We start from the raw sequence: 144,179 nt of genomic DNA, 5'->3' as shown, positions 1-144,179 counted from the left end.
AAAGAAACTTGTCTTGTCAGCTCTGTGTTTTCAACAGCACGTACACAACTGCAGACATCTGCACACGCACGCACACACACACACACACACACACACACACACACACAGGGTTGTTTGTGTTCCTATTTATCTCTCTAGCTGGTAGCCACATCCTGTCGGGGACAGTCATTTCCTGCCTGGCGACACAGCTAATGAAATCATCCAATCACTGGACAGATAGACAGCCAGGCTAGACAGCGAACACCTGCTGCTCAATCTGCTCGCTCTCTTCTCTCCTCCCCCCCTCTGTGTCATCAGTCGATACAAGTCGGGAACAATGCAAGGGCGGGATTGTATGACCCGTCCCCGTCATGCCATACCCGTTGTCAGAGTAGCCCGCGTATGGTGTCCAGGCAATTATTTTTAGATCCGCTGGTCCAACCGACTTTGCGCTCGGCGCATCATTTCCCTCGGGTCCTCTGAGACACGCACGGCAAGTTTGAAGTCGATCACTATTTAAAATAGTGAAATTAGACGATCTATAAAAATTCACAACGGGCGTTGTGAACTTGTAGATCGGCTATTTTCACTCTTGTATGATGAAGTAGGACGTTCATGTACGTAAAAACGTAAAAAGTTCAAAACCGGAGATGCAAGGTTAATGTATAAAATATAAAAAATGTATAAAAATAATGTATATTTAATTTATTTATCCGGGAGTATTCTTGAGGAGTGCATGCAGCAAACACTTGAACGGTGACAAGTTAAACTTCACCACCAGGGGATGCTAAGTATCGTAGTTCTCTTGCTTTTTTAACTTGCAGTGGTGTGTATCTTAAGGGTTTTTTATCGTGCATTATGTTCAAAGGTTAGTCTATAAAATGCAATGTATCCTCATAGAGAGCAGCTGAAGTGAGCCCAGTAGGGAAATTGAATGTCTTGCGGTTGCTTTTGAGGGAGCAGCCTGGGAACGGGAGTGGACTGTTGACAGTGTTGCCATGTCTGCTTATTATAAGCGACTTTGGGCTTGTTTTTCTTCAAAGTCGCTTGTAAGTATTGGTATTTTTTTGGAGCTTGTTTCTAAAGTGTAGCTGCTTATTTGGGCTTGCCTCCTAATGTTGTTTAACCCAGTGGTCCCCCCCCCCCCCCCACAAGATTTGTGTATTTAATGTTTAAAAAATATTCCACATTTATTTTTCAAGATTTCTTTTGAAAACAGCAGATCTAGAGCTGCTATTTTCAAATATTATTGTACAGTCGCTTCTTTTGGGCTTGTGTTTTGTAGACGTGGCCGCTTGTTTGTCTCGCAAAATCTGGCAACGCTGAGCACTGTAATGCATGGCATGTAGCGGCCGGGGATGGTGGAAAATATTGGCTGTGGTTATTGGATGTGTTAAAGGAGGAAGCTGTCTTGTGGAAATTAATGTTTGGTCATAGTTCACACCAGGTCACCGACCACAATCCTCGTTTTATTGGCTGTATGTCAGCTTTATTAGCTCTGGGAAATAGAAACTCACATACGTAACACTGTTTGTGTTCAATCTACCTCTCTCTTTCTGGCGGTGTCTAGGCCTCCTGTCACAATTATTGCATAATGGCCTAATCGTAATTATTTTAGATAATCACACTTATTTTGCATAATCGTTGCCACGTTGAAATATGTTCATATATTTTCAAACATTTTTTAAAAATTGTGGAAACAGCTGATCTACAAGATCACAACGTGTCTGTCTGAACAAACAGATGGGTACTCTGACAAAGCCCCCAACACTATGACTCAGACATATTGGTCAGATGGGCAGTGCCACGTAGGTGTGGGACCTAGATGTACCGAACCTGTAGTATTTAAATAAATAGCAGAAATCGCCGATCTACGAGCTCACAACGCGTTATTTTTTGGAAATGTTTGAAAATGTATGGACATTTTTCAACATGTTCACATACTGTAAGTTTAAATTAGTTGAAGGCCCACACTAACCACAAACAGGGGGTCCTTGAAATTAAAAGGTAGTGAACCAGTGCATTTACAGTAACGCAGTGGTTGAAAGTACTGTAACTAAGTACATTTACTCAAGTACTGTATTTAAGTACACTTTTAGGTACTTTTATTTCCAATGTTCTATATGTTTACTTATACATCTCAGAGACAAATATTGTACTTTTACTGTACTACAATTATTTAAAAACCTTAGTTACTAAAAACATGCATTAACCCCTTTTTTAATTTACACTTTGGCTATTTGAAAATAGCCAATCTGCTATTTTCGAAATATTTGTATTAATTGGACACATAATGATAACTTGTGAAATGGGACATTCTGCGTAATGAGTATTTTAACTTTTGGTACTTTTAAATATATTTTGATGCCAATACTTTAGTACTTTTACTCAAGTAAATTTTGATTACCGGACTTTTACTTGTAACGGAGTGTTATTGCAGTGTTGATACTTTTACTTAAGTAAAAAAAAGAAATGGAGTACTTTCTCCACCTCTGCAGTAGCGTCACATGGCTGTGTCTCTCTGTCCCATAGCGGAGGTGTACATCGGCATGTCCAAGCCGGCCGAGGCCACGGCGTGCACGCAGGAGGCCTCCAACCTGTTCCCCACCTCGCACATGGTGCTGCACATGCGCGGCCAGGTGGCCGAGCTGCGCGGCAACATGGACGAGGCCAAGCGCTGGTACGAGGAGGCCCTGTCCATCAACCCCACACACGTCAAGACCATGCAGAGACTGGTGAGTGTTCCGGAGAGTTCTGGATCAATCGGTAACAGATGAGGCAATGGGAGTCGGAAGACAATATTTATAGGTGGTGACGGTTATGATTTAAACACGTTCAGACCGGGGAACGCATCTGTATCACTTTTAAGATGTCTTTGATCTACAAGATCATAGAGCGGCACCGAGTGCCGCACTATGAGCTTGTAGATCTGCTATTTTTTTAAATAATTGTGGAAGTTTCTGCAAATCTTTTGAATATATACTTTTTTAAAGTGAACATTTTTTACTCAAATTTTTACTTCTGGGGGTCCCTGGAACAAAATATTTTGAGATGGGGGGGGGGGGGGGTCCGGGGTCTGGGGTCCGTGGCCAAATACATATCATTGTGGGGGTCCTTGACATGAAAAAGTTTCAGAGCCACTGATTTAGCAACTATAGTTTTTCAGAAAACTGTTAGGATTTTGAAGACATTTGTAGAATCCTCAGAAGCAAAGATTTGAGTTACAAATGTTTGCCTTAAAAATATGTATATATTCAAAGATTTGCACAAATTTACACAAATTTACACAAGCTTGTAGATCTACAAGCTCGTAGCACGGCACTCGGTGCCATGCTACAAGCTTGTATATCTGCTATTTTTGAATAGCCAATTCAAAGAAATCTTAAAATGACACAGATTCTTTCCCGGTCTAAATGGGTTAATGTACATGGTATCATGGGGAGAAGTACGTTATAGACACACAGTCTGACACAGATAGGTGGTCCGGTAGTTCTGCCAACGAGCACAGGGACACTAGCTGCTAAGGACAAGCTTGAACCATAACAAGACAGGCCGTACCAAAACAATAGCCTAAATTCTCCCTCAATGTCCTCCTTTTTGATCATAAGATCAACTAACACATCCAGGAAGAATTATCTCATCATCACACATGCCCAAAAAAACCTTTGTGTCTAGTAGTGGTTCTCAAAGTGGGGTGCGGGCCAGGGGCGTCATTTGGGTACCAGGCAATAAAATAAATAAATAAATAATAATTATATAAAATAAAATAAAAATCATGAATAGTAGCCTAATGCAGGTGTAAGACCATTGTGTTTGTATTGTGTTATAGGTATAATGCATAGTTTTCTATGCATTTCGGGGGTTTTGGGGGGTCCCACATTTTTTGGGGGGGTCCCTTATTTTAATCTCTGGGAGTTGGCAACCCTAACCTTGCCATACCTTCGCTTTTGCTGAACTGATGCCACTGGTGCGGGCGGAGACAGTATCTAAGCAACACAACTGAAGCTAATAAAATGAATAACAGATGTGTAACGATTTTAGGTGTGCCAAATGTGCAATGACAATACTGTTGACTACAGCCTATGCTCGCTCATTAGCACAGCCATGGCTCTGGGCACACCTAAATCTAACACACCCGTTATTAATTAGATTGGCTGCAGCTGCGTTTGCTTACCAGCCTGCCATGTTTTTTTACCCTTTGGCAGTTTTTAACCCGCACAAGAAAACAAACCACAAAATCAACATGAGGTTTCACTTGAGGCTTAAAGACTGGAACTTGTTTATGCTTGCAAGACTTGTTGACACCTCCGAGAGTTAACGTTTCGTGGCTAATGGAATGCAATGAAACGCTGTACCCGCTGGCGTTCCCATCAATGCAAAATATAAAATGTTACAACAAGGGTGTCTGGGGGACACTGGCCCACCACCGCCGCAGAGACCCCGGGTCAATTCCCGGCAGCAAAGACAAATTGGCAGGATCATGTCCTTGTTTCTACACCAGTGACCCCTACTGGTTGGTCAGGGTGCTTGTTCAGTGGGGACCAACAGTGGAGTTTGCAGAGACCGAGACCACAGTACACATGGGAGAACTGGCATTGACTAAGAATTTGTTGTTAATAATCTGCCTGGTTAAAATCGGTTGAACTGGAAAAGTGTGCTCCTCAGAGTACAGGTCAAGTCATAGCCAATTGGAATGGAATATGAAGAATCTGACTGGTGCGTTGATCACATTACTCCAGAGATCATGTGTCCCGATTTGTGTGAGTTTTGGACTGAAATTGCAGGAGTAGTAGAAGCAAAGAGTGTGTTTTGAAGAATATTTATGCTAAATGACTGGCTAAATCTGGTCTGGCACAAATGGCAGTGGCCTATTATGTGGTGTTGCGGACATGGCCGGACGGACAAGAGCGAAAACATAGTCTCGGACATTCGGACGTCCGGCCTGGCAGAGACGACAAGGGAAAACAAATGGGGAAAAACACACCAAAAAAACGGTTACAGGTACACCAAAAAAAGATACAAGGACAGATACAGTACGGTACAGTACGAACCAGATGCTGTTGTGAACAAACTATATGGAGACTGCAAGCTGGGAAGATGATACACACATCTCCTTCTCTGTGCCCTTCTCTCTCTCTCTCTCTCTCTCTCTCTCTCTCTCTGTATCTCTCTCTCTCATCTCCTCCTTGTTGCTGGTCTCCTGAGAATTCAACCGATCTCCTTCTCTCCTCTCACACTCTGCTGCCTGCCAGTGTGTGTGTGTGTGTGTGTGTGTGTGTGTGTGTGTGTGTGTGTGTGTGTGTGTGTGTGTGTGTGTGTGTGTGTGTGTGTGTGTGTGCCCGCCAGTGCCCTTGTTTATATAAATGCATGTGCGTGCGTGCGTGCGTGTGTGTGCTTCCAGCTCACAGTAATTACCCATACTCCGCAGGGAGTGTCTGAGCAGACCTTGTGGGAAGTGGGGGGCAGTCTCTCCCTCTACTTCTCCTATTCCTTCCATACCTCTCTTCCCCCATCTCTCCACACTTAACTCTCTGGCCCTCAATTAGTCCCTCTGCCCCTCTTTACACTGTCTTCACATACCACTTACCATTAACACTCACTCCATCCCTCTCCCCCCCCCGCCCGCATCCAGCAAGTCTAGTAAATGACTGAATCTTTCTTTGTTTTCTCTCTCTCTGTCTCTCTCTCTCTCTCTCTCTCTCTGTGTGTATACAGGGTATGATTCTCCAGCAGCTCCAGCGTTACAGTCTGTCAGAGAAGGTTCTGAGGGATGCCGTGCAGATCAACAGGTGTGTGTTTATATGATCGTAACTCTGAGGGTTCATTTGGTTCCATTTGTACACTTTCAGAGTTAAGGGGGTCCTTGTTTGAGAGCCACTGTGCTACACCAAATGGAACAGAGCCTATATTAGAATCATTGGTAACACCTGTGAAGGAAGTAAAGAAGAGGCCCAATTTCTTTCCAATATGGCTGCTGTGCATGTAGCCTATTCTGATTGGCACGAGGCTGTGTGGTCTTATCACTTTTCTTAATTAATATGCATAATAAAACGGTTATATTAAGTTATTTTATCTCACATCCAAAATGTATGAGGATGGTTTGTAATTGCCCCCAAAATATGAATAAACACAACTTTTAATTATTGGCAAGTGGCCAATGGTGTAAGCCGGATAATCCACTCAAATCCGTGCGGTTATCAAAACAATAAGGCTAAAAGCCTTCGGGTAATTAGCCTCAGCGTCTTGTCATTGTTTTTCAATAAACGCACGGGGTCGTCACAGATTATCCCCGTACACGCTCTCAGCTCATTTCTTTGTATTTGACTTTCGTTTTTTTATTGCACGTCATGCAGCACATATACTGTGTGCAACCCGGGGGAGATACCAGAGGCCGTATACACAATGAAATAAGACACCAAAAATAATACCCTGCATTATTAATGTCATGGAGGTGGGGGTGTAGAAAACCTGAAGTGAAGGTGGTTCTCCTCTCAGTCACTTGAACATATTATGTGGTTTGAGTCTGAGGTTTCTCTTTAAGTAGGCATGTAAGGCATAGAGAGAGGGAGAGAGAGCGAGAGAGAGAGGTGAGTAGTGTTGCCAGCTGCCTGAAATCAGGGACACCCAAGCCTGGTATCCTTTTTTATTTCTAAGAAAAATAAGGAAAGCCCAGAAAAAAGGATAAAATCTCACTGCATATGATTACGGTATGTATCGTTGCTGTCAGGTGGAAACCTTGTATGCCCAAAACTGTTCCTTTTTAATTATTTTAAAAACATTTGAAAATGGTGAAAATAGCAGATCTACAAGCTCACTTTCGTGTGACATTCTTGTATGATGAAGTAGGACATTCCTTTACGGGAAAAAAAAACGTAAACATTTGAAATATGGAGATACGCCCGATAGCAACAATATTATATGGGGGGGGGGGGGCATTAGCCAAAAATAGCAGATCAACAAGCTCACAACACGTTGTGAGCTTGTACTGTAGATCGGCTACTTGGACACAAAAGTGGTCCAAGTACAAGAGACAACTCAGGTCCAGTTTACCTTAAGTCTAGAGAGTTTAAGTGGTTAACAACCTGTATTATCGTATACGTATATGACCTGTTTGAACTTGTAAGATGTGTGTCATTGATTGAGTCCCAAAAATAAGGAACAAAAGTGTGTCCCTTATTTTAGTTTCCAAATAAGGGACGATTCCTTAATTCAAGGGACTTCATTGTCCCAGTGCGAGGGCTTGGGTATTGACTGTCAACGGTGTGACTCACAGTGGGTACAGGGTGTTGCCTATTAGCTGCCTCTGTTCTGCTCACCGAACCCTTTAGTCCAGGCGTTTCGGGCCATATTTTGATGGAATCGTGCACTTTACGATAAAAGCATGAAATTTGGCACACAGTTAGAGCATGCCATAAGGAACATTTTTGGCTATAGGGCCATCGCAGATTTGTCCTGTGGTAACCATGGCAGCCATTTTCCAAAATGGCCTCCATCTGCTGTTATTTTACCAATAACTCAGGTGCTAGACCACCTAGGATCTTGATTCTGGTGACTAATCCTACATTTTCAAGTGTGAGGAATACACTGGTACTATTTAGAATTGTCCTGTGGTAACTATGGCAGCCATTTTTCAAAATGGCCACCACCTGCTGTCATTTTACCAATAACTCAGGTGCTAGACGACCTAGGATCTAGATTCTGGTGACTAATCCTACATTTTCAAGGATGAGGAATACAGTGGTACTATTCACAACATGCTAGTAACTACCTAACTAACTACAGTACATGAGAAGGCTGATACTCGCGTCATATTACACCTAGAAGATGCTATGAAGGAAGGGTATAGCAAGGTGACAATACGCACAGTAGACACGGATGTGCTGGTCCTGGCAGTAACGTCAGCCCAACACCTCCACTTGACTGAGCTGTGGGTTGCTTTTGGAACTGGGAAAAGTTCCTTAGCTGCTACCCCAGACAAAATAGATGACTGGATGGAGCCTCTGGAGCGATTTGTGGTATTGCTCTATGACCGCACAAGCGGCCAGGCATCAGTGAATCAGCCACGGAAGCAGCTATTCACCCAGAAGGGTAGAACAATTGATGGACTCCCCCCAACACGAGCTGCACTGATTCAACATACAAAGAGGGCAGCCTACCACGCTGGCCACTGCTGGGGACAGGTGATGGTTGCAGCCCCTGAACTCCCATCCCCAGGTGAATGGGGGTGGAAGAGGAAGGAGACAGGTGAATACAAATAATTTAATCCACTTCTTTACACTTGTAAACCCGTGATCTGACAATAAAGCTGATTCTAATTTTGACAGGAGGATGGGGAAGTGCACTGGACCACACAGAAGCGAGCCTGGCCTGTCGAGAACTCCTCCGCTGTGGTTGCAAAAAGGGATGCAGTGGACAATGCAGATGTGTTAAGGCAGCACTTCAGTGTACTGCCCTTTGCTACTGTGGTGGACTGTGCAACTAACATTGTGTAGATTATCTGGCTTTATTGAATAGACCCCTTAACAGACGACGTCACACTGATAAGAACCAGTCTGCGCGGAACCAGTATGCGCGCAATGAAACCCATTCTATCAGGTCTCGCTAGGACGCGCCTCACTAGCCAACACACAAGAGGGGGTTGGGGTGTGCTGAAACCAGCGCACCCCAAAACAACAGGTTGAGAATTGATTGCGTGAAACAATCACCTGTGCGTCCAGTCTCAATGTTGGTAAACAAATAATTGGTCTATATGCCATTAGGCTATGACTCATGAGTACTCTGCCTTTGTTGTGTCTTATAGTCCATTGAAAATAATTATGCAATACTACTACTAATAAAAGAAACATTCTTGACTCTCATGTGTCAGTTTGAAAACATGTACTGTACTACACCATTATATATTTTGATGGGTTTACTATTATTTAATTAACTGAATGCCAGATATATGTAGTTAGGTAGTAGCATGTTGTAAATAGTACCGCTGTATTCCTCATCCTTGAAAATGTAGGATTAGTCACCATAATCAAGATCCTAGGTGGTCTAGCACGTGAGTTATTGGTAAAATGACAGCAGGTGGCGGCCATTTTGGAAAATGGCTGCCATGGTTACCACAGGACAAATCTAAATAGTACCACTGTATTCCTCATCCTTGAAAATGTAGGATTAGTCACCAGAATCAAGATCCTAGGTGGTCTAGAACCTGAGTTATTGGTAAAATAACAGCAGGTGGTGGCCATTTTGGAAAATGGCTGCCATGGTTACCACAGGAAAAATCTGCGATGGCCCTATAGCCAAAAATGTTCCTTATGGCATGCTCTAACTGTGTGCCAAATTTCATGCTTTTATCGTAAAGTGCACGATTCCATCAAAATATGGCCCGAAACGCCTGGGCTACTTCTGTGTGGAGCTGGGTGAAAGTTTGATTAACTGATTGCAATCAGGTGTGTCCAGGCCCGAGTCCCACTGGGCTGTTGCTGCACTCTGACCCCTCCCGCGAATCCCTGGTTGCTGTCCTCATAACACAGATTAAAGGGTATATTAGAATGGGTCAAACTTAGTCTGGGATCAGGACTGATACGCCCCGTTCGGCAGTTTTTTCTCACTTCGCTTCTCAGCGTGATACTGATCCTATTTCCAAGGGGCGGGACGGGCACCCGTGGGCACCCAGGCGCCACGCCTTCTGATTGGTCTGTGGAGGGGGGGGGGGGGTTTAAGACATTCGTCATACCCCGTGCAATGTTTTGTGGCTTCACAAAGCCTAAAAGCCAAACTTTTATATTCCAAATAACAAGTAAATCGTTAATCGCAATTATTTCTAGGACAATCATCAAGTACAGTGTCATTGATCCTGACAACCCTACTATTTTCATCTCATCTCCCCTCCTCCTCCACCGCCCTCCTCCTCCTTCTCCTTCCTCCAGTACGGCTCATGACGTGTGGAACAGCCTCGGGGAGGTGCTGCAGGCTCAGGGCAACGCCGCGGCCGCCACGGAGTGCTTCCTCACCGCCTTGGAGCTGGAGGCCAGCAGCCCCGTCCTGCCTTTTACCATCATACCCAGAGCCCTCTGAGAGGGACTGTCTCACACACACACACACACACACACACACACACATATTCACTGTTCTACCCAGAGCACACTGAGATGGACTAACACACACTACTAGAGGGTAGCACGGGTCCCCAAAGAATTGGGACCCGTTCCCAAAATGGAACTCGATGATAATTGGGACCCGGTCCGAAACTGACCGAGGAACATTATCATTTATTGGACCCGGTCCGATACAGACCCGAGGATAATTTAGACGCGGGCTGAAACGGGCCCAATGATAATTGGAGATTTTATTACACGCGGTCCGAAACGGGCCTTGACGGTTCTTAGACTCGTTTAACTGGACCCGATGCACAGGCTGCATTACACATTTATTATTTTCAGCAAGGCTTTGTAAAACAATGCTCACTGTTGAGACTAGCCGTCGTCTGTGTGACTGTCCCACCCCACTGTCCCAGGTCTCAGTAGCAGCTGCGTTGAGACATACAGTACAGTACCTGTCTTGGTCCCATTAAATCTGAGGATTGCGTTCTGCACTGCAGACAGAGTGCATTTTTGCCGACTTTTCTTACCGGCCCCTGCCGATAATGACCGCAAAAGTGCTCCGTACAGATGGCATTCCAACTTTTGAATGGCTTCTGCTCAGCTACAGTAACTATACTTTTCTCTTGTAGTTTGCGTTTCACCTCGCTTAAGAAAACCTCCCATGTTGTTGAGGCACGCACTGCACCGCGCTCGAGATTGACTGCGTTTCGGCTGTTTACGCTAAGCGTGGCTCATTCAATATGTGAGAACAGACTATATGTAATTAGTACGCATATGTCTCATTTTGAAAACCGAAGATTACAGAGTTTAATATGGAAATAAAGCAGTTGGGGTCCTCACGGGTCCATGAGGGTCCTTCCACTTGAGATGCACCCGTCATATTTTGGACCCGGACCCACTCGGATCTACAGTAGGGTAGGGTCTCAGGTTTTCGGGTGGACTCGTGCTACCCTCTAACACACACACACACACACACACACACACACACACACACACACACACACACACATTCACTGTTCTACCCAGTGCACGCTGAAACAGTGGCACAAATGCTATACTTGTAAATCGGGCTTAAGCCATGCGACCCTTATGCACACTACACACACACACACACACACATGCGCACCCACACACATTTTGCTGGGTGAGACAAAAGGAACACACCATGGCCCGCATGCGACACACATGTTTACTGTCACTAGAACACAAACACACACTCTCTCTCTACTCAAAATACGAGTCGCATCGTTGGCCATACCAACACAACCCAGCCCTTCGCACAATGCCTTGCTGTGGCGGTGAACCCCGACCTGTAGTGACACTGCAGCCGGCGAAACTGATAGTTGTCATGGAGATGGAATCTCAGCATGCCGGATAGTGCTATCAACGCGTGTGTGTGTGCGTGCGTGCGTGCGTGTATGTGCACATGTGTGTCTGTCTGTATGTCTGAGTGTGTGTTGCTTGTGTACATTTGTAAGCACTTTTGTGCGTGCCTGTTTTCGTGTCCGTGCATGTGCACCCGCGCCTGTATGCGTGCTAACATGTTGCCTGTGAATATTTGTACGCTGTATGTGCCCTCTGTATATACGGTGTGTGTATACATGTACATACGTATATGTTGCGTGTTATATTATTTTGTCCTTTGTAAAGACATAGATATATATATATATATATAACGTATATACAAGACAGTCAAACTAATGTTCCTGCTGTCATTATTACCATTGAATTCCTATGTTTACATTTTATTGAATCATGGCCCAGGGTCAGGAAGATACATGCACATACATAGTCTCTCTCTCTTTCTCTCTCTCTCTCTTTTGTCTTTCTCACAAACACACACACACACACAGTCAAATAATACGGGCTGGTGGGCAAGTAAGCTGTCTTTTCTGCACACAGTTTTGCTGTAAATGGGAGGTATATTTCCTAATTAGTAAATGTTCTTCTCCAAGTCAAATTTCACCCTGCGCGCACACACCTTTTTTTTCCCCCCTCATGCTCACTCAAGTCCTTGTCTCACACAGCTCATGCACACACACCTGCTGCTGCTGTCTCCATAGATAGGCCTCTAGCTGTATAGTTACTGTAAGCAGACCAGAGCGTGGAAAACGCACTGTAGTCCGCATTAGACAGGCATTGTCAGCAGATCACTGAAAAATCTAACTCTGAAAGTCCAAAAGCCAAAACTGATGGCCAAACCCCGGGCTGCGTTTACACAGGTGCACAAGATCTAAAATTGAACTCCTTGTGGACCATTGGATGATGTTGTGTTATGAGTTGGTAAATGAAAGCACATTTCATTATATCTATGCATTTTTTTATAAAGTAGTGTACCGTGCTCAGCGATTTTCCTTAACCACTCGAACCCTATACACTTCGCGAAAATAGCCAATCTACAAGCTCAGAACGAGCTTATAGGCTGGCTAAGTTTGAAATTCTTTGAGAATTTCTGAACATTTTCGCCTGTAATGGCCTGCCCAAAGCAGGGACGCCAGGGTTAAAGTGGTTCATTACAAACTCATGAACGATTGGGGAAATATTCAGTGTTCTTGGCTCCTGCATTTTGTTGTATTATCATGAATACTGTATGGCCTAAATGAAAACACATGGCAGTCTAGCCATTAAAAGGCAAAGGTTCATATTGTTAGATGTGCTCTCCTGTGTAAAACACATCCACGGTGATTGCGTCTCACAATGTCTGATCGTACGTTAAATATGAGATGAATATAATTATTTTTCTTTCCATGATTTTTGATTATAAATACAGATGAATATCGTTCTATATTTGACTGTCACAAGTGTATCATTATTATTGTTGATATTTTAAAAGGTGAATTATAATTCTATTTTCTGGATGTGTTAACCGAGAGATGCCATTGGAAGAACGAGGAGGATTGAGCTGATCGGATTGGTCGATGTCAGCTTGGTGGGTGTTCTCTTTGTACTGTCACCAAGCAACTGTAATTAAGAGCAAGGAAGTTAATAAAAGTGATTGAAAAAACGATGGCAGACTCTTTTGCTTTATTGAATATCGTCTCTGTCGGGTGGAAACCCGTCCAGAACTGTTGCTTTTCAGGACTCAAATTCAAAAATAGCAAAAGTAGCAGATCTGCAAGCTCGAAACGTGGCGTGAATCTGCTACGTTTGTGTGACGTATGAGTAGGGCGTTAATTTATGAAAAAACACAAAGGTAGAATATGGAGATAAGGTTTCTGCCCGACAGCAACGATATATCGAACATGTGTTGTCCCTCTCCCTCAGGAATAGACATTTGTGCCGTTTGCCATGAGAATGTCTAAGGATGCACGCATGGTGCAACGGTAATTGACCTTCTGACCTCAGCAGCATTACGCCATTGTGTGACTATTGCAACATCCAATCTGTTGTCACCTGTGGATTGGGCTGATGTCATAACTATTGTTCAACCTTATTATTTATTGACGTTGGCTTTGTGTTCTGCACCAGTCGGGATGTTTTTTAGGGTGTATACGTCTGCAGTACTTTCATTAATATTTGTTTAAGGGTGTCTTTATTGTGATGTTACTCTTCAGTACCAACTGTACTATCTGTAACTTTTACTCCTGTGCGGTCTCTGGCACCTCAATTTCCCCTGTGGATCAATCAAGGTATCTATCTAATAGTTGAAAACATTTCTCCAAAAGGCAAGTTACACCTGATGTATACTTGGTTGCACCGGTGTCATACACCGAAGATAGCCGATCTACAAGCTCACATTGCATCGCAGCACAGCGCATTGTAGATCAGTCATCTTCGGTATATAAATCACCCTTTATGATTGGGACTTAATTATACAATGGTAAGCCACCAGAATGGCCTCACAACTATACGTGTGTGCGTGTGTGTGTGTGTGTGTGTGCATGTGCGCGCAGCCTCTGGTTGTGACCCCAGGGCAGCTGGAGTGTGTGTTACTTTCTCAGGTGCACGTGTTTGGTCATGGATAGGGGGTATGTGTTACTGCGTGTCCGCGCCATGCAGAGGTATGTGTTACATCCTCTGTGTGTGCATGTGTGTGTGTGAGTGAGTGAGTGTGTGTGTGTGTGTCATCAGAGCATTAGCCTGCCTGTCCAGGGTGCTGACACCCTTTGTCCTGTCGTGTCCTGAAGTCCTCCCCCGCCACGGGTCACAGACACACACAGTTCTGTAGGGGATTGGCTGGTGTCCGTGACATTCAGTCAGTCCTTGAGTCCATCACCTCAACTCATTTTTACAATTTGAAAAACTAATCTAATTTTTTTTTTAAACAACACATTTATTGCCATTTTTTATTTATATAAATATGACAATAGTATGACTCTTATGTTTATAAAAAATACCTACGGTATAAACACAGACATTAAACAATAAAATAATAAAATATAAATAATAAACTAAACTACAAAATCATAATTCATAATTGTTCTTCCCACATTACAAAATAACAGAGCTATCTATAAATACAGGTCCTAAACTAAAGGATTGATTTGAATTGGATTGTATGAACTGTCCCCATATTTCTTGTAAGATAGCAGATTTCCCTTTAATGCCATGAGTCAATTTCTCTAGTGCAAGACAATTTGACAATTCTCTGCACCATTGCCTGATGTCTGGTTTATCTGGGTTTTTCCAAAGGAATGCAATTCTAAGATATTCAAAACCTTTTTTTTTTAGTTTAAAGTTTTCCAAAAATGCCAAAATAGCCTGGACAAAATAACTTTGTCACTCGACGAAAATGACAGATTTTCAAGCAAAGGCTTACAAAGTCAAAACTTGATTGGATGTGCGAGGGTCACCTACTGTGTGAATACAGAATGATGCTCCTTTGTTTAATGCCAAAGGGGCCTAGCCGTTAAGAACAGCGGTTCTCAAACATTTTTAATTTCAAGGACCCTCAGTTTGCTTCTGCATTTGTTGACGGACCCCCGTAGCTCTGAGAGTGTACAAATGGAACCAAACAGACCCCCAAAGGTTCCTTTGGATCCTTGAACCACTGGTCTTGGACGCGAATGGCCTTTTCCTAGGGAGTTGAAGGCAAGTGGGCACGGGGGCGGGTGGGGAAAGAGTCAGCGCACAGAAGGCTGTGTTGTTGACGGACGCACGCTTATGAGAAACAACAAAAAATAAAACCTGGCGAAACAGTTGCTTGCATTAGCGCAAGATGAGGAATGTCCAGTTTGCTAATTCACAACTACTACTACTACTTTTGTATTTTAAACATTATATTTCTCTAAATATTATGAACTTTCACGACAGCCTAAGTACAAATATAATTTATGAAAAGGCTACTATAGGCTACAGTGGGATGCATAGTAGCTGAAACTCTACAAGATATTCCTCTACAATTATTTTATTAGTGAGAACATTGGTTCTCCTGCTGAGAGCATCCGTACAGGCACCCCCCCGTCCCCTTGCCTTCAACTTGTCTCTGCCTTTATCTGTGTCCCCTCAAAAGACCAATCACAACCGAGCGAACCACAAAGCCAAGCTCCATATTCACACGGCGGCCATATTGGAATTTAACATTGAAAGTGCCGCCACCCGGGGTGGCTACTTTCATTGACTTCATAGAAACATGGCCGCTGTGTGAATATGGTCTATAGGCAGCGTTATCAACGTTAGCACACAAAGCTCACGTTTGCACAACCATTGATGATGTGTAGTTCCAGATATGCATTATGACTGTTGTAGGCCAATGTAAAAGAATGCAGTCACGCCTGGCCTGAGTCAAACTAATTGCGCTCAGAGTTGGTTGTGCCAGGTTGATGCACACCTGTTGTGCATCGAATTAATCAGTGCACACAGGAGAAATCAGCCACCCCCAGTCCCTACACACAGAGAGAGATAAATCAGTCTTGACATGTTTGTTGTATGGGGTAGTTTATCTTGTTTCCTTTTGGCTAACTATCTGATGCCAACTAAGGTATGGCAAGCAGCATGGCTACATGGAAATAAAGTGTCAAGTAAATCCCTTGTCTGTCTTCTGTTGGTGCATTGGCTGCTGTGCTAAGACAGCCGTCAAGCAGCGTTGTCGGGGAGCAGGCACCGGCTTGGCCACGAGAACCAGAGGAACCTCGTATAAATAGGCCCTTGAGCAAGGCATGCCGCCGGTACACCCCAACTACTTCTTTCTTGTGTCCTGTTTGCCCTAGCCAATCCCTGTGTTGATTGCCTTTGAGCTTCACCTGTGTCTAGACTCTACTGTGTATATAGCCCCGATTGTGTCTGTATTTGTCGGATCCTCTGTTCCTTTAACTTGTGTTTGCTGTCAGTTTTGTGTGAGCGTTGAGTGTTGTGACTTGTTGACTGGAGAAAAAATACTTTGAATTGGAGTCTGATTGAGTGTTCCTGCATTTGGGTCGAGCTCAGTAAAACCTCTTGGGAGTCGGGACAAGGTTCACATGATACACAAAAGCCACAGACGTATCAAAGACTCATCACAAATACTTGAGGGTCTAGGCAATGTCAAGTGTAGCTATGGCCTTCAACTATGCATTGACTCTGCTCTTTTCTGCTCTCTATTCTCAATGGGTTCACATTTTCTGAATGGCAGCAGTTCCAAGGCAGCCACTCATTATATTGCAGTAGTTGCATTGTGGTTCCTAAACTGGGGATCGGGACCCAAGATTATTCACTCAACACAGTAAACAAACCAACATACAGTATACGTGTATACAGGGTAGCTGCACATTTCTTAAGTTAAAATGTAAAGACTTTTAATACCTTTTATAATACCAAATTGGCTAAATTGTCAAATATTATGTAAGAAAGAGGCACACATTGTGAAAATAGCCAATTTACAAGCTCACAACGCCTCGCGTTGTGAGCTTGTAGATCGGCTATTTTCACAATATTTATCTGTGGAACTGAGTCAAACTAAATGTAATGCCTCAACTCATTCAATTCCAAGTGCTTATCAGGGTGGGGGGTCCACAGCTCAAATAAGATTATTTTGGGGGGTCGCAGCCTGAAAAGTTTGGGAACCCTTTATAGTGGATGTGATAGGTGCACTTTGTGTGCAATTTGCAGTTTTTCTTTTTTTCCTTCTTTTTTTTTTACCTGTAAATGTGTCCATTTGTGTGTGTTTACAGAAATATAGGTCAAATTATGTAAACGTAGGTTTGGTTATTGGCTTTTGGTCTGGTGCCCGTATAATTTGGCTCCGGTTGAACACTTTTGTGCCTCCATGGACTCAAATCATTAATCCTGAGCAAAAATGTCCTGTACTTTATGCCAATAAATGAATGCGCCTCATCCGTTAAAGCTTGTTGAATTAAATTTGGGGTGGTGGGGGGTTGGGGCCTAGTTGTCCCTTAAGCCTGATGAGTTGATTTCCCCCTGAGACCTAACAGTAGAATTCCAGCGGGGACCCATAATCCCCTGTCATCGTTGATTATTATTCAAGTTCAAATCTAATACTGAAATGATAATTTAACATCAAACAGCTGAGTTCTACTGTAACCCACCAAAACGGCTCTTTACATAAACAAATAAACCCCCTTCCAGTCCTGACCCAGATGTTAGATAATTGAATAGTTTACTTGTTATACTTGTTTTGTTTATACTTGTTTTTGAGCGACCTACGACACGCTCCCAAGCCCTCGAAATCTCCATCAGTGGTTTGGAACAGAGCAATCCTGTGACCTCTGCAGGACCACCAATGCCTCACTCCAGCATGTCCTGTCAGGATGTAAAACAGCTCTGACACAGGGTCGACTTACATGGCGGCACGACCAAGTGCTCAGGAAGCTGGCAGAGGTGCTGGAGAAAAGCCAGCAGGAGGCGAACAACCAGGGTCCATCAAGGAGCCAACATGGGATCCACTTCCACAGGCAGGGGGAACCTGCAGAACACTCCAGCAAGAGATTACCACCCTCCAAGCTGTTAACACCAGGGGTGGAGTGGAAGATGGAAGTGGACCTGGGTAGACAGCTCCAGTTCCCACAGGAAATCTGTACCACCACTTTAAGACCCGACGTGGTGCTGTGGTCAGCAGCGGTGAAGTCAGTACTGCTGGTTGAGTTGACAGTGCCATGGGAGGAGGGTCTGGAAGCTGCCTACGAAAGGAAGAGGGCAAAATATGCAGACCTGGTTGCGGAGTGCAGGGAAAGCGGATGGACTGCGAGGACGTACCCAGGGGCTTCGTTGGCAGTTCCACGTCACGCCTGCTCAGAGACATGGGGCTACGGGGAGCCAGACTGAGCAAAGCCACCAAAGAGCTATCAGAGGAAGCAGAGAAAGCAAGCCACTGGCTCTGGCTGAGACGACGAGACAAGACTTGGGGGGGACATCAAAATAAGTTGAGCTGCAGGGGGTGTCAGGGAGACGTCCCTGTTCACTGCCCCGCCACCAGGAGATGTTCTGGGTAAGGGGCGAAACATCAATGAAAGGTGGTCCCCAGCTGAAGACCCTGCAGCTCAACTGTTTTGGTATGCGGTCAGGTTTAGGCCTGGCTCAGGGAAGCGGACGCCCCTGCCATGCATAGTCCTCCATCGGCACCGTTGGAGGTGCGACAGGCCAAGGCCTAGCAGGTACACCATCATCCTGTATGAAATAATGTATTTCTATTTTAACTGTATTGTGTTCTCCGTTATTTTGTTTTGTTGTTGTATGCCAGGGACTGAGGACGTAAATTAGCATTCTTGCTAACTCCTTATATTCCACAGCTTCCTAACAGTACTGTACTGTATTGTCTTATGTTCTCTGGAATTTAGTTTTGTTATTGTATGTCAGGGACTGTAGATGTAATTTCCACTGCTTCCTTACTGTACTGTACTGTATTATGTTCTCTGGTATTTCGTTTTGTTGTTGTATGTCAGGGACTGTAGATATAAATTAGCATTCTTTCTAACTCCTTATATATTTCCACTGCTTCCTAACAATACTGCACTGTATTGTCTTATGTTCTGTGGAATTTAGTTTTGTTGTTGTATGTCAGGGACTGTAGAAGTAAATTAGCATTCTTTCTCCTTATATATTCTCACTGCTTCCTAACAATACTGCACTGTATACTGTTCTGTTTTAGATTGCATTGTTCATTAATACATGAACAATGCAGTCCCTCTCAAATAAACAAATTAACTAGAAAACAGGAAATGGTTCTCAGGTGGCCCCCCGGTGTGTAAGGCGAGGTTGGCCCTGGCAGCTGGACCGGTGTTTGCCTCAAGAGCCCCGAGGCATTTTCACAGGAAGACCAAACACATTGCCGAAATCTAATCTAATAGCCTGCCAGGGCACTTGTGGTAAACGCACACCTCACGGGCTGAATAATACATGGGATGGACATCAATTAAAGCAACACAGGGTCAACTTTAGGAAGTTTTGTCTTGTAGAAGAAAAGAGAAGAGAAAAAAAATGGAGCACCCTATATGGAAGTGAAATGTCTGCTTGTGTTGTAAGGTTAGGAGGTGAGGTGTGGAAAACGGACCTACAAACAGTCAGCACTTTAGTCAGGAGAATGGCGGCATTCAAGCCCCACTGGCTGTCAGGTCAAATATTGAAATATTGATGTGACGGAAACCTGGAGCCGAGAGAGAGTGTGTGTGTGTGTGTGTGTGTGTGTGTGTGTGTGTGTGTGTGTGTGTGTGTGTGTGTGTGTGTGTGTGTGTGTGTGTGTGTGTGTGTGTGTGTGTGTGTGTGTGTGTGTGTGTGTGTGTGTGTGTGTGTGTGTGTGTGTGTGTGTCATGCTGCTCATATTTTGTGACATGCATAAACCCGGGTAATTATGACAAGAGATACGACACATTCATACACACCAGACAGTTACATAACCTGCACCTACTGCAACAGGTGTGTGTGTGTGTGTGTGTGTGTGTGTGTGTGTGTGTATGTGTGTGTTAGTGAGGGGAGGCGCAGAGCATAGAGGAAGCTAAAAAAGGTAAAAAGAGGACAGAGGAAGCAAAAGAGGATGAGGAAGTGATCGAAGGAAGGAAGGTAAGTTGAGACCCAGACAGAAAAAGATAAGGGTGCTAAAACCCTTACAGACACACCTAGCGATGATTCGACACCGACACCCCTTTTCTCTCCCCTCATCCTTCAACTATATACACACACACACACACACACACACACACACACACACACACACACACACACACACACACACACACACACACACCCTCCCTCTCTGCGTTAAACACTCTTTTTTTAATTTAACCACTTGAACCCCCCCCAGCATCCATGGACATTCGGCAAAAAATAGCCGATGTACAAACTCACGTGACATACTCATTGTGAGCTTGTAGATCTGCTATTTTCTGCGAAGATAATGTAGAGCGAAAACAGAAAAGACACTAGGGTAGAGCCCTGCGCTCAGCAACGTATGGGGTTTAAAGGGGTTAAGTCAAATCCAATGGTATTGGATCAGGTGCATGGGAACCAACCCCCTCCCCGATCCCCCTCCCCAAGTATGACGTAAGATCAAAATGTGTGAATATGGTCGTTATATAGCGGCCATGTTGACTTCAGAGACAGATTTATAAAGCAATGTGTCTTCTTCTTATAACTAAGGATAAACATAATGTGAGGAAAGTATTGTGTTTGGTATTCCACAAATGTTCTCTCTTCCCTTTCTAGCTCTATCAGTTCATCTCCCCAATCTCTTCAATCTCTCTCTCTCTCTCTCTCTCTCTCTCTCTCTCTCTCTCTCTCTCTCTCTCTCTCTCTCTCTCTCTCTCTCTCTCCAGAACTCCCATGTGTCCCCCCCCTCTCTCTCAAACATCTATCCCATGCCCTGCTCTGTTGCCTAGCAACACCTCCTTATCTGGAGGCAGACCTTCTTGATGATGGAACTAGTGAAGTCCTTATAAAATGCAGGCGAACGCACGCACGCACACGCACGCACACACACACACACACACACACACACACACACACACACACACACACACACACACACACACACACACACACACACACACACACACACAATAATATCTATGTATTGTTATACAAGCGAGGACCTTCCATTGACCACCCTCACAGTCACAACTCGTACAGTAGCTGTATAATGCAGAAGGATAATCAACTGAACTGATGTTCCCATCTTGTGGGGACATATGCAGGCACCTGGCAACATAATGAAGTGTGCAAAACATCAGTAGTGTCACTGGCAGGGATGGCTGCTCTCCACTAGGCCTGCCACTATCCATTATGTTCTTAGTGAAAGTCAAATTAACTTGTTTTATGTCATTTCACCTGCCAACAATTTATCAGGATAAAAACGTATAAGGACACAACACACATTGTTTATCTGCTCAGGAAGGTGCTGGGGAGCGGCCTGTTGAAGCCCAGCGGTGTAGTTGGGTGATTGATTGGTGCTACCTGTGCTGTTCATCCTGTTAGCTGATTGATTAGAACATGGGGAGCACCTTGCGTGGATTGCTATTAGACTGTGGTTGGTTGATTAGAAATGGAAGGGTGGAGTCTGCAGAGTATATAAGTGAAACAGCTCAGTTTTGGAGTCAGCATGGTGAGAAGTTATCAATCTGCCTCGACACTAGGTTTTTTGGGCTGTATTTCTTCAGTTGTACTTTTGTCAGTTGTTTTTGTCGTGGCCTGGATCAAATTAAAACCTTTGTTTTTTTCCTGCAAGCTTGAAGCTTGCCTCTTGTTCCATATTTGAAATGTTTCATGGTTTTTACTGGTTTATGCCCATTCACACACCCAATTTGTGACAGTTTACACCTTGCATTTTCCCTCGTCAACATAACGGGGGAGATTTTAACCACTTAAACCTTATATGCTTCATTAACTGGAGTCCCCCAGGGGTCTATCCCAGGACCCATCCTCTTTTCCCTCCACACCAAATATCTGTGCATAAAATAGCAGGTTTAAAAGCTCTCAACTGGGCTTGTAGATTATGCTGTTTTCGCTGAATGTTCGCCCCCAGAATAGGGAAGCTAGGGTTCATATGAATCATCAAATTGCCGGTACCTCAAATAGCTGGAGCTGATTAGATGGAGCAACCTGGTTAATATTTGTCCCTGGTTTTCATGTGGATTTTACATGGCCCTAATATTGATATGCCTTTTTTTCCTCCTTTTTATCATTGTTCCTGTTCCTGTTCCTGTCTCCTTTCCTAAAAAGTGGATTCGGTTAAATATATTGGGGAATACAACTTTCAACGTTAAATGCATTTCGAATAGAGCAGGTGTTATTGCAAATTCTGTATGAAGTTTAAAGTCTTAACTGCAAATTCAAGCTCTCTCCCTGTGTGCATGTTACCTTGTAAGACGAAACACATGTTTAGTATCACATATAGGATGCTGTGTACCTTTGTATTAAAATTACATTGCTGACCCTTGATGCACACAAAGCTTGCTTGGAGAACTTTGCTGAGAATGCCGTGCAAAGTTAAATAAGCTTACGTAAGTTGAATTTATATAAATCCCTATGTACTGCCTTTTTTGGTTGGAAAACATTGCTTGTATCCCCGGGCCGGCCTGACAATAAACTGTCCATGGAGAAGGACTTCAGACTTCTGTAAAAGATTTTATAAGTGCTTGAAAATGTAAACATAGTTAAAGCAGTTTGCGTGTGTTATACATGCACACATACGCAAGCTGGCAGGTTTACTTCATGGTTTAGAGGTTAGTGTATTTAGCAGTAGTGTTGTGCTTGTTTGTGTGTGAGTGATTCCTGGTATGTGCAGTATTTTGTCCAGTGTTTTATTTTTAAGTAAATTCTCGTCAACTGCATCTTATGGTTTCCTACGTTTATTTAAGTTTTGAGTTCCTGCTTTTGGGTCTTTCTCCAGTTAAAGGACGACTTCATCCAAAAACAAATCTTGTTTTCAATCAATTACTCCATGAAGTTTTGAATTCATGGAGATTTCTTTTGTTTTTGTCTCATTCCTGAACAAATAATTCAATAATTGAGGACTGTGCTGCGATAGGAGACCAAAATTAAACTATATAAAATAATAATTTAAACTCCAAGACAACTACTGTTGTTTTGGAGCCTCAGGAAATGGACAGGAAAGCGACAAAAACAAAACAATCCCCATGAATTCAAAGTTTCATGGGGTGAGTAATTGATGGAATATTTTTTTGGGGTGAAGTATACCTTTAAGAGTCAATTCCTGACACATACTGTATGCAAGCTAGCAGGTCTACTGCATGCACAGTAGTATGTAGTTGTCTCTGTAGATCACATGTGGAACAGGCTTGGCAAATTGTATTTAGAAAGAGCGCTGTAAAAAGATTAGCGTTGCCATGGGGATGCCATGAACAGTGTGGCCTGGGAGAAGGCTTCTGGTTGAGTCTCTTGTCTAATGTATGCCCCAGTCGCACGACAGTGTGGCGCGCCGAAAATAGCCGATCTACAAGTGTAAATCAGATTCCACAATAGTGCAGTGACTCCCAACCTGTGGGCCCCAAATAATTGCCAAAACACTACGATTTTATTGATAATATAATATGAAATAAATAAATAAAACACTATATAAAACATTTTCATTATGATACAGATACTATGCTAGTCGGAACAAGCCGGAACACAATCGATTGATTGATAATTAAGATAAACGTACACTGAAGATGCATGCGGCCCACCTATCAGATGGGTGGGCCGCGAATGCTTTTGAGATTTTCAAGGTTGGAAACCACTGCAATAGAGTATTCTTCTCCATCTCCACATGTCCTGTCATCACCCGTTCATCATCCCCTTTTCCTTAATCTCCTGTTTTGTCCCCTCGCAACCCCTCGTTTAATATCCCTGCGTCAGCGCTATACAACATCCCTGCAGAAAAGGCCAAACAAAGCCAAGTTAAACAAACGTAAAGCCAACACACATAACGGTCCGAAATAAAATGATGTGACCTTATAACACACATGGTCTAACACCACCTATCAGCCACCTCATGGAAACCATGCAGAGTGTGGAAATTAGGAGTGAAAAGGCCAAGATGAAACTACGCACTGCCACTTCCTCTGCTGTGGAACTGGCCTTTCTGTTGTCTCCGTCAGCGTGGGAAACCTGAACGTTTTTTTGTGAGAATTGGTTCTTTATTTTTGATCAGTCCAGCCTTTAAACCTTCTCTTTTATGGCTGAATACTGTTAGTTCCTTCTTTAGGGCACGCTCCCACCAAAACATGGTCGGCTAGCGTTAAACGCAGGTTGTGCGTGGCCACAGTTTTTTGCAGCCAGCGGATTCTAAAAAACGGGAGTGACACGCCTGTCACTCACTTTCAGGACCCTCCCCGTAGCCCGCACTGCCTTCTGTCTTGAGCCCCATGGTGCTTCCTGAGTCTTGGGACGCTCTGCCTTTTACATTGACAAAGCATTGACAGATTCTGCCCCAGAGGTAAAATAAAAGTGCGGTGGGAGCGTGCCCTTATAGGCTCTGTACTTTATAATGACGCTCTTGTAAAGACACAGTGATATTTTTTTTAGCTATTTTCAAACTAATTTGAAAGTGAAGAAAAATAATGAAAGCGTTTAACCCTATAACGCCAAACGTATCATATGATGATACACACATTACACTGATTCTTTAATAAATCAGTGTAATCAATACTTGGACCAAGAACCTGTTGTATCTTATCTGACACATCCCCACTTCCCCCTGGACCATACCATTTGCAATGCAGGTAGTTACAGAGCCTCAGGTGGTCTGACCCAAAATGGCTGCCATCAACTAAACAGGAGAGGTTGATGCACTACTAACAAACAATTATTTTTTAAGCAGTTCTGGTAAGTTTTCCTAGTATATCTTTACTAATATTTTGAAATAAGTGTTGGATAACTTGAATGCACTTATGAGCTCTCAAAATTTAGCATTTGAGTTTGTTTTTTATGATTTATGATGATGGTCAAAAGATTTGCATCATATTTGATACTACAGGTCTAAATGAAATGTTATTTTTTTTTAAAAACGACTTGAAATACCCCTTGTAATACCCCTTGTATCAAATATGATACAACAAATAAATGATACAAAGGAATGTTAAAAAAATAAAACAAAATTAAAAATGTTTTAAGACCCAATAAAGTGTCCCTTTTCAAAATTTTGGAATTTTCTGACCTTTCCTTCATAGTTCAGGTTCTACAGGGTTAAATCTGTCTGTGGGTTTCATGAATATATGTATCTAGTTAATATATATTAATAAGTAGTGTTGTGCTTGTTTGTGTGTGAGTGATTCCTGGTATGCTTGTGCAGTATTTTGTCCAGTGTTTGATTTTTAAGTTAAGTCTTGAATAACAACATCGGATCCATTGGAACACAGGTTCTTTTTCCATTTCCTGAAATGGTTTTGGACATACGTGTTAATTTCGTCGACTAAAACTATGATAAAAAATGTTCGTCGTCTACCTTTTCGACAGTAAGTGTAAATCAGGCATTGTGACACCATTTAGGCCTGCCAAAATAAAATGTTGTCGACTAAATCAACTATAGATATAGTTAGTTGACTAAAACCTTATAATATTTAGCCAACTAAAACTAGACTACAAGTAAAACATTTCAGATGACTAAAAAATGACAAAAACAAAATGGAATTTTATTCAAAAGACTATGACTAAAACTAAATTAAAATTCTCCTTAAAAATTAACACTGTTTTCCACCCGACAGCGATGATAATCTACAAGCTGTGTGCAATACTGTATGTGGAAAAAAAATAGGCACAGGGCAGAGAGCTTTACCTCATGGTGTTTTATTGGAAAAACAAAATGTAAAGACTAGCATGTACAACTTGGAATGCAGATCAACTGAACTGAACAGAACAGTTGGACTGGGCCGGGCCTCGCCGCGCCCACACACACTCACACACAAACAAACAAAACACAAGATAGAAACGCTGCCAAGCACCGACCCTGTCCCCACTTTAAACTGAAACCGAAACACCCTCTGAGGGTCATGACGCAAGAGAGGCCAACTTATTGAGACAATATCCCTGGCAGAAATATCCAAAAAAACGTTAGAATCCTTCTTTTTTTTTGGTATCAAATTTTTAGCGTTTTGTAGTTCCCTTGCCCTATCGATATAGATTTCTTATTTTCAATCTCTTTTACCAATTCCTGTTCCCGTTAATAAAAAGTGCTACTAGATCATTAAGATTGCCTCAAATAAATCGCCCCGTGCGATCATTCCCCGTCATCAGAGACCACCCGAGCCCCTCCAACAGTCTAAGATGCCCCACGCTCCAGGGGGGGTGGGGAGGGGCTCCAACAATCCAGAAACCCCCCCCCAGCTCAACTCCGGGAACAACAACAACAACAACAAAAAACAAACAAGAAAAAAAAGAAGAAGCAAACACACAACAAGATTCAAAGGAGAGAAAGTGAAGTTATTTCCGACATGCCAGAAACATAGAATCTAAAATGAGTATTTCTTTTTTTAATTACATTTTTTTTGGAAGTTATTATTTTTTTTTTTCATCGTCATGTTTTTTTTTCCTTTTTTTTTCTTAAAAATATCTCTGTCGTCACATAGTTCATTTTTTAAGGTAAGCAAACTGCAAAGGATTTTTCCCGCTATATAAGGTTCTGTCACTTCCTGTGTCGTCGCTCTCTGCAGAGCCACGCCCACATACAACGTCCCTCCCCTTCCTCCTCGCACTGTTTCTCAACGTCCAGTCCCGGGGGGTCCCCACCAACGTTGTCCAAAATGGACGCTTACGGGTCTGTAACTCTGACAGAGTACAAATGGAACCATTTTCTATCTCGTTGGGACCCCAATTCTCAGTGTCAGTTTAAATCTGAGAGTGTACAAATGGAACCATTTTTTATTTTTATATCTTTGGGACCCCAATTCTCAGTGTTAAGTTTACAAACCCGCAAGGGTCCATTTGAACGCCCATGGTGGTCACCGGACCGGGTATTGAGAACCAGTGTCCTTCCTCTCCCTTCCTTTGGAGTAACCCCCCCCCCCCAACCCCCCCCCCCCCCTCCCCTTCTTGCAGCTCTCTGCTACGGGGCGCTCCACGATAAAAACCTGTCTAAAGCTGCATGCATGAAGAAGAAGAACGGAAGAACAAAATGAAATTTTAAAAACAAAAAAACTAAGAATAGGAAGTAATAGAAGAAGGAGGGAAAATAAACAAAACAAAAAAAAGGCGATTGGCCGGCCCAAATAATCATCGTTTTTCGTCATGACAACGTTGTCGCGCGCGCGATGGAACCAGGAAGCAGAGGAGCAGTCAGCCGGACGGAGCTGGCTTTTTGCTAATTGGCTGCTTGGCTATAGTAATAACGGGTCGGAATTTTGCGATTGGGCAGCTCAAGCGCTTCGGGGGAGGGGGTAGGAGGGGGAATAGAGGGGGGAGGGGGGGATACGAGCCGGTACATGCAGATTTAGAACTTTTTTTTTTGTACGTTTTTAAGTTGTTTATGGACAGATCTCAATTTTCCAACATTCAGTTTTAAGTTCTCTATACAGAAACGGTATGAATAAATGTAGATTTTTGCAATAAGAGGTAAGTGAAACATTTGACTGATTCTTCTTTGTTTGTTTTTTCGTGAAGCGGGGCCGACTTCATTTGGCGGTCATCATCTGGACGAACTCTGCAAAGACAGAAGCAGAGGGTCAAGTCAAGTCAAGTCAAGTCAAGTCAAGTCAAGTCAATTCCATTTATGAAGCAAAACAACCAGGTTGACCAAAGTGCTGTATACAACATGATAAAACAACCTCAAGTGTAAACAAACAGTAAACAACATTAAAACAGCAAAAACAGCAAAAATATACAATAACAGACCAAAAGATAAGAGCACGGCGGGTTCATATGTTGGAGACAGGCTATGGAAAGAGCCTAAGGTGATTCAAAAGCTAGGGAGAAGAGATGTGTTCTTTTGAGTCTAGATTTGAAGATGTCCAGGGACAAACCTAATAGTGCGAAGGCTGTACCAGAGTTTTGGACCAACCATGGAAAAAAGCTTGGTCACCCTTTTGCTTTAACCGGGTGTGTGTGACTTTCAGAAGCCTCTGGTCAGAGTATCTCAGTGTCCTGGTGTTGTCAGAGAGGGTGGTGCTAGTAGGAATTTAAAATCAGTTCTAAATCTGACAGTAGGAATTTAAAATCAGTTTTAAATCTGACTGGGAGCCAATGGAGGGAGGCCAGTATAGGGGTGATGTGGTCCCGCTGTACGGGTGCCAGTCAGAAGTCTGGCGGCAGCGTTTTGAACAAGCTGCAGGCGGGAGAGGGAAGAGTCAGCGACCCCTATATGAAGAGAATTACAGTAATCCAGCCGGGATGTGATGTGACAAGAGCATGAATTACTTTTTCTAGGTCGTGGGCTGAGGGGAAGGATTTTATTATTTCAGGAGAGTGTGTTACAGCCAACGCATTGCTGGGTAGGTTGACGAACTCAACACAAGCACCTCCCTGTGACACATGATCAATACTTTATGTCAGTCATTAACCTGTGGGCCATGAGGATATTGCAAGCGGTGCAAGCGGCAAGCTAAGATGTTATTGATAATATTCATATGAAAAACATGAATGTAATTTTTTATGTTTTTATGTCATAGTATTTTTTCTTTAAAACATTGAAAATGAGTTTCCATTGTGATATTGATACATAGGAAATATACTGCATTAGTTCCATTGATCCAATACGGAGCACAATCGATTGATTGACCATTAAAACAAACATGCTCTGAAAATGCACGAGGCCCACCCATCTTACCACTTGACCACTTGTTAAGTGGTCCGATGGGTGGACCACGAACGCTTTTTCGAGATTTTCAAGTGGGTCCTGATCCAGAAAAGGTTGTGAGCCGCTGATGTTATATGCATCATGTCTGCTAAAAAGCAACCATGCCTTTCATTCAGAAATAATACAGTCTGTTTTTTTGCATTATGTAACACATGAAAATCATCTGCACAAAAGTCTACTTCTATGTGCTTTGCACAGCGTGCCGAGTCAAAGCAATTAGAGAGGGATTTGCCGTTAAGAGGGTGTTCAATTTTAAACTGTACCGCAAAAACATAACACACTGTCCTATTGATCCTTATTGACTCGAAGGACACACACACACACATGCACACACACACACACACACACACGCACACACACACATAAGCAATTAGTCTGTCACTGATGAGTGTTTGTCTGCTTATGTAAGAACAGCGTCCTGTTACACACATGAACGGAAGCAATTATATAATGCCTGATGATGGATGCCGGGGTCTTTGTGTGTGTGTGTGTGTGTGTGTGTGTGTGTGTGTGTGTGTGTGTGTGTGTGTGGTGTGTGCGGTAGCCTGTGTGTGCAGCTGTGTTCATATATGTGTGCCTGCCTGCCTGTGGAGCATCTGCGCTCCTCTCTCTTCACACGCGTGAACGAGGCCAACAGAGAAAAAAACAACCTCTCTCTCTCTCTCTCTCCCACTCTCTCTCTCTCTCCCTCTCTCTCTCTCTCTGTACCTTCGTAGTTGACCTGTCCGTCTCCGTCGATGTCGGCTTCTCTGATCATCTCGTCCACCTCCTCGTCCGTCAGCTTCTCGCCCAGGTTGGTCATGACGTGGCGCAGCTCCGCCGCGCTGATGTAACCGTTACCGTCCTGACGGAAACAAAGCGAAACACGCGCGCGCTGTTTAAACCACTTACATTTTGATGGAATGAAGCAAAAATAAAATCTTGCGGCTGAACCATTTTGTTAGGCCAAATCCCAATCTGTGATTTCTGGAAAAAAAATCACAGATCTTCTAAATATCTAAAAAAAAAAAAGTCAAGATTTTTCAAAAATAGCACTCGGTGCCGCGCTATGAGCTTGTATATCTGCTATTTTTGAATAGCCAAAGAAATCTAAAGTGACACAGATGCGTTCCAGGTCTAAATGGCTTAAGGTTTTATGGAAGATGCTTCTGAACATGTATTCTATTGCTATAGTTTGTCAAAAAGATAAGATAAAACACAAAAAGCTTGAAAGATTCTTTCCTTTATGGTCGTAGACTAGATAAACTGGATCTGAGTTGGCTCTGTACTTTTACTTCTACTGTCATTTTTTTCCGTCCACGTCAAATCTCTTCCCTCCAAAATAGCCGATCTACAATCTCACAACACTGCACAACACAATCTCACAACACTGTTGCGAGATTGTAGATCAGCTCTTTTTGGTGAATGTTGCCCCCAGAATATGGATGCTGATGTTCAAGTGGTCAAACCCTATATACTTAATTGACCGGTGTCCCCCAGGGCTCTATACTTGGCCATCTCCTTTTCCCCCCTTCTACATCAAATCTCTTGGCTGAGATCGCGATGGGCTTGTAAATCTGCTATTTTGGCCAAATGTTCACTTAGTATGACATGCCCAGGACAGACACGCACGCACGCACGCACGCACGCACGCACGCACGCACGCACGCACGCACGCACACACGCACACACACACACACACACACACACACACACACACACACACACACACACACACACACACACACACACACACCTTGTCAAAGACCCTGAAGGCCTCCCTGATCTCCTCCTCGCTGTCTGTGTCCTTCATCTTCCTCGCCATCATCGTCAGGAACTCTGGGAAGTCGATGGTCCCGTTGCCTGGGAGACAGACGAAAGGTCAAGAGGTCAGGGGCGAGCGATACAGCGCTCCTTGCCGTCTCGTTTTCAACAGAAACACTTGTTGCCGTTCCAAGCACTAAAGCCTAATTTATACTCCGAAGCACGACGGTGCCACATGCCGAAAATAGCAGACCTACAAACTTGTAGGTCGGCTATTTTCGACACGCCACACCGTCGAGCAGCGGTGGAAAAAGTACTCAAATGTTTTACTTATGTAAAAGTATCAATACTGCAATGTAGAAATAATGTCCTATTTCAGGTTTTCAAATGTATAAAAATCTTTTGAAAAAGCCGATCTACAAGCTCACAATGCGTCCCATCGCGACGCATTGTGAGCTTGTAGATCGGCTATTTTCAAATGGCCGAAATGTACTGTATGTAGGGCTGAAGTGGATAATGTATGTTTTGTAATACCTCAAAATTGTACTTAAGTACAGTACTTGAGTAAATGTACTTAGTTTACTTTCCAACACTGTCCTTCACTAGTGACCCCCCCCCCCAAACCCTGGGTGTAATGTAGGCGGCGGGGGGGCGCGGTCGTACCGTCGGCGTCCACCTCGTTGATCATGTCCTGCAGCTCGGCCTCGGTGGGGTTCTGACCCAGCGACCTCATGACGGTCCCCAGCTCCTTGGTGGTGATGGTGCCGTCGCCGTCCTTATCGAACAGGGAGAAGGCCTCCTTGAACTCTGTGAACCGACAGCAAAAGGAGGAGCAGGAAGAGAGGAAGGAAAAGGGAGGGGTGTGGGGGAGGAGGGGATCAGTTCACGAGTGTACGTATAATATGTGGTGTGTGTCATTTAGATCCGTGGTTCTCAAACCTTTTCACGTCAAGGACCCCCAAGATGATATGTATTTGGCCGCGGACCCCCCATCTCAAAATGTTTCGTTCCAGGGACAGCAAAGATTTGAGTTACAAATGTTCACTTTGAAAAATATATATTCAAAGGTTTGCACAAATCTTCACAATTTTTCAAAAATAGCGGATACACAAGCTCATAGATACACTCTGTGCCGCGCTATGAACTTGCTATTTTTGAATAGCCAAAGTATAAAAGGTTAAAGTGGTTACAATTATTGTGACGCTATATTAACACATTTTGCCGGGCCCCACTTTGAGAACCAATGATTTAGATTACATGTAATTTAGACAGACGCCAGGTTCATTGTTGACCTGGAATCCTACAGTATCGTTTGTACAGTTTCAATGTACAGATTATTTGTTTTTGCTGATATTATACCGTTTAGACTGTTGTTATAGGTTCTTGGTTTACCTATAGGATCCTAGATTACTGAGGCACTATACTGTCTCTATGTATTTGATGCACGTGTTTACCTTGCTTACTGTAAGCCGCTCTGCTTAAAGAGCGTCTGCTAAATGCCTACATTGTAAAGTGTATACACCTCGTGCATATCACTGGTGTAATATAAGTTGACTCGCAAACACGTTTACGGTGCGTAGATCAATAGGGAACAATGTTGGAAGAGTGTCACCTTACCAGCAATCTGCTCTTCTGTTAGTTGGTCAGCCTGGAAGACAGGGAGGAGAGAGGGTAAGGAAGGGAGGGAGGGGAGGGAGGGGAGGGTCAACAGAGAGAGGGAACCCGGTTATTAACAAACGCTGAATGTACCTCATCATTCCTGCTAACTACGTGTCAAGGATGCCAAGCGGGCAGTGGTGGAAAAAGTAATCAAATGTTTTACTTAAGTAAAAGTATCAATACTGCAATGTAGAAGTACTCTGATACAAGTGAATGTCCCAAATTAAAAAATGTACTAAAAGTACCAAAAGTAAAAGTTCTAAAGTGTTTGAAAATAGCAGATCTACAAGCTCACAACGCGTCGCATCGCGACGCTTTGTGAGCTTGTAGATCTGCTATTTTTCAAATAGCCTAGTTATAAAATAAGGCTAAAGTGGTTAATGTATGTTTTATAATGTAATAATTTATATCTGAAAACTAACTAGTAACTCAAGTTTTCAAATAATTGTAGTGGAGTAAAAGTACAATATTTGCCTCTGAGATGTAGTGGAGTAGAAGTAAAAGTATTGGAAATTGGAAATACAAATAAAGCAAAGTACAAATACCTCAAAATTGTACTTAAGTACAGCACTTAAGTAAATATACTTAGCTACTTTCCACCACTGCAAACGGGTCGCTGGCCTATTGCTGGCGTGCCCCTGCAAGACCGCGGTATATTTTAAAACAGAGACCGGGACCGCAGGGTGACACGCGGCGCTCGGAGTGGTAAAAGCGCCCGTGGCAAAACCCAAAGTCAACAAGTAATATAGGTGTCACGCCTAGCCACCCCTACTGAGCACCAATCAGAGACCAGGCAGCGAACAACAAGCCCTACTCGATGGGTCATTGTTCTTCTATTAGGCCAGAGCTCGGCGGGGAATTCATGTTTGAACGCAAGTCACACACATGGTTTGTATGAAAAAGCAATCAGAGTCGATTTAAAGAATGCCTGCCTCCTCACATCGGAAAAATAAGCACCTATAAACAAGCTGTGCCAATGTACCCCAACAACTCTATTTGTGTGTTTGTGTTAGGGCTGGCCCGAATTACTCTGTTTAGGCATCAGATGTTCGTTTGGTATTTCCGAACAAAACTCCAAACGTTCATTCTCACAAAAAAAACACGATTCAAATTTAGGATTATAATATACAATGTACTCGTGTGTATGAACGCAATCGTCTTCTGGTGTGGCGCGAGATAGCCGCTCTGACACTGGCAGTGCAGTGAAATTATTCACGATGTTCAATATTCAAACACGGCAGTGACTTTGTTAACTTTTTTCATTTCATTTGTATTGCAGCTCTCTTTTTTATTTAATATGATCCACAAACACTTTTGGAGATCTGATCTTTCGCCAGTTCAGACTTAAAGCCAACTTTTTTCGACATCGCGGGTGACGATGCACTCCACTGGGTCCTGCCGGAGGACAACAAAGAGACGGAAGCATGCCCAGGCTCTGAGCAGAACAGAGCCTGACAAGAGAAACTGCCAGGCATTCTGCAAGCAAATATTAATTTGTTCAGTCCCTGAAAAATAAGCTAGATGAGCTGCGCGCACAAATTTAAACACCAACGGGACACGGAAATACTGTGTTCTTCTGGCATTCACTGGGACGTGGCTGGAGCCCAGCATGCCCCAAGTCGTGTCGTCACTCAGGAGGGTTTCTCCGTCTAAGACAGATCTAAGGACTCTTATATCTGTTTTCTCTCAGATCTGCTTTCTGATTGTGCTTTCTGGTTAACACTTGGTGGGCCACGGATTGGCTGTGTTTAAACACTCGCAATGTTCCCCCGCTCTGGAGCTACTGACCATCAAACTTGCTACGAGCTGGATGAGCTATTTAAGCTTTTAAATGGACAGGGAGATGTCACACCCGAAACAAATAATCTGAATCCTGATGTGGGATTCCAATGCCATAATAGGCTACTGAAAGAATTCTGAACGTTTGGGGACAGCCCAGTGCGTGCGTGCGTGTGTGCGTGTGCGCGCGCGCGTGTGTGTACGTGCGCATAATATGCACGCCCACGCTCGCTCTTATACCCGAAAACCCTCGAAATTGATATCGGTGAGTTCTCCCAGCAGCTTCATGGCTTTTGGCTCGGGCGCTCTCATTCCTCGTCCTCCCCCGTCCAGCTTCAATCCTCCCCCGACTCCTCCGACCCTGCGTTGCTTCAGATCCAGCCCTCCTCCTCCTCCTCCTCCTCCTCTTCCTCCACCTCCTCCTCCAGCTCCTCCAACGCCCGACCCGCCGGCCTTGGCGCTGAGTCCGTCCAGGGCGCCCCTCACCATCAGCAGGCCCTCCGCGAGGCACTCGGCCCGCTTGTCGTTCTGGACGCCCTGCCGCCGCACCTCGGCCAGCTCCTTCCGGACCCCTTGCAGGGCGTTCCTCAGGTCCTGGAGCTCCTTGACCAGGCCGTCGATGCGGCCCGACGTCGAGTCCACCAGCATCTGCAGGAAGCCCTTGTAGTTGCGCTCCTGCTGCTCCAGCATCTCCGCGTAGAAGTACTGCTGCTCGTCCAGCAGGTCGTACACCGTCGCCAGGCTCGCCGGCTCGTCCTCCTCGGCCGCGTACATCAGGGCCGCCGGCGGCATCTTGGGCAGCATCCCGCGAGGGAGCCGGGCCGAGGGACAGCCGTAGGGGTGGATGTAGTAGGGATGAATGATGCCTCGAGGGGGGGGGGGGGGTGTGTGGAAGCAATGGAAGTAGTGGAAGTGACGGCCAAAGGGAGGGGGGGGGGGGGGGGGGCGTGAGTGGATGATGGATTGCTCGATGACAGTCAGTCTCAGATTGCCGCCCCAGCGTTAGGAGGAGGGTTGACCCTCTCTGACAGTATATGGACAGTTAGATCTCTGTCAGCACCTGCGTAGGATGGACGGTTGGCTAAGCCATGGATGTCTCCTTCACACTCCCCCTGGATAGGTAGATGGATGGACGGACGGACGAAGGGATGAAAGGCAGGCACAGTCTAAGCAATGCCACCAAGAGCGGGTGACTAATCGACGACAAACAGAGCCGATGGAATGACAGCAATCCCTGTGGAGCAGACGTGTGGATGGACGCACGTTGACCTCACTCTTGGACGCACGCTGACCTCACTCGTTCCTCCAGACCGATCCAATGACTGGAAGTCTCTCTTTTCTTCAAATTTAAAGTAGCCAATAATTTCTTACCTCTTTCTTATGTCAATTAACCCCTCCCAACACGCTATTGTAACCTACTGGTTCACCTACCAGTGAGGAGCCCCCACCGGGAGGACGTGGCGCCTCTGTCCTTCTCCGCACAGTTCAACACTCCCCCTCCCCACCGGGCACCGCCCCCCCCCCAGCCCGCGGGAGTCACTAAGCACAGCGGCAAGGATCGCTCCCCCAAAAAACACGGTGCCGATCGCGTTCGTATTAACGCTCAGCCGAGCCGGACGCGCGGCGGCGGAATCGAACCCCCGGACTCCGCGGTGGTGGACCGGTGCTTCACTCCGGCGCCACCCGAGTGCCTCGACGATTGAAGCCTCTCTCTCGCTCCTCGACGACAGGCTGGACGACTGAAGTTGGCCTTTCTCCCGACGTGCTGCTGCTCCGACCGTCCGTCTGTCGGCCCATTTATCTCTCAATAGATCCGCCCCCGCCGTCCCTTGCCAGCCCTCTGTCTGCCCTTTTGCCTGGGACTTGCCTACGTGACCAGGCTGCACTTCTCCAACCACCTGACTGACTGACTGTCTGTCTGTCTGACTGACTGTCTGACTGGGGGAGACTGAGGGAACCTCACTTCATGCTGGCGGGTCAGTGAATGTAACACAGCCCAGGTACCACCACGACATCTCTGACAGGAGGGACAGGAGGAGAGAGAGAGAGAGAGAGAGAGAGAGAGAGAGAGAGAGAGAGAGAGAGAGAGAGAGAGAGAGAGAGAGAGAGAGAGAGAGAGAGAGAGAGAGAGAGAGAGAGAGAGAGAGAGAGAGAGAGAGAGAGAGAGAGAGAGAGTGAGTGAGTGGGGGGGGCGGATAGAGGTGGCCACCTCCTGCAGTAGCCGAGGTGGTCAGTATTAAGTATTACCAGAGGAAAGCCCACAACGTGTGTGTGCATGTGCGCGCGTGCGCGTGTGTGTGTGTGAGAGGGAGAAAATCAATTTGAGGCCTGTGTCTGAGAGATAGTGACCAAACCAGGGGAGGTCAAAAGGTTCCAGTGTGTGTCAAACAAGGCCTGTCATCTCATGGGTACAATGTCGTCTCCCAGGGAGGATCGGTTAGCTGGTCAGAGCCTGGTCATCTGACCCCCCCCCTCCCCCCCCCCACCCACACACACACACACACACACTGTACAGAGAGAATCACGGGCCACAAACGAACCACTGGCCCCTTCACGCCGCGTATACTTATTTTAGGAACGCGTCTCAACTTTGACATCAGCGCGAGTGCGATTATTCCGCGCAATTAGCAGTGTCTCCACTCCTCCTCCGCACCATCCCTTCCTACCGACTCAGTAAACGGGACCTTTTTCAACCGCACAGCCCTTCATCTGCACCCTCGCCCAGGGCTGGCACGATCGTGAAATTGTACTTGACGATTAGTTGTCATATAAATAATTGCAATTAACGATTTAACGAGGGGGGGGGGGGGGGGGTGGTTGAACAAATGAATCAGAATTATATATAAACATTGTACAGGGCAGATATGACAAGTAAATTAAATGTTCAAAGAAATGACTGACAATGATCAGTACCAGTATTCAAAATAAATAATGTACTGTGGCCAAAATAGACCATATTTAATGATTGTATACTTTCAAAGTGTTTTAAAATGAGCAGAAATAGGCGATATGATTATGAGGATTATGATAATTGCAATTATCTCAAATAATTGCAATATCAGGCAATTATGTAATAAGTAATTGTGACAGGCCTACGGGATCGCCGTCATTCAACATCATCGCCCCGTTTTTTTCTCCAGACCACTTCAGATGCACATCTCACAAGGCTCAGAGGTCCTTGCCGTCTGCGACTGGGACGTTTTGGTGGGGGGGGGGGGGGGGGGTTGTTTGCCTTAACAACACGGATCTGAAATGTGTAAAATCATCTGCAAACATTTGCCTCAGAGCTCGAAACGGCTCGCACCCTTCCCTCTCTGCTTCTGAATTATGACACTGTTACAAATTCCATTGAGAGAGTTTTTTAGATGTATAGAAAACTGCCGTGGTAGCCTCATCTAACCCATTAAGACCTGGAACGCATCTGTGTCACTTTAGATTTCTTTGGCTATTCAAAAATAGCAGATATACAAGCTCATAGCGTGGCACCGAGTGCCGCGCTATGAGCTTGTAGATCTGCTATTTTTGAAAAATGTTGAAAAAAAAATTAAGAAAAAAAAAGATTCCAAAAACTGTTGGCCGATAAATGTGTCATTTGCTTCTTTGCTCCAAATATTATTATGGGAAGCCAAAAGCCGCCATCAGTCTCAGCACACGAGTACAGAGGATGAAATGAGAGGAGTGTGGTCTGAGTTTGCGGTTTTTAACCACGGGCCATCAGTATAGCCATGCAGAAGTAATGAGTGATTTACTGTTAATGGCGTGTGTGTGTGTGTGTGTGTGTGTGTGTGTGTGTGTGTGTGTGTGTGTGTGTGTGTGTGTGTGTGTGTGTGTGTGTGTGTGTGTGTGTGTGTGTGTGTGTGTGTGTGCGTGTGCGCGCGTGCGCGCGCGCGTGTGTGTGCGCGCGAGGATCCGTTCTCATGTGTGCTCTAGGGACTGTAACAAGCTGCTAACCTACTCTAATATCCAGGCCAAATTCCTTGCAAGGTGCTGCAATGCCGGGCAATCTAGAGCACATTCCTGTGTGTGTGTGTGTGTGTGTGTGTGTGTGTGTGTGTGTGTGTGTGTGTGTGTGTGTGTGTGTGTGTGTGTGTGTGTGTGTGTGTGTGTGTGTGTGTGTGTGTGTGTGTGTTTCAGTTTTACACAATCCAAAATGCAATCACAGAATCTGAGTAAAAACAACAAAAAAGGAATTCACACACAAAATGGATCACACATCCCTTTGATTTTGATCCATTTTGAGAGGCTCATCCAACTATGTTCTTGGTTTTCATTCCTCCTGGAATCTCATTCTCAACACTAATTGCCAAGGCAACAACACAACAGCAGCGTGAAAACTGCTCCACTGTCAGTATATTGTAGATTAGTGCAGTGGTTTCTCAACTTGGGGGTCCAGGGACCCCCAGGGGTCCTTGAGGAGTTACAGGTCTCGCAGAGTCAAAATTACACTGATGATTTTACAGCCTGTATTTGGGTCTCAACGATAAAAAAGTCATATCAAACTTGAAATTGAAATAAAAAATGTCAGGGAATCACGATCACCAACGATTTTACGTCAAGTGGGATAAGAACATCATCTCGCAACTATCAGAAAAGCCCCAGCAACGGTTGTTTTTCCTACGCCAGTTTAGGAAGCTCAACATCTCAGCCCATTCTGGTGAACTTCTACTCAGCCACCATCGACAGGGATGCACGACATTGAGATGTTGGCCGATATCCGATTACCGATTATTTTGCATGGTCAAATCAACTGATGCCGATATATTAAAGTACAGGTTTCTAGTAGGGTTTACCTTACACCTGTTGTACCGAAACTGTGATTCTAGGTGCAGATGCAGAATTCTAATGAACAGTGCATTCTTACTACCTGATGTTTTGGGCCCACTGATGCACATATTAGTTCAAACAATGTAAATATTATATTATTATATATTATATATTAACAGCGTTAATATATACACATTTTCCAAAAGCCTTTTGAAAGCTTCTCAAGAAAACACTGACTGAATCTGCAGCCTTCATCATCACGAAGGGATATAATATAAAATATTAGTTGTTTTCCTTTATTGCACTGCTCGTCCCCATGTTTTGTATTTTTCTTATTGAACTTTTAATGTATGCTATTTAATGACCTCTTCCATTGAGGAAAGGATTCCAAATAAGCCTGCTGGCTTCTTCCTTTTCTTGCACAATAACTTGTTTTCTTTTGCTATGTATTGTTTCTATTTCATATTACAGTGTGCTAAATAAACTAACCTAAACTTGTTCATTATATATTGGTTTAATACGATTGATTTTTTAACCACTTAAACCCCAGCAATTGGTATTTTAGGGAAAGCTTTTGCTGAAAATATTCCCCACAATAACAGAAAACAGAAACGACACTAGTTTTGAGCCCTGAGGGACTCCAGTTACCCATATGGGGTTTAAGTGGTTAAGGCCAACTTTACCGATACCAATATGATGACCGATTAATCGTGCGTCCCTATGTGACAGTGTTCTGACCTCCTCAAGCGATCGCAGTGGACCCCCACCCATCCCACTGCGACCACCTCTTCACCAAACTGCCAAGAGAGGTGGTCCAGGACCACCCGATATACAGCTATGTTGTACACGCCACCTCCGCAGCTTCTTTCCCAAACAGAAATACAACTGAAATGCTTATTTTCATTACCAGTACATGAAGATAATCGTCCCTGTCGGGTGGAAACCTCATTATGTCCAAAACTGTTAATTTTCAGGATAAAAAATAAAAAAAAAGAAGATCGATAAGCTCAAAACGCGTCGCTTCGAGCTGGCGGATCTGCTACTTTTAATACTTTTGTGTGACGCTGTAGTATGATCAAGTAGGGCGTTGATTTACGAAAAAAACACAACAAGTTAATACAGAGATAAGAGGTTTCTCCCCGACTGTAACGATACATTCACGCTTCCTGGCTGATATTGCAGGTCGGATATAGCGAAGTAAACTGTTATTGCCCCCGTGTCATGTTGCACCTTGAACACAACCGATTCCTATGTGCACCGACACACCTGGTAATAAAGTGCTTCTGAGTTCTGATTACATCACACAGATTTTAACAAGACCCGCTATCATCAGCAGTGGCAATGAAGTACATTTACTTGAGTATTATACTTAAAGTAAATGTTTATGAGTATCTGTACTTTAGTATTTGTATTTTTGGGATACTTATGACTCTCACTTCACTACATTTCAAATACAAATATCGTACTTTTAACTCCACTACATTTCTAGGAAGGAAAAAAGGTTCAATATGAATTGACCACTTAAGCCCTATTTCAAATATAGTGAAAAAAACAATCGTGGTCTACACCCTCGCTAGAACCAACAGTGGAGGTTGGCAGAGACTGGGCCCATGGGAGGAATTGCATATTGCTCAAAAGCAACGACAACAACACACTGCAGCTTGTCTATGAACTACAAAGGGTGGAGACTATAGACATGGGATGGTGGATCCCCCTGATAAACCTGGTCGCCATCTACGATAAAGTATTGTGATGGCTGACTCAGCAGCCACACATAGACTATAATGTATGGTAACTCTTCCTTTTGGTTTATATATTTAGTGTGTTTATTTTAAGCTGGACATTATTAACAAGTTGAAATTACATATTTTATTGTTTGTTTTTCTATGAGTTTATTTGCATTTGATTTGACTGAGTTTCTTTGAGTTACCAGTTCTGTGGGAGGTGCTGACTAACATACATGGGCATGATGGGCTGGCCAAAGCAATGGGGATCAGCTGCTCCAGATCTACAGCTAATTGGAGAAATTGGACTGCACCACAGTCCCTCTGTACCATGGGGTGGGGCAGGGGTTTTGAGTGTGTGTTTCAATTGTAGTCTTTGTCTTTACCCCCTTTTGTATTAACAGTGGTCTGACCCGTCCCTATATATGTCCACCTCCTGTGTCATTCTGGTTGGTTAAGTTTTCAGTTCAGTTGTGTTGTTCAGTCCCAGTTTGTTTTGTTATTTAGTTTAATTTCTTTTGTGTTGAGCACATTTGTTTTTATCTATTTTTCTGCAACAACAAACAAAAAGAAAAGAAATAAAAATAAATAAAAAGAGAACAATATTTTCCGACCAACTCGGTCCCTGACAAGTATGAACCGGTAGAATACACTCACAGTCAGTTCACCAATAATCAACTCTACAAGTTGCAATGGAACTTCAATCGCGCTCCCAGCCAGGCATTAGTGCATAAGCTGAACTGAGACCAGAGTTGTTTTACATCGGTCTCATTGCCCAAGACAGTGGTTCTTAAAGTGGGCCCCCCCCAAAGGCCCCTGGTTACATGACATCACAGTCATGTAACCACTTTATCCATAGCCTATCTTATTCTTAAAAAATATCAGATATACAAGCTCAGATATACATTTGTACATCTGCTATTTTTGAACACTTAAAAAAAGAAAGCAAAAGTATTCGAACATTTTGAATAATTTTGAATTTCTTTAACACTGCAGGGTCCCTGGCACAAAATATTTTCCAGATGGTGGTCCGCGGCCAAATACAAATTAATTTGGGGCTCCTTGACGTTGAAAAAGTTGAGAACCAGTGCCCTGCAGAAATTTGGACCTGGTTCAGTGATGGGAGAGCTGACAAAATGAGAGCCGTGGTGAGCAGCCACAGAAGCCTCCCAACCTCAAGTGATTCAGTTACAACTTCCTGGAACCCAATTAGCAGTGGTGGAAAGTAACGAAGTACATTTACTTAAGTACTGCACGTAAGAACAATTTTGAGGTAATTGTACTTTACTGGAGTATTTCCAATTTCCAATACTTTTACTTCTACTCCACTGCATCTCAGAGGCAAATATTGTACTTTTACTCCACTACAATTATTTGAAAACTTTAGTTACTAGTTACTTTTCAGATATAAATTATTACATTATAAAACCTACAATAACCACTTTAGCCCTATTTTATACATAGGCTATTTGAAAATAGCCGATCTACAAGCTCACAACGCGTCGCATCGCGACGCGTTGTGAGCTTGTAGATCTGCTATTTTCAAATACTTTAGTACTTGTACTTTTGGTACTTTAAGTACATTTTGATGCCAATACTTTTACTCAAGTACATTTTGAATTCTGGACTTTCACTTGCAACAGAGTATTTCCACATTGCAGTATTGGTACTTTTACTTAAGTAAAGAATTTGAGTACTTTTTCCACCACTGTCAATTAGCCACCAAATTGTACTGCCTGGGATTGCACATGTTGCCAGGCAACGTGCCTTACTGGGAGCTAAATAAATTCTCCAGTGATGCAACTCTTGTCAGCCACAAGGCTCTGGGTGGATATGGTCGGGAAACCATAGCAACGGCAAAAACAAGCACTCGACTAACGGGTGGTAATACAACAACCAGGTAGTAGCTATAGAAACCAATGTAGAGAGAGGGCAGCCTGTCAGGTAAACGCACAAAAAGCCCAGGGCTAGAGCTTTAGGACCGCATTATTTATAGGGACTGGAATATTTAAATAGAATTTAAAATCAACACATTTGTAGATCTGCTATAGATTTCCGCTATTTAAAAAAAAAAGTGTAAAATTCTTAATGTGACAGTAATGTCTTTGTAAATAAGTTATTTGTCATATCTGCCCATGTGCAATTTTTGATTACGAAGCCTAAAAGGCAAACAGAAATGACATTTGTAATCATACTGTATGTTCCAATGTTCAATGCCAAAAACACGATTAAATCGCTGCATGGACCTGCCAGGAATGAACCCATTAAAACCGGTAAAGCATCTGTGTCATTTTAGATGACATTGTTGAAGAATCTTGAAGTCAAAGTGTGAGAACTACTGATTTAGAATGCATTTGTAGAATTGGCCCTCAGGTCTTAATGGGTTGTTATCTGCTATGTGTCCATCCATGATCACAGTAAAAAAAAAAAACGGTATTCAGGGGCACACCGTTGTGAGAGTCCAGTGCACATAATCGGGAATTCCCCCGGTTTGACTCCGGCCGGAGACCTTTGTTGTATGGCCTTTTTAGTGCCATCACTTTCCTGTCTCTCTACTATCCAAATAAAGGAAATACTGCCTAAACATAAACAAAACAATATATAAAATAAATACAAATCTGACTTGACTTCATTATGTTTGGGACTCCTCAGCCTTTGCAGGCAAACAAAACAATCAACAATCAGCCAAGCGGATTTTGGGTGGCAATGCTACAAACAGGAAAGGAGGAATGTTGTCTCTTGTGTATGAGTACTGTATATACCCACTTACAGTTAACATGTAGATGGAAAGGATTTACATTGTTTGCCGGATGATGCTGAACCGGTATTATCACACACCAACAAACTTGGCAAGTGAAACTCAATCGCTTCGGAAGAGGTTACGTCAAGAGAAGTTAACTAAAGAGCAGCTGACGACGCACATCTTTCACTACAACTGGCTGAACACACCATCCCTCCCATAAAGAGCAAATAACTCTGTTTGTTAGAGTAACCATTCTGAGTGACATGTCCTCCTAGACTAAGCAGCGCTGAGGAAGAGAGTTGAAAGTGAGCCGAACCAGAGAACTATCGTAGTATATTGGACATGACAGAATTGAATTAGCAGATGAACTGTGTTTGTGGGCATGATGGGAAACAGCCAATGTGTGTAGCCTAAATCAGTGGTTCTCAAAGTGGGGTCCGGGGGTGGGGGGGTGGTTCCAGAATCCAGGGGATCCCCACACAATCTTTTCAGATGGGGCTCCACGGCCAAATATATATTAATATGGGGGTCCTTGTCATGAAAATATTTGAGAAGCACTGGCCTACATCAAAAGTTCACCACCCTAAAGGGAACTCACACACACACACACACACACACACACACACACACACACACACACACACACACACACACACACACACACACACACACACACACACACACACACACACACACACACACACACACACACACAGTGACTGTTCCCAAAGAAACCTCTAATCATATCAGCACTTCCTGGAGTCGCTCCATTGATAACGGACCGGAGGCTGACATTGTGGATTTAGGAAACAACTTTGTTAAATCATTTTAGCCAAAAGCGAACATGAAGCTTTATAATTACATTTAAGAAATAAAAAGAAAGGCCAAGTGAAAATCATCCTAGGGAGTGGACTGTTGTTCTTATACAGTCAGTGGACCATTCATTATTAATAGGGCAGGGCCCTCAAAACTGCTGAGGATATGACTGGTTGTTTTTTTGTCTGTGGGTCTTTTGGAAACTATTTATGCTCATTGTTCATGCTGAATCATATTGTTTTCTGTTCTAGGTGTTCCCTCAGAAATTTTACCCCCCAAAAAATGAAAGATAGATAAAAGCGAATCAGCTAGATGGGAGGATAGTCTTTGACTTTCTGTCCATGTGCAAAAAACGAACAATTTACAGCCAGAATCCCAGTGTGAGGCAGCATAATCACCACCAGATGACTTTATAGTTTTTCTTTACATTAGAACACACACATTCATAATTCTTATGAGCATTAATGCAGATCACAGGGTGAAACCCATGGCAGCATAACTGAAAAGAAAAATATGCTCACCACCAATTATGCTTCATGTTTTATGATTTCCACAGCAATTCCAGACCCATAAAAGTCCACAAAACCCCAAGTCAAAGCAGGATACAAAAAAATATATACACACATTATTCTCATTGTCAGATCATTACTTATTATCTGATCTGTCTGTAGGAGTTGGGTGACAGATAGCTGCGTGGCTAATATTAGCTGGCAACCGGCCCGCCATATGCAATGTCAGTTGTATGTCCATTTGTAACAAGTGTGTAGTAGCCTATAACACATAAACATCAACAATAGTTCAACTCAGTCAGTATAGTGGCCGCGATCAAACACCCAAGACACAAACCCCAAAACCAGCTGATGCCAAAGACGTCCATTTTGGAGCCATCGTATCCTTATTACCACCTTATTACAGCTTATAACACAATAATAACTGCTTTTTGGAGCCATCGAAGCCTATACCACCTTACAACACAACAATAACTGCATTTTGGAGCCATCGAAGCCTATACCACCTTACAACACAACAATAGCTATATTTTGGAGCCATCGAAGCCTTATTATCACCTTGTTACAGCTTATAACACAATAATAACTGCATTTTGGAGCCATCGAAGCCTAACTACCACCTTATTACAGCTTACAACACAATAATAAGCACTGATCACACACACATTACTGTACATTATTACGCACAGCAGCCCCTCTCTCTCTGCAATGGAATGGAGGCGTGGAGGAGAGATCTCAGTCAATTCATACATTTTCCACCCCGTTTCTACCTCACACATTCAACCAAACCTATAGATGAATAGGTGTTAAGTGGTGTGTTGTTATTGTTATGACAGAGGAGGTAAAAAAGGCGTCAGATCGGTAATACTCACCATGATGTGTGTGTGTTGATCGCTGGGTGTGTTGGTTTGTTAGGGGGAGAGAGAGGAGTAATGGACGTGCTGCCACCGAGAGCTGCTGCTGCTGCCTGGATGGACGGACTGGACCGAGAGAGACCGAACCACTGCTGCACTGAAACAGAGCTGTATTCCTCCGCCTAGTGCCTCTCTCTCTCTCTCTCTCTCTCTCTCTCTCTCTCTCTCTCTCTCTCTCTCTCTCTCTCTCTCTCTCTCTCTCTCTCTCTCTCTGTAGATCTGCTATTTTTGAATAGCTAACTTAAATAGATAAAGTGGTTTAAGGACCCCCAGCCCAAATTGATGTGTATTTGGCCCACGGACCACCATCTGAAAATGTTTTTGTAAAAAATTGTGGATGTACAAGCTGGCAACGCGCCACGAAGTGACATGCTGTGAGCTTGTAGATCTGCTATTTCTGCATAGCCAACGTAAGATGATTGTGATGCTATGTTTTAATTAATTTAAAACATAGCATCACTATGTTTTAACTAAGTTTTTAGTAATTTTGCTGGGGTCATCATGCCACTAGTGAATGTGAATCGTAGCTACTATCCATAAACGGATGTTTGTTTTTTAGTTTTGTTTTTTACTGAAAACTGAAAACAAAAACAAATGTTGAATGAAGTTCCTACTAATGGTGTGGTGCTTTCACACTAGTCTCTGCAATGTAAGAAATGCATTAAAATACTATGCTGTATAAACTTGAATGATTAAAAGAAAAAAAAGAAAAAAATGGGCAATACAACTTAATTCAATGTAGGCTCTGGAGCATTTTTATTTCTGCAAAAAGTTCAGGACCAGGAGTATAATGTATAGAGTAGACTAATAGCTAAAGAAGCATTCTGCAGGTCCATAAATGCATGTTCCCATTGCTGAAGCAGCTTAAGAGTTTATATCATGGCCTGTGTTTTGAGTCTTAATTGGTTTCTGTGGGAGTGAATTGTTCATTTGCACTAAAAAGCATGGACTACTCGACCCATTACATGCACAGGCTTAAAAACAGCAATTCCCATTTTAATTCATTTTTCGGTGATCTAAAGAAATTGATTTTGCTCTGTCTCTTTGCTGCTGCATAATCCACGTTTACAGACAGGCATTAAAATCACAATGCAGATAGATTTTACTGATTCAGGTGATGGGCTGCCATCTGGGCCCCAAAGCTCTAATAAACTGTCATATTTAATATCCTGAATAAATCCTTCTAAACCACTTATGTTTGTAATTGTCCTCTGGTGTATCTGAAATTGTGTTTGAACGTGGCTTGGTAACGGATCCAAAAGATAGAGAATAAGGTCAAATTCAGCTCAAAACTATAATGAGACCGTGCATTACATTCCTTTTGCCAGTAGCCATTAGGCTCCACAACCAAGCTTGACCCCCACCAGGGAGGCTGGGAGCTTACTATGCACTGTTTATTCTTTTGGATTACTGACTCTGGCTTTGACTCTGGCAGTCTGTTCTATTGAATTAATAACTGCTTTGACTCTGGTGCATTTGCACAAGTACTATGGTACACTACAGAACAGTATAACAGATAGGAATATCTGACGAGAAACGTACTTCATATTCATTCATAAAGGCTATTCATTGATGACCTATATTAATTGGTGATAGACTGTAAATGTATGCTTATATTTTAGCATACATTGCCTTGCAGACAATTTTTTGTTTTTGGTTTCAAGTTCAGCAGTATGCACATTCATATTGAAATGTATGTTATGCTTGTAACTTGCAGATTCCCAGTCACACAGATGGTGCACATTCTGTTGTGACTGGAATCTCTTTCATATCTTTGTGTTTATCTGCGCAGGAAGATGCTGTTCTGGGGGAGCGGCCTGTTGAAGCCCAGCTGTGTAGTTGGGTGATTGATTGGTGCCTGAAGATCTGATCGAGGGGTGCCTGTTCATCCTGTTAGCTGATTGATTAGAACATGTGGATCATCTTGCGTGGATTGCTATTATACTGTGGTTGGTTGATTAGAAATGGAAGGGTGGAGTCTGCAGAGTATATAAGGGAAAGAGCTCAGTGAGGACACATGTGGCCGTGGGGAGAGGTTGGCAATCTGCCTCTCCATTGCTTTAAGATAAAAAAAAAATACATATATACAGTAGACTGACAGGAAATGGGGAGAGAAAGACGGGGAATGACATTAGCAGACATTAGCAGGCATTAGCAGCCTAGATGCCCGGATTGCTGTGCCGGCTGTCCGGGCCCTCTGTTGGATTTTCTTCAGTTGTACATTTTCCCACTTTTTGTAGTCCTGGCATGGATTAAAGTAAAATCTCCATATTTCTTTTCGGCAAGCTTGCCTCGATCCAGGTCCATTTTTTAGTTTTCATTGTTTTACCGACTTCTACACTTCAGTTTTGACACACACACACACACACACACACACACACACACACACACACACACACACACACACACACACACACACACACACACACACACACACACACAGCAGTTTTTTTTTTACTGCAGTTGCTGACACCTGGGAATGCAGGTTTATATTATCTTCATCTCATTACACCAAATGTTATAAGACAACTTTCACTATAGGGATTAGGGAAGGGGTTTTGTTTTGCACTTTAAAATATATCATCTAATGAAGTTAGTGCTATAATACACAGAATATCAGTAGACCTGCCATTGGTGGCCTCACTGGCCTGCCTGCCTGTGCTTATTGCCATGCAAGACGCACTGACTGGATGGACTACTTTGTGCCGCGCACAGTTTTATGAGGGCGGAAGGATACGCTTGTAAACGTCGCGCCCAGGGAAGTTGCGGTTGCGTTTTTGAGAGGCCGCCTGTGATTGGCCAGAGCAGACCTGCAGTATCATGCTCATTGTACGGAGGCGCTGATTGGCCACGCCGGATCTGCAATGCGTCAAGGCATTGACGGAGAGTAGCAACATGGGGTACCTTTTTTGCCTCACATTGGCTGCTGCTCAACTCCAGTGGTGGAAAAAGTACTAAAATGTTTTACTTAAAGTAAAATTAAAGTATCAATACTTCCTTGTAGACATACAAGTAAAAAATAAAAATGTACTTGAGTAAAAGTACAAACGTATTGGTATCAAAATGTACTTAAAGTACCTAAAGTAGAAAGTAGTCATCATGCAAAATGTATACAAAATGTATACAAATCTTTTGAAAATAGCCAAAGATTATAGGGCTTAATTTAAGTGGTTAATGTGTGTTCCGTAATAATAATCCAAATCTACAAATTAATTAGTAACTAAAGTTTTGTAATAATCATAGTAGCGGAGTGAAAAGTACAATATTTGAATCTATGTAGTGGAGTAAAAGTATACACAATTAGAAATATTCCAGTAAAGTATAAACACCTCAAAATTGTACAGTAAATGCACTTAGTTACTTTCCACCACTGAGTTTGAGTCTATTGGTTTAAAAGGTGCCTTTAATTCCCATTTCAGGGCAAAGAAATCCCTACGCGCTAGAGTGGACGGATACGTTGTAAACCAGATTTGATATGATCACAAATAGTGCTTGTCTAATATAACCACTCAACAACACTGACACGTCTATCTCCATCCTGTCTGCCAATGATTGGCTCTATGCACAGCAGCCATATTATGAAGACATTCACAGGTGTTACCAATGATACTAATGAAGGCTCTGTTCCATTCTGGTCAAACAGAGTCAGGGTGCTGATGTTGTGCATGTGGGCTCACTGGAAACACTCTGTTACACCAGTGGGTCTACAGTTGGGGTCCAGGGACCCTCATGGGCTTCCAAATGGCCCCTTACAGGTGTGTAACTCTGAGAGCTCTGTGAGGTTGATTGACGTGTACGGCTGCCGATCTGCTGAGCAATAAAGAGATGATCTTTGATTGAAAATTAAAAAATGTCAGGGTCAACAAGTGCCAGTGATGTAACTAAGTACATGTACTCGTACTGTACTTAAGTACAGTTTTGAGGTACTTTTCTTTACTGGAGTATTTCCAATTTTCAGTACTTTTACTTCTTCTCCACTGCATCTAAGAGGCAAATATTGTTATTTTTACTCCACTACAAAACACACTAACCACTTCAGCCCTATATACATCTCGGCCATTTGAAAATAGCAGATCTACAAGCTCACAGTGAGCTTGTAGATTGTACGCTATTTTCAAAATATTTCTTTATACGTTTTGAACTTGTGAAATGGGACATTTTGCCCAAAGACTTTTTACTTTTGGTACTTTTTACAGTACATTTTGAATCCCGGACTTTAACTTGTAACAGGGTTCTACATTGCAGTATTGATACTTTTACTTAAGTAAAAACTGTGAGTACTTTTTCCACCAGTGTCAGGGTCCAACAACCCATGATGTTTGAGATTGAGGAGACACTCCACTCACTCTATTTACGGACAAGACCCGGATCCAAAATAAACTGCAGTTTAATTTGTGAATTAGGGACGGACAGGGTTTATACAATAAGCTATAGCTTTCTTTTTGCCGCAATGCAGACGGTGTGAGAAAAATGAATATATCTATATATTTAAAAACTGAAGTTTAAAAGGCTGGAGTTGAGAAATTAACATTTCAAGCACACTTCATTAGTTTGAGTTCCACCCACTCAAAAAGGAACCGTTTTAACCCCTTACACCCCAGCAACGGTATTGCGGGGAAAGCTTTCGCTGAAAATAAATCTACAAGCTCACAGCTCACAGCTTGTATTTGATTTTCAGCTAAAGCTTTCCCCACAAAAACAGAAAACAGAAGAGACACTAGTATTGAGCCCTGAGGGACTCCAGTTACCCATGTGGGGTTTAAGTGGTTAGACAACTTTTGAATAGACTCGTGTACGTCTAATCCTGTTCTGTTCCATTGAAGGCTGGGGTGCATTTCATTCATCTCCCTGTCAAGTCATTCGAGGACAGCTTTGAGCCAAAGTCATATGGGACGATAAACACCAGCAGACACCGGGCGTTCTTCATTACCATCTGGTCTCATTAAAATCATCACTCTTTATAGTAGTCTGGAACCGTGTTCAGACGATGCCAGGGGGGCCCGTGAAAGAATGAAGACTCTTATTTACGTGCTGCACAGTACAAAATGCAATATTAGGGCAACTTTCACATCGCAAAGGGCTCCCTTCCAAAGTTCTGGTTTATGTGGGAGTCCTTCACATTTATATTTGAACATCCATAGCTGCTGAAAAGTTGGATGGAGGATCACTCAGTTCTATCCATCTTGGGGTCTTTTTTGGCAACCCAGTGCTGATACATTTTCATTCTTGGCAGTTTCTCTCCGATCGCAGCATATTTATTTATTTTATCCCCCACAGTACTTCTTTGTTCTTTGTTGAGCTCATTGAGGTTGCAATTACTCAAGTGACTCATAAAAAAATACTCCGGATATCTAAATGACAACACCATTTTAACACGAGCCCCTTTATGTATGAGGTCACTTTCAAGAAATCCTGTCAAAAAGTATCTAATAACAAAAGCTTCAACACACAAAATGCAACTTGCATCAGAATATATATTTTTTTATTTTACAATTCATAGTGCTAGAACAGATTGTTTGTGTTGGCTTCAGACTGGCCCTCTGCAACCTTGTGATTCAAGAAAACTGTGTGTGTGTGTGTGTGTGTGTGTGTGTGTGTGTGTGTGTGTGTGTGTGTGTGTGTGTGTGTGTGTGTGCACATCTGGATATCAACAGGGTGAGCCTGGGTTTCAAACTCATAGGACTCGAGTCCTATCCCTGCCAGGCAGTGTGTCAGAGTGCCACGGGTGCATTATCAATCAAGCTAACTCAAAACAAGTTATCACCTGAATTTGACCAGTGTGTGTGTATGTGTGTGTGTGTGTGTGTGTGTGTGTGTGTGTGTGTGTGTGTGTGTGTGTGTGTGTGTGTGTGTGTGTGTGTGTGTGTGTGTGTGTGTGTGTGTGTGTGTGTGTGTGTGTGTGTGTGTGTGTTCAGTCCTCTAGTAGTAGCTCTTTCTCTGATGTTCAAGGAACAGCTGCAAAACACCTCGAACAGCAAACTTCCAACTAAAATCACTCAGCAATGTCAGAGGGAGGGACTTGCCTTATGTGCCGTCTGTAACTATAACTCAACAGTTATCACCTGAAGCAGTGTGTGTGTGTGTGTGTGTGTGTGTGTGTGTGTGTGTGTGTGTGTGTGTTCAGTCCTCTAGTAGTATATCCAGCTCCTCTAAGGGCAGTCTGAGTCGTAGCTCTTTTTCTGTCATCAGATCTACAAACTCCTGTAGATGTTCAGGAAACAGCTGCACAGCGTCCATGTACAGCCCCTGACCACACACACACACACACACACACACACAATGCACGCATACAAAAGCAAACACACACAAACACACAAAAGGAAAAGACATACACACACATTTGCACATGAACAAATGCAAATACACACGCATGGATGCGTCCATACACACACCCACACAATCAAACATAGACGACAGGGAGAGAATACATTGAAATATTATAGTAAGGCAAGGGACACTGGTTGACATAATGAGGATATGATGGCTTTGTATAAAGGGTGTGGGTGTGTGTGCCGTGCTTTTTGCATGGGGCTCACCTTGGCCCAGGGAATGTTCTGTAAAGCCTTGTAGAACATGCCTCTTGCCTTGTCCACGCTTCCCTCTGACACCTGCAAACAAATTATGAACATAGGACGGACAGACAGACAGACAGACAGACAGACACAAACACACAGAAAGGTTAACTGACAGCACATTTCTGTAATGTGTGCATATTGTGGATAAGCTCTACTCATCCTAATATACATTTCCAGGGTAAATCATATTTAATTGACCTAATCTTCAGTTCTGTATCATCACATGGTCAGCTCAGTGTCGTGTAGCCAACATGCCCATGTCTGTTTCTACGTGGAAGAGGCCGGCTTCTGAAGGTGGTGTGTATCGGGCAGTGGTTCTCAAACCTTTTGAATTTCAATGAACCCCCAGTTCGGTATTGATTAGTCGACAGGCCCCCATAATAACTCTGAAGGTGTGGGCCCGGCCTGATACCTAATCTTCACAAATGTTCCCCATAAATACTGTAACAAACTTGTTTCTATTACCACACGCTCTGACCACGCATTCTTTTTTAACAATTCAAAAAGAGGAGGGTCACACAGAAATAAAATTAAAATAATTTCCTTTGTGCCTAAAATTGACACAGACGTTTTGGATATCCAACCTTCATCAGCCCATAAATGCTGCTAATGATGTTAGTGACCACTGTGTTCTGAAGTAAACCACACAGTTATAAAACAAGTGACTAAACACAGTGTTTTTGTATCATTTGTTACACTTTGAAATCTGATTGACGATGTACGTAGCAACTATCGTATTTTTATCGTGGCTTTACGGAAATGATAGATAATTTAGATATGCACCTCGGCGTTAAGTATAGAGTTAAGGCCTAATAACGACTGGTTTACAGAAGAATTGTCTAGTCTCCTACACATAAGAAACAAGGCCTGGGAAACGGCTAGAAAGACAGGTTCTGAGGCAGACGGGCTCTATTTTCTTTTTTTAAAGTTAGAAATCGCTGCACATCGCAAAACAAAATCTTGTATTATCATTCAGTTACCAATGAAAATTCGAACAATGGACATTCTAGAAAGCCTTCAAATCTTTATCTGCCGGTGGAAACGATAATGAGTTGTGCTAATGAGCATTTTGTGTTCTGTGGCTCAATGCTCACTGTTTGATTCCATCTCCAACTCTGCATCTGTGAACACCACAGTTTGTGATACAGACTATCTTTGCTACTGATCAACTTTTCTCTTTCTCTCCATTTTCTGTTGATGAAGCACATAAAAGCCTTGTCGAGTTCCGAGATCCTAAAAACCTGCTGTTCCAGACGACTTAGAATCGTACTGTACTTCTTAAAAGATAGCAGCATATTTTATTGCACTCTCCCTTACATATAATTTCAACCTCACTCTAAGCACAAAGGTGATTCGCAAAATATGAACACTGCATATTGTATAGCACTATAGTGACTATACCTTACACATCTAATCTCAACCCCACCGTAAGCATTATGATTCCCAAAATATAAAAGTCAGGCTATGTTTTCTCCCAAAAGAAAGTGTGTGTGGGGGGGGGGGGGTCCACTTCATTAAATAATTATAGACCCATCTCTAAGTTGTCAGTTCTGGTTAAGATCATTGAAAAGCTGCTTGTAAGAGAACACTTACATAACAAATTACAAACATCTAAACATCAGTCTTGTTTCAGAAAGCACCATTACGCTGAAGGTGGTGAATAATATCATTGGCATTTTTGAAGAAGCAGAGTGTTCAAGCTCTATTTACTGACCTGTTCAAAGCTTTTAATACCATGTTAGGAGAAGCCTGAGAACACTTTATTACAGCTCAGGGAAAGAGGTGAGAAATGGTCTCCCGTTATGAATCTCCTGGTATTTGGCTTGACGACTGCCTTTCAGTCATGAAGCCAAATACCATACCCATTGTTTTTCCTCCAGGTGGAAAGGACATTAAAGACCTAATGAAATGAAAAATACCTTTTTCACACTTTCTGAGCATATCTGTGGTCATAATGAGGACCTAACAATAGATGCCCCCAAAACATTGAGTGGGAACATTGGAACGGCGAGGATGCCAGGGGAGTGGAGGTGGTGGTGGTGAAGGAGTTTAAATACCTGGGGAAAGTAATGGGGAGTGCGGAAGAGAGCTGAAGAAGAGAGTGCAGGCAGGGTGGGGTAACCACTTGTATGGAGGAGGTTTATGGATGAGGTGAGAGAGGACATGCAATGTGGCCGGAGTGACCGAGGAAGACGCCGAGAACAGAAGCAGGTGGACACCCACTGTGGCGACCTCGATGGGAATTAGCCAAAAGAAAAAGAAGAGAATACACTGACCACTTTCAACTTTGGGCATGTCATTATAGGCGAAAAGGAAAAGGAGAAGCTAATCTACAAGCTCACATCACGTCACAATGCAATGTGTTCCGAGTTTGTAGATCAGCTTTTTCTTTATATTGTACGATTAAGTATATAGGACTCTAAAGACGAATGGGAAGAGAAAGTAATCATTCTATATCAAATGAGGATTGCACACACACACACACACACACACACACACGCACACGCACACGCACACGCGCACACGCCTTGTTTGTTTCTTTATTACACCAAAGCAGAAAGCACATTTCTCTGGCGACAACAGTGTGGTTTTCGGGAAGCTGGTCACTGGCATATATTTTGGGATCGTCCAGTGATAAAGCCTTTCTGGGCAGAGATCCACAAAGCACTAAACGGCATACTTAACATTGATCTGCCCAGCCCAGGCAATTCTACATATTATTTTTAGGACATGCAGATTTCCAGGAAAGACAACCTGATGAGTGTGTATTTGGTGTCTTGATATCACATGTTCTCACAATGCATTGGTTGCTTCCCAAATCTCCCCACTATGGAGGAGTGGACAGATATAGTAAAGTAACATCTACTGCATTGGTTCCCCCATAAATCTGAGAGTGTCGGTTCCATTTGCACACTCTCAGAGTTACAGTACCTGTAAGGGTCCATTTGGAACCCCCTCAAGGAACCCTGAGGGTCCCTGGACCTAATTTTGAGAACCATTGATCTACTGTAGAAAATATAACTTTTTAAATCTTCAGATAGATTTGTTCATAAAATTCTGGACTAAGTGGGTCAAATATGTAAGGCCAGATTCTGTAGAGAGATACTGAATGACTGCTGTCTCAATCTACTAACTAAATTACATAGTACCGGTAGTTATCGTCATTTCGTTCCAGCATGTTTTTTTACTTTAAATTGCTTCCGTGCACAATTTCTTCCCAAAATGTTTTTATTGTTAACATAATTTTCTTTACTTTGTAGGGAAATTCTATGGACAACAGAAACAAATTGCTGCTCCCCCCAAAAACAAACAACTAGGGCTTTATTTCAGAAACATGTCCCGTTTCTCCTTTGAGGCCAAAAGTCTGGTCCCTGATACCTTTTTCTTTACCAGTACTACTCATTATGGTGATCTGCTGTTACACAAATGCACATGTTAGATAACCACAGGGCTCTGAGATTTGTCACACTTGTGAAGCCCTCGCTCATCATCAGTGGTGGAAGAAGTACTCCGATATAAGTAAAAGTAGCAATACCACAGTATAAAAATACTCTTGTTACAAGTAAAAGGTCTGTGCTCAAAATGTTACTTGAGTAGTACAAAAGTATTGGCATCAAAATATACTTAAAGTACCAAAAGTAAAAGTACTAAAATGTTTGAAATTAGCTGATCTACAAGCTTGAGCTTGTAGATCGGCTATTTTCAAATAGCCTATGTATAAAATAGGGCTAAAGTAAAGTATGTTTTATAATATAATGATTTACATCTGCAAAGTAACTAAAGTTTTCAAATAATTGTAGCGGAGTAAAAGTACAATATTTGCCTCCGAGATGTAGTGGAGCAGAAGTAAAAGTACTGAAAATTGGAAACACTCCAGTAAAGTAAAAATACCTCAAAATTGCGCTTAAGTACAGCACTCGAGTAAATGTGCTTCGTCACTTTCCACCACTGCTCATCATTATACTCTTCATTGCAGGGCTGGTCGAACATCTCTGACCTTTCGCAGCCTCAGTCATCAGTGCTTGTTCCATTTATAAAGCTGTGCTTGGGGAAACTCCCATCGCACATTTTGCACTTTGACTGCACAGAGATCTGACTGTATAGTCTGAGATCACGAGATGTGGTCATGTTGCTGTCTGTGTGAAACCAAAGGGAATTGGTCTCTCTTCCTGATTTAAAATCTCCAGTAAAAACTGTGAATGAAGTGGCTGGTACTTGTAGCGGTCTGTATAGGTACTTTTATTATTTTGAACGCTTATAGTACATTTCCGTGTTGCTTATTGGTGTTTTGTCCGAAACATTCTTAGGCTGCTGTCTTGGCCAGGCCTCCCTTGTAAAAGAGATAATTGATCTCTGTGGGACTAACCTGGTAAAATAATGTCAGAGGAGAAAGTGAGATGCTCTCTTGAAAAACAAAAACAGCAAAAGGTTCTAACCTTTTGCTGTTGTTGACAATGATAAAACATCATTTTAGAGTTAATGGTTAATGTTACAGTTAGAATTAGGGTTGAAGGTCGGGCAAAGGTAAGGCATTTTGTGGTTATTGCGTTGGTATGGGAATTACCTTTGGGGTGTTCTCACAACGCTATTAAAACAGATATGTGTGTGTGTGTGTGTGCATGTTTCCCGTCTCACCAGAAAGTGCATGTACATCCTCCAAAGTAGTGGACAGTGAGCTCCAGTCTCCGTTGCTATGGTGCTTTCAAACAGGCCCCGGATGCGGTTGCTAAGGCCATTCTCTGGTAGGATGGGCAGGGTATCGCCATAGGAACCAGACCTACGGAAGCCCCACAGGCTTAGAGTCATAGAGTACTAATACAAGTTATATAATAAAAGTTATATAATAAACAGTCATGCAGGTAGTGGTAGTCCAAGTGCAATAGAAAGACCATAACCACTTAAACCCTCTAGCAAACCTGACCTGAGTTGGCTCTGTACGTGGTCTGCTCTTTTCCCCTTTACACCAAATAGCCAATCTACAAGCTTTGGCGAAAATAGCCGATCTACAAGCTCACAATCCCTCCCTCTCTGCTTTTTACCTCTGCGCGGCGTCGACCAGCCGCTTCCTCTGTTGTTCGGCGACGATGGCGAAGAGGCGAGGCACGACGCTACCGCTGCCCCGGGTCACAGAGTCGAAGAACCGGCGTGCCCGGCCCGCGCTATGGTAACGGTTCTCCACCTGCAACACAGGTAGCGTGAGAGGCAGCACGCCAAAGAAAGAAAGACAGAACGCACACAAAAGGACAAACCACTGGTTCTCGGACATTAGGTCTGGGAGACCACCAGGGGAGTCCTCGTGGACCCTTACAGGGTCTGTAACTCATAGAGTGTAAAAAAATGGTGTAACAAGTGTTGCACATATATTGTAAACCCAAGTTGATTTAATTGCACAAAGTATTAGCACTTTAGTAATTTGCACAGCGTATTTTGCACAGCCATTATTTTATTGTTGAATACATTGATTTGTTCCCTGATGACTGAGATGGCCACTCAGCCAACAAGTTCCATCTGGGGAGACTAAAGTGTGACAATCATGATGGGCAGGTGTAATGTGTGTAATATGTGCAATAGAGACTAGGTGCAATATGGTTGAGGTGCAATGTAAGTTTTATTGTTGAGGTCTGATTGAATGCCTAACAATTGCCATGTGTGTGTCAGCATGATTGGGCTGGACCATATTAGGATAGCTGGGGGGGGTTATGATGTGCTGGTGTGAGTGGGAAATGATGTTGTAGTATGAAGAAGGAATTATTGAATAACCTGTGTAGTTAATGAGACTTGTAATACTTGTGTTTTAAGGCTATTTATATTCATGTATTTACTGTATGTTTAGTTAGGTATTTATTATATGTTTTAGAAACACCCCTATGACTGGTGAAGTAAAATGGTATAGTCCAGATTCATTAGCTCCAGCTGGCTATAAAAGGCTGCTGTCATTTCACACCAGGAGAGATGAGGGTGAGAAGCCAAATGCTACCAGGTCTGGGTGTTTTCTCCTAAATGTCTGTCATGTTTTGTGAATAAATACACCTACGGGTTAAACCCTACTCCAGGCCTCTGTACTGATTCCAGCCGCTAAAACGGTCCTCTTCACAAATGGACTCCCAAAATTAGAGACCCCTAACGCTGGGAACCCCCCAAAAAAATGTTGCTCACACTAAAATCTAAACTAAAATCTTATGATATTTAAACTAAAACTAGACTAAAACTAAAATATTTCAGATGACTAAAATATGACAAACTAAATTGAATTTAATTCAAAAGACTATGAGTAAAACTAAATCAACATTTGCTATCAAAATGAACACTGCTTTGAGGGGAGCTCAGAAAACAAAACTTAAGGTCTTTGTCAAAAGACTTCAGCATTACCTGTGTGTACAAACTCCACAAGGGGGCACTCCCGGGCCAGGCGGAGAGGGCAGACGTCAGAGTCCGTCTCAGTGTCGCCAGTGGAAACACACTGGTGACGGTGTGGTGCCTTAGCAAGGCCGCCTGTTGCACCGCCAGCGCCTCGCACTCGCAAGCTAGCCTGCACTTAGCGGCCGCGCCCGTCCGGCTGCGTTCCTCGCCGACGTCGCCTGAGCCGCGCGCGGCGGCCTCCTCGGCGTGGCTTAGCGTGCCGTGCAGTCCCTCCAGTCTCTCTCTGGCCTCTGCGTAGACGGCGTCGGCGGCCTGGATGCCGACGGTGAGGTACTGAAACAGAGCGTGACAGCCCACCAGACCTCTGAGACGCAGCCTCTCTCCTAGAACGTCCTCTTGAAGTCCTGGGGTGGGGCGGGGCGGGGGGGGGGGAGTGATGACACGAGACATTACAGAACAGTAGTGCAGTACCCATTATTGTCAGAGAACTCAGAAGACTATCTATGATGTTATTGTCATGTCATTGAGCTACTGTATGACACACCATACGGTAGTGTTCGGGGATTTCCATATACTATACGCTTAAGTGTTTCAAACAATCAGCGAAGCTGACACACAGATTCCTGGATTTATAGAAACAATACCTGTATTCCGAACAGTGTCATATTTTGCCTTCAAACAATGTTATTGGTACTCGAAAATGACAGTGTGCCAAAAATCTTGTCTACTTCTGTGGCTTTGACTGATCACATTCCTGCTTAAGAGCTGTGAGATGAGTTCGGATCAAAAAGTGTCTTGACATGAAATATCCTTGTGTGTGTGTGTGCGTGTGCATGTGTGTGTGTGTGTGTGTGTGCGTGTGTGCGTGCGTGCACCAGGTCTGGAGCTGCGTGCACGGCAGCAGCAGGAAGCAGTCAGTCAGAACCGTACCTTTCTCCTCGGCGTGGGAGTTGTGAAGAGCTTGGTCCAGTGCGGACAGCCCGGCTGCTAGGTTCTGCTCGTACGACCTCCTGGCCTTTAGAACGGCGACGGGGGACAAGGGCTGGGACGAGGCGGAGGAGGAGGAGGGGGCCGTGCCCTCCGCCAGCATGGTCAGCACGCACACCGCCGGGGAGCTGGTCACCTCCCGTTGGCCTCCTCTTCCTCCTCCCTCTGCTCCTTTTCTCCTCGCCTCCTCCTCCCCCTCCTCCACCTCCAGCTGGGCCCACAGCAGACAGAGCTCGCAGAGGGCGGGGTGGTCAGCCAGCGGCGCCTTGGCCCCGGCCGCACCCGCACCCGCCGCCACCGCCGTGGAGAACACCTTGCGGGCGTCGTCGTGGTTACCCAGCAGCCACTCCAGGTGGGCGTACTCGCGCCAAAGCCCCAGTGACGAGCGGTTGTCGGTTTCCTTGAGCAGCCGCTTGGCGACGCGCTTGCTGCTCTTGCCCTGAGAGCGGAGGCGTTTCCTGCTGCTGCCGTGCACGCAGCGCCAGACCTGGTGCATGCACACGCACACGCACACGCACACGCACACACACACACACACACACACACACACACACACACACACACACACACACACACACACACACACACACAGCTGAGGTTACTTTTTTTCTTCCTGCTATGTCAGCTCAGCTACTGTTCCCCGGCTTGTGCAGTTTGAGAACTGTGATATCACCATATTCATAGACCAAAAAACTGTATTCGATATGTCGCTAATTTTGTCTCGCTACCACTAAACCGTAACTACACAATTCAACGATGTACACTTCTGAAATCTTCTGAAAAACTTCTGAATGAATGAAACAGCTAAAAGTAGAAAGATAGAAAGGAGACTACTAAAATTTAATTTTCCACCTCATTCCCCAACATAAATAATACATGTATTATTAATAATACATGGATCCTTCTAATTAAATAGCTACCCTTCATAGTCGAAAAGAGACTATGAAGGGTAACCCAGAGGGTAACCCAGAACCTTCCATAACCTCAAACCTTCCAGAATCTGTGAAGTTCTGATGTTTTTTTCTTTACGTTTTCATTCTAACTCCAGCCACCCATAAAGGGTAAGTTATGTCATAAAAAAAACATGCCAATCTACAAGCTCACAATGTGTTGTGAGCTTGTAAATCTGCTATCTGCTATTTTTGCTATTTTATAAAATAGTTCTGGATTCTCAGAACTCAGGGTTAGGCTCTATGAACCCTAATGGGTCCATCTGGTTCCATTTGAACACTTTCAGACACATAAGGGTCAAAATTTGGTTCCTAACTATTAATTTGGCTGGGGACCCCCCTGGAACCCCCTCAAGGACCACTGGTGGTACCCGGACCACTGGTTGAGAACCACTGGTTTAGACTGATGCAAGGTTGTTATGGTTTACAAGCGGATCCCAGTTTCTTGAGGAATTACACTGTTCTCTTTGCATTTTATGAACGGTATATGATTATTTAAAGTCGCTCTGGATAAGGTCTACAATTGCTCTAACCTTGAGTTTCTCGTAGCGCATCCAGCTGAGCGACAGGGCGGCTCGGTGGCGGGCGGGGACCTGCGGGAGGAGCATGTGGAACGCGTTGGCGACGAACTCTTCGCCCTGCTTCCCCAGCCCCGGCCACTTCCTGCTTCCCAGCAGGGTGGTCATGTGACCCACAGGGTGGACGCCAACGTTCAGGAGGTCATGGGAGGTCAGAGGTTGCTGGAGGTCGTTGCCTTGCAGAAAACGGGGAGTGAGACTGGTGGTTTTCGGTTAAGGACATATGTTCAACACTGGGACCGGCGACCTTCTGATTACCAGATGGCCTAGGCCCAGTGTTAAAAATTATAGCCGATCACAACGCGTCGAATAAATCAACTGTAGATTCAAAATAGTATGATATTTAGTCAACTAAAACTAGACTAAAACTACATTTCAGATGACTAAAACTAAATGGAATTTCATTCAAAAGACTACGACTAAAACAAAAATGTTCTGGTGCACATAGGGAAAATGAGTATAGTGCACATGTTCCAATATAACCACTCATTCTCAATACCCCGAGTGAGGAGAGAAAGGTCATCCAAGAGCAGGCTGGGCTGACAGGGGGCACCGGAGAGCACAGGGTCCACAGGCAGACCCAGGAAGGCCAGGAAGGACAGGACAAGACGCAGCCGGAGGTCTGGAGAGGACAGCCGGATCAGAGACGGGCCGATGTCGTCAAACAGGACCTGTGAGGACACAAGTGAGTTACGCCTCAGCAATGGGATTCTTCAGTGTGGCGCCAAACCCAAAAATCAGTGGCGGAAAGTAAATAAGTACATTTACTCAAGTACTGTACTTAAAGACGCACTGAAGTGACATTTTCGGTCATTTTATTTTGAAGGTTCAGCCTGAAACGTCGGCTCAACGACTCTAAACCAATCAGAAGGTCCCATCCCTTCAGTCTATGGGACGTTGGATCTCAATCACTTCAGCCGTGCGGCACACGGCTAGTGTTTGTTTACAAGTGAGAGAGAGACGGCCAGTGAAGCACGTTTGCTACTACCTGGCTTATTTCTAACCTATAATGTTTTCAGATACATATTTTAGTGTGCAGATGAAGTTTAAAATGAGTAATACACTCATCTTCAATGAGATTCAAAACGGAGTGTCTCTGTAATTAAAATCAGCTGTGTTTGAAGAACGTGCAGCTATGGGAATCAAACAGGTGCATGTAATCAAGATTCATTTATTTTCATGAAGGCTGTGTTATGTCATCACGCAGCACGTTTTCGTTTACAGGAAGTAATTAAGATTGGCTTTTTAGGGACTTTAGATGTAAAAATACACAAAAATGGGTTTTTTTTTTTGCATCTATTGGTAGGTATGCCCATATGATGACCACGGATATGCTCTAAAAGTGTGAAAAACATATTTTTCATTTCACTACACCTTTAAGTACAATTTTGAGGTACTTTTACTTTACTGGAATATTTCCAATTGTCTATACTTTTACTTCTACTCCACTACTTCTCAGAGGCAAATATTGTACTTTCACTCCACTACAATTATTTGAAAACTTTAGTTACTAGTTACTTTGCAGATATAAATGATTATATTATAAAACATAGATTAACCACTTCAGCCCTATTTATACATAGTCTATTTGAAAATAGCCGATCTACAAGATCTAAAAGTAACACTACTTGTAGATCTAAAAGTAACAAGTAACACTCCAGATATCATTGTATAGAGAGAACCCCCACATCTGCTTCAACTACTACGTCAGTGAAACTCTAATTAATTATATTATCTTCTTACTCCACCCATCTCGCCCCGCCTCCCTCCATCACCTGTCTGTCTGGGTCTTCACAGTCCTCCACTGATTGGCCTTTGGTTTTGTCCGGCCTCCAGGGCAGCCAATGAGCTGCTTCGCGGGACGTCTCCACGTCCAACCAAATCCTCCATCTTTGCTGGCTGCGGTCCTTCACCTCCTCTTCGTCCTCTTCCTCCTCATCTTCCTCATCTGAGGACACGCACGCACACGTACGCACACACACACACACACACACACACACACACACACACACACACACACACACACACACACACACACACACACACACACACACACACACACACACACACACACACACACACACACACACAATGGTGCATGAGTTAAAGCCCCCACGGTGTGGTTTAAATCATCAGGAAAAAATCATCTCCGTTAAATAAATGTACATCTCAAGTATTTTTCTCACCCAAACAACACCCCAAAGGAGCTTTGCAATACCTCTTTCTTTGCTCTATTCTTGCCCTCGTTTAGTATTGCAGGAGCTATGAATATATACTGTACACCCAGTCTGAGTGAGAGAAAATACTATATTAATGCTTTGGAGATATGCAGAGCTAGCCTGATTATCAGACTGAAGCTGCATGGAGCTTCAGTCTGAAATTAGCTCCAGTGTCGGGGATTAGAAGGGGGAGGGGATTAGAAATTCCCTAAACCAATCCTAAGGGATCCCCATGCCCATCTCCGCCTCTCATTGGACAACGCATTTTGTACCGGAGAAGTCATAAGCTGAATTCCATTCCCCAAAACTCGGTCACTCGCTCACTCTCCTCGCTTCCTCCACTCGCGCCTAAGCCCCGCCCCTGCGAGGAGCCGAGGATTATTTGCGAGGACGAGTGGTCGAGCGGTTGCCCTCAAAGGATCGGACTGCACTCAGCAGCGTCATTTCAAAGCGACGGCAAATTCCGCAATCACTTATGACATCTCACACAGCTAGACCAGAGCCGTGGATGAAAATATACATGCATAGAATAATATGCAGGTATAGAATTATACAGAATATAAGAATAGACAATTCCTCAATGGGGATGGCCACATCGTTATCTTTATAGTTAACATTGTTGTGCAAGGCCATTTATTCCTGAAATAGTGAATGAAGCGCCAGGATGAGCAAACTTACATTTATGAATTTAATCCTGACCTGTCCCTCTTTTTGCTCGTACAGTCCCCAGAACGCCAGTACAAAAATGTACTCCATGAAGTGTAGATGTGTGTCAAAAAGGAAACGTCGCAGCCGAGACTATAGCCATACTCATTCAAATATGAACAGATTCTTAAAATGTAACATTCCCTATTAGCTGTGAAGGGTCTTCTTTCGTGTGTATCAGTCATGATTGTGTCGCCATCAAACAATAACAAGCAAAAAGGAAATATCGGCGGGTCCTTCTTCTCCATTGCGGTGCTCGCGCACCTCTCGTCCTAAAACACCTTCGCCCCAGGTCTAATCTGGCGGCCTCGGCCCGCGAAAAAAAAGGGGCAGTGTGTTTTGGACGAGCGTTCCGTTTTCCACCCGTTCTTTTCTTTTTCTTTTTCTTCGTCCCAGAAGTTAACAATGTTAACATAATCTTTGTCACAGTAATTAGTAGTCCGTGCACTGCATTGAGGCATGCACGAAGAGAAACTATCAGCTTTTGAGACAGAATAAATGTGCACAATATATTTTACAATGTATAATTGTATTATGCTTTATTTATATCATGATACAACGCAATAAAGCCAGTGGTTTGTTGCGTTACTTTACACTGTGTGTGTGTGTGTGTGTGTGTGTGTGTGTGTGTGTTTGTGTATGAGATGCGCAACGAGTGAGCGGCGGGGGCGAGGGGGGGGGGGGGGGGGGGGGGGTGCGGCCGGTGTTTTCGGCACATGTGGAGGAGGAGGACCATGTATACGTCACGGGAGAAGGGGAAAAAAACAAAAAAAAGTGTACACGTGATGCGGAAGTCTGCCGCGGAGGAGCTGTTGAGAGTGGTCGAGGATACACTTGATGTACACTCGCTCAATGCGGAAGTGGAGAGCCTCCTCGCCTCCTCCACTCGACTCCACTCGCCTCCTCCAAGACGCACATGAACAATTGGACCGCAATTACTTCCGGTTGGAAGTCGGAGTGACCGAGTGGGAGTGAGCGAGTGGCTGAGATTTTCGGTATTGGAATTTGGCTTTAGGTTCACATTTACAACTCCAGACCAAGAGGCAGTCCACTCAGAGAGTGGGCGGGGTCTATGGTATGGAACCAGGCTAATGCAGAGCACAAGAAAGTACCAGGATTTTCATAGCTAAGCTTCAAAAAGAACCAAACAAAAAAACAAGATTTTGGGGGGGAGCAGGACTTTAGGTTTATGGGTAATTTGCAAATTTAACCCCCTGTGAGTAGTGTTATTGTGTGTGTGTGTGTGTGTGTGTGTGTGTGTGTGTGTGTGTGTGTGTGTGTGTGTGTGTGTACTACCTGCGCTAGGTTGAAGCCATCCTCCTCTCTCCTGTTGGAGCATCCAGGCCTTCCAACCACGGGCTCCGACCTCCCCGACCCTCGCCTCCCCACTGTCCCAGAACGTCTCAAAGAATTCCACCTATTCACACACACACACACACACACACACACACACACACACACACACACACACACACACACACACACACACACACACACACACACACACACACACACACACACACACACACATGAATAACAAATGCAAGACCGTTGCCTGCCTCCAGCGCGTACCTGCAGTGTGATTTGCGTGCATACCACCTTCAGTTTGTGTGTGTGTGTGTGTGTGTGTGTGTGTGTGTGTGTGTGTGTGTGTGTGTGTGCGTGCGCACATGTACCTGCTGCCTGGTGGACAGGTGTTGGACGGTGTCAGGCTTGTAGAAGGTGAAGTCGACGAGGGCCTGGAACAGAGCGATGGCCTTCTCCGACTGACCACTCTGACGCAGGAAGTGACACTGCTGCCTGAAGATGTCTACACACACCAGTGGCGGGAAAAAGTACTACATTATTTTACTTAAGTAAAAGTATCAATACCATCGTGTAGAAATACTCCGTTACAAGTAAACGTCCAGTATTCAACATTTGCTTGAGTAAAAGTATTGACATCAAAATGTACTCATTATGCAGAATGTCCCGTTTCACAAGTTATCATGTCTAAAATGTATAAAAAAAACTAGTAACTAAAGTTTTCAAATAATTGCAGTGGAATAAAAGTAAAATATTTGCCTCTGAGGTGTAGTGGAGTAGAAGTAAAGGTATAGAAAATTGGAAATACTCCAGTAAAGTAAAAATACTTCAAAATTGTACTTATGTACAGTACTTGAGTAAATGTACTTAGTTACTTTCCACCAATGCCACACACACACACACACACACACACACACACACACACACACACACACACACACACACACACACACACACACACACACACACACACACACAATGTGCCATTTATTGACCGAATATGCTATTTTTGACCATTTGTGTGTGCCCCCCCCCCAACAATGACATGCCAAAAACATTGGGATGTGGAACCAGGTTGAAAGTGGTTAATCAGTGGTGCTTCATGAGCAGAGGTTAAAAGTGTGCCTTGGAGACACCCTGGTGGCCCCGACCTGGTAATGCACATAGCCACAACGTTCTGGGTTTGAACCCAGACTGAGAGAGATGAAGCAGGGACCCCCTCTATGTTGTATAAAATTGTGTTTCAGATTAAACTTTTTTTGTTCACTTGGTCTGCTCCAAAAATAAACAAATCAGCCCCACGATTTCACTCATGGATATGAAGCATCAACTAGCGGTGAAAGAGTAAGAAAATAAAAAAGTTCTCCAAACACAGACGTTATCAAATGCAACTCATAAACTACACTAGAGTCACATACCTGACAGAATCGCGGGGCTGATTTGTTGATGTTTTGAACCCAGTTCTTATATGACCTAAGATCTAAGATTTCGCTATGGTATTTTTAATAGAAAAAATACCTCCGTAACCCGGGGGTAGTGGGAGTGACGTCAGGACTTCGGTACTCTATAAGCGTTCACTGTCATATCACATTAACCCATTAAGACCGCAAACGTATCTGTGTGTCATTTTTAGATTCCTTTGGCAATTCAAAAATAGCATATATACAAGCTCATAGTGCAGCACTAAGTACCGTGCTATGAGCTTGTAGATCTGCTATTTTCTTTTTTAAATTGTGGACATTTTTGAATATATATGTTTTTAAAGCGAACATTTGTAACTCAAATCTTTGCTTCTAGGGATTCTACAAATGTCTTCTAATATAAATCCTTCTGTTGCTATAATCAGTGGTTCTCAAACTTTTTCATGTCAAGGACCCCCAAAATGATATGTATTTGGCCGCGGACCCCCATCTCAAAATATGTTGTTCCAGGGACCCCCCAGAAGCAAAGATTTGAGTTAAAAATGTTCGCTTTAAAAAAAAATATATATATTCAAAGATATGCACAAATGTTTGCGATTTTTCAAAAATAGCAGATTCACAAGCTCATCTGTGCCGCGCTATGAGCTTGTAGATCTGCTATTTTTTAATAGCCAAAGTATAAGATAATGGTTAAAGTGGTTACACAGATGCGTTCCCAGTCTTAATGGTTAAAAGCGGAAAACCAACAGACAAGAGTGCGTTCATTACCCAGCATGCCCTCCTCAGTCCCCGGCAGGGCGGGATGGGACACCATGCTGCCGTCCTGGACCGCACCGAGCGTGCTCAGACACTTGCCGTAGGCGGCGTTGACCTTCGACACGGTGAAGGTGCTGAAATGGCTCTGGGTGAACAGCAAGTACCGACGCCACAGGGGGGCGCTGTTTGGGTGGAGGAACACCTGCGGCGACAGAAAACGATCCAATAATTATAGATGGCATGTTATTTAGACAGATGCTAGGTTCATTGTTTACCTGGTATCTTAATAATCCTATAGTTTCAATGTACATATTGTTATTTTGGAGACTAATGCTAGGTTCTTCGTTTACCTGTGATCCTAGTTTACTGAGGCACTACACTATCTCTCTGCATTCAATGTACGTGTTTACCTTGCTTATTGCTGACTGCAAGTCGCTCTGGATAAAGAGCGTCTGCTAAATCGCCTAAATTGGAAGAATTGGTCTCGGCTGGAACAACTTTTTATCTAGAGAAGACCGCTAACTCAAAACTGCAAAGGTGCCGTGTGCCGTGTGCACACACGTTTGTCAATTCTTGGGCAGGGCTTAGTGTTGAACAGAAATATCTCTTGAAAGTGTAAAGTATTCCTACATCATACTTTAGTGACTACATATAGATGTAACTACGCGTATGTGTGTTGAATATCAATGTTGTCAAGGATGCATAATCGTCATATATTTTCAAACATTTTCAAAAATAGTGGAAATAGCAGACAAATGTTATTTGTCATAAACCCAGGGGTTGACACTAAGGTCTCAGAGGCACTTGCCCGTCTGGCAAGCACAGGTCAAGTTCTACTTGCCCAAAGGTCATGCCCACTTGCTAGAAATTAAAGTAAATCAAATTAATGTTAAATCAAATCGATAACTACAGAGTGGCGACAGTCACTTTGAAAGTCTGAATGAGCACAACTGCTACAATAATATTTAATGAAGACGGTTCCTTGCCCATTCAAACGCACTTGCCCGTCGGGCAATGAAAGCAAACTCCACTTGCCCGAACGATTTATTTACTTGCCACGGATAGCCGGGCAACTAATTAGTGTCAACCCCTGAAGCCAAACAGAAATGTAATTTGTATTCATAAGGTTCCAATGTTCAAAGACAGAAACGCAATTAAATCAGTAATCGCAATCTTTTGAGTGACAATTAATTGTCAAGTAAAATGTCAAAGTAAAACATTTTTTTGTGACAGCTCTACCAGTTTCTTCCACTCTTTAGCCAGGGCCGAGGGTTCCCACAGCTCCTGGCAGATGTTCAGCCTCTCCAGCTGCAGCGCCACGCAGCTGGGGTTGGCGGCCAGCGCGCGCTCCGCTATACTCAGCTTCTTCTCCTGGACCGCCCGATACGAGGCCCTGTGGTGCTCCACCGCCTCGCCCTCGACCACGAACGCCGCAGCGCTCTGCTCATCCTGGAAGGGGGTAAGAGAAGATTTGTGTTGTTAAATTATTATTATTATATATATTTCTCAAATTGCTTTGAAAATAGCAGTAGATCTAAAGTATAAAGTAGGGGTAAAGTGGTTAAATTGATTCTATATTAACTTAATTTGGCCGTGGACCCCCTGGAACACCCCTCAGCGAACCCTGGGGGTTCCCCCGACCCTACGTTGAGAAAAACTGCAGTAGAGAATAAAAAAGGAATTCTCAGTAAAGTTAAAAAGAAAGAAAGAAAGATATCTGCGCCGTGCTGTACCTGGTATCGTATGAACTCTATCCACAGCTGAGTGTCTGTTGGCTGCTCTCTGAGCCGCCTATTAAAGTCCTCGGTCCTCCCGGCCAGCAGGGTCCCACCCTTTTGTGGGTCCTGCGGCTGGCCGTCTGTCTGCTCCCGTTGTCCCTTGCCTTGCAGCCAGCACTCGGTAGAGGCGTCGTATATGCCCAGGGGATTTACAGACGATGTCTCCACTCTCGCCCCTGTGTAGACAACATAAGTGTCGCAGGTTAGAGGGCTATGGCTGATGGATGGCTAAGCGGAAAGTGAGCCGTGACATGACAGCTACAGGTTGATTTCTTATAAAAGGACATTTTTGTTCTAATTTGAAGAGATTTAGATGTTATTTAGACAGATGCTAGGTTCCATTGTTTACTTGGAATCCTATAGTTTCTATAGTTTCCATGTACAGATTATTGTTTTTCATACTATATTGTTTACACTGATGCTAGGTTCTTGATTTGCCTACAGTATGATCCTAGACAGGGACGCAGAGGGCATTTTAGAACTGAAGGGTTCTAAAATGCCAGCGGTTTGTTACTTTTTAGTTTTTTTTGTTACCTTCCTTCGGTTAATTCGGTATTAACCCCCCCCCCCCGAATGGAGTATGCTCAAAGCCCTCCTGCGTCCCTGATCCTAGATTGATGTATGTGTTCACCTTGCTTACTGTAAGTCGCTCTGGATAAAGTCTGCTAAATGCCTAAAATGTAAATTGTAAAATTAATTGACCACAGGAGAGACTGGTGACAGCCGGAATGTAGACGGCATCCCGGGAGCAGTATGGGTTAGCGCCCCATGCTGTGTCTTCCGTGAGGAAGAAGCCCAACAAACCCGCGGTGAGGCCTTTAGGAGGGCCATTCAATCAATCCGCAAGTGGAGCCTGCAGTACCACCACGGCCCAAGGAACCATTACGCCAGAAGGAAATGTTTGGATCGGGGCGGTGCAGCGGATCTGGCGCAGCGCTCAGGTCCTGGACCTGGTGAGACGAAGGAGGAGCCCGGCCAGGAGTCAACCCACAGAGCCTAGTCCCTCCATGTGCCAGAGCCTCCCCGAGTCCCGGCAGAGTACTTCCGGAGAAGCGGACTGAGTGGCCCTGTCTTGCCCTGTAGGACTGACCGTGGGTAGCTACTGGGACGTAAGTCGGGGCTTGATCAACCCTGGCTGGGTCACCTGGGCGAGGGTGTATGTTGCGAGACCCGAAACACCCTATGACCCCAGGCTACAACACTGATGATACGTCCCAGTTGCATCCATGTGATGTTTTTCCTCATCACATTGTCATGAACATTCCTGAATGGGGTGTCGTCCATAATCACACAGCATATATTATTGCTCTCATGTTATGCGTAAATATTCATGCAAATAAAGCACAATGAATTGAAAAACAACAACAACAACAACAACAAACAACATCCTTACCCATCATTCCTGTGACCTCGCAGCCCAGAGGGAGATAGGAGGTGGGGCTGATGACAGCATCACTGCCCTCTGGAATTGTGGGTAACGTAGGCACGGCGGACTCAGATCGCAGCAGTTGGCGACTGGCCGAGGAGAAGTATCGTTCCAGCCTCTTCTTGTCCGTGGCCTTCTGTTTCTTGTTCGCCTCGGAATCCTCCCAGCTCACTTGCTGTTTGCGAGGGTCCAGACCCAACGACGAGCTGCCTTTTCTCCTGTACCTGCAACGCAAAAGGATGAGAGACACAACGAGTGAGACGGAGAGAGAAAAAGTGTCTTTGATACCGTCATTTCCTGCCTATTAGGGGTGTAACGATACAGTAACTGCATCGATTTTAATTTCAACAATCGAAGCATATCGATATGTAAACAGCGACATATCGTATCGTTTGACTTTGTATCGTATCGTTTTCCAATGCAAATAATCGATTGTATCGATACTAAGTGCTCGTGCGTTGTATTTAGCAATTTTAAGAAAAAAGTAAAAGAGAGGTTTAATTACTTTTCCATTCCATATAGCTACACTTGGTCTGTCGATACGTGTGTATTCTCTGTGTTCATGTCAAGTATCACTGTGTTTACTTATTTATATCCATAATAATTCATTTTTCACTTAAAAAATCTGCGCTATCCACACGTTTCACACATATTTAATTTCTTTGCTAAAAAGTTACTGTATCGACTACAAATCATTGAATCGTATCGCCATGAATGAACCAATATCGTCCATGTATGCTTATACGTATCGTATCGCTGTAAAAATCGTTACACCCCTACTGCCTACGTCTGCCTAGACCAGTGGTTCTCAAAGTGGGGTCCGGTGGACCCCCAGGGGTCCTTGGGAGGGCTCCATGGGCGGTCCCCAGCAAAGGACACAATGTCTTCTATCCATGGTTGAACCGGAGAGAGCGAGGGTGAAGCAGAGAGAGTGAGATACGTACGTGGCTACGTCTCCCCTGTAGAGGGACCTGTAGGTCCAGTTGGCAGCGTCAGGTTTGGGGTCCACACAGAAGGGCTGCTCTGTGTGAGAATGGATGTCATCCAACCAGGAGAAACGACTGGCCAACGGAGCAGCCTGAGGACTGGACGCGCACGCACACGTGCACACACGCACACACACACACACACACACACACACATGCACGTTTGTTAATTAAAGTCATCAAAAAAGTACCCCAGCACAAGCACAAACAACAAAGATCTACATGTGACCTCTCACATAAACAGTAACATTCTCAGTGTCTCGTTTAATTTGGTTCCCATTTGTACACCCTTTAGCGTTGATTTAAGGCTAAGGATTTCACTGTGTACATGCAAGCACACTATCAGACAGACGTATATCAAGCACAATTTAGAGAGGATAACATATAGGCATGAGTGTGTGTCCATCTCTCTCTGGTTGTTATCTAGTGTATGCAGATGTACAGTATGTGTGTGAATTGTTTAAGAGTACTGACTGCAAGCGAGTGTGCTTTTAATGGATGTTTATCATTAGAGCATCGACTGATACGCTGGTATGCCAGCAATAATACATCGAATATGTATGTAAGCAAATGTGGCAATAATAGTGGCATTACTGCAAATGGAAGATTTATTTACTTTTGCAGAATTTACTGCACTGTTGATGTGAAAACACCAGTGATTCATTCTGCCTTGCAAAATCTACAGTCAATGATTCATTATGGCATGGAAAGGTAATAAAGAATATGTAAAAGCAATGTTTTATCTTTGTTTTGTCAAGGGAACATTTTTTGGAACATGGAACATTCCACAAATCCCTCATGCGTGGGGCTCTGGTGTGTATAATATGTGTGTGTGTGTGTGTGTGTGTGTGTGTGTGTGTGTGTGTGTGTGTGTGTGTGTGTGTGTGTGTGTGTGTGTGTGTTACCTGTCTGTGTCCCTCTTCAGGTCACTGGGATAGATGGTGTCGGAGTCAGAGCCGCTGCTGTCAGAGGACCGCTCACTCCTTTTCTTGTGCTTTTTTTTCTTCTTCCTCTTCTTCTCTTTCTTCTTTTTCTTCTTCTTCGGTGGCTCATCTCCGTCTTCCGCTTTCTCCCCCTTCTTCTGCTCTCTTTCTTCTTCTTCTTCGGAACTGGCCTCTCTGCCTAGGCTGAGGATCGGGATAGGTTGAGCACGGTTGTGATGTAAGTTACTGAGTCAAAAGAATGACATGGTGGACTAGCTTTCTGAAGCAGAGTGGGGCTATGGTTGTACACGGTCCATTTGGTTACATTTGTACACTTGAGTTACAAATGGATAATACATTAAATAGCACCGATGTGACATTTCTGGCCGATACCGATGCCATCATGCCAACATTGCTGTTATGGTCGATAACCGATATTTACAGAAAATCTGCCTAAAACAAGTTAAAAATACGTCTAAAACAAATCCTTTCAGCTGGTTCATTCACCGCGATCGTTCTTTCATGTACACAACAAGGACATCTCATTATTCAGATATGCAGATGCTGTACACAGCTTGTCTTCAACCAGGCCTTTAACCAGTGTTGCCATGTCTGCTTATTACTGTATAATCGACTTTGGGCTTGTTTTTCTCCCAAGTCGCTTGTAAATATTGGTAGTTGCGGGTTGCATTTTTTTGGGTTTGTTTCTAAAGTGCAGTTGCTTATTTATTTGGCAGTGTTCTACCTTGGGTGCTCTTGGTCTGGCCTCTCGGTGGTCTTCTCCAAAGTCCGTAGGTGGAGAGAGAAGGCATCATCAGTCCGAAAACTCTTATTGTTCAGCCAGTCTAAATCTGACAGGTGGTGGAGAGAACAGAGAGAGAGACGGAGTGGGGGTGATCAGGAGAGCTACAAAAGCAGTGCATAATTACCAGTTGTCTACATTTGGCGACAAAACAAGTTCCAAGACATCACACGTTTCCATTCAAGGTTATCTGGAAAAGCACCCATTTGACCACTGCAGCATCCATATTCTGGGGAGATTAGCCAAAAAGTGCAGCTATTTTTGACAAAAGGATACAGTACAGACACAGTGGTTATGTTGATCAGGGCTGGGGCTAACATAATTACATTACTGAGATATTGGCATTGGATCGAACAGATATCACACTAAACATGGATGGGGATTTACAGTGGTGGAAAAAGTACAGTACGTCCAATTTTGAAGTATTTTTTTACTTTACTGGAGTATTTCCAATACTTTCAGTACTTCTACCTCACTACATCTCAGTACAAGTACATTTTGAATTCCGGACTTCTACTTGCAACAGAGCATTTCTACATTGCAGTATTGATACTTTTACTTAAGTAAAACATCTGAGTACTTCTTCCACCACTGAACATGTTGGCTAACATCAGCTACAACAGCTGACTCTGATGTTAGGTTCTCCTGCAGCCATGGTTCACATGACGCTCGTCTGTCACAAGCGTCATGGAACCACTTGTACCTGGTTTGCGATTTTTTTTACATTTACAACTCTTACATCTACATAAACGTTCAGATTTCAAATATAAAGTGCTCACCCCCATGCCACGGATGTAACAAGTTGAGCCGCAACCAGTCTAGTACCCGTATCTTCCGGTATTGTTCAATAAAAAGCTTTTTAACCCGATCGCCAGCCATTTTCTCTAATTTTTCTCCGATGATTTAAACTATGCGACACTTCCGGTTGGGAGGTGTATTGCGCTCTCATACATTACAATGTATTTATTTTTAAAATATAAAATGGCCGCCGATCGGATTAAAATGCTTTTTATTGAACAATACGGGAGATACGGGTACTTATCGCGGTCCGGCTCAACTTGTAACATCCGTGGCTCGTGGCTAAGCACTTTACATTTACAATCTGAACGTTTATGTACATGTGAGAGTTGTAAATGTCAAAGAAAAATCGAAAACCAGGAACAATCGGTTCCATGACTGTCATGGTATGACAGTCATGTTTCGGGGCTCCTGCTTTGGACAGAAGACACACGTAACGAGGTTAAAACAATAGTTCTGGTTCTGGCTGGGTTTTAGACATAGAACGTGGCGGCCATAGCTGAGTGGTTAGTGAGCCCGCCTAGGGAGCCAAAGGCCCTGGTTGCCCCAGGTTCGATTCCAGGCCATCCCAACATATGTGTCAATGAAATTGAATTTGTCCCTGAGCAAGACTCTTAACCCCTAATTGCTCACAGGTTCTCATTGGAAACAAGACCGCAAGGACTTTCATGAACGACCTGTTAAAAGGAATTATCCTTATCAACCTTTAGAGTCTTTAGACGGATCTTCTACTTTGCTCGCTGCTCCTCCTGCAAAGGCTGGAAACAGCGCCATGTTGCTTCTGTCGCATGTAAACAACAGTCGCGAGGATATGAAGTCACACAGTGGTTCTCAACCTGTGGGTCGGGACCCGTTATATTATACCTCTATGCTCGGGACCCCCATGACATGATTGTTTTGGGGGAGTCCCATATATGACAGTCATCAAGTGACAATTTAAGGACTTTTAATACCTTAAAAAAAGGGAAAAGACTAGCATCAAAAGTAATCAACAAACTAACAACCAGTGGTGGAATAAGCTACTCAGATATTACAAAGTAACTAGTAACTAAAGTTTTCAAATAATTGTAGTGGAGTAAAAGTTCAATATTTGCCTTAGCCCCTACGGAACCTCTCCCTAGCGGAGGGAGAGGTTCCGTAGGGGCTATATTTGCCTCTGAGATGTAGTGGAGTAGAAGTATTGAAAATCGGGAATCCAGTAAAGTAAAAAACAACAACATAAAAGCAGGTGTTCACGTGATCAACGAAGACTATGTTGTTCTCACAGCAAGAAATAATTGGAAAAGAAAAAAAAAGAAAAGCACCAAAATATCCTTCTATTTACTCTGGAAAATGTACAATGCAAAATGTGATGAAATTGACTCTGAACTTTTATTTTGAAATATAAAATGGAAAACGTTGACTAACCATATACTTTTATTCTTCAAACAGTAATCTGTAAACCGGAAGTAATCCACGTGACAACACAAAGCATCAGCTGACTTGACGGGGCTGCTGGCAGCGTTGCCATGTCCCTTTAATATAAGCAACTTTGGGCTTGTTTTTCTAGACGCTTGATAGTTGAGGGTTGCTTTTTTTGGGCTTGTTTCTAAAGTGAAGTTGCTTATTTGGGCTGGTTTCCTAATGTTGTTTCTCAAACATTTTCATGTTCAAGGACCCCCATATTAATATTTATCTGTCCACCGAGCCCCCCCCCCCCCATCTATTTTTGTGACAAGGACCTCCCATAAGATTTGTGTTGTTAAAATGTTTAAAAAATATCCCAGATTTTTCACATTTTCTTCAAGATCTTTTTGAAAATAGCATCCACTTCTGAGCTTGTAGATCTGCTATTTTCAAATTATAGCAGACGAATATGTTTAAAGTGCTCATGTGGCCCATAATCTTTTTGGGCTTGTTTTCCTAGACCGCTTGTTCCTCTCACAGAATCTGGCAACGGTGGCTGCTGATGCTAGGATCCATCTGCAAAATCACTCATGTCTGCTGCAGGCGGTTTAAAACGGTGAGGTCGAGGTAATGTAGACATTACATTAATACTAATATTTTTATCCTTACCGAGACATTGTGATTACATTCTGATGGAATACGTTACATAACATTGCATGTTGACCGACTATTATAGGCAGCAGGATGGAGGATATACAGCAGTATAGGCTTGGCCCCATCCTTCATAACCTAAGTAAACAACATAACATATTGTTAAATGAACTGTTTGGTATGAAAGTGTAAAACTATTACAGTGGAGCATGTAGCAACTGAAGAGGTTTATTCTAACAGGTTGAACTGTCACTATTTGTAGCTCTCCTCTGCTTTCTACACTAGCTATAGCTAACTGTTTTGCCTAGCTAAACAACAGGTAGATGATGAGAACAACCTCTCTTCAGTTTTAGATATGATCAGTGGGTGGAGAAAAGTACTCACATTCTTTACTTCAGTGAAAGTGTCAATACTGCAATGTAGAAATACTCTGTTACAAGTAGAATTCCTGAAATCTAAATTTGCTTGAGTAAAAGTACAAAAGTATAGGCATCACAATGTACTTAAAGTACCAAAAGTAGAAAGTACTCATTATGCAGCTTGTCCCATTTCACAAGTTATCAATTGTATAAAATGTTTATAAATATTTTGAAAATAGCAGATCTACAAGCTCACAATGCATCACATCCCGAGATCTGCTATTTTCAAATGGCCAAAATGTCTACAGGGCTGAAGTGGTCAATGTATGTTTTGTAACAATAATCAAAATCAGTTACTTTTAACTAAAGTTTTCATATAATTGTAGTGGAGTAAAACTAAAATATTTTCCTCTGAGATGTAGTGGAGTAGAGGTAAAAGTACTGAAAACTGGAAATATTCCAGTAAAGCAAAAATACCTCAAAATTGTACTTGAGTACATGCACTTAGTTACTTTACACCACTGGTTATAATCAAATAAGTTGATGTAAGCCTACATCCTTCATTAACTCTTGAGAGGGTACAAATGGACCCGTCCATTTGGTACCATGCATTTGTAGAGTTACACATGGATCAATTGAGACATTTCTGAAAGGCGCCTGACACATGGAGAGCAGTGTCTGTCTGACTGTCTCCTCAAAGCTTGTGAAAGTTGTAGTCATATTGTTTGTGTAGATAGCACATATTGGAAAGGAATTGGGCCTCTTCCTTAACTTTCTTTACAGGTGTTACTAATAATACTAATGAAGGCTCTACTCCGTTCAGTGTAGCACAGTGGTTCTCAAACTTCTTAATTTCAAGGACCCCCATAACTCTCAAGAGTTGCTGTTGTGCATTTTTTCCGGAGATGATGCCTGCCTGACTACCTCAGAAGAACTTCTTCTGAACATGTAACCTTGTGGGTGCTGGTATCATCTATCGTCTGTGTTTATAAACACGACCCGACCATGGATTATAATGGATATAACATTTCTGTGATCGGTTGAAAAGGTTATAAAACACAAATCGCTGGCATTGGGTGAGTATATTATGAATAAACTCTGGCGGTGAATGTGTTTAACAGTGTTTAAAGGAGTTGCATAATTATGTTATTTAATACTGCAGTTTTTATTGTTTAGCTTGCCACAAGCTGGTATAAATTATGACTGTCATTTTGTTCATGTTAGAACATAATTTCATACTGAAAGACAATTGAGGTTTGACTGGAGTGAAACTTTATCTCAGTAAATGACATGGATTCCATATTTGGGCATGGCTGACATCATAGTGACAACATAATGATGACATGAGCTTTGAATCAGCTCAGCTTAAAACCAGACTGCACAGTGTGTATGACACACATGGAGAGAGACCTAGAGGAAGACATCAGCACCTATAAGCGGAGATCCATACTCTTGATATTCAGCTGGTAGTTGCCCTGTAACCAATCCTGGATAATAAGGTCACACATCATTAGTTACATTCTTGGACCATTGCAGCCCATGCATAGCAGCAGCTTTAACGATGAACCCACTGTTCCTGACAACAAGCCAGCAGCAAGGAAACTCAGAAGAAGAAAGACCTTACAGTAGGCAACAGTCTACCAAGACTTTAACGCAATCGGAAGTAAAGAGGCATTATCTGACTGACACTGTAAAGAAAACTCACATCTGTAAACAGTGTGACAAGAGTTTCAGTCAGTTATGTAGCCTGAAGACACACCAGCGTATCCACACTGGAGAAAAACCTTTCCAGTGTAAACTGTGTGACAAGAGTTTCAGTCATTTAGGTAACCTGAAGACACACCAGCTTAGCCACACTGGAGAAAAGCCTTTCCACTGTAAACTGTGTTACAAGAGTTTCAGTCGTTTAGGTAACCTGAAGACACACCAGCTTATCCACACTGGAGAAAAGCCTTTCCACTGTAAACAATGTAACAAGAGTTTCACTGAGTTAGCTGGTTTGAACAAACACCAGCGTATCCACACTGGAGAAAAACCTTTCCACTGTAAACAGTGTGATATTAGTTTCACTCAGTTAGGTCACCTGCAAAGTCACCAGCGTGTTCACACGGGAGAAAAACCATTCCTCTGTAAACTGTGTAACAAGAGTTTCACTCAGTTAGGTCAGCTGCAAAGACACCAGCGTGTTCACACAGGAGAAAAACCTTTCCACTGTAAACAGTGTGATAAGAGTTTCACTCAGTTAGGTCACCTGCAAAGTCACCAGCGTGTTCACATGGGAGAAAAACCTTTCCACTGTAAACAATGTGACAAGAGTTTCAGTCTGTTAGGTAACCTGAAGAATCATCAGCGTATTCACATTGGAGAAAAACCTTTCTAATGTAAACAGTGTTACAAGAGTTTCAGTCTGTTAAATAACCTGAAGAAACACCAGCATATCCACACTAGAGAAAAACCTTAGACTAACCGTAGACAGACAGAAACAGAGATCTCCATATATGGGCACAAAGGGACACAGAGTCCACATTAGAGAAAAACCCTAGACTAACCGTAGACAGACAGAAACGGAGATCTCCATATATGGGCACAAAGGGACACAGAGTCAGCCAGACGAGTACAACGGGTGCTCTGACAAAGTTCCCTACTCTATGACTCAGACATAAAGAAGTGCTGTTGTAGAGAATTATGTGGGACTTGGTTATTATTCAACAAGACCAGGAGACCTGGTTCTGCCATGCCCAAAATAACCGAGGTCCCTTTTATGGGGAAAGGGGGACGAGATTCTGTGTCTTTTATGCCCATGTATGGACGAAATGGACCGAGGTCCCTTTTATGCCCATGTATGGACGAAAGAGGGACAAAGCCTCATGTAGGCTGACCCCTTGGGTCTGGCAAAAATAATAGTCAGTGGTGTCAAATACCATGCTGATAACCTGGTCGTCACAGCACCAGTCCTGCAGTAGTATGTCAGCCGGGCGATGATCTCTCCGCACGCCTCGTCTTTCTTCTTTGTATATGCTGGCACACCAAGCACTTTGATGGTATATGTTTGAGGCCAAGAAGTAGCCTTACCTTCGTGTCAGGATCTGACACGAATTTTGACCGAGGGTCAAGATTCAATTCATCCCCAGAGCTCTATTAGCTCAATGGTAGAAATGTCAGCAGGAAACCAGGTTAAAAAATCCCGGGTAGAAGAGGAAAGCCGCTTTAACTCACTTCAACTCCGTGTCGATACGGTGTGAGCTTGTAGATCAGCTATTTTTGAAACAAAATAGAAAATCAGAAGCACAAAATCTTTTCAGATGGCGGTCCGCGGCCAAATATATATATACTAATTTGCCCGCATTCACCCCCCTAACACAATGTTTGTTTGCACTGTCACCGTACTACTGGCACATTCCTCGGTATAGCGTGTCTTATTGCTGCTGACCAGCCAGCTGAGTGAGGGGGGGGGGGACAACACGTTAGAGCAGGGGGCCATCATGCAACCCAGGAGTGAGAGTGACATCCTAGAGGCTCGGGAGAATGTTGCGCCTTGAGAGCCGAGCGTCCACTCTCTCCGCATGCTGTAAATAGCTGCTGAACCTGGGAGATCAACAGTGGTGCTATTGGAGATCGGGGAAGTCCACCCCCCCTCTGTACTACTCATCAGTTATTTTGGGATGTTGACCTGGGCAAAAACTTTGTGTTGTTCGAACACAGGTTTGATCCTCTCTTTTTTGCGGTTGGATTTTCTTATTTTAGCTGGACTTGGAGCCACTCATGGAGGTCAGCAGGGAAGAGGTTAAAGACGCACTGAAGTGACATTTTCGGTCATTTTATTTTGAAGGTTCAGCCTGAAACGTCGGCACAACGACTCTAATCCAATCAGAAGGTCCCATCCCTTCAGGCTATGGGACGTTGGATCTCAATCACTTCAGCCGTGGGCAACACGGCTAGTGTTTGTTTACAAGTGAGAGAGAGACGGCCAGTGAAGCGCGTTTGCTACTACCTGGCTTATTTCTAACCTATAATGTTTTCAGATACATATTTTAGTGTGCAGATGAAGTTTAAAATGAGTAATACACTCATCTTCAATGAGATTCAAAACGGAGTATCTCTGTAATTAAAATCAGCTGTGTTTGAAGAACGTGCAGCTATGGGAATCAAACAGGTGCATGTAATCAAGATTCATTTATATTCACGAAGGTCGAGTTATGTCATCACGCAGCACGTTTTCGTTTACAGGAAGTAATTAAGATTGGCTTTTTAGGGACTTTAGATGTAAAAATACACAAAAATGTTTTTTTTTATTTTTTTTTGGCATCTATTGTTAGGTATGCCCATATGATGACCACAGATATGCTCTAAAAGTGTGAAAAACATATTTTTCATTTCACTACACCTTTAAAGGAAATGAAGACAGTGAGTGTGTGTATCGGTTGTGCAGCTTTAGGCCAAATGTAGATTTTTCCCACGCTTAGGCCTGTGTGCTTGTTTCTGTTCCCGTTTCTTTATTGCTCTCTCTTTCAATCTCTCTCCTTCTCTTTTTTTCATCTGATCAGAAGTCACTTGATTATTAGAATAGCAGCCTAGCATACAGTAGGTTTTTGGCGCGGCACTGTTACAGCCTGTAGCTCTGAGACGCTACCCTCCTGTTTTTGTATTAGAACTAGAGGTCCGGCCGCCCGGCCGGGCCCCTAGCCGCGCACGGGGCTCTAGGTTCGTTTGCTTATTTTGGGGTACCAAAAGCGCGGGACAAAAATTTCCAAAAGTAAAAAAGAAAGTTTTTTTTCCCCTTTTTTTCCTGGGGGTCCCCGGACCCCCTGGGGGCCGGCGGACCCCTGTGGAACATGGCGGACCCCTTCGGCTGTTTTTTTAATATTATAGGAGGGTGTTGTGATTTATTTCATATAAATGTAATTTCAGTAATAGTGAAAACAGTGAAAAATCAAACCCAGTGTGAGTAAGCGGTGCCTACTCTATTTGATGAGTGTGTGCTGTCATTCAGTTGGTACGAATCTATTTGATGTGTGGGCGCTGGCATTGAAGCTGGTATTGAGGCAGTACTGAAAGAGGCGGTACTAAAAGAGTATTTGTAGTAGTAGTATTTACTCATTTGAAGTACTGGTAAGTATTGTTACTCAATGTATTTGCTTGAAAGTGTTTTTAATGACTTTATTAGCTTTAAAGTATTTTTTACAGATTCTTACAAATTTTAAGTTTTTTTTACTGTTTTTATCAACTTTTAGGTATTTTTAGTGTTTTTATCAATTTTTAAGTATTTTTACTCTTTTTTTCAACGTGGAAGTATTTTTACTCATTTTCAGTACTTTTAAGTATTTTTACTCATTTTGAGTACTGTGAAGTATTTTTACTCAAGGTATTTGAGTATTCTCTCCGTCCCTCTCTCTCTCTCTCTCTCTCCATCTCCCTATTTTCACAACGCATTGCGAGGCGTTGTGAGCTTGTAGATCTGCTATTTTCACAACGCATGGCGACGCGTTGTGAGCCTGATGATCTGCTATTTTCAAACATTTTAGTACTTGTACTTTTGGAACTTGTAAGTATATTTTGATGGCAATGCTTTTGTACTTTAGGCCTTTTACTTGTGTCAGAGTACTTCTACATTGCAGTATTGATACTTTTACTTAAGTTGAAAATGTGAGGACTTTTTCCACCACTGGGCATTTTTTTAATGTTATAGGGGGGTGTTGTGATTTATTTCATATAAATGTAATTGCAGGAGTAGTTAAAACAGTTAAAAAAAGAATGTATTAATTTACAGTTCAAGAAACGCATATAATTATTTCATTGCATGGTATGTGTATTTGTTGCAACCTTTATTGTGAAGGAACCACCGGAAGTGCTAAGCTATTCATTCCGTGTTTACACTCTGAGATGGTACATCCGGTAGATTTGTTGTTGTCGTTCGTGCTGAAAGCACGTTGATTGGGGGACAGGGCCACTACCATGATCCGAGGCTTCTGCTGGTGCAGTAGGCCGCGATTCCGGCGAGCTGCGTCCGCTACATCGTGACATTGTGTCACAGTCAGAAACCCACAGAAGTCCCCCAAATAACACTGTTCAACGGGCTAATTAGTTAGCATTGATGACATTGACCACACTGACGTTCATACAGGTTGTTGATGATTAACGTAGCCGTTTGAGTGACGACAGCAGCGTTGGTGAACATTAGCGTTAGTGTTAGGCGCATGCTAATGCTACCCGTGGCTTGGCTTAGCTACATGCTAACGGCCCATGTATGAAATGGATTCACTTATAGGTTCTTGCGTCGTGTAGTTCTCACTTCAAATGTGTTGAAGAACATTGTTGAGAGCAACGTTTAGTTGTAAATGACATTGGTTGTTTGTTTACATGGCGCGTGACGTCGCGGGCGGCAGCGTGCGACGGGCCGGCGATGTCACTACCAGCCGAGGCTTATTCTTGCGCATTAGGCCGCGATTTCCGCAGGGCCGCTGCCTCGTGTCCTTCGTGTCTATTGACATTTGTAATGGTCAGAGATCTAAGTTGGCCTTGTTTGTGTGAGAATATTACCACATTGGTTCGAAATGTGTGCTTATTTGAGCCTTGAGGAGTTAACTGTGCAGGAGCTGTGTAGAGCGAGCGAGCTGGTGTTTTCAATGGCGGGCGCGCTGTAGTGTAAAGTTTTACCACAGACAGGAGTTGTATGGGGGGCGTGGTATCCGGGGTTGCCATGTCGAGGATTTGTAAGCGCGAAGTGGCGTGTAGTCGGTTAGGGAAAGTGCGTCCACGCATGCGCAGTGCGCAGTGCGCAGCTCTGTGTGTTTGCAGTAAGCTGCTTGCTTGTTGCTCGCGCGCAATCTGGCAACTCTGAGGTTGTCGTCCCTTGTCCCACGCTTGTCCCATACCCACAGCGCGCTTTTGGAATTGTATAGATAGATAACCACAGCGTTTCATAGTACATACATAGGGCCTAACACTTCAAGGGTACTTGTATTATTCATGCTCCACAAGCCTGGGCGTTGTGTGACTAGTTTCCAAGCTCCTCTCCTAAAACTAAACGGGCGCAAAGTGATAAGGTTGCAGTTGTAGCTATTTGAGATGTCCAAAGCAGGGTGGATTATCCTTGTGCTTCATACAGCGGTATGATTATATTCTGATGGAATACGTTACATAACATTGCATGTTGACCGACTTTTATAGGCAGCAGGATGGAGGATATACAGCAGTATAGGCTTGGCCCCATCCATCATAACCTAAGTAAACAACATAACATATTGTTAAATGAACTTTTTGGTATGAAAGTGTAAAACTATTACAGTGGAGCATGTAGCAACTGAAGAGGTTTATTCTAACAGGTTGAACTGTCACTATAGACCAATTATTTGTTTACTAACATTGAGACTGGACGCACAGGTGATTGTTTCACGCAATCAATTCCCAACCTGTTGTTTCGGGGTGCGCTGGTTTCAGTACACCCCAACCCCCTCTTGTGTGTTGGCTAGTGAGGCGCGTCCTAACGAGACCTGATAGAATGGGTTTCATTGCGCGCATACTGGTTGCATGCATACTGGTTGCACGCATACTGGTTCTTATCAGTGTGACGTCGTCTGTTAAGGGGTCTATATGTAGCTCTCCTCTGCTTTCTACACTAGCTATAGCTAACTGTTTTGCCTAGCTAAACAACAGGTAGATGATGAGAACAACCTCTCTTCAGTTTTAGATATGATCAGTGGGTGGAGAAAAGTACTCACATTCTTTACTTCAGTGAAAGTGTCAATACTGCAATGTAGAAATACTCTGTTACAAGTAGAATTTCTGAAATCTAAATTTGCTTGAGTAAAAGTACAAAAGTATTGGCATCACATTCACAATGTATTTAAAGTACCAAAAGTAGAAAGTACTCATTATGCAGCATGTCCCATTTCACCAGTTATTAAATGTATACAAATCTTTTGAAAATAGCTGCTCTGTTGTTCACAATGCATCGCATAACACATTGTGAGCTTGTACTGTAGATCTGTTATTTTCAAATAGCTGAAATGTATATGGGCTGAAGTGGTTAATGTATGTTTTGTAATAATAATAATCAAAATCTACAAAGTGACTAGTCACTAAAGTTTTCATATACAGTGGAGTAAAACTTCAATGTTTTCCTCTGAGATGTAGTGGGGTAGAAGTAAAACTACTGAAAACAGAAAATACTCCAGTAAAGCAAAAATACCTCAAAATTGTACTTGAGTGTATTGTACTTGAGTGTATGAACTTAGTTACTTTCCACCACTGGTTATAATCTGATATATAAGCCTACATCCCTCATTAACTCTGAGAGGGTACAAATGGACCCGTCCATTTGTTACCATGCATTTGTAGAGTTACACATGGATCAATTGAGACATTTCTGAAAGGCGCCTGACACATGGAGAGCAGTGTCTGACTGTCTCCTCAAAGCTTGTGAAAGTTGTAGTCATATTGTTTGTGTAGCACATATTGGAAAGAAATTGGGCCTCTTCCTTAACTTTCTTTACAGGTGGTACTAATGATACTAATGAAGGCTCTGCTCCGTTCAGTGTAGCACAGCGGCTCTCAAACTTCTTAATTTCAAGGACCCCCATAAGTGTGTACAAATACGGGTCCATTTGGTTCCATTTGGTTCCATTTGTAAGGGTTGCACTCTGCTCCGTTTATTGTAGCACAGTGGTTCTCAAACCTCTTAATTTCAAGGACTCCCATAACTCTGAGAGTGTACAAATGGAACCAAATGGACCCTTACGGGTCCATTTGGTTCCATTTGTACACTCTCAGAGTTACACACCCGTAAGGGGCCATTTGGAACATCGGTCAAGGAACCATGAGGGTCCCTGGACCACACTTTGAGACCCACTGGTGTAGCAGAGTCTTCCCAGTGAGCCAACATGCACAACATCAGCACCCTGACTCTTGTTTGACTAGAATGGTACACAGACAAAAGTTCTTATTTTTTAACTCTTGTTTTTTCAGGAGCATGGCATGACACTCGGCTGGCGTTGTGCTTCCTGGAATTGCATCAATGACATTAGACACTCACAAAATGCATGTGATTTTATAGCAGTGGTGTTGGGTTTGTAACAATTGGTATCGTTGTTTGTAACAATGGGTATCGTATCACACACATCGGTGCTGTCCCCTGGTTTGTAACGAAATGCCAAGGCAGGGAAGTTCCATTCATAATGCCTCTGGCCTTTGTTGTTGTTACACGTCTCACTGAGTAGTGAGGATGTACTCACAATGACGTCATGGGTCACAGTAAAGCGGAGCAGCCTTGTTGTTGTGTAACTAGGCCATTGTCGCAAATGACAGTTGGAAGACATAATCCTTTACTTGGCAAAGCTGGTCAGGGACATGATAGCCATAGGAAATTGCACATTTCACCCCTGTCTCCACAGGGGGTCGTAGACTCTGCTCAAGCACAAAAAGTAGCCACCATAGACCTTTGTGAATGTGCAAACGGGTACATATGGGCCTGTTGCTCTTGCATTCATGTTGTCTTTTCTACTCTACACCAGTGGTTCTCAAAGTGGGGTTTGGAGACCCCCAGGGGTCCTTTAGAGAGGATCCCCAGCAAAATGAGTTTAATAAAGCCTCACAATCAGTTTAAAGCGGCACTATGCAACTTTTCTGTCGTAATTTTGTCCAATCTGTATATGTTAATACTATATAACTTATACAATTGGGGTGGTTGTATTTTGTCTCCCTGCTCTTCTATTGAGACATTTAGATCATGTCAAAGGTCATGTCTCACCTAGACACAGAATTGATTGATTGAATACTTTATTTAGAAAAGACATGGAAACAGTACATGGAAGTACAATTCACAATACAAGGTCCTCTAAACTGGATCGCTCATAAAAGCACAAAGGCTTATTTAAAATGAGATCCCCACGCACTCAAATCATGATGATATTTAAGAAAACAGACAGATATACACACTACTATGCAGAACGTCATAGAATCAGTTTACAGGTTACTGATATGGAAAACAAGAAATATGTACAATAAACAGTTCGAGGAGGAGGGGGGGGTGGTTAGGTTAAGACTTTGACAGGGGCCAGTTTGGAATTGCAGCCTCCTGAAGGTGTTTTTTTTGGGCAGTTTTGAAAGTGAGTAGGTTTTACACTCCTTTAGTCCTTTTGGTAGGGCATTCCACATTTTTGTTGCATAGCATGAGAACAAGTTCATTCCCATGTTAGTGCCAAATCTGGGTTGGACATGATCAGTGGAGCTGCCTCTGGTGTTGTGATTGTGGACTTCATTAACGTTTTTGAAGTATTTTGACAGGTACATGGGTTAGGGTGCATCGAAATGCAATGCAACATTTTTTATCTCAAAATATCAAACTGTTAGGTGTTGCATTTTGTTCCAATGTCTATACAAATGATTTGTGCAAAGTTTGGGGAAAATTCATTCGGATTTAAAAGTGCAACGCAGCATGTCAAATTTTGCTATTTTGCCAAATAGTGCCATTTTGGGTGCTTTTTGAACCCCCCTTTCTTGATAACATAACATGGCAATTTCTCAAAAATACAACAAATAGTTATCGAGAAGATGTTTTTGAAAAGAGCAAAATGTGTTTATTTAAGAAGAAACATTGACATTTTCATTGAACATCACTGAAAAATGTTCTAACATTCTAACAAAAAAAACAAAAAAAACTGTGTTGCGCTTGCAGCAGCGAAGATTGGGCTGTTCACAGTGGTCATGCTCAACTGCCTGCAGATTCTGCAGATGTTGCTCACTCTTGGCTGCTGCCACAAAGTCTGTCGTGAGTTTGACTCCACGCTCTGCACAGGCATTCACAATGTTGATGGCACGCACATTCACCACACCTGCCTGGAATGATGGTAGCCCAATCCTCTACATTGAGTGAGAGAAATTCTGGATCGATGTGCAGCTGGTGCATACCGAACCAGCTGTCTGGGTTGGCGTGGTGGTCGGCGAGAGGACTGGAAGCTTTGGCTTGCCGAAACCAGTGCCAAAGCGCTGCTTTGGGGCTTGCATGGGAAGATCATCTAGCTTGTGCTCCAAGATGGCATCCGCAAGTGCACGACGCAGCTGGCACCTTGGTGCTGAAGAGTGCCAGGGGTAGCATCTCACTGGTCAGGTATCTCTTCAGCGCTTTCATGGCTGATGTTGCAATGCCCTCGTCCACAGACTTGTAGGTTGTGGTAGAGTTTGAGGTCATTCTATGCGGCATCTACGGCAATGTCACAGGTCAGCCACCGTGTTGCGTAGATGTGCGTAATGAAGTTGGCAAACACCCGAATCTTCGGCACCTACTGCCATGTGGTGATGGTGCCCTGGGGAAGCAAGGTGATATGCTGCTCCATCAAAGCCAACTTGAGAGTGTAGAGGAGCTTGGCCATCCAGCACGCCATGTGCAGAGCTCCCGACCGTTGAAAGTGTACTGCAGTCTGTGCTGCATCATCTGCACCCAGATAGACAAGACACAGCTGCACAAACTTGTGGTAGTCGCCTCGCTTGTAGTCTATCACTGCTGCAGTACACACAGTGAGTTCAGCACGTAACTTGCCCAGTAACGGTTGTTCCGCATTGGCAGTAATGTAGCGGGACAATGGGCCACTGTAATTGTGTGGCAGCAAGTTCCAGTTGTCCTGCAGACGCCTAAACAAAGTAACCTCTGGTGAGCGTAACGTCTCCACCTTGAGATCAGTGAAAATGTGGCTGAGGAGCACCTCACCAATGTGATGACGGCACCCGGCCCAGAGCAGTGGTGTCAAATACCATGTTGATAACCTGGTCGTCACAGCACTTGACGTCCTTCCTCCTACTCAACCCCGCCCAACACTCCCTGCTGGCAGGTGCCACACCAGCCCATAGGAGTACGTGCATTGACAAATATCACCCTCCGTGCCCGGCTTCCCTCCCCCAAACAGGCCAATATTGTGACACTCGACAAAGCCGGATGCACCACGGTGGATTCGAACCCTGCCATAACCTCCGCAGTGGTGTGCAGAAACTGTACTACTGTGTCACTTTACTACTGTGCTAATTTCATACTGAAAGACAATTGAGGTTTGACTGGGCTGAAACTTTATCTCAGTAAATGACACGGACTCCATATTTGGGCATGGCTGACATCATAGTGACAACATAATGATGACATGAGCTTTGAATCAGCTCAGCTTAAAACCAGACTGCACAGTGTGTATGACACACATGGAGAGAGACCTAGAGGAAGCCTTCAGAACCTACAAGAGGAGCTATTAGCAGAGATCCATACACTTGATATTCAGCTGGTAATTGCCCTGTAACCAATCCTGGATAGTAAGGTCACACATCATTAGTTACATTCTTGGACCATTGCAGCCCATGCATAGCAGCATCTTTAACAATCCCACTGTTCCTGACAACAAGCCAGCAGCAAGGAAAGAAGAAAGACCTTACAGTAGTCAACAGTCTACCAAGACTTTAACGCAATCGGAAGTAAAGAGGAATTATCTGACTGACACAGCAATGAAAACTCACATCTGTAAACAGTGTGACAAAAGTTTCAGTCAGTTAGGTAACCTGAAGGCACACCAGCGTATCCACACTGGAGATAAACCCTTCCACTGTAAACTGTGTGACAAGAGTTTCAGTCAGTTAGGTAGCCTGAAGACACACCAGCGTATCCACACTGGAGAAAGACCTTTCCACTGTAAACTGTGTGATAAGAGTTTCAGTCAGTTAGGTAGCCTGAAGAAACACCAGCTTATCCACACTGGAGAAAAACCTTTCCACTGTAAACTGTGTGACAAGTGTTTCAGTCAGTTAGGTATCCTGAAGACACACCAGCGTACCCACACTGGAGAAAAACCTTTCCAGTGTAAACAATGTAACAAGAGTTTCAGTGAGTTAGCTAGTTTGAACAAACACCAGCGTATCCACACTGGAGAAAAACCTTTCCACTGTAAACAGTGTGATAAGAGTTTCACTCAGTTATGTCACCTGCAAAGTCACCAGCGTGTTCACACGGGAGAAAAAACATTCCTCTGTAAACTGTGTAACAAGAGTTTCACTCAGTTAGGTCAGCTGCAAAGTCACCAGCGTGTTCACACAGGAGAAAAACCTTTCCACTGTAAACAGTGTGATAAGAGTTTCACTCAGTTAGGTCACCTGCAAAGTCACCAGCGTGTTCACACGGGAGAAAAACCTTTCCACTGTAAACAATGTGACAAGAGTTTCAGTCTGTTAGGTAAACCTGAAGAATCATCAGCGTATTCACATTGGAGAAAAACCTTTCTACTGTAAACAGTGTTACAAGAGTTTCAGTCTGTTAAATAACCTGAAGAAACACCAGCATATCCACACTAGAGAAAAACCTTAGACTAACCGTAGACAGACAGAAACAGAGATCTCCATATATGGGCACAAAGGGACACAGAGTCAGCCAGACGAGTACAACGGGTGCAAGTAACTTTGTCAGAGCACCCGTTGTAAATTCCAGAACGGCCGCGCCATTTACGGGCTGCCAGACGGCCGGTGGGCCACCCAAGACAACTGCAGCATGTTTTTTTTTTTTTTTTTTGAAACATTTCGGAAAATCCCAGAACAGAATTTTGGTCCCAGCACGCCCCAGTGCTGTTGTAGAGAATTATGTGGGACATGGTTATTATTCAAAAATAATAGTCAGTGGTGTCAAATACCATGTTGATAACCTGGTCGTCACAGCACCAGGCCTGCAGTAGCTTGTATATCAGCCGGGCAATGATCTCTCCGCACGCCTCGTCTTTCCTCTTTGTATATGCTGGCACACCAAGCAGTTTGAGCTGCTCCGCATCTCCAACCACCACTGTCAAACGCTCCTCCAACTGGCGCACATTGCTGAACATCAGTGTCAACTTGCTCTCCCAGTGCAGGGTGCACATAGGAGATGGTGTCCACTGCTTGTGGTGTTTCTTTATTGATAGCCTCCAGCACTTGGCGGCGTGATCGATCTGCTGTTGCGTAGGATGCTGAAATATTTGCACAATTACCGCTCTTAACAACTCTGAACTTGCGTGCGAAGGCAGCCTGCTGCATCGGTGTGATCTTCAACAGTGTAGCCAGTGACACGAGACTCGGCCGGCTGAGGATGTAGGGTGGAATGCAGGCTGTGGTGCTAGTCTTCTGTATCGCTATGCTCATCGTTTTTGCTCTCCAACATCGCCATTCTGGACTTCACTGTCATTTCCTGCTGCTCCTTGGTAAAGCGTGCCTGCTGGGCAGCTCCCAAAACAGTTCAACTCATATAAAAATATCCTTAATAAAAGTACATCAACACAAAGAATAGAGAGTAGATTACCTCAATTGTCTTCAGGTAAAGGGTGAAGTCTTTTTGCCTCACAGCATTGTGCTTCGTTAGCATTAGAATTGTCCTCGATTTTCTCAGGTTAGCATGGCTACCAAATAAACATTATGTTGAATGTTGAAATGAAAGTTGTAGCTAGAGTGCATTATGCACAATGTGTTGGTGATGGCAGTAATATTAAATTAGATCCAAAAAATTAAAATAATAAACAAAAGGTAGAAACATGCATAGTATGCTGGTTACCCCCTTTTGCCATAAAAGCTGATGGCCGTTGCACCTCTAAATCACCTCGTATTGCAAAAATATTTTGCATATGTTGTAACATGTTGTAACATGCATTGGAACACTTTCATCACATTAACAGATCAGCAGGTTAAAATTGTATTTTTTGATGCACCCTAACATGGGTATCCCAATGTTGTGGTGCATTTTGTAGACCAGGCCCATTGCGAGTTGCCGTACTCTGTCCTCAACCTTGAGCCATCCAACCCTAGCAAAATGAGCAGGGGTTAGACGGGTTGTATATGTTTGAGGCCAAGAAGTAGCCTTACCTTCGTGTCAGGATCTGACACGAATTTTGACCAATAAAGATTCAATTCATCCCCAGAGCTCTATTAGCTCAATGGTAAAATGTCAGCAGGAAACCATGTTAAAAAATCCCAGGTAGAAGAGGAAAGCCGCTTTAACCACTTCAACTCTATTAACACTGGCTATTTGGAAATATCTGATCTACAAGCTCACAACGTGTCGATACGTTGTGAGCTTGTAGATCAGCTATTTTCGAAACAAAATAGAAAATCAGAAAAATAACTAGAAAATGTGCTCCTCGGAGCACAGGTCTCCGCCAGTACTGTTCCTGATTAATCCTGTCTTACCTATTTATATAACATGTTGTCACGTGTCACTTGACCAATCTTAGCTTGGCTGATGGAAGCTCACTTCAAAAAATGTAAATGATTTTTTGAAGTGACATACCTATTTATAGATTTCTATTTCGTCATGCGTCTCGCTAGCCAATCAAAGCACACCCTTTCAACATACTGTATTGTCACGTGTCACGTGAAGCTTGACCAATGTTAGCTTGGCGGACACACGGAAGGACGGAGACGAAAACATACTCTCTACCCCTGGCGGAGACAAAAATAAATTTGAATATTTTACAGCAAAAATCTTGTCTGGGGGTCCCTGGCACAAAATCTTTTCAGATGGCGGCCCGCGGCCAAATATATATATATTAATTTGCCCGCATTCACCCCCCTCACACAATGTTTGTTTGCACTGTCACCCTACTACTGGCACATTCCTCTGTATAGCGTGTCTTATTGCTGCTGACCAGCCAGCTGAGTAGGGGGGGGGGGGGCAACACGTTAGAGCAGGGGGCCATCATGCAACCCAGGAGTGAGAGTGACATCCTAGAGGCTCGGGAGAATGTTGCGCCTTGAGAGCCGAGCGTCCACTCTCTCCACATGCTGTAAATAGCTGCTGAACCTGGGAGATCAACAGTGGTGCTATTGGAGATCGGGGAAGTCCACCCCCCCTCTGTACTACTCATCAGTTATTTTGGGATGTTGACCTGGGCAGAAACTTTGTGTTGTTCGAACACAGGTTTGATCCTCTCTTTTGCGGTTGGATTTTCTTGTCTTTCTCGGAGGCACTCATGGAGGTCAGCAGGGAAGAGGTTAAAGGAAATGAAGACAGTGAGTGTGTGGATCGGTTGTGCAGCTTTAGGCCAAATGTAGATTTTTCCCACGCTTAAGCCTGTGTGCTTGTTTCTGTTATTGCTCTCTCTTTGAATCTCTCTCCTTCTCTTTTTTCATCTGATCATGTGTGACTAGTTTCCAAGCCCCTCTCCTAAAACTAAACAGGCGCAAAGTGATAAGGTTGCAGTTGTAGCTATTTGAGATGTCCAAAGCAGGGTGGATTATCCTTGTGCTTCATACAGCGGTATGGTGCTTAGTGATGGAATATGCCGAAGCAAACGTATCAGGCCGGTGTAACATTTTGATTGAACCCCACCGGTGTGCTCTGCCACCAGGGAACGAACTGAACAAGACTGTTGGATATATTAATTTGTTTCGGTTTTCTGTAGTTGGCGCTAAGGAAAATCTAAAAACAAGAAATTGAAGGTAATGCTGTGTGGTTCTGCTTTTCTTGTACGCTAGACTTAATAAGCTGCAGAAATGAAAAGAATTGGAAAGCACAAGCGTGGATTCTTCATCTTTATTCCCTAATTAAAGCAGAGTTTGGACATACTAAAAGCAGACATTTTGGCCTTTGGACCTTTTTTAAAAACGGAGAAGAAATCCACATTAGGTGCATACGTATATAGACTGGTATAAGGAGGCATTAGAACATGATATTATTACCAGGACCTCCGTAGAAGTTAGGCCTGATTTATACGTTGTTGCTTCGTGTGCAACTCTTTCTTGCATCCATTTTTTCTGTGTACTCCTGTATTGTCATGATACAGCTGGCAGCGTGAACCTCAAGCTCTCCTCAAGCCCAGTCAGCATACTTGTACGCACGGTCATAAAATCTGGGATTCAGTTCTCAGACACGAGCTGGTGATGAAATTTAACGTCCTAATGCTAAGCAGACCCCCGTGACTACATGGACGCATTCTGCTGCGAATATGCACAGCAGCCACATTGGAAGGAAATTGGGCCTCTTCCTTACTTGCTTCACGGGTCTTACCAACAATTATACTAATTAAGGCTCTGCCTCTGTTCCATTGACTATATTCACACAGTGGCCATTTTGCTCTCACGTCATATTTGCGGGTGGGGTGGCATTATTTCATTAACTTAATAGCAAAATGGCCGCCGTGTGAATATGGTGAATTCTGGTCAAACGGAGTCGGCCTGAAGAAACTAGGATCCCAGGTACACCAAGAACCTGGCCTCAGGCCAAACTGCCGAAAACGAACCTACGTAGGATTGACAGGCCGTATTGGCTCTTCCGGCCGTTGTTAAGAAAGTACCTAGTTTTGGGTTTTTCTCTTAATAGCTCTTACAGTATACGATTTCCTCTCTGGCTCAGGTCCTGAGGGGGAGATGACTAAGGAGGATGTTGTGGAGCCTTTTGAGGGGGACTCTGCACTCGGCCGCTACAGTAGGCTGTCGTCTGACCGCCGCCCCAGCTGTGGCCTGGAGAGACCCATCATCCACCAGGTGGCCTCAGCACCCATGCCCACCGACTGTGGTGAGGACACTACACTATACAGTAACACCGTGGTTCTTCTCAAAGTGGGCCGACCCCCAGGGGCCCTTGAGGAGGTACCAGGTCCCCCTCCCCCCCTGCAAAATTAGTTGCTATGGCACCAAAATACATTTTAACCAGTTTAACCCTATTTTATATTTTGGCTATTCGAAAATAGCTGCTCACAATTTGTTGCGATGCGACGCGCAGTGAGCTTCTACATCTTGCTTGTGTATCTATTTTCTAAGGCATTTTCTAAATTTAAGACAGGCTTTTAAAATGTAAGTGTAATATTTGTATAGATTTTTTCAATTGTTTTTCTTTGACAGTACATGACACCACATTCATCCTACATGAGCCCCTTCCCACCCGCTACGCTACACAATCACGTACAACACATGCAGTGCCCAAGGGTGAAAAGAAACAAAACCATTAAAAAAAACCAAAATAGACCAAGAGACTTCTTCAGTAGCCAAAATACCAAAATGCAATGATTAAGATTAATAATTCATGAAACATCAATTCAACCTTTGAGTAAATTCAGATTCAAAATAAGAAATAAATGGTTTCCAGACCCTTAAAAACATATTTTTACATTTAGAAAGACAACCCAAATCTTCTCTTATGGGGGTTGTCACGGGGCAGCCTTGGCCGTTTGGTCAACCTTTACAGGAGCAGCCAAATACAGTATCAGTTTGGGGATCCTCGACATATAAAACGTTTGAGAACCACTGCAGTAACACACACAGACATACGCACAACAAGTACATACACAGGACACCAACAGAGATGATAGAGGACGGTATTTGTTAATTGTGGTATGAGAAGTAAATTATCCATAGTCCACAGTCAGTACTGATGTATACTACAGTACAGTAGCAATACAACAGGGAGGGCATCAATCATTGCTTTTCTATGTTCCTCCTCACTGTCAAAAAAATATATTGTCGCTGTTGGGCAGAAACCTATATTCTATATTCTAACTTTTTGTGTTTTTTTTTGTAAATGAATGCCCTACTTGATCATACTACAGCAGGGGTCTTCAACGTTTTCAGGCCAAGGACCCCCTTGCTGAGAGAGGGATGAAGCAGGGACCCCCTCTATAATGTATAAAATTGTGTTTTAGATTAAACTTTTTTTTGTTTACTTGGTCTGCTCTTTTCTCCCTCTACACCAAACCTCTTTGCCAAAAATAGCCGATCTACAAGCTCACAATGCCTCGCAGTGCGAGGTGTTGTGAGCTTGTAGATCTGCTATTTTTGGCTAAAGTTCTCCTCAGAAAAAGGGATGCTAGGGTTCAAGTGGTTAATGTAAAAGAAAAAAAAATCATACCACACAAAAATTTGGCGTACCCTCTGTAGTAACTCTGAGGACCCCATAGGGGTCCCGGACCCCCTGTTGAAGACCCCTGTACTACAGCATCACACTAACGTAGCACATCCACAAGCTCAAAACGTGGTGCGCAACAATGCGTCTTGGGTTTGTAGATCTGCTACTTTTGCTATTTTTGAATTTGAATCCTGAAAAGTAACAGTTTTGGACATTATGAGGTGTCCACCCGACAGAGACGATATATATAAATAAGTAAGTAAACTATGAAAACCTATACAAATATAGACCAAAAAAGTATCAGTACAAGTAGAGGATATGTCAAGTAAAGTGAGCAGTGGTGGAAAGTAACTAAGTACATTTACTTAAGTACTGTACTTTACTTGAGTATTTCCAATTTCCAATACTTTTACTTCTACTCCACTACATCTCAGAGTCAGAGGCAACTATTGTACTTTTACTCCACTACATTTATTTGAAAACTTTAGTTACTTTTCAGATATAAATTATGAGATAATGAAACTCACATTAACCACTTTAACCCTATTTTATACATAGGCCATTTGAAAATAGCCGATCTACAAGCTCACAACGCGTCGCATCGCGACGCGTTGTGAGCTTGTAGATCTGCTATTTTCAAATATTTAGTACTTTTACTTTTGGTACTTTAAGTACATTTTGATGCCAATACGTTTGTACTTTTACTCAAGTAAATTTTGAATTCTGGACTTTTACTTGTAACAGAGTATTTTTATATTGCAGTATTGGTACTTTTACTTAAGTAGAGAATTTGAGTACTTTTTCCACCACTGAAAGTGAGTGTGTGCATAATATGGTTGTTTGTGTTCTCCTCCCCAGAGTTCTCGTTCTTTGACCCCAGTGACCCTCAGTGCAGAGAGGTGTTGCTGGACCCTAGCACCACGGTGCCGGAGCTGTTCGCCGTGCTCAGGCAGTGGGTCCCCCAGGTCCAGAAGAACATCGACCTCATCGGCAACGAGGTGAGCCCTCACCAGAACGTACAGTACCCATAACTCCTCCACGGCTCCATTTCGTTGTTGTCGAGCAGAATCTACGCCTCTGCTTTTTTGATACATCTCTTCAGGTCATTCATTTTCATGGCTTCACCCTGCTTCTGTCGTCAGACTGCTTTAACCCTTTAAGACCTGAAGCCGATTCTAGAAATGTCAGAAGCAAAGATTTGAGTTACAAATGTTTGATTGAAAAAATATATATTCAAAGATTTGAACAAATGTTTACGATTTCTCAAAAATAGCAGATCTACAAGCTCATAGCGTGGCACTCGTGTCGCGCTATGAGCTTGTAAATCTGCTATTTTTGAATAGCCAAAGTGTAAATTATGCTTTTTTAGCTCAAATCAAAAAGTGACACAGATGCGTTCCAGGTCTTAATGGGTTAAAATGCATGTATTTACTTTTGGGATATGTTTGATAATCTCGCAATTCAGCAATTTAATTAAAACTATATGTCAACCACATTAACCTTGCCGTCCCATTTTGGGCACATTTTTAATTTATTAAATGTATTTATTTATTTCCCCCCAAATGGTAAAAATAGCAGATCTACACGCTCACAATGCAATGCATTGCATTGTGATGTGTTGTGAGCTCATAGATCAGCTATTTTCAGTATTTTGTTGTAGAACAAAGAATACACTGTAGGGTTGAAGTTGTTAGGAAAATGTCCACCTCCTCTGTTTTTCTTTTACAAATCAAACCCTGCCCTCCGTGTGTATGTGAGAAGGCACACTCAACCAGCCTCAGACCTCTCTCAACCTCCTCCACTGCCAAAAAAATATATATGCACAAAGAAATACCAAACAAAAAAATAACAGTAATTCATCTTTTTTCATGACAGTCGCACAAAAACCACTCACACAATCCCCCCACACAGAGTAAATTGCCCTCGGTAAACAAAAATCAGTTTTAAGTAGTGCCATATAAACCTACCGCCACCGCCACTGAAGTTAAATGTGTTTTCATGGTGGAAACAATTGCCTGAAGGCTGTTGCCTTTTAAGAATAGCAAACAACAAGCAATGATTTCTTCCACCTCATATAAACTGCTTTTTTTTTTGGGTTTGTTTTTTTCGTGAGAAATGCAGTGGGTGTCATTTTGGTCTTGTGTGATGATTGTTTGTTTTTCTAAAACGTGTTTCGAGCATTGCTTTTTAATAGGGCCAGCCTCGCCTGTGGTAGACGACCGCTCACGCAGTTGCAGTTTACAGATAACGTTGTTTAACGTCGCCGTTGCGGAAACCATGTATCTCCATATTTCTTTTTATGTCTTTATCTTATTTTTATTAATGCCCCTATGTCGTAGTACGAGAGTGTCATGCAAAAAAATGCCCGCTCTACAAGCTCAGTTGTGAGCTTGTAGATCGGCTATCTTCTCTACTTTCTTAATAATTTTGAAAGTGAAATTGAGAGTCTGTTTTATACATATTTAACCAATGAAAAGTACTGTATTCGCAAGAGCGTGTGACTAAATAATAACTACATTGGATCCACTAGGAACATGGGTTCTTTTTTCTTTTTCCCATTTCCTGAAAAGTAACACTTTTGGACATACAGGGTTTCCACCCGACAGCGACGATGATATGACAGCGCACTGCCAGAACTGGGGATTCTGAAATGACACTGCAAATCCTTATTGGTGTTTTCACAGATCTTAAAGAGGGGCTGCGGGGTGAACGACCGAGATGGCCTGACAGACATGAGTCTCCTGCACTACTGCTGTAAGGCAGGAGCCCCGGGCATTGGTCAGTACAGTGGTTCCCAAACTGGGGGTCCCCAAAAATGTTTTGGCGGGGTCCCCTGATGATTAGCTTAATGTGCAACATTGTTTTCTCACTCAACAGTAAACAAACCAACATATAGGGTATCTGCACATTTCTTAAGTAACAATTGAATGACCTTTAAGACCTTTTTAATACCAAATTGGACAAATTGTCAAATATTACGTAAGAAAGAGGCAAACATTGTGAAAATAGCCACTCTACAACCTCACAACGAGGTGTTGTGAGGTTGTAGTTTAGCTATTTTCACAATATTTAACTGTGGAACCGAGTCAAACTAAATGTAATGCCTACAATTCCAAGTGCTTGTCAGGGTGGAGGGTCCCCAGTTCAAATATGATTATTTTGGGGGGTCACGGCCTGAAAAGTTATAGTACAGAGAAGAATGACTACACATGTTGGTGTGTGAGAGGGATCCTTAAACAAGTAGATCAGTGATTATTCCTCCACATGTGGCTGCTAGCAACTTTGCCGCTGTGGTAACAGCGTAACAACATAGTTTTTGATAGTTTTTTTTGAATACTTTATTGGTCAGAAATGTAAAACAGCACGTGGTACAGTAAGATATTAAAGCTAAAAGGATAACACAAAAAAGTCCAGGGGACTTGTTTCCATTGTGGTCCTATGTATTCAATTCATCAACATGGCATACAAAAATTAACACAATAATGCATGTCATCAACAAATACAAACACTATATGTACAAAAGAGATGGAAAATGTACTTTTTGGTCTCCTGATAGGTGCTTTTTCAGGCCAATTTTGAAAGAAACCAGTGTTACACAATGGATGGTGTCAGGATATCCCACATTTTGGTGGCAGAGCATTAGGATGAGAACTTTCCCATAGTAATGCTGACATGACATCATAATGCTGAGTAATGCTATACTGTAACGTATACACTGTCTCAGGACGTATGATGCGATGCAACTTGTTGTGATCTTGTAGATCTGTTGCTTTTGGGCCAAAGTATATATCGCGCTGCAGTGTTTTTAATTTATGTCTTTTATTTAACCTTGATATAACCAGGCAAGACACATTAAGACAGATTCCTATTTACAATTGTGGCCTGGCAAAAAGCAAGTTCAGACTTGATTAAAACCAATGTGATTCCAATCTGGATAGGCCCAAAAAACCCAAACCCTGTGTGTCTTTGTGTCTTTGCCTCTCCTCCTGGTCCCCCCACTGCAGGCGATGCGGAGACGGCGGCGGCCTTCGCCCGTCAGCTGCTGGCGATGGGGGCGGAGCCCAGCCTGCGTTCCCGCTGGACCAACATGAGGGCGCTGCACTACGCCGCCTACTTCGACGTGCCCCAGCTCGTCAGGGTGGTGCTGCAGGCCTCCCACCCCGGAGGTGAGAGCGGATAGGCTCAAAGATGATGGATTTTTAGAAAGGCCGGCCTTCCCAATTGTAGCCACCAGTGGTGGAAAAAGTACTACATTTATTTACTTAAGTCAGTGGTTGTCAACCTTTTTCATGCCAGGGACCCCTAAATTGATATACATTTGGCGGACCACCATCTGAAAATGGTTTGTGCCAGGGACCCCCAGAAGCAAAGATTTGAGTTAATGTTCTCTTTGAAAAATGAATATATTCAAAGATTTGCACACATTTTCAAGATTTTTCAAAAATAGCATATCTACAAGCTCATAGAGCGGCACTCGGTTTTAGTCATATTCTAGTCATTGTCTCCGCCAGAGTTGGAGAGTGTGTTTTCGTTCTTGTCCTTCCGTGTGTCGGCCAAGCTAAGCTAACATGCTTCACGTGCTTCACGTGACACGTGACACGTGACAATATGTTGTCACCAATGCTTTTGATTGGCTAGCGAGACGCATGACGAAATAGAAATTTTATGAATTAATTTATATTTTTTGAAACATTGGTCAAGTGACACGTGACAATATGTAATATAAATAGGTAAGACAGGATTAATCAGGAACAGTACTGGCGGAGACCTGTGCTCCGAGGAGCACATTTTCCAGTTTCAAATGTTCTATTCTAGTTTTAGTTGACAAAATATCCTAAGAATGCATTTTGTCAGGCCTTGATGCCGTTGTTATGACTGACTTGCAGACTGGCTACCGGAAATAGTCGATCTACGCGTCAGACACGTGAGCTTGTAGATCGGCTATTTTCGGAGCGCAACACCCGCACACAACCAAGCATAAAATGACTTGTCTTAGTTCTACTGGATCTCCTCTCCACAAGTCCCTCCCTAACATTTCAGTTTAGTATTTGTTTACGAAATTGTCAATATATTTAATCATAGTCTTAGACATCATAGCTTAGTTTTTATTTAATGATTTAGTTTTCGTCAGTGAAAAAAATGTAGTCGACAAACATTTTCCCTCACAGTTTTAGTCAACGAAATGAACACTGACTTGGCCGAACAAACATTTTCAGTCGTGAGCTTTGTTTTTGCTTTAATCCGTGGGGGCGATCCTCGAGGGCGGACAGAAGACCAGCGCTCAGGTGAAATGTGGTTGGGTTTGTGGATATCGAGCGATTGGAGAAATTCTCTTCATCCGTCACCATCTTTGCACTTGCAGAGGGATGTTTGAGGGATTGTTTTTGCTAGTAATTGTGTATTTTCTTTCCAAGACCCAAGTCAGGTACTGTTACCACAGCACCACCACACATTAGAATTTTAGATTTTTGCTGTCTGTGTGGGTTGTAGACTTAAGCTTCTGAGTTTGGAAATGAGCAGATTGGAAGATTGTAAATTAGATGGAGAGACTCTTTCCCAATGATTGGTTTTTGAAGCACTTTCAACCTGGCGTCCCTAATTTGAGGCGAAAATCGTCCGAAATTGGTGAAAGTAAAAAAGAAAAAAAGCAGATAACCGTAGCCACATTAACCCTGCAGTCCCTATGTTTTGACATTTGAAAAAAAATAAAGAAATTATATATAATAATAATGATACAAAAAAAGTTTTCAAAATGTTCAATATAGTCAAAAAAGCAGATCTACAGATGTGCCACTTCAAAACTTCACACGTTACTGTTCTTTCCCTGAAAGTGGCCTGAAAAGGCATGTTTTCCTCCCTGTTCTGCCCTTAAAATTGCACTGTTTTGCCCCTGAAAAGAAGTTGTCACGAAACCCCCCCGTTTTTCCCTTCAACAGACACCCATATGCATGAGAACAAAAGAATGTGTGTTGAGAAGGTGTCAGACTCATTATGAGGCGAAAGGTGATTTGAAGAGTTGCTCAAATTAATTAGCATCATAAAAGCAGTGATCATCAAAATAATTCATCATTTTAAATGCCCTTCTTTGTCCCTCTTATTGCCCTGGGAATCCCCTGAAAATGTACTGTCTTGGCGATGGCAGGACATGTGAAGTTTTGAAGTGGCACATCTGTACAAGCTCACAACACGCCGCCATGTGAGGCATTGTGTGCTTCATCCTCTCCTCCTGGTCCTCTTGGTCTCCCCCCTGGTCTCACCATTCGAAGTAACTGTATATACTGAAGGCCAGTGGTTCTCAACCTTTTCTGGACCCAACTGACCACTTAACCCTGTGTTAAGTGGTCAGATTGGTGGGCCACGTGTATTTTCGGAGCACGGTTTTCCAATGAAAGCAAATTGTTTACCATGACATTGTTTCTACATGATTTTTGTTTTATTTTAATGTCATAAAATCATTAAAATCTTAGCGTTTTGGCAATTATCTGGGGGCCCACTTGAAATATCTGCACGGCCCACAGGCTCATAACCACTGCTGTAGGGTTTTATCACTTAAACCCCTGTGGTCTTGGAGAATTGGACTTGAGTTACAACAGTACTCTGACCACAATTTCTGTCTACACTAAATCTCTTCGTCTTCGCCAAAAATAGCTGATCAGCTATTTTTGGCTAACGCCCCCCCCCACCCCCCAGAATATAGACGCTGGGGTTCAAGTGGTTAAGTGGTCAAGGCCATGCAAGTCATTATGTTGGAATAAGTGATGAGCAGCATTTTGGTAACCCATCTCTCTCTCTCTCTCTCTCTCTCTCTTGCCCTTCTCAGAGGTGGATGCCACCTGCAGTGACTTTGACTTTGGCACGGCCCTGCACATCGCCGCGTCCAACCTGTGCACCTCAGCTGTCAAATGCCTCCTGGAGCTGGGAGCCAACCCCGCTTTCAGAGTGAGTTTTTCCTCCTTTTTCCTCCAGGTACACACACACAGTCAGGAATGCGAGAAAGCAAAGACACGCCAGGGGCTGTTTTAGCTGGGACAGCCAAGTCAAGTCTAGACTTGAAAGCGCTCCGTCAGCATCAGTTGTCAACCTCCGTGTGCCGCTCACTTGCTCTTTGTGTTCCCGCGTTTTAATTTGTTTATGTCAAGTCAGTCACTCTGTCACGCCGAGCGACTCCAGCGGTTGCGTTTAGAACTCGCAAAACTCAAAAAAACGCTGGACTGGTGGAGAACTGAATGGAACGCCCAGAGAGGTCATGCACAGCGATCTGTCACGTGTCACCAGTGGTGTGAAGTAGCTAAGTACATTTACTCAAGTACTGTACTTAAGTACAGTTTTTAGGTACTTTTACTTTACTGGAGTATTTCCAATTGTCTATACTTTTACTTCTACTCCACTACATCTCAGAGGCAAATATTGTACTTTTACTCCACTACAATTATTTACTAGTTACTTTGCAGATATACATTATTACATTATAAAGCATATATTAACCACTTTAGCCCTATTTTATAACTAGGTTTATGATATTATTTACCAATGGCGTAAAGTAAAAAGTAACTTGAGTACATTTACTCAAGTACCACACTTGAGTAAAATGTTTAGGTATTTATACCTCTACTCCTCTACATTTCATTCGTTTTACTACACTATTTATCTGTTTGACAGCTTTAGTTACTTCACAGATTTCGATTATTTATAACCAATCGGCGGCCACGTTAGCATGGAATTCACCGCAACGGGAGTTTGTGTCTCTGTGACTTCATGGACTGATCACCCTTCCCCCAGAGCGAAAGGGTTTCAGGGCTCTTAAAAGTCTTAAATTGTTCAGCGGTGCCTAGTGAAATGTGCTCCGTCATTACAGTCAATAATTCAGCAGCTGTTTGTTTCTCTCGGCATCATCATTCACCGGGCCCATTGTGTAAAGCTCAAACTGTCGTAAAAGTAGATGAATGCTCAGATCTGTGATGTATGGATGCAATTACTAAGTGCCTCATATTGGCAGCGGCGCCGGAGCCACTTGTATGACAACCCCGGTGGCATTTGTTTTCATTGCAGCAGATTAGACTTGTTGTCTGGGGGGCAGGAGGAGTTATTGGTCCCCGGCTGCTCATCTGTCCCCCATGTGTTTATCTGGGGGGGGGGGGGGGAGTACTTTTTAAACTGTATGCCCTCACCCGATGCGCCTATCCCACTCCGAAAAAGTGCCCTAATCCCCCCCAAAAAGTGCCTTAATAAGCTCCCTGCAAAGCAAATGTTAAGTCGTTATTGTCAGCCGATAAAAGTCGTTTTTATATTCTGTACCTTAATGGAATAGGGCCGTAATTTCACTCCCAGTGCTTTGGTTCCATTTAGATAGTCACCGCTGTTACCGCTATCCGACTGACCAAACCCTTTTCTCTGTAGCGGCGTTTCGGGACCTTTTTTATTTACTGCAGTAAAAAATAAAATGGCCGTGAGGTGAAATTACATTGATTTCGGCAGAGACCTTTTTGCGGAAAGCAGCAACGAGTTAATGAATTGCAATCTTCTCTCTGCACACGCAGGCCCGACTTTAATGCCATTTCTGTTATTCTGTGAGGGAGGGGGGGGGGGCGGGGGGTTTCGCATCCTGCCTGGGCCATAAAAACAGGTATTTGTTTCGAATACAGATTGGGACATGCTTTGAAGAGCCCTCTACATTCATGAACTTCGCGCAAAGGTCGCCTTTGTGTGTCTCGGTAGCGGTCACTGTTACGTCTCACGCGCTTTTCGAGGTTCTCAGAAAAGATCCCCGATTGCAGGGTGACATTTACCTTGAATAGGAGGGATATAGACCAGGTTCTCTGTAGGTGATTTAGAAATGCTGTCAAGACCTGCAGGCATTTGGGGATGCTGTGCATTTCAGCTGATAAGCTCTAAGCCCTTTGTCGCCGAGGATTCCATTTATCAACTTCTGATAGAACAAAGTGCACGGTGCCGTGTGTGATAATGCGACATAGTGACATGGCATTTATTTTTTTGTATTTTGCAATGAATTAATTTCGGCTCTCACAGGGTTGTGTGCCGTCATCTGTGGCATGTCCTCGTTTCCCCCACTGGAGGTCAGCAAAGCTCCACGCCACAACAGCACACGGCTCACCGTCCTCGGGAGATGAATGGCGAGGGAGAGCGTTGCCTCGCATTGGACCCTATCTCAAAGCACTGGCATGTGTGCAGTGCATGAGCGCCAAGCTCCCAAGAAGAACATATCTGCGTCGGTGGATGAACATGAATCATTATCCACTCTAACCCTTTATTTAGAGACCCAGTGGTCCGGGGAAAATGTCTATTCTGTTACTCATCATCTCCCAAACAAGGAAACTAAATCACCGTTGAGCAGGAATTATTTAGATTTGGGCGTTTATCTTTTTTGAGGTTTTATTGACTCTAGGGTCACTACGCCGCTCCGAGACCCCTCTGGAGAGATTTAGAGATTTGCGGGTTTCTACTAGCGGGTTCTATTATCGCTCCGTCATCGATCACTCAACGGAATATTTATTCCTCCCTCGTCGTCAGACCTCTATCGGCACCAACTGTGAGTCAGCCAGTCAGAAATAAGCAACAAAAAAAAAGGGGTGCGGGGCGGGCCGTTGCTGGTTCACAAAATGATGACTGTTTCAGTGGAATCGACAGCCTTGTATTTTGTTTATCAGTGAGCGAGTACATTATTTTTCCATAATGTGCATTTATATACAGTCTGGACCGTTGACCTTGATAGCGCGAATGCAAATATCACGCCAATGATTGACGCTGCACACGGCACCAAAACGGCATTTGTTTGTTTAAAGTCTAGAACGGCGGTTCCTAACCTTTTCTGCTTCAGGGCCCACTTGAAAATCTCGAAAGCCCACCCGTCCCACCACTGTTAACCCACCAAGTGGCCAGACGGGTGGGTATGCTTTTAAGTTCCCTTTTAATCTGTATCACAATGAAAACTTGCTTTTCAAGGTTTTAAAGAAAAAATAATGCCAATTATTTGGAGACCCACTTGCAATATCCTCATGGCCTAGCCGTTGGCCCCCGGGGTATCGCTGGTCTATGAGCAGTGGTGAAAAGTACATTTACTCAAGTACTGTACTTAAGTACACTTTTCAGGAATCTTTACTTTACTGGAGTATTTCACATTGTCTATACTTTTACTTCTACTCCACTACATCTCGGAGGCAAATATTGTACTTTTACTTCACTACAATTATTTGAAAACTTAAGTTACTAGTTACTTTGCAGATATAGATTATTACATTATAAAACATACCTTAACCACTTTAGCCCTATTTTATACATAGGCTTTTTGAAAATAGCCGATCTACAAGCTCACAACGCGTCGCGATGCATTGTGAGCTTGTAGATCTGCTATTTTCAAACATTTTAGTACTTTTACTTTTGGTACTTTAAGTACAAACATTTTGATACCAATACTTTTGTATTTTTACTCAAGTAAATATTGAATTCTGAACTTTTACTTGTAACAGAGTCTTTCTACACTGCAGTATTGATACATTTACTTAAGTAAAACATTTGAGTCCTTTTTCCACCACTGTCTGTACAATCTTCTCCACACGGCTCTGTTGACAGTCATTTGGTTGTGAAACGTGCAGCGTTGGGCTTCGCGCGAGGACCATGAGGTCAGAGGTCACCGAGAGCCTCGGCATCAGCACCTTGGGTCAGCACATCCTGTGAGCGTGTTGGGGCCTCTGCAATCCATCATCTGGACGCTTTCCCTCAGTCTGCTGCTCGTCCACCTGTGTCACAAGGGATTGGAACGTCTCTCTATATATGGCGTGCTACTGCAGATAAGAACTAATAACCTTTTGCCGAGTAGCTATGCAGCGAGGCCTAGATTCGAGCCCTTGAAAGAAAAAAAAGACAGGATGTCCTGTGTTGTAAAGTGGCAATCTCTGTCGTTCCATTGCGCTCAAGTTGACCATTAACAGTAAATACTGTAATAGACAGGAAAATGCCTTGATTACCACATTTTACTCTGAAGTGGTGCCCACAGTAGGAGAGCTGTTGCTGACTTTGACCCCTTTCAACCAAATTTAGGCATGTCATATTGTCAGTATAGGTACTGTAAAAGAATCTTCAAACTTTTCAGTAATAGTACAAATAGTCCAAGCTCACAACGCGTCGCATATTGGCTTTAAAAGTGCTTAAGTGGTTAACTGTGGTTAACTGTGGCCACTCTTCACACACGCCATTAGCAGAGGAGCTGTTGTTCTAGGAGAGTGATTGTCACTTACTTGGTTCCCGAATGTCAAGTTCTCCCGCCTGCCATTACCTGCAATTCGCAGAATCCTCCGCCCGCTGCAAAATGCACACACTGCCCATGTGATGACAATGATGGGCTATCCAGATAATAAGGTTTCGCCTCCTGACACGTGCCTTGCCATCTGTCCTTTTCAGAAAATGTGCTCCAGGGAACTTGAGGGATTTCACTCATTTCCTTGCAGCCACTCAGCCATTTGTTTCGGCTTCCTCCTTAGTTTTGTAGACAAAAGGTGGCTAGCCTCTGCACCACGGGTGGCACAAAACTCTCTTTAATGAGAGCTTATTTTCTTTTGGGCTTCTGTGTCTGACGGTGTTTACTGGCTGCCGCAGTGTGTGTGTGTGTGTGTGTGTGTGAGAGCCGCGGTGTTGTGACGTCTCCAGACGACACTTTGAAAAGGAAATGCGTTGGAAGTGTCTAAATGCAAGCTATTGGAACGGAATCTCCTTAACTTCCCATCAACGCAGCATGGGGGTGGGGGGGGAAAGTGGCAAGGTGACAAGGTGTCCCACTGAATACCCGCGAAGAGGAGGAAAAGGCACAGAAGCGTCACTTTGTGTGGGTTGACAATTTCCATACAGTACATGACAGAGCGGTGTCACGATGAAGGGCGAGATGGGGGGGAAAAGGAAAATGAGTCACACAGCCTCCTACAGTAGCTGCATCCCTGCCACTGCCATTAGATGTCTCTTTGGTCACTTAAGAAGGCTCTTGCAATGGCGCACAAATTATGATCATGTTAATGACCGGCTGGCTGTAGGGTATATGTATGCAAAAGCTAGCCATCAAGGGATTGCTGGGGACTCTCTCAACATGCATGAAATTAACATGAAATCAGTTTTTTTCCCCTCCAATCTCTCCAATATATATCACCGTAACCCCTTAACCTTTATCCGCACACGCACAGATGTTGGAACTCCATCAGCAGACCACTAAGTAAGGTGTCCATTAGCGCAGCGTTAGCATATGAAAGATGGGCCTTGGCTGGCTCAGACGGCGCGGCCCCCTTTTGATGATTCATAAAGAAGAAGCACTCGTGTTGCCAGCAGGCATGGTGTGAGTGCGAGCGCGCCCCAATTACTCCGGCGCTAGTTCCCGAATGAGCTCCATTCGTCTGTCACACCTCCGCAGCCCCCCCCCCCCCTTCCTCCCCGCCAACCCACCCACCCACCCACAACACTGCCGACTCTGTCTCTTGCTCTCGCTGACAACAGTTTCTCGGAGCCACTCCATGTGGCATGTCCCCGGCTGATTAGTTGCCTCTGAAACGCACTGATGGGCAATTTTGCACTCGGGCCAGAAGAAAGATTAAAGTAACAGTTTGAGACTGGCGGCGGCGGCACTCGTCTCAACTGCGTTTCTCAAGTGTTTTTTTGATTCATGGAAATAAAAGTTCACCGGCGTTCACATTCTTGCGTTATTCTTTTGATGTTTTTTTCCTTATTCTGCTTCATGTGATATTAGTATTGGCAAGCTCCTGTTTTCTTTCTAACCCATTAAGACCGGGAACGCATCTTTGTTTCATTTTTAGATTTCTTTGGCTATTCAAAAATAGCAGATGCCGCGCTACGAGCTTGTAGATCTGCTATTTTTAGAACAGAATCGTGAAAATGTGTGCAAATCTTTGAATACATATACATTTTTAACTCAAATCGTTGCTTCTGGAGGGGTCCCTGGAACAACATATTTTGAGATGGGGGTCCGCGGCTAATTTCGGGGGTCCTTGACATGAAAAAAGTTTGAGAACCACTGATAATAATAGCATCATAAGTTTTTTCAAAAAACTGTTAGGATTTAGAAGACATTTGTAGAATCCCCCAAAAGCAAAGATTTGAGTTAAAAATGTTGGCTTTAAAAAATATAGATTCAAAGATTTGCACAAACTTTCACGATTTTTCAAAAAAATAGCAGATCTACAAGCTCATAGCGCGGCACTCGGTGCCGCGCTATGAGCTTGTATATCTGCTATTTTTGAATTGCCAAAGGAATCTAAAAATGACACAGGTGCGTGCCCGGTCTGAATGGGCTAATCTAGACAAATATCCCCACATCCATCCCCCCCCCCCCCCCCCCTTCCTTTTTACAATTTCACACCTAAATCCGTTTTCCCCGTGTCGCCTTACAGAACGAGAAAGGCCAGTGCCCAGCAGACATGGTGCCCGACCCTCTGGACATGCCCATGGAGATGGCGGACGCGGCCGCCGTGGCCAAGGAGCTGCGGACTCTCCTGAGAGAAGCCCTGCCCAGACCTTGCTCTCCTCTGCTCTCTCTCACCGTGTCGCCTCACCCGCCCTCCGCTCTCTCGGACAAGGCCCGGGCACAGCTGACCGCCATGGGAATCCGACTAGGCGACCGCGTGGTCATCGCTGGTCAGAAGGTGCGTTTGGGCCAAAACTCAGGGGACACTCTGCCACTACTGTGAAAGGTGCCTTTAATGACATTTTCTGGCTTTGTCAACGCCACAGATTTCGTACGACGTACAAAGTTCTGCTTTGTTGAAATATCACTATGAACTCTTAGCTTTCTACCATTTTCATTTGGAAATGAAAATATTTTTCCTTGTAAATGTAACGTACTTTGAGATGCTCTTTACAGGTACACGTGTGTATTTCATTTTAAATGAGGAACCCATTTTGGAAAAAGTGAAGCGTAGTGAAATGCTCACTGACCTTTTTTGGCTGATTTTGTATGCATTTAGACACACACACACACACACACACACACACACACACACACACACACACACACACACACACACACACACACACACACACACACACACACACACACACGCACACACGCTCTTGGATGCAGTAAATAGACACAGAAAGACCAGAATACTCATTCATGTCACCCAGTTGGACATTGTCACTGAAAAAAAGAAAGAATAAGCCATTAATTAATTTTCACGCCACACTGGGAGCAAAATCGCAGAGCGTCGAATTCTACAGATTGGCTAATCAAAACCCTATTATCTCCCCTGCGCTCTCGCGCTTTGATCTCTATTTTCCTTTTAATTATTTCTCTCTTTTGGCTGCTTTTTATAACTGTAGAGAGAGACGCATCAAAACATAGTTGAGATTCTGATAGAGGGGTTGCCTGCCCCTGCCACGAATCAGCGGCACGCTAAATGAAAACGTATCGACTTTTATCTCACTATTGTCCTGAGGCCCCGGGCTCTGCGGGATGATCAAACGTGCATACTGTACTGAAAGGGTGAGTATAGCCAATGCCAAATGTGTTTTCAGAGTCCTTCACAATGTCGTGCGTGATAGGTGACAATGTGCTCTCCAGTCCACTAGGGTTTGAAAGTGCTATTTTGTGTTTATCCACATTAACCCTGGTGTCCCTGTTTGAGGCTAATGAACAATGTTGGTTATTTTGGTTAAAAGATATTATCGTCACTGTCGGGCAGAAATCTCCATATTTTCACTTTTTGTGTTTTTTCTTAAATTAATGCCATACTTGATCACTACAGTGTCGCACAAAAGCATCAAAAGCAGCAGATCTACAAGCTCAAAATGCGCCACGAAGCAGCGCTTTTTTGCGATTGTAGATCTGCTACTTTTGCAAAAATGTTTTATTTGAATCCTGAAAAGTAACAGTTTTGGAAATAATGAGGTTTCCACCCGACAGAGACAATAATAAAACGATAACAAATAAATAGAAAATAAATAGCGGGGGGGGGGGGGGGGGCGGATTTACAAGCTCAGATCGGCTATTCCCTCTATTCCAGGAGTCTTCAACGTTTTCAGGACAAGGGCCCCTTGGCTGAGAGCGAGATAAAGCAGGGACCCCCATTATATATTGTATAAAATATGCATTTTTTCATAGATTTCATAGGCAGCTTCAAAGACTTGTTTCAAAGCTCTATCATGTTGGATTCATGGTCATGTGTATTTCCAGACATTTAACCATGCACTTAAACAATACTTTGTAAACTTGACCTTTCACTCTGTACTTAGTCTGCTCTTTTTCCCCCCTATACCAAACCACTTTGCTGAAAATAGCAGATCTACAAGCGCACAACGCCTCGCAGCGCGAGGCGTTGTGTGCTTGTAGATCTGCTATTTTTGGCTAAAGTTCTCCTCAGAATAGGGATGTTTGGTTGAAGTGGTTGATGTAAAAATCACAGAAAAAAATTGGCGGACCCCCTGTAGTAACTCTGAGGACCCCCGAGGGGTCACGGACCCCCTGTTGAAGACCTCTGCTCTATTCGTTTTTACAGCAAAGCATATACTGTATTATACAGGGCTTGAGTGGTTAAAGGACAACTTTGTTTTTTTACAACCAATGTTTATGTTTTAGATTGTAATTAAAGTAAATAAAAGATGAGTGTTAAAAAATTTAAATTTACTGCTTTCTATAGTTTTAGCAATTTTCACAATCTTTTTTTACAGTGTTTTCACAGTGGGCGGGGGCATTCTGTCCGGTGGCTAAATATGTATTTTTTTAACACATTAACCCGGCGTTTTCTTTATTATTATTTACAGTAGCTCTTCTAGCCCCCAATAACTCACATCTGGCCATCTCAGACAGCCGGACCTTTTTTATTGTGTAAAAAAGGCATATTTAGCCACCGGACAGAATGCCCCCGCCCACTGTAAAAAATATCGCAAAAAATGCTAAAACTTTAGAAAGCAGTAAATGAAAAAAAAAATACACTCATCATTTATTTACTTTAATTACAAGCTAAAATATAAACCTTGGTTGTAAAAAACCAAAGTTGTCCTTTAACCTTGACAAAAGGAGTGAAGGTTTTGGCTCTGTGCCCTGCCACACAGGTGGGCACCCTGCGGTTCTGCGGCAGCACAGAGTTCTCCGGCGGCCTCTGGGCGGGAGTGGAGCTGGACCATCCAGAGGGGAAGAACGACGGATCGGTGGCGGGGGTGCAGTATTTCACCTGTCGAATCAAACACGGTGGGTCCCACCACAGCACCACCCAGAAACACTTAGCTGCTCAGGAAAAAAACGTTGAACCACCCACCAGGGTTGATTTCGTCGACTGAAACTGTGACGAACAATGTTCGTCGACTACCGTATTTTTCACTGAGGGAAACTAAATTAAAACTAAATGAAAACTAAGCTATGATTGATGACTAAAACCTTTGACTAAATGTATTGACAATTTTGTCGACAAATAAAAACTAGTCAAACGTTAGGACTAGTGGATCCAGTAGAACTAACTGGTGTCATTTGGGTGTTTCACAAGTTTTGAAAAGATGTATAACAATCTTTTGAAAATGGCAGATCAACAAGCTGACGCGTTGTGAGCTTGTAGATAAGCTATTTTCAGTAGCCGGTCTACAAATCAGGCATTACGACGCCATCACAGCCTGCCAAAATAAACTTTCGCAGACTAAATCAACTGTAGATTTAGTCTTCTAAAATCTGATATTTAGTCAACTAAAACTAGACTAAAACTAAACAAATTCAGATGACTAAAATGTAACAAACTAAATGGAATTTTATTCAAAAGACTATGACTAAAACTAAATCAAAATTTGTGGTCAAAATTAACACCCACACACCTACATGCACACAGTCTGTTTAATGGACCAATTAGAACTCAGAATCTCAGAAACGCCAGTATGTGGGACATAGACCTTGATTGATCCCGCGGGGGAAATGCATTCACCAAAGGCAGCACAACAGTTAAGGCCCCTACAGACCAGACAGACTCGTTCAGACTACTTCAGACGACTTAAGACTGCAACAGACTGGTATTCGGTTGGCAAAAGTTGGCATTTAGTCTGTCAGCCGACTTGCCATTGAAATGCTAATGCCCAGCCCAATGTGGGAACCCATTTACAAATAAAAAGGAAAAACAGCGCCCCCTCTGCTGTTCTTGAGAGATTGCTTTCAGCCTAGGGTATAGGGCAGCCAGGTCTGCTTATTATAAGCGACTTTGGGCTTGTTTCCCTGCAAAGTCACTTGTAAATGGATGTTCCCAGCGTTTTTTCTTTTTTTCTTCACTGACGTGCAGTGGTGTAAAGTAACAAGTACATTTACTCAAGTACTGTACTTCAGTACAATTTTGAGGTACTTTTACTTTACTGGAGTATTTCCAATTGTCTATACTTTTACTCCACAACAATTATTTGAAATGTTTAGTTACTAGTTAATTTGCAGATATAAATCATTATAAAACATACATTAACCACTTTAGCCCTATTTTATACCTATAAGATATTTGAAAATAGCAGATCTACAAGCTCGCAACGTGTTGTGATGCACGCGTTCTGAGCTTGTAGATCTGCTACTGTATTTTTGAACTTGCACTAATAATGACTTTAGTTGATTTATCACTCTTTAGAATATAGTATTTCTTAATTATTAATAATTACAGCTTGTAGATTGGCTATTTTCACTATTTTCATTTCGATCTATAAGGCCAAATCTAATTTGAAAAAAAAAATATTAAGAGTATATGAAAGCCAATTAAAATGTTTATACTATTGGAATCTTACACACCTGCTCCCAATTAATTACATCACCACAGCGCAAAAGTAGGTCAAATCAATCAATCTCTCTCTCTGGGAGCGACAATGAGAAACAGTGAATGTAGGTTTTCATAGACATGGTCGCTTGTTTCTCTCACATAATCTGGCAACACTGATAGATAGCACTTGCTGCATGTTGTTCACACTACTTCTCTGCCACATGGCTACTCCAGTTGGCCAGTCAGCTAGCCCGACTGGACATGTCCGGTCGGCCCTGGGTCGGCCGAAAAGGTCCCGACGGACCCCCGGCGGACCCCCGACGGACCCCTAACCGACTGGCCGACTATATACGATGCTTCCCGACGCCGATTCGGCTCCGATTCGGTCCGGTCTGGGGACAGCTTTAAAGGACGACTTCACCGATTTTCAACCTATCTTCATATAATTGGTCCTCACTAATACTCATGATAAAATGGTACCATTTTTTCTACTTGGTCTGTGTCTCATAGGAGGGCTGTGGACAGTCCAGAAACCTGTCTACCAGTGACATCATCGTTAGGGATGGGTTTTTTTTCCAACAAGATTTCACATTTTTTATTTCGATTTTTATTAACACGAGAACAATGGCTTCTTTTATTGCATTGCAACTTTCCAGGAATAGAAAGCCTGCCGTTTCTATTAGCTTGGATTCCCCATTGATGATGTCACTGGTAGACGGGACTCTGAACTGTCCACAGCCCTCCTCTGAGACACAGACCGAGTAGAAAACAATTGTACCATTTTATCATGAGTATTAGTGAGGACCAATTATATGAAGATAGGTTGAAAATCGGTGAAGTCGTCCTTTAACACATTCCATGCCAGAGGTTAATCTCATAATGTACTCACCAGTGCCAACGTTTTATTGTTGTTTTTTTCACGTCGCCATAGACCTCGTTAAAATCCTTAAGATTGAGCTCTAAACTGTTTGTAAACTCAGCGGAGATCCTTCTCCGTCGCCCAGTGAAAATCCCATGCAAAACTGAGACCGCCATTTGTAGTTACAACGGTTCATGTTAAACAGTGATCAGCGAGGAGAAAAACTACAAACGAGAAAATGGCGTTTTAGTGTGCGCTTTAGAATGGAGGCCGACGGGATCGGCAAAACCGGATCCCGGATAATTCCGTTTCCGGTGGTGCTACAATGAAATGTGCCGTATCGAAAATTGAAAAAAGTGCAATGTGAACTTTTTTTTTTTTAAAAGAAAAAAACACCACTTTGCGTAGGTCTACGCGATTAGCACGTGTCGGCTTTAAATAGGTTTGCGTAGGTCTATGCGATTGGCAGTCAATGTGTTAAGATGCAGTTACAGGGCAAGAAAAAGTAGTATAGATACAGCAGGTTTAAAGACATAACACTCAAAAGAAACGCCATCAGTAATGGACAAAATATACAATATACAACACTATACACCCTCAACAGTGCTTGCATAGTGCAGGACAAAGGAAATACAAGAGAAGGCACAGTAAGCATATCGGATAGTGTCCATATACTGTACTGAACAGTGGTTATTTCCAAGCAATAAGTCTATTGAAGGAGCCGAGCGTGTGCCTCATACATCTTCATAGCTACCGGCACAAATGACTGTCTTAAGTCATTTGATTGTCCCCTTGGGGAAGATGAATCCATCATTACCCCTGCTGAGAAACCTTCCCACAATCTCCAAGTAAAGGGTTTTTCAGTGGTTGCCGATGATAGTGTCCAGCTTCCTCTCTGTATGCACCTTATGTGGCACATAACATAGGACAATGACGGAGACAACGACACTTTATACAACAAACGACTGTAAAACTTCAACATGCTTCAGTGGAACATAGGTATGCTATTCGCTCTGCTAATATGAAGTACCCCATGGCCAAACATTTTATTGAAGCTCAACATGGGAGTGATGCAACCCTAAGAGTGTCTGGTATTGAAGCCATAAGCTCTGATACAAGGGGTGGGGATAAAATCAAGCGCCTCAAACAAAGAGAGGCATATTGGATTTATACTCTCAAGGCCACTTATTACCCGGGTCTAAATGAGGACTTTGACCTCTCATCATTCTTATAATCACTCCTTTTTTTACACACACCTGGTAGGCCTATAATTAAGCCTACATCCTGTCTTTGTTCAGCAACACCCTGAAGAAGGCGTTTGCCGAAACGCGTTGGTGTTTTTTTAATGTTCTGTAAGCCCATTGCCCAATAAAGGCTTTTTAATTTCAAATCCACCTGAGTGCCTGGACCTGGATTTTTGTCCCTTTTTGGCACATTCTGTCCTTTTTTGCTCATTCATTGTATTCCCTTTCATGAGCACCGGTGGTTTGAGGGATACCAGTAGCGCTCCTGCCATCTCTCTCTCTCTATGCTTCAGTGGAAGTCAGTATTTTCAGTTGTATGTTGAAAATCATTCATCCTGAGAGGAACAATGCCGTATGCATTCTTGGTTTCTCTTTAGAGAATTTGACAAATGGCAGTCAATGTGTGGTTCATGTGATTTTAATCTTCCCTGGTTAAATAGATTTTTCTCATGGGCTGCGTCTCCCCTACAGGAATCTTTGCTCCCCTCTCGAAGATCAGCAAACCATTGGAACGACGCAAAACGAAGGCCTCCACCCCCGCGCGGCCCACACGGCCCCCTCGTCGCATCGACCTGTCCCGTGTCACTTCCAAGATTAACACAGGTAACTCGCGACAGGCACCAATAGGCTACCGAAAGCCCAAGGGCGTTCCTGTGAGATGATTCTAATCTGCTCTTGCCCAGTTTTAGCTTTGTGATCAAAACGTTCCTGCCGGGTCCAGTAGAGAAAGGAAAAAAAAACTTTTTCAGCCTTAAGGCTCCTTTGGGAATCGCGCAGGACTCGAGGTTGGGTCTGCAGGTTTTTGGGAGAATGGGGTGTACTTGAATGAGCAAAAGATAAATCAACCGTGTTGCCTTTCTTTTAAACCCACCAACAATAGAAGCCTTTAACCCATTAAAGCAGAGAAAGCATGTCATTTTATATTTTAGCTATATAGCACATTGGTTGGCTATTCAAAAATAGCAGATATACAAACTCATAGTGCGTCACTTCGTGCCGCGCTATGAGCTTGTAGATCTGCTATTTTTGAAAAATCTTGAAATTATTTGCAAATCTTTGAATATATATTATATTTAAAGCAACATTTTTAATCTTTGCTTCTGGGGGTCCCTGGAACAAAAATATTTTGAAATGGGGGGTCAGTGGCCAAATACATATAATTTTGGGGGTCCTTGACATGAAAAAGGTTTGAGCACCACTGATACAGCAACATAAGTTTTGCAGAAAACTGTTAGAAGACATTTTTAGAATCGGCCTCAGGTCTTATTGGGTTAAACACAGACAGAGCGGACTGCCTGTCAGTCCAGAGGGCCAACAAAGTGAGTGTGGTTGGTGAGCGCGGGCATGAAAACGTGTCACCAGGTGGAAGCCATTTTCCTCGTGTCACAGTTTATCTCATTACACGATCTCCTCCAGGACCAGCTTCCGGGGACCACTGCACATTAATGTGTTATTGCAGAGCACATATCACTGGAAGTGCCAAAAAGAACCTGTAACCCAACAACACCTTCAGACGGTAACAGCATTAGACTGACGATATGGCCAGACTCCTCCCAATATGTCCCAATGGCAAGACAAATAACTGTTGACATTGACCTAACTTCAGGGGCTTTCAGACGTGAGGTGCCAATGCTAACAATAATGTGAAATCTCTACACAGTAAAATCCTCGGTGTGAAAGGACAATTCCGGGCAACAACAACATTTAGCCCTATTTTCCTGTTTATTTCCATATTATTTCTGTTGTGTAAAAGATTCCTGTTATGTAGTAGCTTCCCCTAGGCCAACCAGCTAGGAGCATATGCTCCTCTGGCTGTTAGGCTATCTAGGTCCCACAAAACCACAATCTATTTCCACAGACGGCGTCAGACGGTTAATCAAGCACACACCCGAGTGGTTGTTAACCTCCAGGAAGCGGCCGCTGTTGCCCAGCGAGCTCTCGGAAACAAAGTCCCGCAAAGTCGGTCAAGATTTGAATTGCTATAACCAGTCTTCTATTTCTTCGTTTATTTGGCATTGGTCTTATTATATTTTCACAGGTTCCACAGACTACTCTGAAGTGCAGTTACTGTACTTCATAAAATCTGCAAATTGTTAGCCAAAAGCCTTACACATTGTATTCTCCATTAGTTTTTTATTATTATTTTAATAGTAAGACATTGAAACACAGATTCTGCTATTGTAGCTGTTATTGGAACAGATTATACATTTTTCAATGTATAACATTTTTGGCTTTTCAAACTAAATATTGCATAGCAAGCACGTGGTCATATTCCCTGTTATTGCTGTAAAGGTTGAACAATCTTGAAACAACCTAGTAAAGTAGTCTATAAATCTAAATGACAATACATGACATGCAATCAAAAGAGACAAAAGGAGCTTCTATTACAGTTGTTTTTGCATGTAAGGAACAAAGGAATATTGGCTCCACCAAAACAGCATTGTTACAGTAACAATTGCAGTTTATGAAAACAGCTTCTGCCTGTCTGACATTACTCTTGCAGTGATTCTAAATATTGAAATGGATGGAACTTATTCAATGTGTCAAAAATGTTTTATGGTATAGATGTGTAAATGGAAATAAATCAAAAATGATTAGATCAATGCAAAATAATCCAAGAAATATCAGCCCTGTCATAACGATTCAAGTCTCACTCTTGCCGGACTTTGAGCGACTTTGTTCAGAGAGCTCACTGGCCAACAATGGCCGCTTCTTGGCCATTGTGTGTGTTTGACTAACCAACAAACATTGTCTGTGAAAACGAATTGCGGGTTTGTGGGAGATAGATAGCCTAACATTCTGAGGAGCATATGCTGTCGGGCAGAAACCTCTAATCTCTCTGTGTTAAATTAACATTGCAGATTTTACGGCGTACCTCTGTTCCTCTACATTCACAACATCACGTGAAATTTGGTTATGCATTAGTGGCTCGTTTGTGGCTCTATCGTCCACTAACAAATGTAATGTAATTTCCTCATAATAGGATCTGATACAGTGGCAAATACTTTTTTCGTTTCAGCTTCCACCCATGTTACAAAATAATAAAATGATTTTTTTTTATGTGTAAACTTGAAAAATCGGGCATATTTAGAAGTGACCAAATATACGGGTATGTGTTCTATTGACATGTCAGTTGTGACCATGCAGTACCTTTGGTTGGCTGTAAAAACCTGGAGAGAGAGCATAATGCCAAACATTTTGCTATGGCTTTGTGTCGTGCTGCTTTTATGGTTATTGTGGTGGAGACAGAGTCATTCTATTTACCCGGAATGGATTCCCATTCTGACAGCTCTTAAAAAAAACCTCAGTGTGGGTTCCACTGAGTCACGACTCCAGCTGATGGTGTCGTTTGTGCCTGGAAGAGGCGCTTTCTTTTCTCTTTTTTCTTTCTTTTTAAATACAATGTCATAACCAGTCTGAGGCACATTACTGCATGACTTCAGCAGAGTGTCAGGATTTATAGCGTCTTGACCTCGTATAATTTCTCTGTGAAATATTTCCTCGCAGCGGTGCCAAAGGACCATGCATGATGTTTACCGCTGACAGGGCCCTTGGTTTCACAGTTCATTGGATGTTTCATTTCCCCAAACTTCTTGACTGATGTCACCTCATTAGACTTCCCCCGCTCAGCACAATACTTTCCAGCCCCCCCCTTATCTTGATAGGTGTATTTTAGGTGTTTGGGCGCCCTCTAGGGCTTATAACTTTATTGTGGTGGTGTATTATTCAGTGCTTTTGAAGGCCAATTGATCTGGACGTGACTGGAATAGCCCAAATCAGAGTGGCCTATGGAATTCTGTGATTGATAGTCCAATTAAGCAGGGGTTTAATAACCAGGGCATAGACGGCCTGAACAGCTAGGCAGCCATTCATCACGGTGTGTGTGTGTGTGTGTGTGTGTGTGTGTGTGTGTGTGTGTGTGTGTGTGAGTGTGTGCGTGTGCGCGGCAAGGCCACGAGGGCGTGTGTGTCAGCACCGCCATATAACCTAGGCAGCAAACAAATTTATGACCATGCACTTTTCTGCGCTTTTGTCAAGCATTTACAGCCCCCAACCAACCGTTCCCTGGCCACCTATGCTTATACAGCGCCCTGTCAGACTGCAGAGGAGGGCGCGCCCCAAAATGCATCCGCGGATCGGCCCCCGGGGGGGCCGTTGTGTTGTCGAACCGGCTCTTCTTGCTTAACCAAGAGAGACAGGGCACAGCGCCAGGCTGGCCCCCCTATTAGAGCGTGTCAGCCCAGAGATCAGGCCTCAAACAGCAGGCAAAAAAAAAAACAGAGCCGGTGCTCACAAAGTGACACCGAAAAGCCTTGGTCTTTACTTGGGCCTGTCACTTCAGGTGAGCGTCAGTGTGTGGAATGGAAAGGTGGAGCCCCCCCCCGGCGGGTCCCGGCGAGCTAAAGGTCACGCAGCAAGACATGTTTGGTACGCCGGGTTTGAGCACCGTGCCTCTTAACTCCCCCCCATTTCATCCACACACAACTCTTGAGTCTGAAGCCTGGTGCAACACTTCATCCCACGGCGGTGTCGACTTACAAGCTCACAACGTGTCATATCTGCGCCGCGTTGTGAGCGGTGTAGGTCGGCTGTTTTCGACGCGGCGACACCGTTGTGCAACGGAGCATAAATTAGGCTTGAGGAATGGGTTTTTCCTCCTCTTCTAAATGGGAACTGAAGTGGCAAGCCATAATCGCCCAGATTTATTCACGTTTTTAATATTTTTTTGAATTAGTCAGCTCTTTCCAGTGCACAATATTTATTGCCCAGAGTTAAAAGGCATCTTAATGAGTCAAGAGCAATTTATCTGCTCAATTATGTGCAAGTTTAATCCCCATTAGAGGTCATTAGGAGTTTTTATTGTTGGATTCGACAGATGTGGTAGATCTTCCTTTGACACGTCTTGCTGAGTGAACATTTATCTTTCCTTAAATGCTATTTTGGTTTTCACCGAAAATGTTACTGTAATAATGGCGTTCTGCACATCAGAGTCAAAAGATTTTCTAGATGGGCGCTCGGGTGGCGCACGGGTAAAGTAGCTGCCCACCACGGTGGAATATGGGGGTTCGAATCCAACGCGGTGCATCCGGCTTTGTCGCGTGTCTATGCGAACAGAATCGGAATCAACTTTGTTGTCACATCACAGGTTTACATGTGTAAAACGGCGGGTGAAATTCGTTGGTGGCTTCGAAACACTATTGGCCCGTGTTCGCGGGAGGGAAGCCGGGCAGTAGGCGTGTGCTGATACACTAATTTCACGAAACCATACGATACGATATTGGGCTCACGACATCGATACGATATCGATATATGGCACTTTTTTATTATGAAAATATATGGGGGGGAAAAAAAGCTTATGAAAATGTATGGGGGGGGAAAAAGCAAATGCAAACAAATACTTCTGTTTTTGCATTATTATTATTATTATTTTTTTTTTTCTCAAAACAATATTTTTTCCCCCCCAAGACGATACATATCGTCACGAAAACGTATCTCGATACTGTATATCGAAAAAAAAAAAAAAAAAAAAACTGTATATAAAAAAAAAAAAACATAACCAAAACATCCATCGCACAACGTTTGTGTGATGGATCGTATACACTACAGTCTCTTTTTCTGTCCTGGTGCGAAACTATGGTTACATTCCATAGTAACCACAGGCACGTGCAACAACCACCATCTTAGGAAGTAGGGGTGTGCGTACACTAATTTCACGAAACGATACGATACGATATTTGGCTAACAACTTCGATACGATTTCGATACGATATGATACGCACTTTTTTTATTATGAAAATATATGGAGGAGAAAAAAAGAAAATGGAAACAAATAATTCTGTTTTTGCATTATTCAGACATGCAAACTTGTAGCTTTTCAGCTACAATAGCCGTTTTGAATCCAAATAGTATGACACCTGACCCGAAAAAAAAACATATTGTCACTCTTTTCACTTCGGGGCCGTTTGCATGCCTGATTATTATAATTGTAAAAAAAAAAAAAAAAAAAAAAACGATATATTTTTTTTCCAAAACGATACATATCGTCGCGAAAACGTATCGCGATATATCGCGGGACGATATATCGGCACACCCCTATTAGGAAGAATGAAGACGGGATCTAATCACATTCAAATCTAAAATATTTGTTTTTCAAGCTCCCTTAGTTTGCTCTTCCAACACACTCACCAATTCCCTTCCGCTATCTGCACGTACAGTACTACGATCTACTAAAAGAATAGCTGTACTGTATATTTGAGAGTCGAGTCAAAGCAAATAACTTGATGACCCTTTCAGTGTAGTGATTATTGTAGAGCACAGGGTCCTTGAGGGGGTCCCCAGCTAAATGACGGGTCTTAGTGGGTCCTCCGGCTCTTAGCGGTGATTCTCAACCATTTTAATTTCAAGGACCCCCAGTTTGACATGCATTAGGCTATGGACCCCCATTTAATGGCATTTCTATCTCTGGGACCCAATGTATATTGTAAAATCAATGTTAATTTAACTCTGAGAGTGTACAAATGGAACCAAATGGACCCTAACAGGTCCATTTGGTTCCATTTGTACACTCTCAGAGTTACAGACCCATAAGGGTCCATTTGGTTCCTAACTATCCATCATTTAGCTGGGGACCCCCTGGAACTTACCCGTGATGGGATACTTAGGACCCAAATGAACTCCAACATGTCTGTAACTCTGAGACAAGTGGACACTTATGTGTATTTTCCCATACCCAGATTTAAATTAACACTAAGGATCTGCTATTTGGGTATTGGGACCCCAGCAAACACGCAAATCATATCAAATGAGGGGGTCCGTGGCCTAATACAAATGAACTTGAGGTGCCTTGAAATTAAAAAGGTTGAGAATTACTGCTTTAGAGAACCATTAAAAAGGTTGAGAATTACTGCTTTAGAGAACCATTACCATCTGTTGCCATGACCGACCCATGTTTCTTGTTGATTTTGTCTTTTTATTGAGTTTATATAACGGATGTGAGTTTGACTTGTTCAGCACGACTGTTCGAGGGGCTTTTTGTCTTCCTCAGCTGGACGCTGTTGTTGTTCTTTTTGTCATCATGTAATTCAGTACAGCAAACTACCTCACCTCAATCACTGAAAATTGCTTTTCAGCCTCGCTCTGCCAAGTCGTGCCATCCTCCTCTCCCCGTCGTCCCATTCTATCCATTATCGTCTTTTGTTCTCGTTTTTCTCCTATCACTTTTATTTGTATCGTCAGCATTGCTGTAATCCATTTTCTCCAATAATTAGTTGCTCATTTTTATGCATTTCTATACCCCTCCCCCCCACCAATGTTCTTATGCATATATTATGTCCTCATTGTGATTTGTGCTTTATTATTTGAATGGCTACTTCTACATGCAAATCAATGCTCCTATTTTAGCCGCGTTCGGAATACGCTGCGGTAAACACAATGCTGTTTACAGACTTTTTGGATGAGCTCAATGTCCTCGGGTTAGGCTGGAACTGTCCATTATCTTCTTAACGATTATCGGTTACTTTTTCCATTAACCGAATAATCTAACAAAATCTGACCAAATTGATTAGTTTGATTAGCTACTTAATCCTTATTTTATACTTTAAAAATAGTGAAAATAGCCAATCTATTTTCACTATTTAGAATAAAAAACATGTGCAATTCTTTCGTCAAATATTATTATTATATTTTGGAATTTGGAGCGAAACGAATATATAAAAAATGTTCATTTATTTTCCCCAAATAATTGATCTACAAGCACACAACGCTTCGCATTGTGGCATATTGTTTTTGAATAGGGATTAAGTAATAAAATAAAGTTCAGTTTGTGTGCATTTTATATTTGTTTTCTTGTTAAGTTACTTTTTATTTTTAATACATTTGTTTGCTTAGAAACTTTTATCAAATCCAAGTTTTTCAAATAGATTTGAATATATATATAAACAATAAAGAAGAATCTGCTATTAACTATGCAGCACCTCCCGGTCTGAACTTCAGACTTTGAAACGATCCCATCAAGATGAGGGGCATTGATCTCTGCATACAAAGTAGTCACCGTGTCTCTTCTCTTCCCCCCTTTGTCTGCCGGTGGAAAAGGTTTGCCTCCACCTGTCACAAAAACACCAGACAAACAAAAAAGGCCGCCTGGTGCCGCTCAGGGTGCAGCGGGAGAGGCTCCAGAGATAAAAACAGGTACTGCGGTCGGTCACAGCCGACTGGGCTGTGATGCACTGCCAGGATGAGTCAGCGGAATTCCTTTCTCTTTTTTTTTCTTAGTACAGTCATTCTTGGGTTGAAAGTAGCCAAGTTGATTGCCGCCATTTGCTGGTGCGTCACGCTCCATAGTCTACGCCATCTGTTTTATTCCTGCGTACCTTAATACTTGAACCCGCCATCGATTCGTCCACCCGTGGGCAGTAAGAACAGCATCCTTAACAAAACAAAAAAAAAAGGTCACTTCTCAAAGGGAATTCATGACTAGTGTACGTCGATACGAGCCGTGACCTTTTTCTCAAGACAAAGACACCGCCCAAACGTTTACGACACGACATAAAAACCATGCAGGGGTGAAGCGTTTATAGAAGCAAACGTGGTGCTTTGTGCATTTTCTTTGCTTCTTCGCGAGACGGTGTACAATGGTGGCCGTGGCAGAATTCTGACATTCAGCATCTGTCCTGCAATAGTCTCTTTTCAGTGTGATGATGTAGTAGACTGGAGTAAGCATAATGCCCAGGGCTCAAAATTAACTTTCTTCCCCAGTGTCCCGCAACTGTCCCAAATTCTACTTTTAACTATCCCAGACTTAACAACCACTGCCCCACATTTAAATAATGTGTTTCTTTTGTTTTAATTCTACATAATAAAGTTTCATAACTTTTGTTTCAGTAACTCTCATCACTTCACTGACTCACGTGGAAGTTCTGCTAGTTGTTCCCTGCACTTATATCAGAAGAATACAACATTTAAATCATCCGAGGTGTTTGGCCACAATCAGTATTCATTATTCTTTACTTTTATTCATTGGCTGAGTTACTGTTTCTTGTCCATTTCTGTTTGATCAATAAAGGTGTCACTGCAAAGTGCAGTTTAAATGCAAACCTGTTTCTGATGGCGATGGAAATGTACATACAGACAGTACACACACACTTGGAACCTACAGTACCTCATAGCAAAACACTTAATTTTATTTTAAACTCTATGACGGCTTCATAGTTTACCATTTGGTTCAATTTGTTTTGTGTTCATATGTACGTCATTCTCACTATTATCTCTTTACCGCTGAACACACTAATCCATCGGTCTCTGTCTCGTCTGATGCTACTTTGTCACTTCCAATGTATTCCAAATTGTGAAGCCGTTTGTAAGGTCGGTGTCATTATTGGCGCTATAAATTAATCATTGATCATCCTTCTGACATTTAATTATGATGACTGACATATCACTGCGTTGGTTTACATGTGATTAATTAATGGTATGGGAGCTATAAATATTCACAGCGGCGCGTATTGGTCACCTTGTAATGACAGTGGTGGAGCGGGCTAGGGCATTCACGAATAGTGATTTTTAGTATTCGAATTATTCGACCTATAAGTATTCGAATATTCGATTAATCGATTTGATTATAAAAAATAAAATAATAAAAAAATAAAAAATAAAAAAAATAAAATGTTTTTTTTTTTTTTTTTTTTTCAATGACATTGATGACTGGACTCAAGGAATGCGAGTTGACGTCACACCAGAGCTCACAGCTGCGTGTCTGCTGCAGAAAAGCCAAAAAAAAAAAAAAAATCTAAAAAAAAAAAAGAAAAAAAACTTTAAAAAAAAATATATATATTTTATCGAATAATCGAATAGTGGTTTGATAGTCGAATAGTCGGTTTGATAGTCGAATATTCGAATATTCGATTATTCTGTTAATGCCCTAGAGCGGGCACAGGTATCGAGAAACAGGACCATGCAGTCTTAATCAGGCTTGTGTAGATGTGGCCAGTTCCACAATGATTAGGATTTATAAACCAGAATCGGGCGAATGTGCGGCTTTATCAGATTTATTTAATCTGACAAATAGAATGCGTATATATATATATATTTCTGTCTTTGTGGGTACGCAAGCATTTTGATGACTGTGTGGTTTTCTCTACTGTCCCAGAATTGTCCCAGATGCCGCATCTTTGTAGTCTGGAATCCAGACTGATTCGCTACGTTCGTCTTTTTCTCACTTCCCTACTCAGTCTGGCCAGGGTCCTATTTGACTCGTATATTTCAATAATGTTTTTTAAGTCTGACGTCTTTTTGTAGTCCGACGTCACTTCCGGGTCCAAGAGGCACCAAGCACCGTCCACTCTTCATAGTAAACAAACATGTGGGAACCCGTAAATCTTTTTACACTAACCTCCTTTTTCAGAAAGGAACCATTGAGGGTTAAAAAGGGTCTTAATGCTAATATCATAGACAGTAAAAAGTAGGCTAATATATATATATATATATATATTTATATACCCATTATTATATATATATATATATATATATATATATATATATATATATATATATATATATATATATATATATATATATATATATATATATATATATGCGCATATTGGCAAAACACATTCTTGGACCCGGAAGCTGTTCTGACGGGGCGCATACGTCACGGCGTAACAACAGAATTACGTAGACAAGTCAGGAAGTGACTCGAGTTTTATATTGGAATACACTGGTCCCCCCCCCCCCCCCCCACACACACAGGCCAATCGAAAGCCACGGACCGTTTTCTCCCGTTCGTGCACAGAGATAGGAGGCTTGCCACTTGCCAGTCTGTGAAGCGAATTGAGAAAGAAAAAAAAAGCCGAACATAGCAATCAGACTGGATCCCAGGCTAGTATCTTTGTGTCCCAGGTGCTCTTTTTTTATTGTCCCCATGACAACGGGACATTCGTAATTCCGAACGCTATGCGCGGCACAAAACCTGTGTCTTAGAAGTGACAAGGGAGTTGAATCAATAGAATCTAGAAAAATCATTGAGTTGCATCACTGTAAGTTTGGGGGGTGGGGGGGGGGAATGGAAGTTATAAAACTACTGCACTTGTAAGCACTCTTCATCTTGCAGTGTGAGTGTCAAAGCCAAATATTCTTGTGCAGGTAAGCACCACCCACATGAGACCAGAATCAATTCATGAAATGAGGGATTGATTTGTTCAAATGGAGTTGACAGAATCAGCAACTTTGACCGCCTCTCCTGTTCATCTCCATGCGCGCTTAAAGCCCCTATTAGCGAATGGCAACGATTTAGTGGAGGTTTTGGCATAGATAAAGGTATTTTTCCCCCCCCCTCATAATCAAAGCCCTAATTTGTTTGTAGCTGAATCTTCCTTTGGTTTAAAGCACTTTCGGACGGATTTAATGAATTAGCCTCTTTTAGTTGGGCACTTAATGAACTTGTGGCCTGTGAAGGTCTGTGAATGCTAAAAGCTTAATGAGGTCCTGCCTGAAAATGGGTTCTTAAGAGTGAACTTGGGCAGCCCCCCTCCTGTAACTCATTCCCCGAAGTTGGGGGGCGGGAGGGGGATTAGAAAGTCTGCCCCTGTGTTAGACCTAGACCTTGGTAATAGAGCAAGCCAAGAGAGAGAGGGCACACCACTCACATGTCACAGCCCTCAGATTGATGTGACGATGGGGCTCCTGGGGAAAGTCGTTTGAAAACGACTCCGCAGGAGGAGAGGCAAAAGGGGGCCAGTGGTTACATTAGCATTCTGAATGAGAAATGGGGAGGAAAGAGAAAAAAAGAATTTGTGCCAGAGATTCATTATTATTACTAGGCAATGAAATGATTTTCAGGTTAAAGCACGTACGGAACGGAAGGATGGAGGGTTCAGTATTAAGAAGAGAGGCGCACAGTTTTGTGCCGTGTGATTTTTCTTTTCCTCTTTTTCTTGGGATGAATTTGTCATCCTGTAGTAAATTAGTACACATCTAGGCTTTCAGCAGAGCCCAAATGCCCCTGTTTTTATTGCTCCCCTTTATTGATGTATGGTGTAATAGCCGGTGGATTTCTTACTCACAAACTTTATTCATTCATTTCCATATACATAGCTCTACAAAATCATTTTACTTTGCAGTTTTTTTTTCTTCGTCACCTGTTTTGTAGCACCTTCCATTGATCATTTTCTATTTCTTTTAATTATTATAAATAAGTTTGGTTGTTTTAGTGTTTTCTCTCGTCCTCGGGGCTTCCATCTACGCTCACTTCTCTGCGCGCTCCCTCTTCGGTTGCAGGTGTTCTCTCTCGGTCTCTCTCCTCCTCCTCTTCCTCGCTGGACTCCCGCCACGGCACGGCGGCCCGGCCCCGTCCGGCGCCCAGGCAGCGGCCTCCCGCCAGGCAGCGGAGGGAGCGCGTCTCGCCCAGCCCCAGGAACACGCCCCCGCCCGCCCACCTCCGCGCCTCGCCTGGCACCAAGCTGCTTTCTAGCACAGGTGCGTTTTCATCCTGCGGCCACTGGGGAAAACTCGTCGCTATGTTGTCGTACCGCGGCACCGCGCGCCGTGCTACGAGCTTGTATATCTGCTATTTTTGAAAAATAGTGAAAATTTGTGAAAATCGTTAAATATATATTTTAAAGCGAACATTTGTAACTCAAATCTTTGCTTCTGTGTGGTCCCCGGAACAACATATTTTGAGAACCGCTGACATACAAACATACGTTTTTCAGAAAACTGTTAGGATTTATTTGACATTTGTAGAATCGGCTTCAGGTCTTAACCCTTTAAGACCTGAAGCCGATTCTACAAATGTCAAAAGTAATTATTGGGAACCCAACGTTTCGCCCTGACAAAAGGTCTTCTTCAGAGAATCCCGGGCAGGAAATGAAACTTACAGATTGCCGCTTTAACCACTTAAACCCCAGCATCTGTATTCTGGGAAAACCTTCGCAGAAAATAGCAGATCGACAAGCTCACAACGCGTTGCAACACGTTGTGAGCTTGTCGATCGGCTATTTTCAGCGAAGATACTTGTAGAGTGAAATGGGACGTGTAGAGTGAAAACACAGAAAATACACCAGTATAGAGCCTTGAGGGACTCTCGCTCAACAACGTGTGGGGTTTAAGGGGTTAAACTGCAAGGTGGTCATTGTTTTCTTTGCCACAGGCCCCCGGAGCCGGACCCCTTCAGCAGGCAGCTCTGTGTGCGAGAGCCCCGAGGTGCGGCTGGGAGAGCGGGTGCTGGTGGTGGGCCAGAGAACCGGCGTGGTCCAGTTCTACGGCAAAACCAACTTCGCTCCAGGTCAGAAATCTCCCCTGCACACCTGACAACGGGAACCACATCTATGCTATTAATACGTTCTATACCATAATATCTATGCTATTAATAAGTTCCATAACATAATATCTATGCTATTAATAACGTGTATACCATAATATCTATGCTATTAATAAGTTCTATACCATAATATCTATGCTATTAATAAGTTCTATACCATAATATCTATGCTATTAATACGTTCTATACCATAATATCTATGCTATTAATAAGTTCCATAACATAATATCTATGCTATTAATAAATTATATACCATAATATCTATGCTATTAATAACGTGTATACCATAATATCTATGCTATTAATAACATGTACCTGTATACCATAATATCTATGCTATTAAGTATACCATACGCTATTAATAAGTTCTATACCATAATATCTATGCTATTAATACGTTATATACCATAATATCTATGCTATTAATAACGTGTATAGCATCATATCTATGCTATTAATAATTTATATACCATAATACCTACGCTATTAATATTGTATATTCAGTAGTGTCTATGTTATTAATAACTTATATTCAGTCGTATCTATGCTACAGCAGTAGCCTGCAGTGATATCTAGGCTGTGAAATATCCCTGTTTTTTGATATATAGCATTCACAGTTCTGTATATTATCTAATTATGTATGCTGTTGGTCGTCTGTAGCTCCTCCCCCACTTTGAATTGAATCAACAGGACCAAAAATGTTATGCAAAAGCGCATGATATTGCGTGCTCAATTTCTTAATTATTTCAGGAGAATGCATTGCTTTGAGTGTTTAAAACACGTATGCATGCATTACGAAACATGCATTATGCATTGCATTAGGGTTTTTTTGGTGGTAAATTTAGTAATGAAATGTAGCAGGGAAAATCCCAACAATTAATGCATGAGTCAGTACGATTAATTTCCTCTTAGTGCACCTTTTTCGCTGACTAAGCGATTAGACTAAACAGTTTGGGTCGGAACTACACACTTGTGAGAGAAAGCGCTCTAAAGCCCCCTGGGGTAGTCATACTGCATGAAATGTAGCTCATAGACATGTAAGGATTAAAAGCCATCGATTCAATTTCACTAGCAGATAATGAATGGTTCTGAAAATGGCCATACCAGAGATGCATGGCAGAAAAGAAAACACGGTACTGTACATTGACTCTGCATACCACACTGGATTGAAATGTGCCACATCAGCTGTGAGGTGGAAAGACACCACATCGGCGCTTGAATAGCACCAGACTTTTCTCTTCTCTCTTTTTTTTTACCTCTTTTTTAACACATCGGGTGCCAGAATTTTATAATAACAGATTACGTTCGGTGCGAGAAATCTCACCGTCTGCAACGCTGCGCTGTTTAGAGCTGTGGACTGTGGACACACGCACTTAACAATGCATGCGTGCACAGCACGCTGAAGCATGGAACAACAACATGTCTCATGCGAGTCACCATTGCAGAGCGATCGCGCATCGATTTTGCCCACTGTAAAAAGTTAAGGAGATACAGAGGTTTTTAGCAAGCAAATTCAAAGATTTGCACACATTTTCACGATTTTTCAAAAATAGAAGATCTACAAGCTCGTAGCGCGGAGCTTGTAGATCTGCTATTTTTGAATAGCCAAAGTGTAAAATAATGTTTTTTAGCTCAAATGAAAAAGTGACACAGATGCGTTCAGGTCTTAATGGGTTCTCCCCACACACATTTCTGTGTGTTGTCACTGCTATTATATCCTACTGGCTCAGCTGCCAAGTGAGGAGCCCCCACCGGAAGGACATAGACCCTTCGTACTACTCCTCCTGCCCAACATTCCCCGCTGACAGGTGCCGCCCCCAGCCCGTCGGATTACGTGCTACTGACAATTATCACCCTCCCCGCCCGGCCTCCCTCCTGCGAACACAGGCCAATTGTGTTTGTATATAGACCCTCAACAATGCCGAAAGCACCACAGTGGATTCAAACCCCCACCAGGCATATATAATCATATATACAGTAAGGCTTGTGTATTTTATCACATAGCAGGGGGGTTTTCTGCAGGCAAATGTAGGTGCTACCGGAGGGGGTGCGCGTGCGTGCGCTTATGCCTCAATAGCGATACAATATGACTACAGGTTCACACTTGTTATTTTTAGCGGCGCTAGCCGCTCTATACCTTTAGGTATAGAGCGGTAGCCCTCTATACCTGGCTTTTGCGTCAACGTTCTGATTGGTCAGACACGTCAACAAAGTGATTGGTCAAGCTTCACGTGACACGTGGCTATAAACACATTATAAACACTTATTGATGACAAAATGTATCAAAGGCGCCGCTACCTTCACACAGGTGTGATTTTTATTTATTTTAGGGTCTTTTTATGCCTTTTATTTAGAGAGGGATAGGAAAGTAAGCTGAAAGGAAATGGGGAGACACGCAGCAAAGGTCGTCGGAAACGGGAGTCCCACCGCGACACGCTCTCAGGCTGGCATTGCAGCCTAGGGTGCCTGAACCGTCACGCTACGGCCCAGGCCCACACTTGTTATTTTATATATTACTGGAGTTCGGGCGCGACCTTTCACACCTACATCGCACCGCCGATCGGACTGCCCATATATGGAGCTCTCTGTATCTGTCAGTCCTTGTCCCGTTAATGCCCATATATGGAGATATCTGTATCCGTCAGTCCTTGTCCCTTTTATGCCCATATATGGAGACTCCTTTATATGCTCATATATTGATTGTCTCTGTATCTGTCAGTCCTTTTATGCCTATATATGATGTCATGAGTATATGTGCCCATATATGGAGCTGACTGATTTATTTGCGCCCGATGCCATGACGACACATTGAGATTAGACAACACACTCCATATTTGGGCGCGGCCCGATTCAGTGCATACTGTGAAGGTGTAGGGTGAGTGACGGGTTGGTGTCACATGATATATGTGACACACATCTGCTGGAAAACACGACTACATCATGCCATTGTGGAATGTTGTTCTTCTGACGTTTAGGCTCGGTGGTTCGCCTAGAGACTGAAGTGGTCTAGTCATAATCCCTGCACAGGACAGTCAGTGGAGGATTGGGCTTTAAATTGTCGTCATAAAGATTTTTCAGAACTAAAGGCAGCAATGTGAGGTCAGGGATGATGTCATGGATGATGACATATCTTGAGTAATGACTTCACAGATAAGAGCCTGCATTGTCTGGTCTCTCCTCTATACAGCGTGTGTTGCGCAGTGTTCCATGATGCAGTTGGTTACTTTTGCAAACTAAAATCATATATTTAGGAATACTAGAAACATCATTTCCATGTTGCAGCGTATTTTAATGCTAGTGTTACAGCTCTGCACAAAAACAAGGCACTTTCATTATCTGAAGAAGGGTTGGATTTCTGTGTGGAATATTAGAAATGCATAATTCTAAGGCTTCATCCATGCAGATATTCTCATGAGCCCCCCCCCACACACACACACACACACACACACACACTCTCCCCTAAATCACATTTGACGAATATTAAAGGATGTATTAAATTCTTCCCTGTGGCCTTGCGTGGGCAACCTCGCATGCTCCAAATCACGTTACAGTTGCCGTTTTTACAGTTACAACTCATATGAGAATGTGGGCAGCCAGACGCCATACAATTGGAGGGTATATCCATTAACGTAGTCCGTGGGAGTGATCAGGTATGAGTCAATGCAAATGTCACCGCTAAAGATAACTGTGTTTTTATAGTGCCCTATTGACGGTCTAATTTAAACCAGTGTTTAACTCTTTAAGACCGGGAACGCATCTGTGTGCCATTTTTAGATTTAGTTGGGCTATTCAAAAATAGCAGCTCTACAAGCTCATAGCGCGGCACCGAGTGCCGCGCTATGAGCTTGTAGATCTGCTATTTTTGAAAAATCATGAAAAATTGTGCAAATATTAGATTTTTTTTATTTGTAACTCAAATCTTTGCTTCTGAGGTTTCCTGGAACTAAATATTTCACAAATGTTCGCTTTAATAAATATATAACCCAAGATTTTTGCCACGAATTTTCACGATTTTTCAAAAATAGCAGATCTACAAGCTCGTGGCGCGGCACTCGGTGCTACTAAGACTACTTCCCGGTCTTAATGGGTTAAACGTCAAGTCGTATCACTCCGGCCCGCTGTGCCTCGAACACCGGTGCTCTTTTAGATGAAGTGGTTCCTTTCCTCTTGTCACGGTTGTGTTCGAGGTGTGAATGCTGCGCTGTAAAAAAGGTCCCTTTTTGCTTTTGTCAGTAAGCGCCGCATTGTCTATATACTGTCTCGTCTCAGAGGAATATACCGTAGCTCAATGAAGAAGGAAGACTCTTACAAGTCACTTTGTTCTTCGGAGCAGAGTACTTGTGTCATTCTAAAGGGCAACTACACGACTGAAAGGGAACAATGGTGTTTTATTTAACCCATTAAGACCGGGAACGCATCTGTGTGTCATTTTTTAGATTTCTTTGGGCTATTAAAATTGTAGATCTGCTATTTTTGAAGAATCGTGAAAATGTGTGCAAATTCATAATAACAAATTAGGAACAAGCTTCTGGGGATTCTACAAATGTCTTTTTGAAAAAACTTATGTTGCTATAATATCAGTCTTTCTCAAACTTTTTCTTGTCAAGGACCCCCAAAATGATATGTTTTTGGCCGCCAATCCCCATCAAAATATGTTGTTCCAGGGACCCCCAGAAGCAAAGATTTGAGTTTAAAATGTTCGCTTTAAAACATATATATATATTCAAAGATTTGCAAAAACAAATCTTGATTTTTCAAAGAGAAAATAGCAGATCTACTAGCTCATAGCGCGGCACTCGGTGCCGCGCCATGAGCTTGTATATCTGCTATTTTTGAATAGCCAAAAGAAATCTAAAAATGACACACATGATGCGTTCCCGGTTTTCATGGGTTAAAGAATATGTGGTGGGGGGGGGCAGACTCTAAAAGATACCAGCTGGCTCTTAGCTCTGTCTGGCAGCTTGTCTGCGTTACTTCAGGCCTCTCTGTCTGTCTGTCTGTCTGTCTGTCTGTCTGTCCAGGTTTCTGGTTGGGTATCGAGCTGGACAAGCCCAGCGGTAAGAACGACGGCTCGGTGGGAGGGGTGAGATACTTCAGCTGTCCGCCCAAGCACGGCGTCTTTGCCCCCCCGTCGCGCGTTCAGAGGTGAGTGCTTGCTTGATTGATTGATTGAATACTTTATTGACAAGTTTATTGTCAACAGTACAGGTAGTATAGTCTAAGCCAGGGGTAGGCAACCTGCGACTCTAGAGCCGCATGTGGCTCTTGGGCCCTCTCCCGTGGCTCCCAGTTGCTTGGGCAAAGAAGTATGCAAGGGAATAAGAGGTTTTCTTTCTTTTTTTTTTTTACTTTAGGCATAAAGTTAAGTTATTAAAGTTAAGTTATTAGTAAAAAAAAAATACAGCAGATAAAAATAAGAAACTAATCATTGAAGGGAAAAAAAATATATATATATATATGAATGCTTGGTTTGTTTGCTTTCACCACCAACGTTTCTGGCTTACTGATCTGCTTTGAGAAATTAGCAAACAATGAAAAAAAAAGCTATATTGAAACACCAGAAAAAGCACACAAAAAAAGCCGCTCGAGACAGATTTTTAATGATGCTTATCTTTTCTTAATACATATCTTTAAAGGTTACCTACCCCTTGTCTAAGCCTAAGGTTATGCTAAAAGGATAAGACGCAAAGCCCAAGGGGGGTTTGTTTCCATTGTGTTCCATTGTACTCAATTCATCAGTAATACATATAATAAATACAATACAAATACAGTGCAATTACAGTACACGTTGGAATAAAACTCGGTAACATCATAAGGTATATTTAGAGAGTAAGGAGTGGCGGGGGGGGGCAGATGATTCTACTATCAAGGTGTTCAAGGAGTTAAACTATGCTCAATTGTATTTTAAGGTCAGCCTTAGTTACTTTTGAGTTTGGTAGAGAGTTGAGAACCTTCATGTATTTTGGTACGTCATTATGCATTTTTCCCCATGTTTGGGCCGAATTGGGGGAACGAGGTCAGTGGAGCTCCTTCCGGTGTTCTCACTCACTCTAGAGAAGTAGATTGCACGCTTGTCGTCGACGTGTGCCGTCGAGAAGCCCAGAATTCTGAGTTTTGTTTGCCAGTAGTGCGGCAGCTGCAGCCCGCCCGCCCTCAAACTGACCAAAACAAATGTTGACGAACAAACTAACTCTCTAATCTTTAAAGCATGTTTGAAATCAGGGTTGTTATTATTCATCAAGGTGCCCCATCTGGAGAACGTGGCTGGAGGTGATGTTTGGGTTTGGCGTCATCAATACATGTGATGGCACTAATGAGCGTCTTTGACAGTGTCATTTGTGGGAGCGGTGACATATTTGATTTTGCCCTCTGTGCTGCAAATAGTACTCGTCTGTGCTGGTGATTAACGAGAGTCAGAGTTGTCAAACGTTAGGCCCGAGGCCCCTTTCCTTCCCAGCATGCACTTCTGATTTACTGTGGCACCCATTAATGAGCAAAACACTACCCCCCAACCCCCCCCCCCCCTTCCTGATAATAACTATGCATTATGGGTAATACATATGCATACAGTTACATAATTTGGTAAGCGGTGGGGTGTATCCTAGGTGGTCCGTAAGCTCTCACAAGGTAGTTGTGAGTACAAATGCTGTGGTCACAGTTCACACTGCCAGCTACAATGCCACAGGCTACCATTTATTTTCAATGGAAGCCAGCGACACGAAGATGCAAAGCTACAGGCTCCCATTCATTTTCAATGGAAGCCAGTGACATGAAGATACAAAGCGACGTCCGACGTTTGTAGCTGCTACAGTACAAATCTACAAAGCTATTATTCAAGTTGAGCTGGCTTCAACAGCCGCTGCAAAGCTACAAAACGACCAACTTAACCATCATTTTCCACTCCTCTTCTCTCTTCACACACAATTCCTGCTTGTAATGGGGAGGAAAACTAATTATTTCCGTCGGCCAGTAGTCTGTTCTTTTTAATCCCAGGCATTATTTTCCATTATATTTTCTACATGCTTTCGGGGTCCTTTATGGCTTAATTTATGTACACTTGTATCTGCTATTCGCGCGCGGTGCTCCGGCCATATGACAAAAGTATACATCTGGTTTAGAATGTGTACAATGTCTCCTTGCCCTCTTTTCACTTATCTGGTGCAAACGTCTGAACTGCTCCCGCGTGGCAGCCGTTGTTGACCTATAAAAACAGTGCATGAAACAAAGGCAAATTCCATCGGAGGCCTCATTATTATTCCTCCAGATTAGTGTGGGTTTCGCACGCTACACTATCTTCCCAAAGTTGTTGACTCAACAGCAAGCACAGAGCGCGCCAGCCTGGCCGGACTATATTTGGAAGTCTCTTAATCCTCGGGAAATGGAGAAAGTATTGTCTGACATGCACATTCACAAGCTACTAAAGGAGCAAGGAGGGGGTGGGGGCGGGGCATCTTCGCATATTGCTGTTCGGCATTCTGCCTGCAAATGAAACCTTTAGATGTTATTGGGCGGCACGATAATAGTATAGCAATGCCTTAAACCACAAGCCGAGTGTGAGCGAACACATACAGGAATCAAAGTCACAGTCGCTAGCTTAAAGCAGATTAACCGTTCTGCAGGTGTGACGTGCTGAAAGGTGGTTCAATCAAAGCATTCAACCCCCCCGGGTATATACTTGCTACAACCTTTATATGTTGTGCCGTCTTTTTGCTGTTTTGCCCTCCCTCGATTTAGACCACACACTTGTCACGAGTATGTTTTGTCTTAGTCACATTCCCTGGCTTATCTTTTTTTTTTTCTTCTTCTTCTTTCAATCCAAACCTTATACCTCTTCCCCAAGATAAAAGCCGGACGGCGCTCGGTATCCCTCATTCGTGTCCCCTCCTCGTGTTTTTCTAATTAACCCAGGGGGCACGCCGTGCGCTCAGCCAGGCATGTGCCCTCCAGTCTAATGGAGAATCTTTCCCATTCTCAGCACCCAGCCAGTCTTCTCTCTCTCTGCTTCGCTCTTCTCCTGCTGTCAGCAGCTATCAGGGCCCATTAGGAAAACAAACAGCAAGTCCTTGTGCTTTTTCTTCCCCTACCCCACACTCTTATTTATTTATTTTCGTTTCTCTCCCCCACTTTGCACACCTTAGCAAACGAGATAAGACCCTGCAGACTCGCACATACAGTATACACACACACATGCACCCGCACCCCCCTTTTTCCCCCCTCATTTCTCTACATTGCCTGTCTGCCTCGTAATGGCTTTCAGGGCTCAGCCATTATCACAGGTACATAGCGGCTTAAAGAAACATCACTAAGCCGGACAGGTACTCTGATGTTGGCTGGCAAAATGGAGGATTTTCTCGCCTCCTGCTGTTGCACTCATTGTCAGACGAGAGAACATCCTAAGCTGAAAGGTCAGGACACGTTACCATGAACATTACACAAACCCTGCAAAGGAATCCGAGAACAAACCGAGAAGGATTTAAAGTTGTCATCCTTGAATTGAATGGATCATTCTCTGGGTAACTTTCTTTCTAGGATGGAACCCCTGGCTGACTTCAGTGGACCTCAAATAATGGATATTATAAGATCTGTCAAATATGTCATTTTCATTTTGTTTATTCATAGGATCCACGGGTCTGTGGATTGCCTGTCAGACCTCTCGTCATCTCGGCTCAATCGTTCCTTTAGTGGTAAGCTTTGTTTCCGTTTTTCTCATTGATAGATCAGATAAAGATCTGTTAATTTGTGGGAAACCAGTACACTGTGGGAAATGCGGAACGAGGAGCGCCTCTTTTTGGCCGCGAGACGACGCGGGCCTGGAGGTGGGGGGGGTCGCCGTGCCAAACGAGAAGAGACGAGACCCGGCGGTCGCGTGGGAAGAACCCATTATGACGATAATCGGGGGCTGGCGGGCTAACCAGGTCTGCTAATTGGCGCTAATTGCCACCCCGGCCTAGAGGACATAATATTACCCCGACGGGTGTTTTTTGTTTCCCTCGAGGGGCCTAGTCTCAAAGAGACCCGGCTCGGCCCTGGCTTCTCATGCCTGAAAAAAACGAGTGCTGCTTATTCCACTTTTCCCACATGTACTGGTTTCCCACATGAGCTGTATCATATATATATATATATATATATATATATATATATATATATATATATATATATATATATATATATATATATATATATATATATATATGCTACTGGGTGTAATGTACTTTGTTAAAGACATATGATTGGCATGCAGGGACCATCCGACGCAGTTTCAGCACGTCGTCTGCGATCGCCGTCCCAAAGGAGACGAGCAGGAAGAGCCCCGTTAGCAGGTGTGTCTCTCTCACCCTCTCTCTCTCTCTCTCTCTCTCTCTCTCTCTCTCTCTCTCTCTCTCTCTCTCTCTCTCTCTCTCTCTCTCTCTGTGTCCCCTGCTCCATTTTTCCACACAGTCCTCTTTTCCTCGCTCTCACACTGCTTTTCAGTGTCACCTTAATAGAGGGAAAAATCAATGCTGATAAGGACCAGTGGTATTAGTCAGCAAAAGTCTGCTTTAGTTCAATAAAGTGGTTCCCAAAGTGGGGTCCAGTGACCCTTAGGGGGGTTCCAAATGCACCCTTACATGTATTTAACTCTGAGAGTGTACAAATGGAACCAAATGGACCCTTACGGGTCCATTTGGTTCCATTTGTACACTCTCAGAGTTACGGGGGGGTCCGTTAAATAAAAATAAAACATTTGAGAACCACTGTTCTAAATGAGAGCCAGCAGAGAAGTCCAAGATCAATTCCACAACTCGGTCTCACCAACACACAATCTCCCATCACACATTAAGTCCAAGCCCCACCATCAAAAATTGTATCCGGCCTAAAAACTCCCTTAGCCCCTTAGTCTGAGGGCAACTAGCCTCGGAAACCCAGCCTTTTTTTTTGTTTCAAAAGAAAAAAGTCTGGGCGAACGGTGCAGGAACGTTGGTCTTAGGACCTTGTTAACTCCTAACCAACCAGAGTGCAGAGGGGCGTCGCTCTAAATTTGGTGACGTCAGCCTGCTCCGTGCACAGACCGGGGGGGGGGGGGGGGAGGGGAGGGGAGGCGGGGACATAGATTGGTGAAGCAATCGGAGGACGCGGCTGCTCCGGGCGCCTGGGTTTGGATCCGCCCTTCGAGACCATGGATTGCTCTCGTTCTCTCAGTCTAGAGGGCAACTAACTCATTGTCTGTTTTTTGACCACTGAATGTAATACCTTTTTGTGTTTAAATTGTACATGTTTCTTTTGCCTATGTTTTATTTTTATGGCGTCTATATGATGTGAATGGAAAGCACTTTGGGTCAATTTCTGTTGTATTTAAATGTGATACACAAATAAAGATGAGTTAAAGTATGTGATATTTTGGGGTTAAAAAAGGTTAAAGCACTATATTCTGATAGTAATCATTGCTATAGAGTGTTTTTTCAGTAACAGAAGTCTCCCCGTCTCTCCAGCTCTTTAATAATATCAGAAAAGACATTTTCCGGTAGGTGTCAAAATCTCAGCCAATCAGGAGAAAGTACCCATTTTTATAGTGTTCCAATTTTGTCTGCTCATTTCTTAGTGTCATCACTTCGAATTTCACTTGTTTAATCTATATCCTGATTGAGTTCTCTATCCTGATTGGATAAAATTGGAAATGAAACTGAAACTGAAACGAAAATGCATTTTCTGTTTTATAAAGAGCAGGAGAGACAAGGAGACTCCTTTTACTGAACAAACACTATAGCCAGGGGTGCACATAACTGGTGCGCAGGTGCGCATGCCCAAAATAAAAAATGCGCACCACATCAGACGACACGAGGCGCTTTTGCGCACCAACAGCTGGGACAGGAATTTCCAAGCTTTTATTTTTTAGCAAAACTAAAAAATAAAAGCCTGGAGATCGAGGCTAGGAATTTACTTCCTGAAGCTACACTCACACAGTCACGCTAAAGCACCCGTCGGCCCCATGTACAGTACAGCCATTAGGCGCAGGGGTAGAGGACGCATGCTGCACGTGATTGTATGAGTGTTGCCTCGCGTCGCCTCGCATCGCCTCGCATTGCCTCGCTGCGTGCACGCAGCCAGCAGCGGCTGTTAGAGGCACTCGTCACCGATGATGAACGCACCGTAATGGTGCAAAATATGCCGTGAACGTCCCAATCTGGCGGATAAAATCAGCGCAGCAGCACAGGGCACCAACCTTGGGGGCTTTACCTAACAGCGTGAGAAAAAAAAAACGGCGAAAATCGGCGGAATTTAGAAGCAGAGCGTCCTTTTTTTCTCGCGCAGCACCCCCCCCCCCGTCGATAAAACTGTCCGGTGGGCACCGTGCTGAATCCCCCCCCCGTTGACAAAACGGGACGGGACCATGCGCACCAAGTCACATCTCCAGGTGCTCTTCTGAGCACCAGACCTAAAAAGTTATGTGCACCCCTGACTATAGCAATGAGTACTATCAGAAGAGCTACAGCTATTTAACACTTATTTTAACCAAAGAAAATCACTTACCCTACCTTAACTTGAAATCATTTATTTATGTTTTATTTTTATTTTTTTTCTGATTCACCGTCCTCCCCCGATTCATGTCACGTCAACAGGAGCCGCTCCACCCCCCACCGGCGTTGGAGCTCGCTCAGCACCGGCGGCGGCGGCGGCAGCACCACCCCCCCGCCACCGTCCGGCCCGGACGGCCGGGTCCTCCGCCTCCACGTGGGCATGCAGGTCCTGCTGAGCAGCGCCAACGAGATGGCGCTGATCCGCTACCTGGGCACGGCCGACTTCGCCCCGGGCCTGTGGCTGGGCCTGGAGCTCCGCGGCGGCGCCAAGGGCAAGAACGACGGCTCGGTCGGGGGCCGCCGCTACTTTACCTGCCGCCCGGGCCACGGCGTGCTGGTGCGGCCCAGCCGCGTCACCTACCGCGGCATCAACGGCGCCCGCCTGGTCAACGAAAACGGCTGACGCGAAAGGACCTGGACTGGAGGGGAGGGGGAGGGAAGAGGTTTTGGGTAGGGATGCACTGATATATCGGCCACATATCGGTATCGGACGATATTTGCCGGTATCGGTAAATAAAATTGACATTCAGCGATGGCAGCTTACCAAGCTGCAGATTCTGAAGTTTTTTGTTTTTTATAATGAACATTTATTTGTTTCCCTGGCACAAAAGGGGGCAATAATATAGACACAAATAAAATAAACAAATATAGGTAGCAGCAATCGGCTAAATTGGTATTTTAAACTTCGGTACCGACCCAGAACTTCCATATTGGTGCATCCCTAGTTTCGAGTGGTGGAGGCATCATTGCACATAAGAGGAGAGTCCTTCACTGGGGTCTGTCCTCTCATTTGATCTACTACTCTAACTTCACTACTTAATGAGTTTGTCTTCTACAGTGGGCGATGTTTTGGGCTAATTATTTCAAGAACTATCAATTTGTTTTTTTTTATTTATTCGTGTCGGTTTTGTCTCATTAATTTAGTCATTTGTTGAGGTTTTTTTTTAGTGCTCCCTCCAAAAACTGGGGCGGGTTGCAGTAATAATGCACACTAGAGGTTTGAGCTGACACTACTAGGTTTGTACTGGAACAAACTAGAAGGCAAAGGAAGCACTTTATTAAAAAAAGGAAGAAAAAAAAAGAATCAGCCTGGATGAGCATAGACTAAAAAGTTTGGTGTGGCAGGGTTGAAAAATAAGTCTTTATAAGACATTAATAAGACACACTTCACTATTATTGGTCTGATTGCATTGACGGGCAATGACAAAGTGTGAAGTTGGACCAGATGTGTGTGCACATTAAAAAAGTATTTCCATACATGGAGCAAATGTTATTACATTCAATAGATATTTATCAGCTAAGTTTGGCAGTGGACTAACTCAAACTAAAATGAGTAGACATGTAATTACCTAGAAACAGTGCATAGAAAGATGCAGCACTTTGGAATGAATAACAAAGAGGGGATCATTAAACGGGTACAGGGTCTTAATGAGAAGTTATGATGAAATGGTGGGATTCCACTCTATTGTGCTCACTTGTTACTGACTGGTAAGGAGTGGCGTTATGCTGGTGCTAAATCACCTATTGTGATATTGTCAGTGATTTATTTTGGTGACAATTGTATTGGCGCCTCTGCACAAGCCATTTTCAATACGGGGAATATGTGATCATCCAGAAGTTTCAAGGGTAAAGTTTACTATTTAATTAGAAAAGTGCTTCTCGTGGAGGGGTTTAGAGGTTCTAAATGGGACCGGCTGTAACTCTGAGAGTGTACTAATGGAACCAAATGGACCCGTAAGGTTCCATTTATACTCTATCAGAGTTATGGGGGGGGGGGGGGTCCTTGAAATTAAAACGTTTGAGAACCAATGGATTAGACCCATTGTGGGCAGAGAAATGAGCCATCGATTTGTGCATGTGGGGAAAAAAACCGACGCATTCTGCTCAGTAAAACATTCATGTACCACACACAATTAGGGGGGAGGCACACAACAGCAGTAGGCCCCCTGGACACCAGAGCAGAATCTCCAATGTGTTCTCTCTCTCTCATTGATCCGTCCGTCTGCGCTCCGTCTGCTCAGGCCTCGGAGTGATTGAAAAAAGCACCGGCAGTCACAACCCCAAGGTTGTCTGAAACATCGCGTTGCCAGGCTTCAAGAAATGAAAGCGGAGTGGTTGTTTGGGAACGGGCCCGGGTTGAATCTCTCATAGCTCATTTCGAAAGGTTTCCATCAATAGTCTCTTCCCGTTGACAGGCACTCACTTGATGGTCATTTGCACCAAGGCCATTTTGGTGATCATTCCAGTGACAGTGTCTCTTCCTCATGTCATCTGCCATACTGTACGTTACCTTGCCTTTGACGGTATAGCTGAAAGCCAAGAGTCATCGGAGAGTATTCTTGAAATTGCACTGATTGGTATGAAAGGCGTGTGTGGGTATTAACGGATTGTGTCAATTCCTGAATTTGTTTCTTGGCACGTTATCTTTGGAACTGCGTGCGCGATTTTAGCGTGAGGGTCTCGTATTGATGCATTTGTCTCACGGTGCAAAAACGGTATTTGTAAAATATTGAAATAAAGATTCTATTCTAATTTCACCCCTACTCTTTGACTTGTTTTTGTTTCATGCCACATATGCAGTGGTGTAAAGTAACTAAGTATGTTTACTCAAGTGCTGTACTACGATAACATTTTTGGGTATTTTTTACTATACTGGCGTATTTCCAATTTTCAGTACTTTTACTTCTACTCCACTACATCTCAGAGGCAAATGTCATACTTTTACTCCACTACAATTATTTGGAAACTTTAGTTACTAGTTACTTTTTATTATTATGACAAAACATACATTACCCACTTCAGCCCTATATACATTTCGGCCATTTGAAAATAGCCGATCTACAAGCTCACATTATGACGCATTGTGAGCTTGTAGATTATTTTCAAAGGATTTGTATACATTTTATGAAATCTGACATTTCTGCATTATTAGTAGCCTACTTTCTACTTTTTGTACTTCTATTATATATACAATTTGAATCCTGCGCCATGTCGGTTGTCTGTAACGTATGTAGCCAGTGTGACGTCATATGACATCACGGTTGTGACATCACGATGAGACACGCCAGTGTGACGTAATCTCACGACAGCATGACATCACATCCTACCTATAAATAGGTAGGATGCACCAGTTCGACGGCTTCCATCCTCAACACAACCCACGCCGACGACCCTTTACACAAATAAACTGCTAACTTCATCTCCTGCGATTTCAACTATCTTTTCACATTGTACACCACTGCACACTCCCCACAGGTCTGCCATACCAGGTCTGAGTAATCACAAAGTGGGTTTTGGTCATTGGAGAGGTGATGCACGTCACCTCTTTCTGAAGTGGGTACTTTCAAAGCCTGCCGTGGATTTAGGAGAGCACAAAACTCTCTCTCACACTGTGAGGTGCCTGTAAGGTGGCACTGCAAAGTGAACGACTCGTCACGCTAGACGTTCTAGTTAAGTACATTTTGTACCAATACTTTTGTACTTTTACTCAAGGAAATTCTGAAATCCTGACTTTTACTTGTAACAAAGTATTTCTACATTGCAGTATTGATACGTTTACTTAACAAAAAGTATTTTGTTAAAAGGTTAAAGCTCTATATTCTGATAGTAATCATTGCTATAGAGTGTTTGTTCAGTAACCGGAGTCTCCCCGTCTCTCCAGCTCTTTAATAACAAGTAAGACGCACGAACGCTGGAAGCGAACGCAGCTCGAAAATATTGTATATTTACAGACTTTGTGTGTGTGTTTGTGTTTTGCCTGTAGCTGCACTCTGGCGCACTCTGTTGGCCGCACCCAGGCAGTGCACTGCACACAGACACACACACAAGCCGAGCAGACTTTCATAGTAAGCTCCACTTGGGCGGAGGCGCGCCTTCCGCGTTCACAAACAGAAAATATATTTTCCGGTAGGTGTCAAAATCTCAGCCAATCAGGAGAAAGTACCCATTTTTAAGCTTCATTTTTTATAGTGTTCCAGTTCCAATTTTGCCTGCTTATTTCTTAGTGACATCACTTCCAATTTCACTTGTTTAATCTATATCCTGATTGAGTTCTCTATCCTGATTGGATAAAATTGGAAATGAAACTGAAACTGAAACGAAAATGCATTTTCTGTTTAATAAAGAGCTGGAGCGACAAGGAGACTCCTTTTACTGAACAAACACTCTATAGCAATGAGTACTATCAGAATATAGAGCTATTTAACACTTATTTTAACCAAAGAAAATCACTTACCCTACCTTTAAGTAAAGAATGTGAGTACTTTTTCCACCACTTATGTACTGTAGGCCTATGTGTGGGACTCTACTTGACTGGCAGGAGTCGG

General features: G+C 43.2%; 4 protein-coding genes across 10 annotated transcripts in view; 2 read left to right on the top strand and 2 right to left on the bottom strand.

The window, feature by feature from the left end:
• ttc7b (tetratricopeptide repeat domain 7B) overlaps nucleotides 1-11,111 on the top strand; it is a 39,759-nt gene extending 28,648 nt beyond the window's left edge. Inside the window, exons 19-22 of one of the 2 annotated variants that reach the window (XM_084044286.1) lie at nucleotides 2,512-2,714; nucleotides 5,695-5,768; nucleotides 9,900-10,075; nucleotides 11,083-11,111. In XM_084044286.1, the coding sequence (XP_083900412.1) occupies nucleotides 2,512-2,714; nucleotides 5,695-5,768; nucleotides 9,900-10,047 (425 nt within the window). In that variant the 3' untranslated portion in view covers nucleotides 10,048-10,075; nucleotides 11,083-11,111. Of the gene's footprint in view, nucleotides 1-2,511; nucleotides 2,715-5,694; nucleotides 5,769-9,899 lie in introns of both variants that reach the window. The other variant, XM_084044285.1, reaches the window with a different exon arrangement.
• Nucleotides 11,112-25,704: 14,593 nt separating this feature from the next.
• Nucleotides 25,705-45,469, bottom strand: calm1a (calmodulin 1a). Its single transcript, XM_084044062.1, has 6 exons — nucleotides 45,335-45,469; nucleotides 32,086-32,116; nucleotides 31,132-31,275; nucleotides 30,461-30,567; nucleotides 29,434-29,569; nucleotides 25,705-27,573 (listed from the first exon to the last, which is right to left on the bottom strand). The coding sequence occupies exons 1-6, from the start codon at nucleotides 45,335-45,337 to the stop codon at nucleotides 27,545-27,547; spliced, it is 450 nt and encodes a 149-aa protein (XP_083900188.1). The 5' UTR covers nucleotides 45,338-45,469; the 3' UTR covers nucleotides 25,705-27,544.
• A 5,364-nt stretch (nucleotides 45,470-50,833) lies between these two features.
• Nucleotides 50,834-74,725, bottom strand: nrde2 (NRDE-2, necessary for RNA interference, domain containing). 2 transcript variants are annotated; one of them, XM_084045514.1, is made up of 19 exons: nucleotides 74,650-74,725; nucleotides 73,091-73,196; nucleotides 72,328-72,549; nucleotides 71,381-71,521; nucleotides 70,404-70,660; nucleotides 68,966-69,186; nucleotides 68,472-68,681; nucleotides 67,245-67,434; nucleotides 65,427-65,560; nucleotides 65,047-65,167; nucleotides 62,602-62,774; nucleotides 61,326-61,497; nucleotides 60,782-61,002; nucleotides 59,242-59,785; nucleotides 58,321-58,715; nucleotides 56,991-57,130; nucleotides 56,587-56,728; nucleotides 51,913-51,984; nucleotides 50,834-51,622 (listed from the first exon to the last, which is right to left on the bottom strand). In XM_084045514.1, exons 1-19 carry the CDS (start codon nucleotides 74,717-74,719, stop codon nucleotides 51,497-51,499), a joined length of 3,657 nt encoding a protein of 1,218 aa, XP_083901640.1. In that variant the 5' UTR covers nucleotides 74,720-74,725; the 3' UTR covers nucleotides 50,834-51,496. The 2 variants fall into 2 exon arrangements, with proteins under 2 accessions (XP_083901640.1, XP_083901641.1); XM_084045515.1 differs by having other exon boundaries at nucleotides 68,966-69,177.
• A 1,171-nt stretch (nucleotides 74,726-75,896) lies between these two features.
• LOC311036638 (CAP-Gly domain-containing linker protein 4) lies at nucleotides 75,897-142,368 on the top strand. Of its 5 annotated transcripts, none has more exons than XM_084045471.1 (16): nucleotides 75,897-75,947; nucleotides 93,674-93,835; nucleotides 96,020-96,159; nucleotides 97,846-97,939; nucleotides 99,166-99,327; nucleotides 101,982-102,100; nucleotides 108,565-108,816; nucleotides 111,224-111,359; nucleotides 115,456-115,587; nucleotides 123,076-123,171; nucleotides 127,258-127,455; nucleotides 128,129-128,263; nucleotides 133,321-133,444; nucleotides 136,919-136,983; nucleotides 137,541-137,619; nucleotides 139,897-142,368. In XM_084045471.1, exons 2-16 carry the CDS (start codon nucleotides 93,688-93,690, stop codon nucleotides 140,255-140,257), a joined length of 2,241 nt encoding a protein of 746 aa, XP_083901597.1. In that variant the 5' UTR covers nucleotides 75,897-75,947; nucleotides 93,674-93,687; the 3' UTR covers nucleotides 140,258-142,368. The 5 variants fall into 5 exon arrangements, with proteins under 5 accessions (XP_083901597.1, XP_083901596.1, XP_083901595.1 ...); XM_084045470.1 differs by having other exon boundaries at nucleotides 75,910-75,958; XM_084045469.1 differs by lacking the exon at nucleotides 75,897-75,947 and adding an exon at nucleotides 92,251-92,331.
• Nucleotides 142,369-144,179: the final 1,811 nt, after the last annotated feature.

Source organism: Gymnoscopelus microlampas (genome assembly GCF_963454915.1).
Source record: "Gymnoscopelus microlampas genome assembly, chromosome: 20".
Taxonomy (NCBI): domain Eukaryota; kingdom Metazoa; phylum Chordata; class Actinopteri; order Myctophiformes; family Myctophidae; genus Gymnoscopelus; species Gymnoscopelus microlampas.
The sequence above is the reverse complement of the archived record's forward strand: the minus strand, read 5'-3'. Positions and strand labels throughout refer to the sequence as shown.

Bases quoted from the DNA above. Each gene is read 5' to 3' on its own strand.
- LOC311036638 (XM_084045469.1), top strand. From the start codon at position 92,292: ATGGAGGTCAGCAGGGAAGAGGTTAAAGGAAATGAAGACA. The intron at 108,817-111,223 runs GTGCGTTTGGGC...CCTGCCACACAG, and splicing joins TGGTCATCGCTGGTCAGAAG to GTGGGCACCCTGCGGTTCTG. The intron at 115,588-123,075 runs GTAACTCGCGAC...CCGGTGGAAAAG, and splicing joins CACTTCCAAGATTAACACAG to GTTTGCCTCCACCTGTCACA.
- nrde2 (XM_084045514.1), bottom strand. From the start codon at position 74,719: ATGGCGCTGTTTCCAGCCTTTGCAGGAGGAGCAGCGAGCAAAGTAGAA. The intron at 73,197-74,649 runs GTTGATAAGGAT...ACCACCTGTCAG, and splicing joins TCCGTCTAAAGACTCTAAAG to ATTTAGACTGGCTGAACAAT. The intron at 56,729-56,990 runs GTAAAAAGCAGA...GGGCTTCCGTAG, and splicing joins CTGGTCGACGCCGCGCAGAG to GTCTGGTTCCTATGGCGATA.
- calm1a (XM_084044062.1), bottom strand. The intron at 31,276-32,085 runs GTAAGGTGACAC...GTCGGTTCACAG, and splicing joins AACAGAAGAGCAGATTGCTG to AGTTCAAGGAGGCCTTCTCC. The intron at 30,568-31,131 runs GTACGACCGCGC...TCTGTCTCCCAG, and splicing joins CAACGAGGTGGACGCCGACG to GCAACGGGACCATCGACTTC.